The sequence below is a fragment of the Triticum aestivum genome, chromosome 5A, assembly GCF_018294505.1.
Source record: "Triticum aestivum cultivar Chinese Spring chromosome 5A, IWGSC CS RefSeq v2.1, whole genome shotgun sequence".
NCBI lineage: Eukaryota > Viridiplantae > Streptophyta > Magnoliopsida > Poales > Poaceae > Triticum > Triticum aestivum.
The window spans coordinates 562,872,994-563,016,512 of NC_057806.1; the positions used below are offsets into that span (position 1 = coordinate 562,872,994).

The window sequence follows — 143,519 nt, forward strand, 5'->3', positions numbered from 1 at the left end:
CACATCCGACAAGTGACGTGGGCGTCGAAGCCCGCGCCACTTGTGGGACATGGATGTAGTGTCCGACACCGATGGCCACATGTATCTCACACCCACGATACTTGCTATTTAGGGTTTCCTCTACCGTTCAGCGACCCTGACCCTCGATGACCCTCGTTTCCGATAAAATAAAGAGGAATAAGAAAAAAAGAGAAGAAGAGAAGAAGAAAAAAAAGAGGAGATCTCACACCCACGATACTTGCTATTTAGGGTTTCCTCTACCGTTCGGCGACCCTCACCCTCGACGACCCTCGTTTCCGATAAAATAAAGAGGAAGAAGAAAAAAGAGAAGAAGAGAAGAAGAAGAAAAAAAAGAGGAGAGCAGGGTCGCCGAACGGTAGAGGAAACCCTAAATAGCAAGTATCGTGGGTGTGAGATACATGTGGCCGTCGGTGTCGGACACTACATCCACGTCCCACAAGTGACATGGGCGTCGAAGCCCGCGCCACTTGTGGGACGTGGATGTAGTGTCCGACACCGACGGTACATGTATCTCACACCGACGATACTTTCTATTTAGGGTTTCTCCTCTACCGCTCGGCGACCCTCGACGACCCTCGTTCCCGATAAAATAAAGAGGAAGAAGAAGAAAAAAAAGAGGAGAAGAAAGAATAGAGGAGATTCTCCTCTATTCTTTCTTCTCCTCTTTTTTTTCTTCTTCCTCTTCTTTTTTTATCCTCTTCTTCATCTCATGTTCGAGAGGATCGCCGAGGGGTCGGGAGGTTGCCTAGTGTCAAAGAATTCAACTAAACCATGTCTTCATCATTAGGCGAAAGTAACAGGTGCATGATGGTACGAAGCTCTCCAAAGTTATTTTGGAACGGAGTCCCAGATAAGATAATTCGCTTTTTGGTACAAAGTTTAGCAAGAACCTTCCAAATATCGTTATTTGGAAGGCCTTTGCTGAAATTCATACAAAAAGGCAAATTATCCTATCCGGGACACCATTCCAAAATAACTTTGGAGGACTTCGTCATGCCCTGGTTACTTCCGGCTAATGATGAAGCCATGGATTTCTTCAATACTTTGACACTAGGAAACCTCTCTCGACCCCTCGGCGATCCTCGGCCCCTCGAACCCTCGACGACCCTGGACCCCTCAACCCCTCGAACCCTCGACGACCCTAGACCCCCTCTCGACCCCCTCATGTCGAAGTTATCGGGTAGGGGGTATATCGACAACGACATACCCAATACATGCATACATACATACATATCACATGCATCCATACATATATGAACAAAATTAATATCTACTAATTAACAACCTAAATAAAAAAACTAATACATATAGGAAGAAGAAGAAAAAAGAAGAGAAGAAAGAATAGAGGAGAAGACTTCCTCTTCTTCCTCTCCTCTTCTTCTCCCTCTTCTTCTCCCTCTTCTTCCCCTTCTTCCCTCGACCCCCTAAACTAGTTCTCAACCCTCGACCCCCTAAACTAGTTCTCGACCCCCCTCATGTCGAAGTTATCAGGGAGGGGGTATATCGACCCCCCCTCATGTTGAAGTTATCGGGGAGGGTTATATCGACCCCCCCTCCTGTCGAAGTTAACGGGGAGGGGGTATATCGACAATGACATGCATACATGGAAAAAAATTTATCCATCTATACATACATAGCCACATACATATATACATGGAAATAATGCTATGAAAAAAATATGAACAAAAAATGCTATGAACAAAAAAATAATACACATAAACAAAAATACATATATGAACAAAAAATGCTCTGAACAAAAAAAATAATACACATATATGAACATCTATACATACATATAGCCACATACATATATACATTATATATATGTACAAAAAAATGAAAAAAAATGATAAACAGGTGGCGGCGGCTCACAGCAGCGAGGTTGACTGGCGAGGGCGACGACGGGGGCGGCGAGGGCGTCGGCGAGGGCGGCGGCGAGGGCGGCGGATGGCTCGGGGAGGAGGGCGGCGAGGGCGGCACGATCTCTGGGACGAGGGCTTGGGGACGACGGCGAGATCGGGGGCGGCGCGGGCTTGGGGAAGACGGCGAGGTCGAGGGGCGGCATGAGCTCGGGGAGGAGGGCTCGGGGACGATGGCGAGCTCCGGGGTGGCGCGGGCTCGAGGGCGGCAAGGGCTCGAAGGCGGCGCGGGCTCGAGGAGTGGGCGGCGGCGACGACGAGGAGCGGGCGGTGACGGCAACGGTGACCTCGGGGCGGTGACGGCAAGCACGGGCAGCCTGGCGGCAGCGTCGGGGCGGGATCGAAGAAACTGAACCAAAATTTTCACAAGTGAGGCTTATATAGACGGAGCATTGGTCACGGTTCGTGGCACAAACCGTGACCAATGCCCCCCTTTAGTCCCGGTTGGTGCCACCAACCAAGACCAAAGGCCTCTTTTCAGCAGCCCAAAGGGCGGGAAGCGGCGGCCTTTGGTCTCGGTTGGTGCCACCAACCGGGGCCAAAGGCCTTGTGCGGCTGCTGCGTCGAAAGTTTAGTACCACCTCGCTAGTTGAGAGGGGTGCGTAGTGGTTTATAAGCCCCACTGCCGCACCCCTCTCGAGCTCCTCTTCATTCCAGGCTTACGGGCCTAATTGTCACTGCTATGCTTGTGGGCCTACTGGGCCTCCTGCAGGCCTGAATCCTGGCCCTTGGATGGGTTTCTAGTCGTATTCAGGCCGTGGGGGCCCAGTAGGTGGCATTTTTTGTTTTTTTGTTGCTTTATTTATTTTCTTTTGTTTTTTGCTTTATTTTTAAATTCTTTATGCTTTTAGTTTTAGAAAAATTATAAACTTTTTGTTAATGCCATTAGTTTTCAAATTTGAAAACACTTTTTTTGTTTTTTTGTTTTCTTTGTTGCTTTATTTATTTATTTTGTTTCTACTTACAACAAAATACTTATTGTTGCTATTTTTCCAGTTTTTTTGTTTTGTTTTCTGCATTATTTATTTTCTTTTGTTTTTTGATTTATTTTTTTATTCTTTTTGCTTTTAGTTTTAGAAAAATTATAAACTTTCTGTTAGTGCCATTAGTTTTCAAATTTGAAAACACTTTTTTAGTTTTTTTGTTTTCTTTGTTGCTTTATTTATTTTATTTTGTGATTAACTTTACTATAAAAATAGTTTTTTCCTATTTTTTGAGTTTTTTTTTGCATTATTTATTTTCTTTTGTTTTTTGCTTTAATTTTTAATTCTGTTTGCTTTTAGGTTAGCAAAATTATAAACTTTCTGTTAGTGCCATTAGTTTTAGAAAAATTATAAACTTTCTGTTAGTGCCATTAGTTTTCAAATTTGAATAGTTAAAATTTGAATTCTTTAAAAATTGTTTGAATCACAAGTTTGTGATTAACTTACTAAAAAAATGAGAATAGATGCGCTTATAGAGAAAATTCAACCTAAATTCCTAGTAAATTTCTATGAATTTCAGAGAAATTCACTATGAATTTAGGTTAAACTTTTCTCTATTAGGGCATCTATTCTCACTTTGAGAGGAGCTCAACAAGGCAGAGAGGGAAGGGCTTATAAACCGGTGTGAGCCCCCTTCGGTTGGCGAGGTGGGACTAAACTCTGCCCACAACGAGGACCAACCCTTTAGTCCCGGTTTGTGGCACAAACCGGGACTAATGGTCATGGGCCAGGGGCGAGGAGCAAAATTATAAACTTTCTATTAGTGCCATTAGTTTTAGAAAGTTGAAAGTTAAAAGTTGGCATGGGCCAGGGGCGAGTTGTCCTGCCAGCTATGCTCTTTCTCTTCTTTCATAAGAGCGTAGCTGGCAGGACCTTTATACTGCTTCGGAGGCATGCCGTCTTTTTTGTGCAAACATTGCAGGTCCTCCCGTGCCTCAGGTGTATCTTTTGTCTTCCCATACACGCCCAAGAAGCCTAGCAGGTTCACGCAAAGGTTCTTCGTCACGTGCATCACGTCGATTGAGGAGCGGACCTCTAGGTCTTTCCAGTAGGGTAGGTCCCAAAATATAGATTTCTTCTTCCACATGGGTGCGTGTCCCTTAGTGTCATTCGGAACAGCTAGTCCACCGGGACCCTTTCCAAAGATTACATAGTGTAAATCATTGACCATAGCAAGCACGTGATCACTGGTGCGCATGGCGGGCTTCTTCCGGTGATCTGCCTCGCCTTTGAAATGCTTGCATTTCCTTCGACATTGATGGTTGGTCGGAAGAAATCGACGATGGCCCAGGTACACATTCTTCCTGCATTTATCCAGGTATATACTTTCAGTGTCATCTAAACAGTGCGTGCATGCGTGGTATCCTTTGTTTGTCTGTCCTGAAAGGTTACTGAGAGCGGGCCAATCGTTGATGGTCACGAACAGCAACGCCTTAAGGTTAAATTCCTCCTGTCTGTGCTCATCCCATGTACGTACACCATTTCCATTCCACAGCTGTAAAAGTTCTTCAACTAATGGCCTTAGGTACACATCAATTTCGTTGCCGGGTTGCTTAGGGCCTTGGATGAGAACTGGCATCATAATGAACTTCCGCTTCATGCACATCCAAGGAGGAAGGTTATACATACATAGAGTCATGGGCCAGGTGCTGTGATTGCTGCTCTGCTCCCCGAAAGGATTAATGCCATCCGCGCTAAAAGCAAACCATACATTCCTTGGGTCCTTTGCAAACTCATCCCAGTACTTTCTCTCGATTTTTCTCCACTGCGACCCGTCAGCGGGTGCTCTCAACTTCCCATCTTTCTTTCGGTTCTCACTGTGCCATCGCATCAACTTGGCATGCTCTTCGTTTCTGAACAGATGTTTCAACCGTGGTATTATAGGAGCATACCACATCACCTTCACAGGAACCCTCTTCCTGGGGGGCTCGCTGTCAACATCACCAGGGTCATCTCGTCTGATCTTATACCGCAATGCACCGCATACCGAGCATGCGTTCAGATCCTTGTATGCACCGTGGTAGAGGATGCAGTCATTAGGGCATGCATATATCTTCTCCACCTCCAATCCTAGAGGGCATATGACCTTCTTTGCTGCGTATGTACTGTCGGGCAATTCGTTATCCTTCGGAAGCTTCTTCTTCAATATTTTCAGTAGCTTCTCAAATCCTTTGTCAGCCACACCATTCTCTGCCTTCCACTTCAGCAATTCCAGTACGGTACCGAGCTTTGTGTTGCCATCTTCGCAATTGGGGTATAACCCTTTTTTGTGATCCTCTAACATGCGATCGAACTTCAGCTTCTCCTTTTGACTTTCGCATTGCGTACTTGCATCGACAATGACCCGGCGGAGATCATCATCATCGGGCACATCATCTGGTTCCTCTTGATCTTCAGCAGCTTCACCCGTTGCAGCATCATTGGGCACATCGTCTGGTTCCTCTTGATCTTCACCAGCTCCCCCCGTTGCAGCATCACCATATTCAGGGGGCACATAGTTGTCATTGTACTCTTCTTCTTCGCCATCTTCCACCATAACCCCTATTTCTCCGTGCCTCATCCAAACATTATAGTGTGGCATGAAACCCTTGTAAAGCAGGTGGGAGTGAAGGATTTTCCGGTTAGAGTAAGACCTCGTATTCCCACATTCAGTGCATGGACAACACATAAAACCATTCTACTTCTTTGCCTCAGCCGCATCGAGAAACTCATGCACGCCCTTAATGTACTCGCGGGTGTGTCTGTCACTGTACATCCATTGCCGGTTCATCTGCGTGCATTATATATAATTAAGTGTCCAAATTAATAGAAGTTCATCATCACATTAAAACCAAAGTGCATACATAGTTCTCATCTAACAACATATAGCTCTCCAGAGCATCTAATTAATTAAGCCATACATTGAAACTATGTAAAACATTTCAATGCGAAAACAAATGCGATCATAATCGCAACCAAGGTAACAATTGATCCAACGGCATAATGATACCAAGCCTCGCTATGAATGGCATATTTTCTAATCTTTCTAATCTTCAAGCGCATTGCATCCATCTTGATCTTGTGATCATCGACGACATCCGCAACATGCAACTCCAATATCATCTTCTCCTCCTCAATTTTTTTTATTTTTTCCTTCAACAAATTGTTTTCTTCTTCAACTAAATTTAACCTCTCGACAATAGGGTCGGTTGGCATTTCCTATTCACATACATCCTACATAAATAAAATCTATGTCACGTTGGTCGGCATAATTTTCATAAACAATAAATGAACCAATAGTTATAAAGATAATATATATACCACATCTGAATCATAGACAGGACGAGGGCCGACGTGGGCAGATACCAAAACCATCGCACTATATAAGATGCAATAATAAAAGTAAGAAAATAATACAAATATCTATGTAAACATACAAGTAAGAATATTTTTCCTTTCAGAAAGAAGATAAAACAAGAGGCTCACCACGGTGGTGCCGGCGATGAGCTCGGCGCGGGTGATTGACGGTGGTGAAGACGGGGACGGGGTGTGACGGACCGCTAAACCTAGACAAATATTATGGAAAATGGAGCTTGGAGGTCGAGCTTGGAGAGGAGAAAGCTTAAGTAGTGTGGCTCGGGCATTCCATCGAACACCTTGTGTGCATAGGAGGTGAGCTAGAGCACCACCAAGCCCTCTTCCCCTCGGCCAGAGAAAAACAGAGCACTGGGGTGCTCTACTCGCGAGCGAGGGGTATATATAGGCACCTCATTGGTCCCGGTTGGCGACATGAGCCGGGACTAAAGGGGAGCCTTTGGTCCCGGTTCAAGCCACCAACCGGGACCAATGGTGGTGGGCCAGGAGCGAGGCCCATTCGTCCCGGTTCATCCCACCAACCGGGACCAAAAGGTCCATATGAACCGGGACCAATGGCCCACGTGGTCCGGTCGGCCCCTGGGCTCACGAACCGGGACCAATGCCCACATTGGTCCCGGTTCTGGACTGAACCGGAACTAATGGGCTGACCCGGCCTGGACCAAAGCCCTGTTTTCTACTAGTGTAAAAGCAAAAAAGAATTAAAAAATAAAGCAAAAAACAAAAGAAAATAAATAATGCAGAAAACAAAACAAAAAAACTGGAAAAAATAGCAACAATAAGTATTTTGTTGTAAGTAGAAACAAAATAAAATAAATAAAGCAACAAAGAAAAAACAAAAAAAGTGTTTTCAAATTTGAAAACTAATGGCACTAACAGAAAGTTCATAATTTTTCTAAAACTAAAAGCAAAAAAGAATTAAAAATAAAGCAAAAAACAAAAGAAAATAAATAATGCAGAAAACAAAACAAAAAAACTAGAAAAAAATAGCAACAATAAGTATTTTGTTGTAAGTAGAAACAAAATAAAATAAATAAAGCAACAAAGAAAAAAAGTGCCACCTACTGGGCCCCCACGGCCTGAATACGACTAGAAACCCTACCATGGGCTAGGATTCAGGCCCGCATAAGGCCCAGTAGGCCCACAGGCACACAGCGTAGGGTTAGGCCCGAAAGCCTGCATTTGAGAGGAGCTCGAGAGGGGAGGCGCAGCAGCGCTTATAAACCACTCTCGAGCTCTCTCAACTAGCAAGGTGGGACTAAAGTTTTGGCGCGGGGCAGCACAAGGCCTTTGGTCCCGGTTGGTGCCAGCAACCGGGTCTAAAGGGGGCATTGGTCCCTGTTTGTGGCACAAACCGGGACCAATGCCCCCAGAGGGAGTCCTGGATTAGGGGGTGTCCGGATGGCCGGACTATACCTTCAGCCGGACTCCAGGACTATGAAGATACAAGATTGAAGACTCCGTCCCGTGTCCGGAAGGGACTTTCCTTGGCGTGGAAGGCAAGCTTGGCGATACGGATGTTCAGATCTCCTACCATTGTAACCGACTCTATGTACCCCTAACCCTCTCTGATGTCTATATAAACCGGAGGGTTTTAGTCCGTAGGCCAACATACACATCAACAATCATACCATAGGCTAGCTTCATTGAGAGTTCCTCTGTGTCGTCGCCATCAGGAAGGATGCCTCGCCCCGTCTTTAAAGACGGCACCGTTGCTAAGGGAGCTTTGGCTGTCGGCCAAACCCTCCGGCTAGGTGGTTTTCTTATGACCGCATGTTCGGCTTCTGCGCCGACGATGACCTCTCGAGCCATCGAAAACAATCTTCATGTCAGTTCCAAACTCGCTGAGCAGTTAGATCCAATGGAGCTTTCATTCATAAATGAGCTCTTGGATCGCTTCGCTGCCCTGGGAGTCACTACGGATTACGACCAGATTGGGCCTAAAACCGATCTGAGAGAGATTAACTCTCCCCAAGTCACCCACCATGTTGTCGTGGTAGAGGGACAGTGCGGCGACCCTTCGTCTATCTTAAGGACTCGCTACGTCCAGATTCACAATCCCTCCAAGCCGGATACCCGCGGAGGGGAGAATACCACTCAAGACCTGAACTTAGAGTCAGGTGACGGGCTGGATTCATTGGACAACACCCAGGGATCCAAATTTTCGAGTTCAGAAATTCCTCAGCCTCTGAGCCTCAGACGGGGTGAGGCTTCGGATTTAAATCCACCCACCCACACCAACATAAGCGATCTATCCAAAATCAGGTAAGAGCCCGACGAAACAGTACATCATTACTGGGCTAGATTCCTCCTGGTTAAGAACAGGCTAAGGGACTGCCGCGAGAAAGACGCAATCTTAATCTTCTGCAATAATTGCACGGACAAGGGAATACTCAACGCCATAAGTCGCCGTGATATCACACGCTTCGCTGACTTGGCATACATTTTACAAAAGTATTGTGCGATGGAAAGCGCCTGGAAAACCAAAATAAAATTTTGGGACAATCCGGCCCTAAATACAAACCCAGTCCGAAATAAAAGGGTGCAACATAACCAGACACCCAGGTCAAATACCAAAAAGCAAAAACCCTTTATAGGGCATGGAACCGTACTGGAAGGATGACTTAACGGACCCTGTAAAATTCACAGTACAGAGGACACCACACCAACTCACAGCCTTAGAGCATGTTGGATACTCCGGCAGGTGGCCAAAATTGGCGAAAACCTCCTAATTCCGGAGGCCACAGAAAGCCACCCCAGAGACACCCATACGGTATTAACAGTCTTCGAGACTTTCGCATCAAATAATATGCGAAAAAGGACACTCCGCAGCCTTGCCGAAGTCTACCAAGTAGCAACAATAAACCCATGGAGTGACACGGCTATTACCTTTAACGCCAGTGATGAACCTAAATTCCGAACAGCCCGAGCACCAGTCGCATTGGTCCTCAGCCCAATAGTGGACGGCTTTCATCTTACCAAGGTACTCATGGACGGCGGCAGCGGATTGAGCCTCATTTACGAGGAAACCCTTCAAAAAATGGAAATAGACTGGAACCACATTGAGCGAAGCAGCACAACCTTTAGATGAATAATACCCAGTTGGGAAGTGCGATGTACAGGAAAAATCACACTAGATGTGGTGTTCGGCACGCCAGATAATTACAGGTCCGAAGAGATCACGTTCCATGTGGCTCCGTTTAGCAGCAGTTATCACGCTCTGTTAGGCGGGAAGCGTTTACAATCTTCCAAGCAATACCCCATTACGGGTACATGAAGCTCGAAATGCCCGGGCCTAACGGGATCATCACTCTCGCTAGTGATCCGGACATAGCACTCCGCACCGAAAACAAGACAGCCGCACTGGCCCTCGAGGCACTATCCGAAGCCCTAGCGGCTGAGGACTGACTGCGCTGCGCTCTACGGTGAATAGGGACGATGTGGTACATGACAAAAGATCCAAGTCCACCTCCTTTAAACCGGCGGATGAAATAGTCAAATTCCAAGTCCATCCAACGGACCCAAATAAAACAGCTTCCATCGGGGCACAGTTAAACCCTGATGTAGACGTCGCACTGCGAGAGTTCCTACGAGAAAACTGGGACATTTTCACCTAGCACCCTTCAGACATGCCAGGAATCCCATGCAGGTTGGCCGAGCATAGCTTAAATATCCAAACGGGATTCAAACCTGTCAAACAGGCTCTTCGGCGTTTTTCTGAACCTAAGAGACAGGCTATGGGAGAGGAGCTAGCAAAGCTATTGGAGGCCGGATTCATCATAGATATAAAACATCTGGACTGGCTAGCAAACCTGGTGATGGTACCAAAGAAGGACAAATCCTGGCGCCTGTGCGTTGATTTTAAAGACCTTAACAAGGCTTGCCCAAAGGATCCCTTCCCCCTCCCCCGCATCGATCAAATTATTGACGCTACCGCAGGACACGATTCGTTGTGTTTCCTCGACGCATATTCTGTCCACCATCAAATCAAGATGGCAGAATCTGACCAATCCGCAACGGCATTTATCACACCATACGGCCCATTCTGCTTCAACACAATGCCCTTCGGGCTCAAAAACGCCAGCGCAACATATCAGCGCATGATTCAGACATGTCTGGCAAGCTAGATCGGCAAAACAGTGGAGGCATATGTAGATGATGTGGTCGTCAAAATAGGACATGTCGAATCTCTAGTAGACGACTTAAGGCTCACATTTGATAACCTTCGAACATACGACATCAAGCTCAACCCAGAAAAATGCGTTTTCGGTGTTCCAGCCGGAAAGCTCTTGGGCTTCATTCTATCCGGTAGAGGAATCGAAGCAAATCCGGCCAAGATCCGAGCTCTATCGCAACTGGATATCCCAAAGGACCTCAAACAAATACAAAAGTTAACCGGATGTGTGGCGGCTCTAAGCCGCTTCATCTCCCGCTTGGGAGAAAAGGCCCTACCCCTTTACCGCCTCCTTCGGCGCACCGAACACTTCGAATGGACGGATGCAGCCACGGCCGGACTCGAGGAGATAAAAGCCATACTTGCAACAAACCCAGTCTTGGCCGTGCCAAATATTGGTGAACCAATGCTATTATACATTGCAGCAACACATCAGGTTGTAAGCGCAGTGCTCGTCGTCGAACGAGAAGTGAACGGACACAGATTCCCCCTTCAAAAGCCGGTCTATTATGTGTCCACTGTTCTCACTCCTTGCAAATCACGATACCCGCATTATGAAAAGATCGCGTACGCGGTATTCATGGCATCCCGGAAGCTACGACACTACTTTCAAGAGTGTTCAATAACAGTAGCCTCGGAAGTACCACTTAACGATATTATAAACAACCGTGACGCAACGGGCCGGATTGCAAAATGGGCCATTGAGCTCCTCCCGTTCGACATAACTTATAAGCCATGGCGAGCCATCAAGTCACAAGTCTTGGCCGACTTCATCGCAGAATGGACGGAGGCCGAACTCCCTAAAGAGTACGGCACATATTCAAATTGGATCATGCATTTCGACGGCTCCAAGATGCTGGCCGGACTGGGGGCTGGCATCGTTTTGACGTCCCCCACAGGAGACACAGTTCAATACGTACTCCAGATTATGTACACAGACTCCAACAACGCAGCCGAATATGAGGCCCTTTTACATGGTCTCCGGATGGCAGTATCCATGGGCATTCAACGCCTAGAGGTGCGCGGGGACTCGAACCTCGCTATATCCCAAATAAATGGAGACTTCAATGCCAAGGATCCAAAAATGGCAGCTTACCGCAACGCCGTCCTAAAAATGTCAGCTCGGTTTGAGGGGCTTGAATTTCACCATATAGCCCAGGAAAATAATCAGGCGGCAAATGTCCTGGCATGCATCGGTGCAAAATGCGATGTAGTCCCCCCCAACATCTTCCTGGAAAGGTTGTTCAAGCCATCCGTAGTATGGGAAGGGGAGCCGAACAATAACACCCCGGACCCAACCGCACTGCCCGACACCGAACATTCTGACACAGTCGAAGGCTCTGCCAATGAAATAACACCTTCAGCCCACGTAATAATGGCCGTCATCGCCCCGTGGACAGAACCATTCCTCGCCTACCTCACTAGGCAGGAACTCCCCGAGGACCAAAATGAGGCACGCTGCATAGTGCGGCGATCCAAAGCCTACAGAGTCCACGAGGGAGAGCTTTATAAGAAAAGCACTACCGGAGTCCTTCAAAGGTGCATCTCCGAAGAGGAGGGGCGGAACCTCCTGGCTGAAATTCATGCTGGACTGGGCGGTCATCACGCTGCAGCTCGGTCCCTCGTAAGAAAGGCCTTCCGTATAGGCTTTTATTGGCCGACGGCCCGGGCAGACGCTCAGGACTTAGTCCAACGATGCACCGGTTGCCAGCTCTTTGCAAACCAAAGACATATGCCACCCACCGCCCTCTGAACCATCCCCATCACTTGGCCCTTCGCGTTCTGGGGGCTTGACATGGTTGGACCCCTTAAAGGCAGAACCCACAAGCAAAAATACTTACTGGTCATGGTGGATAAATTCACCAAATGGATAGAAGCCAAGCCTGTTAAGACGGCCGAATCCGGACCGGTGATAGACTTTATATCCGGGGTCGTACACCGTTACAGCGTTCCCCGCAGCATCATCACCGATAATGGCACGAACTTCACGGCCGACGAGGTAAAACTCTGGTGCAAAAACATGGGCATCAAGCTCGACTATGCTTCCGTCTATCACCCACAAACTAACGGCCAGGTCGAACGTGCAAATGGTCTTATCATGAGTGGCATTAAACCCAGATTAGTGCGGTCCCTCAAGGAATCTAACACGCACTGGGTAGAGGAGCTCGACTCCGTACTCTGGGGGCTGCGGACCACACCGAATCGCACCACCGGATACACACCATTCTTTATGGTGTACGGCGCAGAGGCAGTTTTGCCCTGCGACATAATTCATGACTCACCTCGAGTGCGCATGTACGAAGAAAGAGAAGCTGAGCTCGATCGGCAGGATAGCTTAGACACATTGGAGGAGGAGCGTGACGTGGCAAAAGCCCGTTCCGCATTCTATCAACAGCAGGCTTGAAGATACCAAAGCAGAGAAGTACGGGCCAAAAATTACAACGTTGGCGAATTAGTTCTACGACTACCGGACAAGAAAAAGGACAAACTCAAGCCCAAGTGGGAAGGTCCCTTCATAATTGACCAAGTCCTGACTGGTGGAGCATACCGCCTGCGAGATGCATCAGATAACCGACTCGAGCCGAACCCATGGAACGCAGCCCATCTCCGAAGATTCTATGCCTAGCGCCGGACTCTATGTTCGTCCCCTTCCTCTATCCATTTTTTATATATTTTCTGTCTTGCATTTCTTTTCTTCTTTTCTCTCTCTCTCTCTCTTATAGCCCTTAAAGGCTCATACAGTGACGCGCCATCCGCGCTCATTCAACCTGGGGGCTTATTTAAAACAGAAGCTTATTCACACGGGCTTCATGCCCAACGCATGCATCACACTTCCGCATGTACCTTTTATTCACCATTATATGCATCGATATGACTTAAGTTTTGGCCAAGCTGGGTTGCCTGGCTCCTATGCTTACCCCTACATTCCCGATTGTTCGGCTAGGTGGTAAAGGGAGCACCTCTGCGATTGTTACTACCGGGTCAGCCGGACGTGTACCTCAGATTGGGTGAAGCCGAAAGCTAGCGTTCTTAAGGGAATATTCGGTCGGTGAACTAAATATGATCTTTTTTATTTTTATCTACACGCCCCCAGATGTTTTTCCTGCGTTTCTTTTCGCAGCATGGACATGCACCTTAGGGCATGCCTCCCAGGGAAAGGAACCCCTAACGAAACTATTCTCCCTGGAAGATGTTTCTTACTAACCATGTAATATAACATAACTAGTCGGGCACTTGTCTGTTCACGCACTAATGACCCCTACGCCTGGTCTCCATGTATTCCTTGGTTCCTATATAACCGCATGGGAATTCGGACACACTCCGGACCATCAGGTCCCGAGGCTGAAGCGAAAAGATCGGCCATGACAAATGATCTACAATCCGGCTAGAAGGCATTATAAATGTCAATTAAATTACATAGTCATCTTGACTGCTCGTATTCCTCTTCAATACCATCTAACAGGCTGTCTAATTTACAGTCCTGCTGGGAATACTTTGCGGCCAACTCTACTTGGTCGTATACTAAGCTTACAGGGATCTCCTTCCCATCGGGCCCTATAGGACCGACCTCGGCCATGTGGTTGGGGTCAGCCTTTGCGTACCGCGTCTTCACCATGGCCCAGGCCTCCCTAGCGCCTTGACGGCAGGCTGATATCTTCCACAATCGGAAGCGCCGCCGTGCTCCTTTTAACTTCTCCGCAAGCTCTCCAAGACCTTCGGGCATGGAGACGGATGGCCACAGGGCCTGGGCGACGCCTCGCATCGCCTGTCGAACTCGATCGAGCAGTTGCGAGAGCTCGGGAAGAAGGTCACCTGTAGAACCGGGCATCTCCTCTGCAGGACGGCCTGTCAGCACACCTACAGATATTGCTTTGTTAATCAACTTCCTCGCCGAACTTTCTTTCAAAAGGTTTGTTCAAGCACTTACTAAATATGCCGCGCCGAAGCCGCTGATTCTCCTTCACGGAGTCTGACAACTGGGCACGAACATCTTTCAGCTTGATGCCCAGCTTGGTGTTGGCATCTCGGAGATCGTTCTTCTCCCCCATCACCTTTAACAGCACCCTCTCACCAGCCTTTAGCTGGCATAGGAGGTGTTGCCTTTCTAGATCCAGTCCGGCGCCATCTGCAATTTCATTTGTCAGATTCGCACCAACGCCGTGCTTCGCAAAATACTTATCTTTCGAAGTGTATATTACCAGAAGGGGCCTCCTTAGGCTCCCCTGCCGCGGCTAGTGCGGCCTCAAGTTGGACTTTGCACTCTTCCAGCTCCTTGGACAGTAGGGAATTCTTTTCTGTAAGAACCTGCATAACAAATGATCCTTAAATCAGTTATTTTAACTGTTTCAAGTCTCGGGGGCTACTGGTATATATATAATTACCAAAATTTTCTTACCCGTATGTCTTTTACATATTGCTCCGTGGCTCTAGTTAGACCATTTTGAGCGGCACGGAGGTACGCATCTCCCGACTTAAAGGCATCTAACGCCTCTTGGGAGAAACAAGCGTCGCGAAGAATTGTCCGGCGACGCATGTGGTTCATGGCACTCTCCACCTCAGAGTTGGTGGCAGACAACCTGTCCACATCCTCCGTCGGAGGAGCGTCCGGTGCGCGCCTTGTGTTCGGCCCCGCTTCCGGGCCAGGCTTTGGAGCCTGGCTGGTGGAGGCGCGATTGGCGGTCTCTCCGAATATAGTTCGGCGAGGTCTCTTTTTCCTGAAGAGGGCGCAAGTGTTAATACGCCCTGAAGGTACGACACCTGGGATAAGGGGGCGCCATACCTTTGCGCTGACGCCCCGGTCCGGACTGCGCCTCTTTTCTGCCCACGGGGCCCTGCGGCCCCTCGTTGGCTTGTTGCCGCAGGTTCGGCCTCCCGTTTCTGGGAGGCCGGGATTAGCCCTGGATAATTGGTCGTAATGGCCACCAGGGCGTTATCCTTGCTCAATTGATGGAACACTCCATCAATCAGATCCACCGAAAGCTCCAGATCCTCTTGCAAGTCCGGATCGAGGGACCGTCCTGGGTCCTCGGGTTGTGGAGGAGGGCTGTTTATTTCTTTAACAGCCTGGCGCAGTTCCTGCATCGAAATCACTAAGATTAAATACTTAACAATGGGGATATAAAACGGATGGGCAAGATGTGATCACTCACTCAGCTTGGAGGATTATACATGGAAAATCCACCCTTTGGGTTAACACGGAGAAAATCCTCCTCTTCTCGCTTGTACAAAGCGGACAAGGTCTTTATTAGAGCCGCAGTCGAATCCGACCCCTTACGGCCGTAGCGGGTGGTGTCGTCCTCCCCGTTGAAATCCCACATGGGGTGGCTTCTATACTGTAGCGGCTGCACCCCTCGCATGATGCATGCGGCCATGACCCCGATCATGGTTAGTCCGGAATGAGCTAACAATCTTATCCGGTGCATCAGGTAAACAACGTCCCTGTCACTTTCCCTCTGAGGGCTCCGTGGGCGCCAGCTTAGGCGCTTCTTTAAGGGAGCATTGTTGAATTCAGGGAGGCCGATCCGGCCAGGATCCGGTAGCGGAACGTCTTCTATGTAAAACCATTCCGAGGGCTAGTCTTCGGACACCTTCTTTGGGGTTCCGGACAGATAGCCTGTCCCGGCGATGCGCCATACGTCGGCTCCGCCCACTTGATACATAGACCCCTTCTTGGAACGGGGCACGAGGCAAAATAGCTCCCTCCATAGTCCGAAATGGGCTTCAACACCCAAGAACAGCTCACAGAGGGCTACAAAGCCCGCGATATGCAATACTGAGGCAGGCGTGAGATGATGTAGCTGGAGGCCGTAGAACTCCGGCAGCCCCCGGAGAAATGGATGGATGGGAAATCTGAGCCTCCTTATTAAATAAGGGACGAGGCACACCCGCTCTCCTTTGGAGGGATTAGGGGCACTCTCCACTTGCCCTCCGCCGGTATAGACGGCAAGACCGGCTCGAACCGGGATCATATAGGCCGGGGGGAGAAATCCCTTGGTCTGGAGCGTCACTAACTCGCTATGCGGGATGGAGCATCTTTCCCAATGTCCAGGCTTAGGGCTGGAAGGGAGGGAGGAGGAGTCGTGACGGCTGGCCATGGTGGAATGGATCTTTGTCGAATGCGCTCTGATGAACACTCGCGAAGGGGGAAGGTGTGGATTGGATCTAAATCCTCGTCTCCTTAAATAGGTCAACTTGTTTACACGGCTAGGGGTGTGAATGTAAAAACACTCAGACCTTTCATATTCGTTTGACACGTGGGGAGCAGCCATTATTGGGCGCAGAAGCCAAGGAGCGCAACATCTATAAGAAACCGTACTTTATTCAACAGGTACATGGAATTTGGAGGAGAACCCGCCTTGCAATGCCGAAGACAATCTGCGCGCCAGACTCATCGTCATTGAAGCCTGGTTCGGGGGCTACTGAGGGAGTCCTGGATTAGGGGGTGTCCGGATGGCCGGACTATACCTTCAGCCGGACTCCAGGACTATGAAGATACAAGATTGAAGACTCCGTCCCGTGTCCAGAAGGGACTTTCCTTGGCGTGGAAGGCAAGCTTGGCGATACGGATGTTCAGATCTCCTACCATTGTAACCGACTCTATGTAACCCTAACCCTCTCCGGTGTCTATATAAACCGGAGGGTTTTAGTCCATAGGCCAACATACACATCAACAATCATACCGTAGGCTAGCTTCTAGGGTTTAGCCTCTCTGATCTCGTGGTAGATCTACTCTTGTACTACCCATATCATCAATATTAATCAAGCGGGACGTAGGGTTTTACCTCCATCGAGAGGGCCCGAACCTGGGTAAAACTTCGTGTCCCTTGCCTCCTGTTACCATCTGGCCTAGACGCACAGTTCGGGACCCCCTACCCGAGATCCGCCGGTTTTGACACCGACACCCCCCTTTAGTCCCGGTTGGTGCCACTAACCGGGACCAAAGGCCGCAGGACTGAATGGGGCATTGGTCCCGGTTTGAGCCACGAACCGGGACCAATGCCTTTGCTATATAAGCCAGCACTTAGGAAATTTTCACATTTCCCTGGCAGTTGCCCCCGACGACGCCGAGCACATCGACGCCACCAGGCTGCCCGACGCCGCCCGCCGGCCCCGTCATCGCCGTCGCACGTGCCCGTCATCGCCGTCGCCCGCGCCCTCGCCGGCCGTCGCCCTCGCCCCCGCCGTCGCCATCCCCCGCGCCCGTCGTCGCCCGCCCCCGCCCGCGCCCGTTGTCGCCGTTGCCCGCGCCCTCGCCCCCACTGTCGCCGTCGCCCGCGCCCGTCGTCGCCGTCGCTCGCGCGTCTGCTGCCGCCGCCGTGCAATTTTTTCAATTATACATGCTGTTTTTTACATGTTTTTAGATTTTTGTATATATATGTATGTATGTATTTTTTAGATATATGTATTTTTGATGTATGTTCATATATGTATGTATGTATTTTTTACATGTTTTTTGTATGTATGTATGTATTTTTCAATTGTAATGATGTTTTAAAAATACATATATGCAAAAGTTAGATTTTTAATTAGAAAAGTTTTATCTATATATGTTCTCTGATTTAGTACATTTTAGGTTAGTTTCATTTTTTAAAAAGTTTTATATATTTAGGAAGAAGGAATAGAAGGAAGAAGGAAGAAAAGGTTTTATATATGAGGGTCGAGAGGGGGTCGAGGTTGCCGAGGGGTTGAGGGTCGAGAGGGGGTCTAGGGTCGCCGAGGGGTCGAGGGTCGTCGAACATGAGAGGAAGAAGAGGATAAAAAAGAAGAGGAAGAAGAAAAAAAGAGGAGAAGAAAGAATAGAGGAGTAACTCCTCTATTCTTTCTTCTCCTCTTTTTTTTCTTCTTCTTCCTCTTTTTTTATCGGGAACGAGAGTCGTCGAGGGTCGCCGAGCGGTAGAGGAAACCCTAAATAGCAAGTATCGTCGGTGTGAGATACATGTGGCCGTCGATGTCGGACACTACATCCACGTCCCATAAGTGATGCGGGCTTCGATGCCCACGTCACTTGTGGGACGTGGATATAGTGTCCGACACCGACGGCCACATGTATCTCACACCCACGATACTTGCTATTTAGGATTTCCTCTACCGCTCGGCGACCCTCGACGACCAATAGAGGAGTTCTCCTCTATTCTTTCTTCTCCTGTTTTTTTTCTTCTTCTTCCTCTTTTTTTTATCGGGAATGAGGGTCGTCGAGGGTCTTCTCCTCTACCGCTCGGCGACCCTCGACGACCCTTGTTCCCTCCTCTATTCTTTCTTCTCCTCTTTTTTTTCTTCTTCTTCCTCTTTTTTTTATCGGGAACGAGGGTCGTCAAGGGCTCCTCTATTCTTTCTTCTCCTCTTTTTTTTCTTCTTCTTCCTCTTTTTTTTATCGGGAACGAGGGTCGTCGAGAGTCGCCGAGCGGTAGAGGAAACCCTAAATAGCAAGTATCGTCGGTGTGAGATACATGTGGTCGTCGGTGTCAGACACTACATCCACGTCCCACAAGTGACGTGGGCATCGAAGCCCGCGTCACTTGTGGGACGTGGATGTAGTGTCCGACACCGACGGCCACATGTATCTCACACCCACGATACTTGCTATTTAGGGTTTCCTCTACCGCTCGGCGACCCTCGACGACCCTCGTTCCCGATAAAAAAAGAGGAAGAAGAAGAAAAAAAGAGGAGAAGAAAGAATAGAGGAGAAGAACTCCTCTATTCTTTCTTCTCCTCTTTTTTTTTCTTCTTCCTCTTCTTTTTTTATCCTTGAAGCGTTGTCGAGGCCACCCCAAACCCTAGAGAAGCAGCGTCGAGGCCACTAATTAATATTAGTTCTACATTTGCCACTAATATATCCATCTGTCATGTTTGAATAATAATTTTCATGTTGTAAATATTTGTAGAAACTATGGACACCGCCCGAGACGAAGTACAAGAAGAGTTGTTGGGGGACATAATCGCACGAGGAAGTGATGCTGTCTGCTTGTTGTTTCTCAACGACACCGATGGTCTGGAAGCAGCTGGCTATGATTATGATGGCTTCGGTGACCCAATGCCGGTGCAAGAAGGAGACCATGAGGACGGCTCCGATAACCAAATGTCGGTGCAAGAAGGAGACTGTGATGACGTCTCCAGTGACCGAACCGAGTTCGGCCAGTTATATATATTAGTTAAGCCTGTGCTGACTAGCTAATTGATGCATTCATTGTTTTGGTATGTACACATATTAATTAAGTCTTTGTTCTTTTTTCTAGCCCTCCGGATCGAGCACAACTTCGGTAAAGAGACGAGGCCCAAAGAAAAAGTTGAGCTCGGGTGAAAGGTTTGAGATCATAGCAATTGCGCCCGATGGCCAACCGATTGAACCCATCGGGATAAAGAGCGCATTTGTTGCTCAGTGCGGGGTTCTAGTTAGGGACAAGATCCCGATCAGCATCTAGCAATGGTTAAAGCTGGCTAAAGAAGACCCTGAGGTGTCTTATGTCAATGATATGCAGAAAAATGATCTTTGGACTGAGCTGAAGTCAAATTTCACCCTACCGCCAGAGGATGATCCGGAGAAGCCAGTTAAAGAGAAATTAATCAAGTCTTTTGCTCTTAAGAGGATGGCAGAACTATTCAGGAGGTGGAAGAAAGAGCTGAATAAGTTTGTCGATAAAAAAGAGACACCAGAATTCAAGGGCAGATATGAGAAGATCAGAGATCACTGGCCCGCATTTGTGGCCCACAAGACATTGGAAAAGAGTAAGAAGATGTCGGCAACAAACAAGCGAAATGTTGCCAAGAAGAAGCATCACCATCACACGGGGTCAGGTGGCTACCTTGTAGCCCGGCCTAAGTGGGCCAAGACTGATAATGATCCGGTTGATAAAGGGATCGAACCAGAGACAATTAACTGGCCAGACAGTTGTCGGACTTGGTTCTTCCGGGCTGGCGGAACCTTAGACCCTGTATCAGGGAAGTGCATTTGGACGGACGAGCAAATGGAAATACTAGTCAAGAGGCTTAAGCACTATATCGAAGCAGCGCAGCAAGGGACGTTCATTCCACACAGATAGAACGACGAGCTCACAATGGCCCTCGGGAATCCTGAGCACCCTGGACGGACACAAGGCACGCCAGGCTCCATTCCATGGAAGGCTGGGTTTCCGAACGCAGGCGGTTACAAATGCCACGAGAGGAGGAAGAAAGTGGAGCAGACCCAACTGCAGGCGCTGCACGCTAGGGTACAAGCGATAGAGGAACGAGAAGCAAATCGCAGCAAACGAACTGCCGAAGCTTCCCCCGAAGCTACCCCGCCATCTCAGCGGAGAAGCAGCATGGCTTCCACCGAGCTGCTTCAGCCGAAGCATGTCTTGACGGCTCCTGCCAACTATCCCGTGGATGCTATCACAGAGTCTGAAAATTGCCACCTTATGACGCAATGGATTAATATGAAGGTCAAAGCGGCTGTTGGCTCTGTATTTCCTACTGAACCCGGCGCAACTTTTCACTGCCAGCCGATTCCAGAAGGATATGCTAGGGTGATGGTCGATGAAATAACGGAGGGATTTGAGGACCTCCAGCTTGACCACCCTACCGGTGAAGGGGAGACTCGGCTGGCTTCTGCTCTGAAGACTCCATGCCTATGGCGGAAGGAGCTCATCAACCTTCCGAACTGGACGCCTCCGCCTCCTCCTCCTCCTCCGGCGAGTCAGGGCACTCCGCCTCCTCCACCGCCTCCTCCTCCGGCGAGTGACAATTATGGCACTCGGCCGGCTCCTTCTTTGGCGCGTGGCGGCACTCCGCCTCCTTCTCCGCCTGCACCGGCGCGCCCGAGCAGCCAGCCTCCTCCTTCTCCGCCTCGTCAGCAAGGGCGGAAGAGACCCGCCGTCGCTTCGGCTGCTCCGGCGTGTCGTAGTCCTTCTCCTCGGCCTCATAAGCAAGTAAAGAAGATAGCCGCTCTGTCTGCTCTGCCAGCATCTAGCAGTACAACCAAAGGCGGGAGGACATACAGATTCGGTCCTTCTTTGAAGACTCCAGAGAAGTTACCATACGAGAGGACCCCGGAGGAGAACGCCGAGATCGTGCGAGAAGAAGTGAGGAACTTCTTTGAAGGGGTGAAAGCAAATAAACGTCCGGAGGAGAAGGTAGATCCGGTGAAAGCGAAGCGCACTCTAGCTGCCCTGACAAAACCACCCAAGTCTCCTCCAAAAGGCAACTATGAGCGCATTATTGGAAAGGCATTTGCCGAAGCGGAGCAGTCGGGAAGTACTGTCAGTGATCAAAGGCTGAAAGAACGACGAGATGGGAAACAAATTGCCCAGCTCGGCGAACAAGCGAAGCAATCATGCCCCCCGCTCAAGGTGCCTAGCGACATCGTCGCTAATGATCCGAGGATGGTGCCCGGTTATAGCAATCTTGGAGATTACCTGCCCGACGATGTACATTATGATTTCATGGAGGTGCATATACAAAGATACGAGTACGGGAAGCCTCTAGTCAAAGATGAAAGATCTCTATCAACGATGATGCGAAGATTGCAGGATTGGTACTTGAAAATCTACAGAGAGTCTAGGGGAGGAGTACTTTGTATGTGAGAGTTAAAAAGGAGCATGAACTCGTTGGAATTGAACTGTTGCCTGTTCCATTTGAGGAGTTCTTTCAGTTTTTCAATCAATTGGCCCTCGATAAAGCAACGGTCACCTGCTACTGTCTGTAAGTAGTACTACTTCTATCATTAAGTCTCTCTATATAGCTCAGCTCTTTCATTGCATGTATTTATAATTATCCTCACTATATTATGCAGATTGAAGATCGTCGAATTGAAGAAAAGACAAATCGGTGATATTGGGTTCATTAACACAAATCTCATAGATGCAACTCAGGTTAAATTTCATGCCGCGGATACCGAGGCCAACTTGCTACGATCGTTGGTAATAAATGGAAACAAAGATATAATACTCTTTCCTTACAACTTCAAGTGAGTGTTACTGTCTTGTGCATATTCGGTTTCCCTTATATATTAGTCAAGGTTATAGTAATGTAATTGATGAGTTATGCATGTGTGTGCAGTTTCCACTATATTCTCCTAGAGATTAAGCTTGAGCAGGGACTAGTAACCGTCTTAGACTCGAGACGAAAAGATCCCCAGGACTATGCGGACATGACTCAAATGCTTGAGAAGTAAGTTAAATCGATCATTATCCACCATATCAGCAACTTTGTTCATTTCCTGATATATCAAGTAATTGTTTTCTTTGTCTGGCAGGGTTTGGAGAAAATTCACCAAAAAAGCTCTGGGACTGCCGAAAAAGCTGCAATTTAGACACCCGAAAGTAAGTACTATAGTAGCATGTTCCGCACATCTCCTAGTGATTCAAGCGCTAGTTTCATCAATACCATTTGGCATTGTTGCTTATCAGTTTGATTGACCTCTATTTCTTGTAAAGTGGTTGTGGCAGGAACAAGGGAATGATTTCTGTGGATACTACGTTTGCGAGTCCATCCGCCACACGACCTGTGAGCGGGGCTACTCTGACGAACAATATGAAGTGCGTAAATAACAACATTCACAATTTTATTTTATTACCATCATTTGTGTTGAGTTTCATTCATTCATATATATATATTTTTTTTGACCCCCTTCTTCAAATTAGATGTTTCGGAAGCGGGATGAACTCCTAGCACCAGCTGGCATGCGAGCAATTCAAAAGGAATTGGCGGCATTCTTTCTTGACCACGTGATCACTGAAGACGGAGAATACTATGTGGACCATGCGTCCGTATGTTAGGAGATTATATTTGTAAGAGATAATTATTGTATATATGTAGCCGGTAGTGTCGGATAGATATACGAGAACTTGTTGTTCGACCAATCTCTCGGAGAAGGAGAGGTGGTCGATATCACTTCTCTCTGTATGCATATATGTTCATGATGATCTTCTGTTTCCTTCGTTTGCTTACTAGCTAGCTAGCGTGTCTAGTCCTCTCTATACGTATGTATAGTACGTAGCGTCGACCAAGCACGGACATAAGAGAGGACACTTCTCTCTATTAATTATAGCTAGCTAACACAATATATGAAACACTTAAATTAACCCCCCAAAACCCCCAAACCCCCCCCCCCTTCAAAAAAAACAAAAACCCAGCCACAGAAATGCTGATGCGTGGATGCCTATTGGTCCCGGTTGGTGCCACCAACCGGGACCAAAGGCCCTCCTGCCTGGGCTCCGCGCACAGGCCACGTGGAGGCCAATCTGTCCCGGTTCGGGACTGAACCAGGACTAAAGGGACAGGGCATTAGTACCGACCCTTTAGTCCCGATTCAGGAACTGGGACAAAAGGCCCTTACGAACCGGGACAATAGGCCCGTTTTCTACTAGTGCATATCACGGGGTTTGGATGCACCGGCGAAGTTTGCACCAACTCTCAATGTGAGAAAGGGCAATGCACAGTACCGAAGAGGCTAGCAATGATGGAAGGGTGAGAGTGCGTATAATCCATGGACTCAACATTAGTCATAAAGAACTCACATACTTATTGAAAAAATCTACAAGTCATAAAAAACCAAGCACTACACGCATGCTCCTAGGGGAATAGATTGCTAGGAAAAGACCATCGCTCGTCCTCGACCGCCACTCATAAGGAAGAGAATCAAATAACACCTCATGTTTCAAATTTGTTACACAACATTTACCATACGTGCATGATACGGGACTTGCAAACTTCAACACAAGTATTCCTCAAATTCACAACTACTCAACTAGCACAACTTTGATATCACTATATCCATATCTCAAAACAATCATCAAGTATCAAACTTCTCTTAATATTCAATGCACTTATATGAAAGTTTTTATTATATCCCTCTTGGATGCCCATCATATTAGGACTAGTTTCATAACCAAAGCAAATTACAATGCTGTTTAGGACTCTCAAAATAATATAAGTGACGCATGAGAGTTCATCTATTTCTATAAAATAAAACCACCACCATGCTCTAAAAGGATATAAGTGAAGCACTAGAGCAACGACAAACTACTCCGAAAGATGTAAGTGAAGATCAATGAGTAGTTGAATAATTATGCAACTATGTGAAGACTCTCTAACATTTAAGAATTTCAGATCTTGGTATTTTATTCAAACATCAATCAAAACAATAAGAAAATAAAATGACGCTCCAAGCAAAACACATATCATGTGGTAAATAAAAATATAGCTCCAAGTAAAGTTACCGATGAACGAAGACGAAACAGGGGATGCCTTCCGGGGCATCCCCAAGCTTAGGCTCTTGGTTGTCCTTGAATATTACCTTGGGGTGCCTTGGGCATCCCCAAGCTTAGGCTCTTGCCACTTCTTATTCCATAGTCCATCGAATCTTTACCCAAAACTTGAAAACTTCACAACACAAAACTTAACAGAAAACTCGTAAGCTCCGTTAGTATAAGAAAGCAAAATCACCATCATAAGGTACTGTAATTAACTCATTCTAAATTCATATTGGCGTAATATCTACTGTATTACAACTTATCTATGATTCATACCCTCCGATACTACTCATAGATTCATCAAAATAAGCAAACAACACGATGAAAACAGAATCTGTCAAAAACAGAACAGTCTATAGTAATCTGAATCAAACGTATTCTTATGGAACTCATAAAATTCTCAAATAAATTTCTGTAAGTGAGTAATTTGTCTATTAATCATATGCAAAAATAATTAACTAAATATCACTCTCCAAATAAAAATGGCAGCAGTTCTCGTGAGCGCTAAAGTTTCTGTTTTTTACAGCAAGATTAAAAAGACTTTCCCCAAGTCTTCCCAACTGTTCTACTTGGCACAAACACTAATTAAACACAAAAAACACAACCAAAACATAAGCTATATAAATTGTTTATTACTAAACAGGAGCAAAAAGCAAGGTACAAAAATAAAATTGGGTTGCCTCCCAACAAGCGCTATCGTTTAACGCCCCTAGCTAGGCATGATGATTTCAATGATGCTCACATATAGGATAGGAATTGAAACATAAAGAGAGCATCATGAAGAATATGACTAGCACATTTAAATCTAACCCACTTCCTATGCATAGGTATTTTGTGAGCAAACAATTTATGGGAACAATAATCAACTAGCATAGGAAAGCAAAACAAGCATAACTTTAAAACTTTAAACACATAGAGAGGGAACTTGATATTATTGCAATTCCTACAAGCATATATTCCTCCCTCATAATACTTTTCAGTAGCATCATGAATGAATTCAACAATATAACCAGCACCTAGAGCATTCTTTTCATGATCTACAAGCATATAGAATTTATTATTCTCAACATAAGCAAAATTCTTCTCAATCGGAATAGTGGGAGTATCATAAGAGACTCGAATACTATAAATTGTTTCCACATTAAAAGAGTAATGTTCAGAGAAAGGGTAATCATAATCATGACCAGTTTTATAAATATAACCATCACTACTTTTTATAGCATAATTTTCATCACAATAATCATCATAAGTAGGAGGCATGCTATCATCATTATAAATTTGCATATCAAAACTTGGGAGACTAAAAATATCATCTTTATTAAACGTAGCATCCCCAAGCTTGGGACAAACATTAATTGCAGCAAATATATTCTCAAAAACATCATCTTCATTAAACATAGCATCCCCAAGCTTGGGCCTTTTCATATCATAAGCATAATCACTCTCATCATTAATAGTATGGATAGCACCAATAGTATAGCAATTATCATATTCTTCCAAGCAAGTGCCAAAAAGATTTTCAAGATCATAAGAAGTATCATTATCTTCCACAATTATATTTTCATGAGGCACAATAGTAATAGGAGCAACATTATTTTGGGAGATATCTTTTTACCTCTCTTCCTTTTTCTTTTCTTCTTCTTCATCACATCGTGTGTGGGTTCAATCCTATTTTTGGAGCTCCTTATTAATGAGATTGGTTGAATAGGAGGCTCTTCCTCATTACCTGATTCATCATAAGAAATAATAGGAGGGTATTGGGAAGTATCTTCCCTTTCATTAGTATTCTCTTCATCTTCTATTTGTTTTCTTTTCGTTATGTAATTGGCAATATAAGGATTTTCAATGCAATTCACCGCACAATACATATAAATTTACTCTAGATCAAAATGAAGAACTCTATCAAGGGCAAATTTTGGAATATCCTTAGTTATACGTTTCATTTCTTCATAACCCAAGAGCAAACTAAGTTCATTATGATGTGCAAGGGAAATCAAGTCATCACAATTTTTGGACACGATGCGATCATGAAACAATTTGCATTGGGTACTGAAATGATCATGTTCATTGCAAAGTTCACAAGTATGGCTAAGAAAGTTTAAATTTTCAGCACACGCATCTAGCCTTTCTTGCAACCATTTAGTTTCTAAATGCTTATGCCTCTTGCAATATCTATCTTCCCTGTTTAGTGTGTACTTGCAAACCCAATGTACTCCACAAAAATTGACATGTTTATAGGAGACATTATCATCATGACTAGTGCAATCATCATTAGTACCATGGATAGACAAGGAATTCATACTAACAACATTGCAATCATGCTCATCATTCAAAGATTTAGTGCCAAACATTTAATGCATTCTTCTTCTAGCATTTTAGCACAATTTTCCTTTCCGTCATACTCACGAAAGATATTAAAAAGATGAAGCGTATGAGACAAAGTTAATTCCATTTTTTGTAATTTTATTTTATAAACTAAACTAGTGATAAAACAAGAAACTAAAAGACTCGACTGCAAGATATAAACATATACCTTCAAGCACTCACCTCCCCGGCAAAGGCGCCAGAAAAGAGCTTGATGTCTACCACACAACCTTCTTCTTGTAGACGTTGTTGGGCCTCCAAGTGCAAAGGTTTCTAGGGAAGTAGAAAATTTCCCTCAAGTGGATGACCTAAGGTTTATCAATCCGTAGGAGGCGTAGGATGAAGATGGTCTCTCCCAAGCAACCCTGCAACCAAATAACAAAGAGTCTCTTGTGTCCCCAACACACCCAATACAATGGTAAATTGTATAGGTGCACTAGTTCGGCGAAGAGATGGCGATACAAGTGGTATATGGATAGTAGATAATGGTTTTTGTAATCTGAAAATATAAAAACAGCAAGGTAACTAATGATAAAAGTGAGCATAAACGGTATTGCAATGTGTTGAAACAAGGCCTAGGGTTCATAGTTTCACTAGTGCAAGTTCTCTCAACAATAATAACATAATTGGATCACATAACTATCCCTCAACATGCAACAAAGAGTCACTCCAAAGTCACTAATAGTGGAGAACAAATGAAGAGAATATGGTAGGGTACGAAACCACCTCAAAGTTATTCTTTCCAATCAATCCGTTGGGCTATTCCTATAAGTGTCACAAACAGCCCTAGAGTTCATACTAGAATAACACCTTAAGACACAAATCAACCAAAACCCTAATGTCACCTAGATACTCCAATGTCACCTCAAGTATCCGTGGGTATGATTATACGATATGCATCACACAATCTCAGATTCACCTATTCAACCAACACATAGGACCTCAAGGAGTGCCCCAAAGTTTCTACCAGAGAATCACGACAAAAACGTGTGCCAACCCCTATGCATAGGTTCATGGGCGGAACCCGCAAGTTGATCACCAAAACATACATCAAGTGAATCACGTGATATCCCATTGTCACCACAAATACGCACGACAAGACAAACATCAAGTTTTCTCAAATCTTTAAAGACTCAATCCGATAAGATAACTTCAAAGGGGAAACTCAATCCATTACAAGAGAGTAGAGGGGGGAAGAAACATCATAGGATCCAAATATAATAGCAAAGCTCGCGATACATCAAGATCGTATCACCTCAAGAACAGGAGAGAGAGAGAGAGAGATAGAGATCAAACACATAGCTACTGGTACATACCCTCAGCCCCGAGGGAGAACTACTCCCACCTCGTCATGGAGAGCACCGGGATGATGAATATGGCCACCGGAGAGGGATTCCCCCTCCGGCAGGGTGCCGGAACGGGTCTAGATTGGCTTTCGGTGGCTACGGAGGCTTCTGGCGACGGAACTCCTGATCTATTGTGCTCCGTGATAGTTTTAGGGTATATGGGTATATATAGGAGGAAGAAGTACGTCAGGGGAGCCATGAGGGGCCCACGAGGCTGGAGGGCGCGCCCTAGGGGAGTGGGCGCGCCCCCTACCTCGTGGCTCCCTCATTTCTTTCCTGGCGTGCACTCCAAGTTTATCAGGATGCTTTCCTTCCAAAAATAACTTCTCCAGAAGGTTTCATTCCGTTTCGACTCCGTTTGATATTCCTTTTCTTCAAAACACTGAAACAAGGGGGAAAACATGAACTAGCAGTGGGCTCTGGGTTAGTAGGTTAGTCCCAAAAATAATATAAAAGTGGAAAATAAAGCCCAATAATGTCCAAAACAGAAGATAATATAGCATGGAGCAATCAAAAATTATAGATACATTGGAGACATATCAACCAGATCACCTTGAAGGGGGGCAGGGCGGGGGTTGCCACAATGGTGCGGTATAGGGATCGAGTGGAGAAGCGGCCCGAGGCCTCAAGGCGCTAGGAGACCCGATCAGGCGCAGGTGAGAGGGCCGGTTCATGGAGGACCACAACATCAAGGAGCTCGTGCCAGGCTGCTAGTTCTGCAGCCCCAAACGGGCGGCGGAAGGAGAGACGCCCTAAGTCAAGAAGGGCCGTCTCGACCGAGACCCGAGGGTCAACCACAACAGAGAATAAATCTAGGAAGCGGGCCGCGAAAGGGACCTCGCCGGCCCACCGGTCAAACCGGAAGAGAGTGGCAGTGCCCGAGCCCATCGAAATTGAGGTGCCAACGTGCAGGACAGGCAAAAGCGGAATGAGAGATTGCCAGAACTGAGAGCCACCGGACCGTTGACAGAACGCAAGGGGCCAGCCACCGAGGTATTTATTTCAGATTATTTGCAGCCACAGGCCGCCCTTGCCATTGGCAATGCACCAAAGCCAGCGGGTCAAGAGGGTAATGTTCATCCGCTTGGATGACGCGATGCCCAGGCCGCCCTGATCTTGGGCTTGCAGATTTCAGACCACCGAACAATGTGGTATTTCTACTTATCTCCCTCGCCCGCCCAAAAGAAGCGGGCTTGGATCGTACCAACCTCATGGTGTAGAGTCTCAGGCAGACTATAGAAGCTCATGATGAAAAGCAGGAGGCTGGTCAGGGAGGAGTTGATCAGGATGCTGCGTGCCGCCTTGGAGAGCCACCGGCCCTGCCACGGCTCAATGCAGAGGCTGAGTTTGCCCACAGCGGGGCGCAGGTCAGCGACCATGAGGCGGGAGTCGCTAATGGGGATCCCCGGGTAGGAGGTGGGGAAGGAGCAGTTAAGGCGGTTGGCAATCCCTTGAGATTCATCCGGAGAATATCCCAAAACCGTCACTTCCCTCTTAGCAAAGTTAATCTTTAGCCCCGATAGCTCTTCAAAGCAGAGGAGGGGGAACTTGACATTCGCGACGTCACTGCTGGAGCCTTCCATCATAATGATGGTTTCATCGGCATACTGGAGGAGGGAGACACCGTTATCGCCCACCAAGTGGGGAACGATCCCTCGAATGTGTCCGGCCACTTTGGCTTTATCCAGAATAGAGGCCAAAGCGTCAACCACCATGTTAAATAGGAACGGGGAGAAGGGGTCACCCTGGCGCACCCCACAGAAGGTGGGAAAGTAGGGACCGATCTCTCCGTTGATATTAACCGTGGTCTGACCTGAGCACACCATCTGCATGACCCTGGTTACCCAGCGGTCATCAAATCCCTTTCGCGGAAGGACTTCCTGAAGGAAGGGCCAGCTCACCGTATCATAGGCTTTGTGGAAGTCAATCTTCAGGAAGACGGTCTGGAGACCTCTAGAGCGGACCTCATGCAGCACCTTGTGGAGGACCAAGACGCCATCCAGGATGAAGCGGCCCTGGATGAAGGCAGACTGGTCCGGGTGGGTGATGCAGTCGGCCAACGAGGTCACCCTATTGGCGTTCCCCTTGGCCAAGATGTGGAAGATCACATTAATCACCGTGATGGGCCAAAACTGACGGATATTAGTCGCCCCAGGAACCTTGGGGATAAGGGAGATGATCCCGAAATTAAGGCGCCGGAGATCAATGGACCCAACATAGAACTCCTCAAAGAGGGCCATGATCTCAGGCTTGCCTACATTCCAGAAGGTCTGGAAAAACTTGACCGGAAGTCCATCGGGGCCTGAAGCGGAGGATGGGTTCATGCCACTGATGGCCGACCATACCTCGGCTTTCGAGAAGGGGACCGTCAAGGCCGCATTCTCGGCAGCAGAAACACGTTGGGGTTCCAGCCAGAAATCCGGAGCTAGGGAAAGGCCACCCCGAGGGGTGGACGAGAATAAGTCGCGGTAGAAGCCGTCGATGTGGGCGCGGATCTCAGGCGGCCGCGACAGGAGAACGTCACCCTCCCAGAGGAGGGGGATGGTGTTCCGACGTCTTCTCCCGTTGGCAATGGCCTGGAAGTGGGCCATATTGGCATCCCCCTTGAGGATCCATTTCAGGGCCCTGCGGAGATGCCAATACGCCTCCTTGTCCGTATATATGACCATGAGCTGGTCTTCAAGGTCATAGCGCTGGAGCCACTCATCCGGAGCAAGGCCAGCTGAGTCGGCCCGGAGGTCTAGAGCCTGAATGGCAACTAGGATGGACTTCTTCCGTTCTCACAGATCATGCCCCAGATTGGCACCCCCAGCCTTTCATGAACCGCCTGGCCCGCTTGGCACAGAAGTGCCAGTCGTCAACCGCCAAGATCGCCTGGTGGGGGGCAAGACGAGCTTCCACCCAACGAGCACGGACCTTGTTGGCGAAGCCATTCTGGTTAAGCCAGAATGTCTCAAAGCGGAACGGAGGAGGGATGGGGGCGCTCGTTCTCCGACGAGAGGAGAAGCGGGACATGGTCGGAGCCGATCCGGGTGATGGCCCGGAGAGACGCCAGGGGGCACTGGAGTTCCCATTCCGGGGAGACCAGGACACGGTCCAGAACCGAACGCGTAGGATCAGCTTGGCGATTAGTCTAGGTAAACCGCGCCCCCACCCGGTCCAACTCCCACAGGCCAAGGTCGGCAATGCAATCGTTGAACATTTGCATGCGGGGGAAGTTGACCAAGTCATTATTCTTATCTTCGGCGAATTAAAGGAGGTTGAAGTCTCCGCCCACTACAACTGGGAGCTGGGCCGAGGAGACTTTCCTAGAAAGCTGGGAAAGGAACGTCGCCGACCAACTATGGTCGGCAGGTTCGTATATGATGATGATTTCCCATTTGAAGTTAATTGCATGCTCGAGAAGTTCCATGCTGACGAAGAATTCGCCCCGGTCCATGCTACCATCCTCGAAGGTGGCATCATTTACGCCTAAAAGGATGCCACTGGAGTGGCCGGCAATCCCACTAGAAGGGTGCCAATGCCACGAGAACAGGTGCGAACTCAACCGCTCGAGCTCCGCCAGGGAAAACTCGGTTCGCATGGTTTCCTGAATGGCAACTATGTCAATGTGTTTGTCACGCATGTACTCAATGAGCTGGCGGCGTCGGCCGTCTTGGCTGAACCTGCGGATGTTCCAGAAGAGGGTCCGCATTAAGCAACCATCGAGGGGCTGCTTGAACCCCGAACTCGATACGCGCTGAGAGCGCAGATGGCCGTGGTACGGGAACGCGTGAGGCCGCGGATCACACCATCGACCCCATAAGGGGGGTTGGGTCCCGCAGCCTGGGTAAGCGGCGCACTAGGGGAGGGGGCGGACATGCGGGTGCGGGCCTCGGCCAACCGACCCTCAAGGATCTCGTGCGCCCGAATGGCCGTGATCTGAACTAGGGGAGGGGCTACCTCCCCACGGAACACAATAGCAGAGTCGGCGGCCACCTTAGCGAGGTGGGTAAGAGGCGCCGACTTAAGAGCAGAAAACGAGCATGTAGATGAAGAGGTCGGGATGACAGCGGTACCTGTCTCGAGGTTCTGAACAGCGGCCCGAAGTGCAGCCCTCTCCGGGATGGGCAGGGTCGGGCTAACCGCGGGCCGAGCAGCGTCGATCCGAGAACTGCGACGCAAAGTGGTCACCGAAGAGGAGGTCGACCGCCCACGCCGCGCATAGGCCACCGAACGCGGGGGGAGCGGGTGAGCGCCCGCGGAGGGGAAACCACCGCAGATAGCTGAGCCGATGGGTCCTTAGAAGTGCCGACCGGGAGTGCCGCCGGCGGCACAGGGTCCGCCATGGAGGGGGAGAGCCGCAGCTGAGTGTCTCCACCGGGGTAGGGTCCGGCCCAGCCGAGGGGGCCAGCTGGGTGGCCGCAGGCGGGGAGACCGGCCTAGCCGAGGAGGCCAGCAGGGTGGCCGCAGGCGGAGAGAGGGCGGGGCCGGGGTCTGGTGACGGGGCGATGGCGTCGGTCACAACGCCGGGGGAGCCGGGCGAGGAAGTGGGCCGAACAAGGAGACTCAAGCTCGGTGAGTCACCTCCCGAGGACGCACCCCCAGGCGAAGCAGGCGGGGACAGAGCGGAGGGGGCAGGAGGCACCTCGACGGTGGGGATGGGCGCAGTAGGGGAGGACCCGGGCAAGAGGAGGGGCCGAGAGTGGGTGTCGGCAGCCCCACCCCTCCCAAGCTCCCCATCACGGGGCACGTTGTCGTCATCGTCCTCGGAGTCATCGTCTTCATGATTAGAGGTGTGGGAGTGGCGGGGGCCGCGACGGTGATGACGAGATGGGCCATCCTCCCCTGGGCCACCACCCCTGAAGAAGTTGTCGTCGAAGAAGCGGGGGCGACCCACGTGGTTAGGTGGCTCGGGGCGGATCTTGAGGTCATAGCCTTGGTCATTGAAGAAAACCCTGACGGTGGCGCACAGCTGAGAGGAGTCGAGAGCCTTGACCTTGACACGGACCTCTTCCTCCTTCCGGAGAGAGAGCTTGTCGACCACCACGACCTTGCCAAGAATCCATGCCATGTTGCGGATCACGCGCTCAGATCTAGCAATGTCCGGTAGTCCGGCGATGAGGATCCAGGCCGTGTCGAGGACAGCCACCGCACGAGGATCACGAGCCGGCTCCGAGATGTCCACCACCAGCTGGTTGAGGGCGAGGGTGATGTCGCCACTCTGGGTGCCATAGCCGTGGCTGACTGCGTCAATCACCGTGAACTCTTTGCTTGCAGAAGGGGTAACCTGCCAGTCCCACTTGCATTGATAGAGATGGTTAAGCTCCACCTCGAGCATCGCGGGAGAAGCCACCGCCTCGCCGCGGACGGTCACAACCGCCAAGAGTGAGGGAGTGGGAGGGGGACATCCGGTACCTCGATGTGGAAGATGGCCTGCCCCTCGATGGCGTGGCCATGCATCATCAACTCCTCGGATGTCGGCCGGTCCAGGCACAGGAGAGCAGGATGATCGGTGGACTTGCAAATGTAGCAGTATTGGGGGTTGGAGCAGGCGACTTGCGAGTGGCCGGCAAGACCACAGTTGAAGTAGGTGACATCGGACGACGTGGCAGCCGAGACAGGGGCCAGAGGGGCGCTGGGGGGAGCCGGAGCAGCAGCTGACCCCCGAGTCTGGCCACGACGCTTTTTCTTCTTGGCCCCTTGGCGGCCCCGGTTGGGTCCCGCACCCGCCACGGTCGGAGCAGTCGCACGGTGAGGGGGTTGGTACCGTCCAACCGCAGGCACCGGGCCAAAGGGAGCGTGCGGGCTGGGGAGGAGGGGCCGCGGTGAGGCGGGGACGCCGAGCTCTCCCGGCGACGCGCGGGTGAGGGGGAGCGCCGGCGGGTGGTCCACCTGGCGGCCCCAGGCGGCGAGCGCGAGCGGGAATGGCCCCGGTGGTCCGCGCGGGCGAGGGAGCGAAGGTCGGGAGAGCGGTGGTCTTGGCAAAGAGGAGAACGGCGACCGTCCCGAGCATCCCGCGGATCCCGGCTGGAGAGCTACCGGCGAAGGTCAGCCTCACGTCGCTCTGCTTCGGGGGATGGGCGGGAGGGAGCCCAGTCATCGTATCGGCGCTTGGCCGGGGATCCTCGTCCCCCCATTCCCGAGTCATAGCGACAAGGGGCGGAGCCGACGAGCCGGGGTGAGTGACGGCAACGAGGGGCCGGCGGAGGTGAGGAGCAGGGAGGTCAGGGTCAGGAGAGGCTGGGGAGGGCACGGGGATGCGGCGGTTGGGGAGTATCGCACAGGGAGGGGGAACCCCTTGGGAGGCCAGATGAAGCCACCCGTCGGCCTAGGGCACAGCTGTGGGCTTGGACGGCCCAGCGGGAGGCGTACTGGAGGGGGAGATCCCAACGGCCGGCCCAAAACGGGACCAGCCCCCGGCCCACCCACGTGGCTCAGGGCCATCCCCGATGGGCGAGAGCCCATACGGGATTCAAACCCTGGCGAGGGAGGCGCCGCCGCCGCTGGCGGCCGGTTGGGCGGACTAAGGGGGCAGGGGTGCGTGAGCCAGGGTCGGCGCAGGGGGTGGGGTCCGGACGGGGGCCAACGCCGGCAGGAAAGGGCGGAATGGGGTCCGGCGAGAGAACAAGGCAGCAGGGGACGGGGCGAGAGGAGGGACGACCACCAAGGCGAAGGAGATGGCCGGCGCGCCAGCCACCGCGGAGCGACGCCAAGAGGCCCGGGCGGAGCCCAGGTCCGAGCGGCCAGTGACCCCCCAAGCCCGACGCCGGCGCCGACCTCCCACTCTCAAAACCCCACCTTTCCCCGACGGCAAGCGTGCATGGCTCGCTGGACAGGTGCGATGCCGCGGAGATAGAAGAGATATTTGCCGTGATAATCCTCACTGTATTGGGCTGTTTATATAGTACATGTACATGTTCAGTTACAAGTCATTAGAACGTGGAATATCAAGAGAGAGGTCTCTAGACCTTCTACATTCTAGCACTAAGCTGTAATTGCTAGGCGTTGCAACTCATTATGCTAGACAGCACTAACTCGTAACATTTGACACACCCCCTCAATCTCAACCGATAGAGACAAGATTGAGATTGCGACGACATCGGTCTAGCATCAGCTTCATGCATGGTTTGGTGGAGACATCCGCGACTTGATCTTCTGAAGCAATGAACCGGACATCTAGAGCTCCTAGTGCCACCTTCTCTCGGACGAAGTGGAAGTCGACCTCGATGTGTTTTGTCCTTGCATGAAACACTGGGTTCACGGTAAGATAGGTAGCTCCAAGGTTGTCACACCATAGTACAGGAGGGCGCGGCTGCGATATATGTAGCTCTTTTAGTAATGACTGTACCCAAGTAACTTCGGCTGTCTCATTTGCGAGTGCCTTGTACTCTGCCTCTGTAGATGAGCGTGACACGGTTGGTTGTTTCCGTGCGCTCCAGGAAATTAAGGTTGGTCCAGAAAAACCGCAAAGCCACCGGTTGAGCGCCGATCATCTGCGCATCCGGCCGAATCAGCGTCTGTGAAAACGCTCAAGAGTGTAGATGTTGATCTCCGTATACTGAGCCCACAAAATATTGTCCCCTTGACATAGCGGAGAATTCTTTTTACAGCTTCCCAATGAACCTTTGTTGGTTGAGCCAAGTACTGACAAACCTTATTGACGGCAAATGAAATGTCGGGTGTGGTGAACGTCAAGTATTGCAAACCACCTACAGTACTGTGATAGACAAAAGCTTCTTCATCATTTAGAGCTTGGCCAATGTCCCGCGATAACTTCTGTTGCACATTCATGGGGGTTGACACTGCCTTGCAATTCTCCATGTGTGTACGTCGAAGTAGGTCAATAGCATACTTCTTCTGAGTAAGACTCAACCCCCCAGAATTGGAAGCCACTTCAATGCCCAAGAAGTACTGCAATGGCCCAAGGTCCTTCACTGGGAAGGACTGAGCTAGCTGATCCAATAGACACCGAGCTGCAGTCGGGCTGGAACTGGCGATGACGATGTTGTCGACGTAGACGAGCATATACATGGTGATGCCGGCATGAGAGAAAATAAACAGGGATGTATCTGTTGTTGATGGAGCAAAACCAAGTTGCTGGAGACGATCACTGAGCCGAGAGTACCATGCGCGCGGCGACTGTTTGAGGCCATAGAGAGCCCGCTGAAGTTTACAGACATACCCCGGGTACCGAGGATCCTCAAAGCCGGGTGGTTGCTGCATATAGGCTGTCTCAGAGAGTTCGCCATGGAGGAAAGCATTGCTAACATCAAGCTGGCGAAGGCTCCAGACGCGCGAGATGGCAAGAGCAAGGACGAGTCGAACAGTTGCCGGTTTTACAACCGGACTGAAGGTGTCGAGGTAGTCGACACCGTACCGCTGAGTGAAGCCCTTGGCCACGAGACGAGCCTTGTACTTGTCGATGCTGCCGTCAGCGTGTTCTTTGACCTTGAAAACCCATTTGCACCCGATGACGTTATGTCCCGGCGGTCGAGGGACGAGCGTCCAGGTGCGGTTCTCCTATAGAGCGGCAAACTCAAGCTCCATGGCCTTACACCATGAGGAATCCGTCATCGCGGAGCGGTAGGAAGTGGGCGCTGCAAGGAATGCCCGACGACGTGGGTCGTAGAGGACCGTGCCATCAGTACGCACTAGAGGCTTGACAATGTTGTTGCGAAGCCGAGTAGTGACACCACGCTGCTCGGGCTGCTGCGGAGCAGCTCCAACCGGAGATCGTGCCGACATGCGCAAAGTCACGGTGTCGGACAGCGCGGTATTGGACGAACCAGAAGAGGCCGGCTCGGTCCAAGCAGGCGCATGCTCAGCCACAACAAGGGAGGCCCGCGACGCAGGCTCGTCCACGACAACGTCGGGCTGCATGGTATGGTTCACATCAGCAACCCCGTCAACGGAGGGCTGCATGGCACTGCCAGCGTCAGCAGAGGACGTACGTGAGCCGGCTGGAGAGGTACCTGCACCAGAAAAATCGCTCGAGGTAGGATGATTAGTATCCAACAAAGAGGTAGCAAAATCTCTTACATGATCAACCTGTGCTACTGGCTGGGAATGTGGTAAAGGGATAGATGTAGATACAGGTTGAATGGGTGTTGGCAGAATGGAATTAGCAAATGGATACACATGTTCATCAAAGATAACATCACGCGAGATATAGACCCGTCCGGTGGATCTATCCAAACATTTATAACCTTTGTGCATGCTGCTATATCCGAGAAAAACACATTGGCGAGATCGAAAATCAAGTTTATGATTGTTGTAGGGTCGTAAATTAGGCCAGCATGCACAACCGAAAGTACGTAGACGAGAATAATCGGGAGTTTCATTGAACAGCATGGTAAGAAGTGTAGAGTTTTGAATGGTGCGGCTCGGCATGCGATTGATTAGGTAGCATGCAGTGAGGAAAGCTTCGTCCCAAAAACGAAGGGGAAGCGAGGAGTGAGCGAGGAGGGCAATGCCAGTTTTGACAATGTTTCGATGCTTTCGTTCCGCGATGCCGTTTTGCTGGGAGGTGTGTGGGCACGTAACACGGTGAGTGATGCCGACACGGGAAAAATATCGATGGAGCCGGCGATATTCACCCCCCCCCCCCCCCCCCCAGTCTGACTGAACCGCACGAATTTTGGTATTAAGAAGTCGCTCAACATGGTTTTGAAAAACATAAAATGTGTTTTCGACATCGGATTTTCGCTTAATCAGATAAATCCAAGTAAAGCGACTAAAATCATCCAAGAAACTCACGTAATATTTAAATCCGCCAATAGAGGTACGATCCGGCCCCCACACATCGGTGTGAACTAGCTCAAGCGGAAAGTTGGTTACATGAGAGGAATTATTATATGGAAGCTGATGCATTTTGCCATGTTGGCAAGCATCACATACTAAAGACTCACGAGACGGTGCACAAGGTAGTTTATTCAACCTAATGACGGAATTGATGACGCTGAATAAAGGATGGCCGAGCCTCTTGTGCCAATGTTCAGAGGTGAGCTTGACAGCGGAGAGGACGTGGCGACTGGACTGACTGAAAGATGAAGACGCACGGAAGCTTGGCACCGGGTAGAGACCGCCGCGGCTTCTACCTTGCAGAAGGACCCTCCTCGTGACTTGATCCTTTAGACGAAAAAAGTCAGGATACATCTCGGAAAATGCATGGTTATCAGAAACAAGTTTATGAGTTGAAATAAGGTGTTTGTGCAACTCTGGAACGTGAAGAACATTTTTAAGCAGGAGTGGTTTGTGTGAGCCAGGAAGCATAGATTGACCAGCGTGAGAGATTCGCAAACCTGCTCCGTTGGCGACATGGACCTTATCCTTGCCGCTGTAGCGATCATGGACCGTGAGGCGATCAAGGTCGCTGGTGAGGTGGTCCGTCGCGCCGGAGTCGAGGTACCAATTGGTGTCGACGGAGTAGCCACCATGGCCGCCGGTGTTGGTAGCGTTGCTGTTGCGCTCAGTGTTGCCGTAGCGCTCGCGGTTGTCCCCGGCCTGATAGGCATGGTTAAAACGCTGCCTGCACCTCAACGCATCATGCCCATATTTCTGGCAGACTTGGCAGGTGGGCTTGTTGCGGTTGCGGCCCCCACGGCCATGGCCCTGCCCCTGGCCACCACGACCTCCACCGCGGGCTGCTGCATTAGCAGAGGAGAAGATCTCGCCGGTGGAAGTCTGCTGCTCAAGACGAAGCTCGGCGCTAAGCAAATACGCATAGAAGCTGGCAAGGCTCACTGGCTCATCACGTGTTATGATTGAAGCAACAAGGGGCTCATATTCTGAGCCCAGACCAGCGAGCATGTAGCCAAGCACCTCCTCGTCGGAGAGGGTCTTGCTAACGGACGCCATAGCATCGGCATACCCCTTCATCTTGTTGTAGTACGCAGCAGTAGATAGGCCCTTTTTCTTCTGGTTGGAGAGCATGTAGCGGATTTGCATCACGCATGCGCGACTCTCTGAGGAAAACATCGCATGCAGCGCATCCCAGACGGCACGGGAGGTGTGCAGCTGCGTCAATTGCCCGATGATGTCCTCAATCATGGAGGAGAGCAAGGCGATGAGGACTACCTGGTCCTGTTGATACCAGCGAAGGAACTCCGGATTTGCCACGATACGGGCAGCGTTGCCGGTACCCTCCGTGATGGTCTCCGCCGGTGGAGGGATGGTGCCATCGACGTAACCGAAGGAGCCCTACGCGCGAAGGACAGGGACGGCCTGAGTTTTCCAAAGAAGAAAATTCTCCCTTGTGAGGCGGATGGTGATCAGGTTAGCGATGGCAGCAATGGAGGCGGAGCCGGACAAGACGATCGCGTCGGAGGTGCCATCGCTGGTAGCAGGAGTGGGTGGACATGGTGAGGAAGAAGATCGAGCTCTGATACCAAGATAGAAGAGATATTTGCCGTGATAATCCTCACTGTATTGGGCTATTTATATAGTACATGTACATATTCAGTTACAAGTCATTAGAACGTGGAATATCAAGAGAGAGGTCTCTAGACCTTCTACATTCTAGCACTAAGCTGTAATTGCTAGGCGTTGCAACTCATTATGGTAGACAGCACTAACTCGTAACATTTGACACGCGGCCGCGAGACAGCAGCAGAACCCTGCTCCGGGGGGCTGAGCCGCCGTCCACGACGGGCCTTGGCAGGCGGGAGGGGGGAGAAGGGGAGCCAGCGAGCGGCGGGTCGGCGGGGCGGCGCGCTCCGGGTCGGAGTCATCGGGCATGTCAGCCCAGCGAGGGCGCACATGGGCCAAGGGCGAGGCGATGACAGAGCCTCGGGAGGAACGGCCGTCGGGAGAGGCACGACCGGCACCGGCGGCGACAAGGGCGGGCGGGGCTCGGCGGAGGGCTCGGCGACGAGGCCGGCGCCCACGGGGGCGTCCGAAGACGGGTCGCAGGAGCGCTCCATCAGTTCATTCAGGGAAGACCATAGTATCGGCGATGGTCTAGAGAGGACAGGATACTACATGACGGGTTGGGACTATGCTTCAATGTGGCTACACCCTCCAGAGTTGTAACTTATATATTTGCTAACCTAGTGCCAGTATATATCCCAACACTAGAACCATGGCTTAGGTATTATCATGGTACAACTCTACTTGACTAACATTACCATGGTGTTTCATCTTTACTATTTTGTATAAAAAATTGAGGTGAAGGTGCGTGTCAGTCAAATCAAGGAAATTAATTCTCACCTCCTCGGTGTTGTAGAGTCAGGAGTGCTATTGTTTCTTTTAGAAAAAGGAGGTTGGAACCCCGGCCTCTACATTATTATGATGCATACAACCATTCTTATTGATTATTAAGCAAAGTCAACTATGACCGAAGCATTACAAGATACGAAATTAACATTTACGACTAATTGTTCACGAATCGTTACATTGGCAGACCGAGCCTCCCGATTTTTTAGTTGATGTACTTGCAAACAATGTATCCTTGTTTTCGCTTGAAATATACACCGCATGATGGCATTTCCGTAAAAAAGCCAGATGTAATTGTACATGAGCAAGAATAATTATCCCTAGGAAAAATCATCAGTGAACAAGGACTCTCCTCGGGCCAAAATGTATGTTCAGACTGAGCACATCATTGGGGATACCGTGAGATAGAAGGTCGTTGCACTTGCACAAAGCGCTAAGAATAAGTTGCCATATGATGTCAGCGATAACCTGTGTAATTTCCGGGAATCCATGTAAAACGGACTATTGACAATATTTAGGCAAAGAACCCCGACAGATAGAGACGGATTTAAACGGTTTCTGTGCTTACAACTGACTCACTAGTAAAAACGCATGAGTAAATGTCAAGCACGTGGTCGTGCCGGAGTGGTTATCGGGCATGACTAGAAATCATGTGGGCTTTGCCCGCGCAGGTTCGAATCCTGCCGACCACGCTTTCACTTTTTCATTTTCCGTTTTCCTTTTTTTCGCGAAGCCAAAAGCCCAAAACACCAACCCAAACTAAATTTGCATGTGCTTTTTGTCTCCTTTTTATAGCACAATAGCTGGCCAGCTTCTACAAACCGAAAAAGACTTTCGCCCTGTTTTATACTATCTCCGTTCAAAAAAACTTGTCTCTCAAATAGATTAGTGTTAGATACATTCATTTGAGGGACAAGTTTGAGACAAGTTTTTCGGACGATGGGAATATATAGAAGCAAACCGCCACAAGTTATACAAAGTTCAAACAAAGGATACAAACACACACTTTTTTTCGCGAAGCCAAAAGCCCAAAACACCAACCCAAACTAAATTTGCATGTGCTTTTTGTCTCCTTTTTATAGCACAATAGCTGGCCAGCTTCTACAAACCGAAAAAGACTTTCGCCCTGTTTTATACTCTCTCCGTTCAAAAAAACTTGTCTCTCAAATAGATTAGTGTTAGATACATTCATTTGAGGGACAAGTTTGAGACAAGTTTTTCGGACGATGGGAATATATAGAAGCAAACCGCCACAAGTTATACAAAGTTCAAACAAAGGATACAAACGCACACCCAAACACACGTAAAAGTCCCACGAATAAGGTTTTGTTGAAGGCACTAGCTCAACAAGCCCAAGGTAGACCACAATTTCATATCAATGGGCTTAACCTTTTTTAGGTGAAGGTGAACAAGACCATTATTTATATCTTAATGTAGGGGACATACAAAGATTGTTTGGTGGGATTAACCAGCCAAACATAATGACCAACTTCCATAGTAGTAGCCACTTGAGATAGCCTATGAGCCGGGCTAGAGGTTGTTCAGATCCCGAGCTCATGTAAGCTTGGAAGAATAGTTAAATCACATAAATTAGAAAAAAAAATCAGAGTCTTTTGTGCCAAACATTGATAAGTGTTTTGACTACTTGTAAAATTTCATCACGGATGACATACACGGAATGTCATTCATGATGTAGCTTGGAAGAACAGTTAAAGCATTTTCGAGCATCATTTTTTTCCACATCTTCCACGAATGTCATTCATGATGTAGCTTTGCAAGCAATAACAATATTTGTCTATGTTTGGCGCAAAAAAGATTCAGAACTTCTTGAATATTTCCCTCCTTTTAATTTTACTATTCACCCAAGCTCTCATGAGCTCGGGATCAGAACAACACTTTTGATATGAGCCTCCTTATTACAAGTGTGTCGTTCATGGCCAATATTTACTACTGTCAGACAGTTAGTTGCCATGCATAGCTTGTCCAGTATAAGATCTTCTCCCATAAGCCTCTAGGGTTGACGTAGTCATCACCCCTTCGAAAACCACTACTGATGAACCCAAGTAGGCGCCCTAGTCATTTTGGTGTGATGCAGTGGAGGATGGTCGAGACCCGGTGAGGAAGGGGGCCAGATGTAGCTGGGTCGAGGTGCACAATGCCACATCGGCAAAAACGCTTGCCAAAACCACTAGAATCAGGGTTAGGGGTGATTCACATGGTTTTGGAAACATGGGGGTTAAATACCATGTTTTAGACCTAGGGGGTAAAATAGCCGATTTATGTACCCCAAGGGTTATGTGGACTTCTTTCTCGACGCTGACATGCCTCCTGCTCAATGCAGGCGAACACCATGGAGCACGCCATGTCCAACATGGACGTGCCAAAGAATGTCCTTTCCCAGCCTGCATTGCACGGGGTTTCCACTGCAATAACGAGGAAAGGAGGGCTGACATGACCTGGGCTCCTGAGAGTGGGTAGCCGCATAGGAGCGGCACTGAAATTCCCAATTTAGCGCGGCATAAGTGGTATTTCAGATTTTTGGCACCCTTGAAACCAAGAATTGTTGCCACATCGTGGAATCAGTTTGGATGCCGAGTAATTAGATTCTTCTACTTCAAAATTTGTGGAATCTATTGATCACTGTTGAGTGCCTGCCACGCGTAGACTGTGCACTGTGGAGTATGAGCAGTAATAGTTGGGGGTGAGCAATATGGTCTAGGAACAAAAAGAAGGAGATCTATGTATTTTCACTGATGAATTGACTTTTTGATCATGGGACGACAATTTGAAGCAAAGCCACGGTGCTTTTTTTTTCTTGCAATGAATGCCATGGTTAAAACAGTTTGCTACTCCAAGCTGACTAAAAATGACTAAGATCGCTCTGAGAAGCAAAAATGGCAAGCAGTGGTCGTGCCGGAGTGGTTATCGGGCATGACTAGAAATCATGTGGGCTTTGCCCGCGCAGATTCGAATCCTGCCGACCACGCTTCAAACTTTTTTGCTTATATCCCCCTTTTTTTCTCTCTTTCTCTATGCTTTTCTGTTTTGAAAGCATGTCCACATTTTTTACTAACTGGAGCTGTTGTTTGCCCAAGTTCAGTTGTCATGCATATACCCCAAAAAGTTGTGCAGAGAATAGCCCCAAAAAACTCAGAAGTTACACACCAATGACATGAATGACCAGAAACTGATCAGGAACAGGCAAGGAAATGCGTACCTATAACACTTGACAAGAGAAGACCTCAAAAGATTTCACAAAAATATAAACTGGTCAGGAACAGGCAATGAGAGACTCAGGATGAACAGCAAAAATAAACAAGAATCAACTTCACTGGGACTTCAGCCCGTATGAGTTTTACTGCAAGTGAAGACGATTGTTCACACCACTGCTAGGAGTGACCACAACAGTCTAGTATCCGTAATCGACCAATTCGTTAACATATGACTGAACCACCTTTTATGTTAACATAATGTTACAACTCATGTTTCAGAGGCAGTATTGCACTTTTTTTCCATATCAGCCAAGTTTGAACTGCTACTTTGTTTACCTAGGAAACATTCTTTTTAGACGTGGGGCAAAAGATTTGCCCCTTTTCATTAATTAAGAGAGAAGAAGTCTGACGAAGTTACAAGTTAAAGCATACAATAATCTTATTTATGGCTTTTCCTCACGAGGCCGAAAGTGGGATTGGTCTCACCGCGCCCTGTATGCGACGGAATGCAGTGCTGATCCTTTCTTTCAGTGCAGCATTTTCACACTCGACATCACCACTCCTCCCCTCCAAATGCGCGACGTCTCCATCCACGGACATAACAAGCTTCCCTTCCTCTGCGACTTTGACATCACCAAAAGCGACACAATGAGAGCATATACTACCTTCTGCACCACCTTCTCCATTTCTTCTTCTGTCTTTGCTGCTGCTTCGATCGGAACAGCCTTTGGGCCTTCACGGCCTATGTTCAAGATCGTGGCCACCACAGAATCGGACACCATGTCACTTACGGAATCAGAGGACCACTGCAGCGTAACATAGCTTTCTGATTCCAGGCGAATGGTCACCCTCTCGTGAACAATCAAAGTTGGAACATCAGGTTCTTCGGTTGATGATTCCACACTCTCGTATATCTGCTTCAGCTTGTACTTGATCACTTCAAAAGAACCAGAATACGGGACGGAGATCCGCTGAGTAATGTTAGTAGTAGATAACTGTGTGTACACACGGAGATCCTCAGGGGCCATAATCTGATACGTGAAGCCCTTCTTCACGAGTAAGCCGCTAACTGATTCTCCCACTTCTGGTACCTTTGCTGCCAATCTGCCAATTGTCTTGGCCATTTTCTCAGAGCTGAAATACATCTCCACTGATTGGCAATTCTTGGGAGACACGATTTTTGTGTTTGTTCCATCAAACTGAGTAATAAGCTTCTGTTTAAGCCTCCCCGTCTCATTTGCTTCTCCGTGCACAAGAATAATGTTGGGTGGGCGAAGCTCGTCCAAGAAGCCGCTCGTCTGTAGGAAATCAGCATGAGCAGAAAAGGAGATGTAGAAGATCTGCATATGAAGGGGAGCAGTGAGCCCATTCGCTAACGTCACTTCTCTCGGCTCGCTGATAATGGCCTTCACAAGGGAACCTTCTACGGCAAAACCTGGAATAACACATGTGTTCTTCTTATCTGTGCACCACTTGTCAAAGAGCTGCCTGGAGAGGCCACTTTGGAGACTACCTGGACTTGCCATCACCACTGACGGACCCACATCATGGAAGTTGTCTATGCTATTCAAAGGCTCAATATGCTTGAAATGGAAGGGATTGGATTGTGCAAACTGGTTCCTAATCCTTTCATTCATGGAGTTTATGTATGTCTGGTAGACAGCCATGCATTTCTTCGCAAGAGGGGAGGCGTAATAGATTGGAATCTTATGGAGCTCTGGGTGGTTAGACCAATACTCATCCAGGATAAGCAACAGTTCCTGTGCTCTACCAAGAGCGTATGCTGGGATAAGAACACGCCCCCCTTGAGAAACTGTGTTGTGGATGGCATCAGTGAAGCGCTTCTCTCTGATATGACGAGGTTGGTGTTGCTGCACACCATAAGTTGACTCGATAATGCAAATATCAGGGGAGAACTGGGGGACCTCAGCAGCTTTCAGGTGCCGGTCTTCTTCACGGGAGTAGTCACCAGTGTAAAGAATGCGAACACCGGCAATATCCACCATGAACATGGCAGCACCAAGTACATGGCCAGCGGTATAGCACCAGAAGCGTATGCCATTAACTTCCAGTGTCTGGTGGAAGTCTATGACCTGCATCACAATTATATGTTAATACAATCTCCATTCTCCCTGTGGTAAATTAAGACTTGCAATCCTCACAAGCAGAATCAGGCCTTAGCAGCAAGTGAAAGAGTCCTTCTGTTTGGAAGCAATGCCCAGATAAATACAGGGTTCTCAATTTTACCAACAGCCCAGTGGCCTTTAAATGTTTTGACTTTTCAGAATTGTACGGACACATATAAGAATTCCAAAGGCGGGAAGCAGGAGCTAGCGACATGGGGAAAACTGAATCTAAGTTCACTTTAAAATATCAACCAGAACAACTCCAGCTACCAAAAGAACAGAGTTTGACTGAATTTGTAGGAAAAACTATCAAGAACTACGATACCAAATTAATATCATTGGATACACAACAAAAATATATTTTCGTATTATATCTATTTAGTATTGTAGTTGTTGATGATTTTTCATACAAACATGGTCAAACTATGCACCATTTGAGTTTGACCTCGACAAAATTTATATGACTTCGTTTCAGAGACAGAGGGGAGTAGTATCTTTGTGTGTTCTTCTTTTTTCCTCTAAAATAGTGTGTCGAATTTTCTATCGACCAGGCATTATCGATCATCATCGTATTAGCAACAGGCATCTCAGACCAAATGAAATTGATCAATTCATTCACATTTGTTCCATTTACACATGCCGGAAACAAAGAGATGAGCGAAAACAAGGTAGTACCTCGATCTTGTCCATGGAACGGATGATGTCCTGCTCGTCAAACAGCATGTCCTCCACGGAAACCTTGCTGACCTTGACGTAATCCGAGAGCAGCAGCCTGTAGATGGCCTTGGTGGCGTGGGTCATGAACACGCGGCCCTTGAACGTCGTCTGCAAACAAAAACAGAGCAGAGCAGAGCAAATTCAGGCACCAAACAGCATAACAACATCGACCCCCGCCGAACCGAAGTTAAGAGTTCCAACGTGATTACCTACCTTCTCGAGGAAGTAGGGCAGCGAGGCGGCGTGGTCCAGGTGGAAGCTGCAATTTCAATCCAAGGCCGGAAATCAGGCGGTAGGGAAACGCCAAGATGCGGAGGTGGGGATGGAGGAGGTGCGGCTGCTTACTGGGTGACGAGGAGGACGTCGATGGCGGAGGGGTCGATCTCGTCGAAGTAGGGCAGCGCCGCCATGCCGGAGTAGGCCGGGTGGATGCCGCAGTCAAACTGGGCACCAGCGAAGATCCAGTCAGTGGGATTCCCCGAGAACAAGGAGAGCTAAGCGGCGAGAGGGAGGAGGGGTTTGGATGCGAACCAGGACGGTGCGGCCCTTGAAGGACATGTGGACGCAGGAGCGGCCGACCTCGCCGCCGGCGCCCAGTGGCGTGATCACCATGTGGTCACCCTCCCGCCCGCCCGACGCCGGCCGCTTCCCCGCCGGCGGCGCCATCACCACGGATGCCATCTTTTTTTCTCTTTTCCCCGTTGCTTATGACAGAGAGAGAGAGAGAGAGTAGAGCTTTCGGTATCAGTGGCTTCCCTATTTCCCGAAGGGATTCGTTTTTCTTGTTTTTCAGTAAGATGTTTCTTTTTTTATCACAAATTTTAACATGTTCCCTCTTATATCCTCTTTTTACACGAGAGATAAGAGTAGATAGTAAATTTAAACGGTTGACTTCATTAAGTAGTGGATCCGAGTAACTCTTTCCTTTTTACCATCTATGTAAAAAGTGAAGGTAAGAGGAAGTATGTCAAAATTGCTTTTTTTACTACTTTTCAGTAAGTTTTACGTGATTGCCATTTGTAATCTTAAGATTTTGCTGTGTACATCATCTAGCCGCGCCACACATTTGTTGACGGTGTTCCTATCTTCTTGCTCACTTCCTTCACGACCGCCCCACCGCTATCTACGCGCATAAAAGGGTTTGCTCCTATCGCTGATCCTTACCTCGTGCTTGGCTCCCAATTACGAGTGACGTCTACACCGGGCATCTTCAGCCGCGTCCCCAAGAAAGCCTTCCTAGACGTTTTTTTTTGCACCGGCGCCGAAAAATCGGTCTAGTCGCGCCCTCAGGAGCCCGATTTTCGCCGGCTTGGGCCGAAAACAGCGCCAGCAGACCCAGGCCGAACCCGGCGCGCTAGGGGGGCGCCCGGGGGCGCCGGGGCGAACTGTTTTGGCGCGAAACAGCCGCGGGCTCGCCGCGTCAGGGACACGGCTCTCTTCTCGCCCCTTCATCGTCCTCATCGCCTCGTTTCCCGCGGCGAATCAATGCCAAAACTGTCGAGCCGGTCAGCCTGCGCCATTGATGCCTCACGGGCGGCGCAGTGAAGACCGGATGACGCGCGTCCCTCGCCCTCCCTCGTCCGCCACGCGTACTCACGGCGGTTCGCGCACGAGCGGCGCCTCGGCCTATATAAGACGCGCACCAGCGCACTCGGCGACTCGCACTCTCTCGCCGTCGTCGTTCCTCCCTCTCCTCTCTCTCGCCGTCTCCAGTTCATCACACCCATGGCCGAGCGCTTCCCAGGCGACGGCGCGGCGGCGAACGGCTTCGGCCGCCGCCATCTTCACGAGAACAAGGCTCGCCTCCTTTTCGAGGCCGAGTACCCGGTCCCGCCGGACATGCGGGTGCCCGGGGCGTGGAGGATCAGCGCCGGCGGCGTGCCGGTGCCCCCGATACCCACCGGCGTGGCGCGGCGTGCGGAGATCGCACGCATCCGCTCGTCCCTGCCGCGTGCGGCGAGGGAGGGGCCACGGTACGTCCCCGACAGCCCGCTCTAGGAGCCTTATTTCCGCCGCCGTCACGCCGAGCAGCTCGAGGCCACCAAGGGCGTCGAGCCCTCCAGCAGGCTCAACGCCGTCGGCCGGCGTCGGTGGTGGGACGTGCCCGGGCGCACGTTGGAGGCCGTCCTCGAGTACATCGAGGGTGGCAACACGCCACGCCTCGAGTACCCCACTCCCCCGTCCTTCCCACGCCGCTGGGGAAGCTCTTGGACCCCGAGGCGCATGGAGACGGGGGGTCCTCCTCCTCGTCCGGCGGCTCCCCCTGCCTCCACCTCCGCCCCGTCAAGCCGGAGCCCCAGGGCACGCCTGTCAGCGCGCGCACCCACAGCTTCGGCGTCCGCATCGGCGACAACGCCTCCCCCACCGATCGCTTCGTCCTCGTCGAGCCCAAGCCGGAGCCCGGCCTCCCCGCGGAGTACGAGGAGATAGCCCGGCGTGACTTCTCCGACGAGGACGCCCTGCGGTGGGCGCGGGACGACTACCTCCGCGACGAGATGGTCCGGCAGCGCCGGGCCCTGGAGGAGATCGCCGCCCGCAAGCGTGGGCGCGAGGACGAGCACGACGTCGTGGTCCTCGACAGCGACGACGACGACGACGCCTCTGGACCGTCCAACCCGCCGCGCCAACCGGGAAAGGGATGCAGCAGGGACGGCGGAGGCGTCGGCGGGGGCGACGACGACGACGACGGCGGTGACTACAGGCGGTTCTACAGCCTCCTCGGCATGTAGAACCGCGTGGGCGGGCGGCGAGGTGGGCGGCGAGGAAGACGGCGGGGTAGCCCGCGGTAGTTTTTTCTTTTTTTGTAAAATATGTTTAAATTTAAACGAACTCGAACATGTTTGCGTTGTATTTGTGCCGAATTTAAACATTTTAAAAACCCGTGGGGGCCGCGACTGGGGGCATCACGCCCCCAATGCGCGGTTTAGCGCCGGTGCGTCCCAGGGGCGATTTTTTGCCCCTCCTAAGAGGCCAACGGCTGGAGATGCCCTTAGCTCGTCGGCGGCGTGTGCCTCGCCATAAGCCACCGCCAGGTCCACATCCGACCTCCCGGCATATGGGAGTCCGTGTGAAGGCCACGACCGACGCGTGCCGGCAGAAAACTTTAGCCTTGTTGGCGTGTTGCCCCCATCGCCGTTGTCTGTGTCCTCACCATCCACGTTGCATCGCTATTGCGTCAACGGTAGGAGGGTGAGAGCATGACAGGTACCTCCTTCTAGGTCTCTTGGTTGTGTGTCCTGCCACCAGTCTCTCAGACCCGATCCAGCCTCCTTTGTACCCCATGACACCGACGGCTCCTCCGAACCACAGCTCTGTGCCTCCCTGGTTTGGGTCCAATGACTATCTTTTGTTTCCCCGATCTCAACTTTGGTAACCTTTCTTCATGTGTGCGCCCCCATGTGATTTTTTTTTTGTTTGCTGCTTGATTCCACTGACATGATGACGTTGAAAGTTAATTGACCTGTCAGGCATTACAATTAGTGACAGTATGTCTTTTTTTTCTTTGTAATGGTTTGCAGACAAAAAATATGCAACATGCTACACAAAGCAGAACATAGTAATGATAAAAGCCAATTGAGCAGAAGATAAGCAACTCAGGTAAGTAGGCATTCAAAAAGAAAAATGCTTAATCGATCATCTCTTGCTTATTGCAGTAACTAAATTGGTGACGAAGTAGGTATTTAGCAGCTACTCGATGTTATTTACAACTAACATATATGTGTATTGAAAAATAAACGTGTAGACTCAGATATCATTGTGATAAGCTAAAAGTATGGAAGGTAAAATTCAACCCATAGGATAGATATTTCTGATCTTTCCAAATGTATTTTCCTCTTCTCATAATATGTTAGGTTCAAGATCAAAAAAATATTCGACACAAATGTCAGTAATTTAAATCTTGGAAGGGGGCTCAGAAAAAATAAACTTACAGTAGCTATTGGCAATGTTCAAATGCAAGATTATCACGAAACCTACATAGATTCTCACCAATTTGTTCATCCTTCTATATTAAAAGGATTATGAGCAAATCTTCTCAGCCTGCGCAAAGAGATTGGGCCTGCACACGATAAATGAGTTTGCTTTGCTATATTCCTCTTTTCATTTTAGCTTGATTCATTTTCTTTCCATACATTAGCCCTACAATGTATTGCTATTGCTTTTTGGTAGAGAGAAGATACGATATGCGGCTAACAAATGTGAAGATCTGCCATCGAAGTATTAATTCGTTGAGAGTGAATTCCTGTTTTTACCCCCTATTTTTACATTTTTGACACTAATTACCTCATTTAGTAAGATTTCATCCGTTTTATCCCATTTAGCAAAAGTTCTGCCATGATTTATCCTATTTAAATTTTGTGAGTGTTCTGACTGGCAGGTCCCAATTGTCAGGTCCAGCTGACATGCCACATCAACGGTTTTTGTCTATTTTTCTCTCTGCTGGCCAGTCCTCGCCGCTTCTTCGACCAGGCCCATCAAATGGAGGTCGCTCACGTCGTGTCCAACGCACAAAGCCCGAGTCGCCCATGTGCCACACTCACCCCCAATAGATTGCATCACCCATCCAGGCTTCCGACTGCATGTACTTGCTAGGCTCGCTCAAACCTACGGTTAGGGATTGTCAGGCAGCGACGACGGCGGCGACGGCGCGATTTCCTACCTCCTCAAGCAGCGTTGTATGGCTGCTATATCAAGGCAAGGAACGACCCCCGTGGAATCCGTCTCCGTCAAGCTTGCCAACATTGGCATGGGCGCGTCCATGTATGTGACCCCATCAGGATGTGCTCAGTTGTTCGTCCTACTTTGGTGACATAGCATGGACCCCATCAGGCTGTGCTCAGTTGTTTATCCTACTTTGGCAACATAGCAGGGACCCTATCAGGCTGTGCTCAGTTGATGGCGGATCTATGACAAGTGCTGGTCCAACCAATTAGTGAGGTTGGTGAAAAAACAAGCCCTCTCTGCCGTACCCCATTTCACATGTTTTTGACCATATGTATCATAGCAATTTGTGTATTCTGAATTTTACTGGCTCATGCATTGACCGGTGAGGCATTTGATTCGGACAAAGTAAGATGCTTATTAGAAGATCATGTGTATGTTTTCACCCTTCTACTGAGGTACATTAATTTAAAGTTTTTTTCAACATCTTTTATATTTTTGAAATTATTTTGCTTCTTGGTTTTTGCGGCAGGATCGTGCATGTGATTCGAAGGAAGGCAAGCGACGCTTGCCATGATACTCCATTATTTTAAGGGGTCGATTAGAAATGCCCTAAGGACATCTCTAAAGCGAACCCTCAAACCGTCCGCAACCATCTAGACTATGCAGTCCGGATGTGTTTAGCCATTCAATGCGAACCTGTATCGGTCCGCCGAATAGTTGAGATGCATTTTTTTCATGCAAACTTGAGATAAACATGAAGGGAAATTCAGCACCCGCCACGCCGGCCATCGCCGCCGTGAGCCGGTGCTATCGCTGCACGTGAGGTGCCGCCCCCCGTGAGCTGTTGCTACCGTCGCCAGAGGGGCATGAGGCCGAGGGTGAGCCCGTACATGAGCCCCGCAAAGAGCACCAGCAGCACAATGATGACGATGTGCTCGAAGAACGCCCCCCCCCCCCCCACACACACACACACAGCAGCGGTACTCCTGCGCCATCCGCCTCCAAGCTTCCTTCCGACGCCACACCTCTCTACCGCTGCTGTGAGCTGTCGATGTTGCTGCACGCCGCGCGAGCTGCTGCTGCAACTCGAGCAAGCGGAGGACCCGATTGCTTTTCTCTTTTATGTGTGAGGGTGTTTCGTCCTATTTAACAGAGTTCTTTTTATAAGTTCAATTCGTTTATACAGGGTCTATTCTGCCAACACAAAAATCGTACCGTCTAAAAAAACCGTATCGTAAATTCTCACAAATTCATCTTAAGGGGAACGTGTATTATTTGTAGAGGACAAGGTTTTAGCGGATCTGCGAGAAATGCTCTAATACATGAAGCTCGCTAGGCCCTTCAGGTCTCTCTCTTTCTTCCTTTCTTGTACAGTACCAAAGTAGCAGAAAAGTAGAGAAGCATTGAATTTGGACAGGATGCTTTTCTTGCGATCAGAGCAAGGGACTAAAGACAGATATGCTTGTCTTAATTCATTGTTTTAGTTTTGCTGCATCTTAGGGCATCTCCGATCCCCAATAAACGTTAGAGAAGGAAAATAGGCAGCTAACCGCATCTAACCGATCCGTCAAACCTTCAGAGGAGGAAAATTTTACTAATGAAAAAAAAGGCAGTGTATTCGGTGTCAGACAAGTAACAGTTCAGTCATGTTCACCGCGATCAAGCAACCACATGAGGCTGTCCAAGGAAGCCGAGCGGGAGCCGCCAGAGCAGTTGACTCAACGCCGGGAATGCCATCGGCATTGCGCCGCCCCTGAGTGCAAGGAGCGCCCTGGAAGACGGGCTTGTTGCTGTACGCCGCGGCTGTGGATGCCGAGAAAATAAAAGGTTGAGAACTTCAGAAATGAAGCAAATCATGATCACGCCGGGCCTCGCTCGCGTCGCCTCCAGGGGGGCGACTCGGGCGCCCCATCCGCCGCCGCCCTCGACCCCCCTCCTCCCCTTCTTCCCCGCCGCCGCCGAAGGAGGCCGGCGAGTGAAGCTCGCCCGGCGGACGGCGGACGGCGGGCCTTCCTCCTCTCTTCATGAGGGGATCCTCTGGCTGAGATGCATCGGCGTCCCTGGGCGTACAGCATGGAGGCGGAGTTGGCGCGCTCGGGCGGCGGCCCGATGGGATCCCGACGGCGCTGCGGGGGCTGGCGGCGGCGGATCTGGGGATTCCCGCCCCAGATCGGTTCTCCTTCGGGTGGTCGGGCTCGGGCGCCGTCCGGCGGTCCTAAGTGGTGGTGGACGCTCGCGTTGCCTATTCTCCTTCACCGATCTGATTGGGGGCAGCCGAAGGCGTTGGCGTGATGCCGGATCCGAGCACGGTGGTGGCGTCGTCCCCTTCAGGGATGACGGTCCGGTGGTGGGTCCTTCTGGCGGCGTCGGTGGCGGCGGATCTTGGGATCCCGCTCCCAGGGACGTCGCAGGACGCGGCGGCCCATGCACGAGAGATGAAGTTTCTTCGAACAGATCTGAGTGAAAACTTGCTTTTGACTACTGCAAAGGCCGGCGATGGCGGCGCTGTCTGTGTCGTTCCCTTCTTGAAGGCATCGCCGTGGAGAAGTTCAAGGTCACTCTCTGCTACCTCCGGGGGAAACCCTAAATCAGTTGATCGGATGATGGCGGTGCTCCGGTGTCGTTTCCCCCTTGGGGGCGTCATTCATGGAGGTACACACGGGCTCGGGGAACAGAGGACGGCTTCTTTGGTGGAGTGGTACTTCATCTTATACATTGATGGCGGCGGATCTTGGCGGCGTGGCGTTGTGGAGATTCGGAGTCCGATGCGCGAAGATGAACTCGCGCAGGGAGGTGGCGCTGTCTGGCGTCGTGGTGGCGTCGACGGCAGTTAGACCGAACAAGGTTGATGCAGCAGTACCGCACTGAAGATGGATTGATGGCAGGCGGCTGCGGCGGCCTCATACCCGGCAGGGGGCCTGGTTGAAGAGCACGCCGGACTGGTGGGTGCCCATACCCGGAAGGAGTCCTGGTTGGGACCTCAGGTCTCAGATGTTAGGTTTGGCTGCGAGGTCTGTTTGGTATTAGGCCCAGACCATCAGCGCCCCTTCATCAGTTAGATAGGAGTAGCGACAGAGGTTGTGAAGATGGTGGCTTTGGTCTTACTGTTGTACGATTTTGTAAGGTCTTGTGTTATAATCAATAAAGTGGCCATATGCATCGTCCAGATGCAGAGGCCGGGGGTATTCCTCCTTTTCAAAAAAAAAGAAATGAAGCAAATTGAACTTGTGAAATTCAAATATTCTATAGAATTTTCAGCGTTGGAATCACGCCAATAGAAGTTATGAGAGGCCCACAAGCTCGGGTGGCACTCCTTACCCCTAGGGTGCACGGGGTGAGCTTGTTGCCACCTCATGGGTCTTCTGGTCCTTACTTGAAGGTTTGGCGGTCTCTTATGTTCTAAAATAAAAATCATCTAAATTTTCATGGCACTTGGACTTCGTTTGGTATAAATTTTCTGAAAAACCAATAACATGCAGAAAACAACACTTGACACTGGGCACTAGGTTAATAGGTTAGTTCCTAAAAATCGTATAAAATGCATAAAAACCATATGAAATTATTGTAAATATGGCATGAATACTTCATAAATTTTAGACGTTGAAGACATATCACCCTACACCTACTGGAACAAGCCTCACGCTCAGCCAACACCAATTCAGTGCGTGAGCACGGGCCTCGCCCATGGTGATGCTGGCATGGGCCAGCGACAACGGCGATGCCGGCTCGTCGTCAATCACGTCCTCCATTGAGACATCCGCAACGCCGGCCTTCGTCTGCCCGCCGTCTTGCAAGGCGGTTGCAATGGCGGCGATCTCTTGTTTCTTCTTAAACGAGAGGCTATCCCAGATGACTTTGCAGCTCGAGAAGGCCATGGCGGACATGCTACAGAGAGGAGAAAGGGAACAGAGGATGATGGATGGGGTCATGGCTGTGCACGCATTTTATATAGTGAGCGGATGGCAGGGCAATCGGCAAGGTAATTAATGGTGGGCGGCAGACGGACAAACGAGTGATGTCGGCTCATTGTTCCTTGGCAATCGCACACATGTTTAATGTAGGCGGCAGAGTAACGATCGGTCGTTCGAACGCGGGGCAGCCACATGCACACGGAAGCGGCGAGGGTGGTGCTCTCAGCCGGCGTGTCGTTTCAGTGCTAGAGCGTTGTGAGAGGTCGCGTCGCTCTGAGCCAGCATGAATGTGGCACTGATGCACTGGAGCGACCCTGACCTTTCCGGGCCAGAAAGTGTGCGAACGCAGGAGAGGTTTTTTTGTTAGGCCAGGTTAGTCAGACACGGTCAACAACTATCCGAATGGTCGACAACTGTACGAATGGCTGCAAGCCCCCCAATCTGTCTCCGGATTGTGGGAAAAATGTATGTCCGGACCACCGAACGGATCAATGTAGACCCGCGTTGGATGAGAAAGCACCTTCAAACTGCTCGAAAGATCGGGAGATGCCCTTAGTCGCATTCTTCATCAAATTGTTGTCGAAGCTGGCCAGCCACCGTGTGTTGTAAAAAGGGAGGAAACACACATGTAAATTCTGTTTGGGTTGGTTCTTTTGTTCCCTCCTAAAATATTGAGCAAGTACAGATCTGAGGTCATAATGGTCGAAGCATGTGGCATTCGGCTTGGCAACATCGATTTTCCCTGCAGTATTTCGAAGGGAAATGTTAAGAAAAAAATAAGGAATAAAAGAACCAACCCAAACAGAATTTACATGTGGCATTCGGCTTGGCAACATCGATTTTCCCTGCAGTATTTCGAAGCGAAATGTTAAGAAAAAAATAAAACATGAAAAAGTGGAAGCGTGGTCGGCAGGATTCGAACCTGCGCGGGCAAAGCCCACATGATTTCTAGTCATGCCCGATAACCACTCCGGCACGACCACTTGCTTGCCATTTTTGCTTCTCAGTGCGATCTCAGTCGTTTTTAGTCAGCTTGGAGTAGCAAACTGACTTGAACCAATACAATCAAACTTGTGAAAAAACAGGCAGTGTATTCGGTGTCAGACAAGTAGCAGTTCAGCCATGTTTACCGCGATCAAGCAACCACATGAGGCTGTCCGAGGAAGCCGAGCAGTAACCGCCAGGGCTCTACGCCAGGAATGCTGTCAGCATCGCGCCGCCCCATGAGTGCGACGAGCGCCCGGAAGAAGGCGTGCTTGCTGCGGTACGCCGCCGCTGGGGATGCCGAGAAAATAAAGTTCAGAAATGAAGCAAATGGAACTTGTGAAATTCAAATATGCTGCCTGCAACTCAAAGTTAAAACTAACTTTGAATTTGTCGGTCAGTAGGGCCGAGTACAGCAGAGCCACTTGTACTGTACTGAGGCGGCAACAACATGAGAACATGTCTAATTTGAACGACAAAATTAAGTTTGGTAGTCAAACTGAACTATGAGCTGCTTGCTAAAATCCGTTTGGGCCAGCTAAAATTCATGGGAGTTCACTAATTAGATCAAACGGTTTATAGTTTCCCCAAAATGCACCGCCGCATTGCTTCACATTGTTGTCCACCCACGATGAAAAAGTCGATCCATCAGCGAAAATGCATACATCTCCTTTATTTATTTTTGTTCCTAGACCACATTGCTCACCCCCAACTATTACTGCTCATACTCCACAGTGCACAGTCTACGCGTGGCAATCAACTCTGATCAATAAATTCCACAAATCTTGAAGTAGAATAATTTAATTACTCGGCATCCAAATCGATTCCACGATGTGGCAACTATTCTTGTTTTCGAGGGTGCCAAAAAAATTGAAGAGCCACTTATCCTGCGATAAATTGGGAATCTCAGTGTTGCTCCCATGCGGCTATGATCACCACTCTCAGACACCCACATCATGTTACGCCTCCATCCCTTGTTATTGTCGTGGAAAGATCGTGCAACACAGGCTATAGCAAGGACATTCTTTGGCACGTCCATCATTGGACATGGCGAGCTCCATGGCGTTCAGCTGCATTGAGCAGGACGCATGGCGGCATCGAGAAAGAAGTCCACATAACCCCAGGGGTACATAAACTGGCTAATTTACCCCCTGAGGTCTAAAACGCGGTATTTAACTCCCGATCTTTCCAAAACCATGTGAATCGCCCCCTAACCCTGATTATGGTGATTTTGCTCACCTCGTTTGAATCTCCACCCAGCTGCATCCGACCTTCTTCCTCACCCAGTCTTGACCATCCTCCACTGCACCATGCTGAAATGACCAGCGTGCCTACTTGGGTTCATTGGTAGTGGTTTTTGAAGGGGTGACGACTACAACAACCCTAGATGCTTATGCTTACTGGGATGCACTCGCTTTGGGAGAAGATCTTATGCAGCGCTATGCATAGCAACTAACTGTCTGAGAGTTGTTAAAGATCTTCAAGCACCAAAATAGTTAGGGGACACTACATGATTATGAAGGATATCTTAGCTCACATGAATAGTATTTTGGTTTGTAATATAGGCCATGAACCACGCACATGTTAAGGAGGCTTATAGCGGAAGTATTCTTCTGATCCCGAGCTCATATGAACAGTAAAAAATCAATGCTTGCAAAGCTTCATCATGAATGACAAATGTTTTCAATGCTTGCAAATCTTCATCATGAATGACATTCGTGGAAGATGTGGTAAAAAATCAATGGTCAAAAATTCTTTTGAAAGTAACATTTTAAAGCATCAATTTTTTTTGCCATGTTTTCCGTGAATGTCATCCAGTGATGAAACTTCGCAAGCAGTCAAAACATGATCAATTTTCGGCACAAAACATTTATGATTTTTTTTTATTTTTTTTCATTTTATGTGATTTTACTGTTCTTCCGAGCTTACATGAGCTCGGGATCAAAACAGCCTCGTCCGACTCAAAGGCTAGCTCGAGCGGAGACTACTCTGGAAGTTGGTCATCATGTTTGGCTGGTTAATCCACCAAACAATCTTTCTATGCCCCTACTTTGAGATATAAATAATGGCGTTGTTTACCTTCACCTAAAAAAGGTTAAACATATTCTTATGAAATTGTGGTCTACCTTGGGCTTGTTGAGCTGGTACCCTCAGCGGAATCTTATTCATGAGACTTTGTGTGCGTTTGCATTCTTTATTTGAACTTTGTATGCTCGTGACGATTTGCTTTATATATAAAACGGAGCGAAAGTCTTTTTCAGTTTGTAGAAGTTGGCAAGCCATCGTGCTACAAAACAGAGACGGAAAACACATGCAAATTTAGTTTGGGTTGGTGTTTTGGGCTTTTGGCCTTCGCAAAATAATTAAAAATCAATGGTAAAAAATGCTTTTGAAAGTAATATTTGAAAGCACTGATTTTTTTGCCATGTTTTCCGTGAATGTCATCCGGTGATGAAACTTTGCAAGCAGTCTAAACATTATCAATGTTTAAACATTATCAATATTTGGCACAAAACCTTTATGATTTTTTTCCATTTTATGTGATTTTACTTTTCTTCCGAGCTTACATGAGCTCGGGATCAGAACAGCCTCGTCCGACTCAAAGGCTAGCTTGAGTGGCTACTACTCTGGAAGTTGGTCATCATGTTTGGCTGGTTAATCCACCGAACAATCTTTACATGCCCCTAAATTGAGATATAAAAAAGGTGCTGTTTGCCTTTCACCTAAAGAAAATGGTAAGCCCATTCTTATAATTTTGTGGTCGTTTCGTAGAAGTTGGCCAGCTATTGTGTTGTAAAAGGGAGAGGAAAAACACATGCAAATTTAGTTTGGGTTGGTGTTTTCGGCTTTTGGCCTTTTCAAGGAAAAAAATAGGAGAACAAAAAAGAGAACGTGGTCGGCAGGATTCGAACCTTATCAATATTTAAACATTATCAATATTTGCAAGCAGTCTAAACATTATCAATGTTTAAACATTATCAATATTTGGCACAAAACCTTTATGATTTTTTTCCATTTTATGTGATTTTACTTTTCTTCCGAGCTTACATGAGCTCGGGATCAGAACAGCCTCGTCCGACTCAAAGGCTAGCTCGAGTGGCTACTACTCTGGAAGTTGGTCATCATGTTTGGCTGGTTAATCCACCCAACAATCTTTACATGCCCCTAAATTGAGATATAAAAAAGGTGTTGTTTGCCTTTCACCTAAAGAAAATGTTAAGCCCATTCTTATAATTTTGTGGTCGTTTCGTAGAAGTTGGCCAGCTATTGTGTTGTAAAAGGGAGAGGAAAAACACATGCAAATTTAGTTTGGGTTGGTGTTTTCAGCTTTTGGCCTTTTCAAGGAAAAAAATAGGAGAACAAAAAAGAGAACGTGGTCGGCAGGATTCGAACCTGCGCGGGCAAAGCCCACATGATTTCTAGTCATGCCCGATAACCACTCCAGCACGACCACCTTCTGTGATTAGTCTCTGAATTGTGATTAGAGTACTGAGAACTTATTTTTGTCTAAGCCAGCAGGAGAACGCGGGCGATAAAACAAGCAGGCAGCCTTTTCGGTTCGGTGCCAGACAAACAAAGTACGTACAACAAAGCCATTTCCAACGTACAGTATGTGATAAGAAGTAATGCTACATGTACAAATGAGTTATAAGGTTTTACAAAAAGGATTAATTTAATTGGTCAACAGGTAGGGAGGCGGCCCACCTTCCCTGAAAATCAGAGGAAGGGGGGCAAGTTTATGATTGGTTAGTAGATAAAAAAAACCCTAATCAGCATGTAATTGCGTGTAACTCTTTGTATGTTTATCTTATCCAAAAATGCTACACCTACGTAATGCGTGTTACGTATCTTACGTATGAGCTGATTTGGCAGATTTTTATTGGCCATTAGTTGGGGACGCGGGCCCACCCTTGAAATCAGGGGGAGTTTGATTAGTGGGGGAGGGGATTACGTATGTTACGTAGAAGTTGTACGTAGGTGTAGCATTTTTGGATAAGATATCTACAAAAACCCAACATATCGATCGAATGTACACTTCAATTTCAACGCGAGACGCGAATCAACCTGTGGTTGAGTTGGTTAGATGGACAGTGGTATCCCCAACCCACCAGGGTTCAAATCCTGGTGCTCGCATTATTCTTGAATTTATTTCAGGATTTCCGGCGATGCGCTTTCAGTGGGAGGAGACGTTCCCGTCGACGACGAGGCGCGTATGGTGACTTCGTAAATCATCAAGATGATATGCCGGCTTAGTCTCTCGGAGGTGCTCATAGAGGTAGGCTGTGCATGTGTGCGTTCATAGGGGTGGGTGTATGCGCGTGTATACGAGCGCTTGTGTAATGCTAAAAAAAAAATTCAACGCGAGACTACATCACTGTTGTGTTCAAACACACATCATTCACGAACCACGAATCAGAACTAAAAAACCATAGCATCAGCTCCTAATTTGATTTTGCCGCCTATGTTGTTATTGAGACGAACCTCCTGACGTTTTCTTGGCCGACGAATGGCCGACCATGTATGACCCGAACCCCCACACGGTGATCACCAGCGACAGGATCTTGAAGCCGCTCATGGGGTCGTGGAACCACACCACCGCCGCCACGCTCGTCAGCGGCACCCTCACCGCGTTCAGCACGCCGGCCAGCACCGTCGACCCCAGGTACACCACCCCCGTCGCCCCCAGCACCCCCAACTGGAACGTCGCCGCCGACCACCCCATCACCATCGCGTACCCCGCCTTCCCTCCCCCTGCGGCACTGAACCCCGCGGCCTCCCGCCGCATCGCCGCGAACCCGTCGGTGGCCGCCAGCCCCGCCGACGTGAACGCGAACGCGCTCAGCGACACCGCCGCCTGCTGCTCCAGCACCATGTGGAAGCGGGTCGCGGCGGCACCGTCTCCGCTGCCGTTGCTGAGGTACTTGTCGAAGACGAGCTCCGAGAGCGCGAAGATGAGGCCGTGGAGCGCCGACCCGGCCACGTCCAGCGCGAACCCGAGCGCGTACTGCCGGCCCGTGATCCCCGGGTACCGGTCGGACCCCGAGTCCAGCGCGATGATCACCACGCCGGCGGTGATCACCACGATGGCGTTCAGCGTGGACAGGCCTATCCTGTTCTTCTTCCCCACGATGAGGCGGCCGAACACGGCGGAGAAGGCGAGCGAGGACGCGGCGACGAGGGACGCCGTGGAGGCCGGCAGGTACGCGTAGGCCCAGGCGTACATGAGGTTGTCGGCGGCGCTGAGCAGGCCGAGCAGGGCGTACCAGAAGCAGAGCCACGGCGACGGCGGCCACGTCGGCGACGCGTCGGTGAAGAGGTAGCAGGGGAGCAGCAGCAGCGCCGGGATGGGCCAGCCGGCGACGGCGGACCACGAGAGGATCCACTTGCTCTGGCCGCCTCCGTTGTAGTAGAGGCGCGAGAGCAGGCTGGCCGCCGGGAACGCCGTGAGCATCGCGCCGCCACTGAGCGCGAGGAGCGCCCAGAAGGAGGCGGGCTTGCTGCGGTATGCCGCTGCCGAGGAGGCCATGAGCGAAGACGCTTTCTGGCGCAGCGAGACGCTTGGCCCTCCGTTGCTGGTGATCTCCGAGCCCGAGCCCTCCATTGCTGCAACTTATGGCGAATATCACAGTTCAGTTCAATAGAAACAGCACGTTCAGAACTTCAGATTTGGCACCAGAAACTAAAAACTAAATCTAGCAGAGCCATGTACAGTACTGTATCGAGGCGGCAACATATTTTCAGTAACTCGACCAAAAAAACTATTTTCAGTAAGCAAAATAACTGAACTAAGAGGTACTAGCTGTCAGCTAAAATTCATTTGGCTAGCCAAAAATCCATGAAAGTTAATTAGGTAAATCAAGCTCCCCAAAATCCACCATAGCATTGCTTCAGATTGCCGTCCAACAACCATTGCTAGTAGTATATATATTGTTTAATCAATAATAAAAAGGAAAGAAAAAAGGTTTATTTGATTCTTGGCTCCCCTCCCCACACTCTGCTCCACTGTAAAGCCACCGCAATCGATTGGCAATCAATCCTGAGCAATAAGTGGTAGGGTAGATTTCACAAATCTGGAACCAAAAGAACCTAACTAATTGCTGGGCGTACGTGCCCAGGGCCAGGAACCTTGGATTGATTCAACCGTTTCGCCCTAGGCAGGGATAGGAACGGATAGGATGGAGCAGAGAAGAGAAGCAACCAACAGAATTCCGGTCCGGTGAGCGGGGGCCGGATGGCGTGGCGGGCATCACCGCTGTCGCCGGATGACGAAGGGAGAAAGAAGTGGGGGAGAAGCGAATCGGACCTGCGAGCGGGAGCCGGATGGCGTGGTGGCGGAGGCCTTCGCCGCCGTCACCGTCCTCCATCGCCGTGTGGTGTGGAGCTAGCTTAGGGGTAGAACTAGCCTGGAACACAGCGACGACTCCCAGCTCATCTAATTTATGTGGGCGAGCCTTGAGATCGATTGATTGATCTATACTACGACGATGGTAGGTCGAGTCGCAGTCGCATCGGAGCGTGCTCAACGTGGTTTCTTTTTTTTTGCGGGTGAACGTGGTTTCTTTGGTCTCTCCCTACTCTATTTCAGGAGGATAATGCGCCAGCGTTTTTAACGTGTTTGGGCCTACACAATAAACCAGGACTCTCTCCAAAAAAAAGAAAAGACAAACCAGGGCACTTGCGTCTGCGTCCTGGTTACATTGATAGTCCTTTTGTAAGGAATTTTTAGGGTATTATCTCTGGTCGCAGCCGCGGACCTAGAATGATGCCCCAGTTTAAATTACACTAAACATTATCATAATCTCAATAAATAGTCTGAAAATAGCAACAACTTTGATGAGTACTCAGTGTCAAATGTCTAGTAAAATTTATTTTGTAATTTTGAAGGGGGTGCCATGGCATCCACGACACCCCCATTAGATCCGCCCCTGTCTAGTCGGCCCCTTCAAAATCCTGAGAGTAGCAAAATAAGCGGCTAAGCGCACCTAGCCAAACTAAGTCTTTGGACAAGTACAAATTTGAAGGGATTTTTCCAAAAAGGCAGCCCAAGTATCTTGTTTTTACCCCTTCGACGTCACTTATCTATCTATATTTATATCAATATAAAATGACCCAAATGGGTAGATCTAAACCATTTTGACCGTCAAATCATACTATCTAGCGGTTCAAATCGTTCCAATATTGAACACCGAACATGTTTAACACTCTAATTACCCATCACTGCTATTGGTTATAAACACGTCTTGACTCAACGCTATCCCTTGGAATCTGCCATGTAATTAATATCCTACCATTCATGCGAAAAAGTAATTGATATCTCACCAAATACCAACGTGCAACAGATATATCTTACCTAATATAACGTGCAATTAATATCCTACCTAATATAAACGTGCATTGCACGTACATTATTACTAGTGAGTACAAAATTTCTTCTCCTCCTATCCACATGCCACACCTCCGCCGCTGGCCGCCGCTACCCCGGGTACCTGAAAAATGTAACCCCCAACCCCCCCCCCCCCCTCCCCAAAAAAGCATCCGAGGACCCTCACCGACACTAGAATGACGCTGGCGATGAGGAATTTCATGAAATCGTGTTCTATACGATGGTGGTTGTGCTTGTGCGCCTGTGTGTATGTCGACGGCTATGTGTGAACACCTCCGTGTGTCGCGTTAGATGCAGGACATGTTGTCGCGTTAGCAGCAAAAGAAAAGCGGAAGGGTGTCGGCTAGATCTGGCATTGGTTGGAACTGTTGGTGCTCAACGAAGCGGAGTTGTGATGCACGGGGTGGCGAAGTTGGGAGGCAGCGAACTGCTGGAGATGAGTGTGGCTGCTGTTGGAGCTGCTTGAAGACCTCCATGGTGAGCTCCACCGAATTGAGCCGCGTGCAAAAAAATTGGGTGGTTTGCACACGTGCAGCTCGACGGCGAGTGGCTTCCCAATCCATCCAGTTCACCGTCTTATATGTGTGTTGTGTGTGGCCGGCATGCTGTTAGGTTGTGTGTGCATTGAGTGTTGCATTGTAAGTGTTTGATTAAATGCATGAATGAAATGTAGGCTATAGGGAGTTAAATTAGAGGGTTTAGTTAGGTCCGGCCACCGTTTAACTTCCGAATTATAAGGAGTTAAGTATGAAGAGTTGATTTTATAAGGAATCGACTAAAGATGCCCTTATGCTGGTTTTCAAAACAGGCTACAAGGACAAGACAACACCGTCTCCCTTTTACCTTCATTCCTTATCACTTATATTCATGACAGGGAGGGGCGTGTCTCTGAAGATGGAATAAGGTTCTTCCCGAGTAGTATCGGTCCAAACGATGCATTTAGTATCATTGGAAGGAGGAGGTGTGTCTCTGACGGATCTCAACGGGATTAGATCGGTGTTTGTTGTCGATAGGTCTGCTTGGGTCGGGTCTTCGTTCATCTGTGTTCGGATGTCTACATGTTAGATTCTTCCGATCTACGCTTTTCTTCATCGACAATGGTTGTTGTGCTGGTGTGTTAGTTTTTCGGGGCCTTAGTATGAAGGCTACTTGACTGTCTACTACAATAAAGTTTGCATCGAAGGAGGGGCGATGATGATGGCACACATTCTGTTCATTTCATTGCTTTGTAGTTATCGCTAGGTAGTCTACGGACATGGATGTAATTTTTCGTTACTTGTATTGCTCTTTATACTGCCATGATGTTTTTTTTTGCGGGTGAATACTGCCATGATGTTTGATGCCTTTACGACGAATTTTCATCTGACGATTGTACTATCTATACCAATATAAAAAGACCTAAATGAGCAGATTCAAACCATCTTCACCGTCAAATCATGTTATCTAGCGGTTTAAATCGCTTCAATGTTGAGCACCAAACACGTTTAACGCTCTAATTACCAACCACTGCCATTGGTTATAAACACGTTTTGACTCAACGTTATCCCTTGAAATCTGCCATGTAATTAATATCGTATCATTCCTGTGAAAAAATAATTAATATCTTACCAAATATCAACGTGCAATAGATATATCTTACCTAATATAACGTGCAACTAATATCCTACCTAATACTTCCTCCGTCCGGAAATACTTGTCATCAAAATGAATAAAAAGGGATGTACGTAGATGTATTTTAGTTCTAAATACATCCATTTTTGCCCATTTTGATGACAAGTATTTTCGGACGAAGGGAATATAAGCGTGCATTGCACGTACATTATTACTAGTGTGGGTAAATTATCGTGTACTAGTAAGTGTGTACGTGCAACACACGTCTATTTAAACTAATAAGTGTGCACACGCAATACACATCTATTTGGATTAACATATTATGCTAAACTTAATACAAGACAATTTATTCATAAATTTGAAATTTCCCAATAAAGTACACGATCTCTTATTTCCAACTCGTATAAATAATTTGAAATATCGTTTCTCCTTAATCAACATCTCTCCTGTATTAAAAGACCACCCACTTTTCTTAATGTATAAAATTCAAAATTATTTAGAATATTCATCATGATTTTTCATATGCACACATTTATGCAAGTATAGTCACACATGAAAATGTCACTTAGGACAAGCTAAGGAACCGTTTCAGTGTCAATAAATTCCAGTCAAGAATTACACAAGATCATCATGAACATATACAGAGAGAAGTGACCTCTCTTTCTCTGAGATTGATCGAACAACAAGTTTTTGTATATATCTATCCGACACTACTACATATATACAATATAACATCTCTTATAATCCCTAACATCTAAAATCAATTTTAACTTCCACATGACATTCTCCGTCTTTATGTATGACATGGTCAAGAAAAAATCCCGCCAATTCCTCTTGAATTGCTCGTATGCGATCATATGGTATGAGTTCATTCTGCATCTGTCACATCTAATTTAAAGAAGAGGGTCAATACATACATATGAAAGAAACTCAACACAATTGATGGTAATAAAATAAAATTATGAATATTGTTTATGTACTAAATGACATGAGAATTACCATGACCACAAAATATCCTACATTCATCATCATCATAATCAACATGCAGTTTTTGCTTCTCTTGTATGTAGTCCAAGTTTTCTATCAGGAAAATATGTTAACTCAACTGTAGATAAGGACGGTATGAAAATACTCATGTAAAATTACAATTGCCATGTATTTGCTGGACAAACAAATACACTTATGCAAACTTCAGGCTTTTTTTAGTAAAACTTATGCGAACTTTAGTTTTTTTCATTAAAACTTATGCAAACTTCTGAGTTTTTTCAGTGAAACGTAATTTCATGACTGCAAGTAAGGTCTTGGTTCAGCGAATTTGTCTGTGAGTTCACTATGTAGTCGTGAGTTGGCCATGTAATAACCGGTAGTCAGTACTTAAAAAAACAAGGATGTCTGTTACAGGTACGCGAAAATCAGTGAAAAAATAAAGAAAGAAAGAAGGCAAATGTCTCTGTGTGTGCTCCAGCGCTCCTCTGTTTCTCATTGCCTCATCTCTAGTTCCTGTACTTCTAGATGTGTCACCACCGGCGAGGTAGCGATGACAGTAAAAAAACAACACCCGGTACTTACCTAATTAATGCGTGCGTGTGGTGCGTTTACGTGAAGGCGAGCGTCTACGTCATTCAGGCCTGCGAGCGGCCGCGGCGACCGTGTCCTCTCACCAGCTGGGCGGCATTGTCGACGTAGGTGAGTCAGTCGTCCAGCTTTGAGGCGGTGGCCTCCACGCACCGGGATTAGCTTTGGACGACGTCGTCCAAGCGAGAGTACCGGACAAGCGTGTCCAATGGATCAGCATGCGTCAGAGCTGAGAGAGTCGGCGGTGGCTTCAGGCGAGTGAGATGGGGCCATGATTAGCTTCACCTGTTGCACAGTGGCCGAGACCTGCACCGCCCTGGGGACGATGATGGTTGGCGACCAGGCGAATCTGCATGCATGGCTGTGGGGGCAGATTTTTTTTGACCCGCTTATACTGGTCCAAGATACTCAGCGTTGCCCCCACTTGAAGGACCTCGGCGGTGGGTGGTTGTCAGCGTGGGTGTTGTGGATGGAGCTGAAGTCGACGCGGATGCCGGTGGTTCCCGGAGAGCATGCCCAGGATGTGGACGAAGTTGTTGCAGTCAGTAGAAGTGTGTTCGGAGGAAGCCGCAGCTCCTCCTCACGTGTCTCCCATTGTGGCTCGCTTGGGTGGTGGGCTGGTGACGGCTGGCGACTCGCGATCACAATTCCCTGATAGGAGTCGATAGGATGCGCTCGCGATTAGTTTCCTAATAATTAGATGCGTTCGTGGTTAGTTATCTAATAGGATGCAGTCATGATTAGTTTTCCAATAATTAGATGCGTCTGTGATTAATTTCTTAATATGATGACTCGTAATTATTTTCCTAATAATAGGATGTGCGCGTGATTTTTTTCCTAATAAGAAGATGGGTTTGTAATTAGTTTTCTAATAATTAGATGTGTCCATGATTAGTTTTTTAATAAGATTTGTCCGTGATTATAGTTTCCTAATTGACCAGGAATGGACTTTCATATTTTTCTCTGTGGTGGAGTACGGTCAGTCAATGTAAATTGCTAAGTGCACAAAGAGAACACATTCAGTTAAGACTAGACGTTAGATTGAATTTAGTGGGACTAATCATGCGGTGGTAATATATCCGTATATATTTTATGGGGTGTACTTAAAGAAGATAATGTTTGCTCTTTTATAAATAGTATAGATATAGATTAAATTGCTACGTCAGGCCAGGGATGAGGGAGGTGGGAATCGTACACAAAACAGGACTCTGCCGCCGTGCCGCGTGCGACGTACGCCTTGCACATGTTCGATGGAATGCATGCCCATGCACTTTTTTTTTTTGAGACAAGCATGCTCATGCACATGCAACGGTGTCGTCGGCGCATGCATGGAGAAGCACAGGGCCCATTGCCAGCGACGTAGGCCCATATAACCCAACAAGCAGCTGCAAAACAGATAAATGGGCCGCGCAGTGTCCCTCGTCTGATTTTTCTAGTGCGTGCGATGCAACCCTAGCCGCCGTGTCGCGGATCTCTTTTTCTCAGGGAGAAACATCGATCGACCCGAGTACTGGAAGCGATCGATATCCAAACATGTCGCCCGAGCCGCCAAGATGGCCGCCGATCTCCCGCCGGAGCTCCTGGCCGTCGTCTCCTGCCGCCTGCACGACGCGGCCGACTTCGTCCGCTTCCATGCCGCCTGCACGCGGTGGCGGGACTCGCTGAGCCATACGACGGCGCTCCGCCCGACCTTCTTTCCCTGGCTCATCGCCCCGCCGTCCGGCTATGGCTCTTCCGTCGTCAAGCTCCGCTCCGTCTTCTCCAAGACAAGCTACCTCGCGGCGGCTCCCGAGACGTTCTCCAGTCGCAGGTGGCTCGGCGGCCTGGTTCTTCGCCGATGGCTCCGCGCTTACGCTCATCAACCCTCTCACAGGAGATGTTGCCACGTCCCTGCCGTCCTTCCCGGAGGACGACTGCAAGAGCACACGGAGGATGGAGATCTCCCGCGGCATCATCTATGCCGACGGCACGGTCTTCCTCTACAACTTCTCCTACTCCGACTACGACGGCGAGCTCGATGAGGACGACAACAAGTTAGATGAGCAAATCTACTTATGCTTCAATACGGCCATCCTTGGTCCCGGACATACCATGTGGAAGTTTTCCCAGAGAGAGTTGGACGTGTACACGAAGTGGGAGGCGATGAAGGGGGAGTATGAAATCGAGAAGAATCGTTTCCCGGCCGCATACCATGTCGACGACAGGATGAAACTGGTGTGCGTGGACGGAGAAGGTTACGATTTAAATGACACCTGGACGTGGCCCATCGTGCCCGAGCTGACAGGCGACGAAATCATGGACGAGGAAGAGGAGATCCTCATCAGTGGCATCCAAGAGGAAGAGATCGACACCACCGGCTTGTACCTGAATCTTGCCATATCCTTGAGTCCCGCGGCGAGCTGCTGCAGGTGTCCGTCCTGGTCGAACAAGACAGGAGCTTCATATATGAGGACGCAGCGGCCCAGGCGAGCGCGTTGGTTGTGTGGGCGCACGCGTTGGAGGAAGAGGCCGATGCAGACGGTGGACGGACGGTGATGCGGTGGGCGAGGAGGAATGATCGGAGCTTCGCCAACCGGGTCATGTTCTTGGGGTTCCCGACCAGCTTTGCCGTGGAAGCCACGAGGTTCCGCGGCGCCGGGGAGGGCGACGTGAGCGGCGGGTGCGTCTACTTGCTCCACCACAGAAGGTTGGACTTACATGGCTGGCCATCGTGTGGCGTGTTCAGGTACAATCTTCTCGGCACGTTCATTGAGCACCTGTCTCCGGAGTGGAGCGGCGAGAAGAAAACCGATGCTTGCCTGTGGTTCATACCCCAGCCTTCCATTGCTCCGATCCAGGTGCTTATCGAACTCATGTTGTATGTATTACTGCTCGGTTCATAAATATAATATGTTTTGGATATTTTAGTATGGATCACATATAGATTGCTAAAACATGTCAATATACATCTGCTTCACAAAAAAATTAGAACATCTTATTTGGGAGTGGAAGGAGTACGTGAGAGTAAAATCCATGTAGAAAATAATCACTATAAATAATTCTAGTTTGTTACACATTAGAGTAGGACTTTATAATAGGGCGACAACTTGCAAAACAAGACAAGAGCCCACCTCGCACCATATTTACACTATTCAAGAGTACTAATTTCATTGCACACTTTGCACCAGGTTTAAGACAATTTAGATATATCCATAGCATCATCAACTTGCATGAAAATCGACTGTACGCGTGATAATTTCTTTTGAATAACTACTTGTTTTCACAGGTAACTAGAGAAAGGCTAGAGGCTCCAAGGGCAGACTATCCAAACATGAGAATTAGCACTTTCCGCATGGAGAAACGACCAAAACAACCCATGGTTCTGTTCAGTTTCCTCGTGCAAAACCTACCTCCAGGTGTGGATAGCTCTCGGCTGTGCTCCTTCTTCGGTAAGCACGGCCAAGTTTTCGCCGCTAAGATGATCTCAGCAGTCATGGCATGTGTTATCGTGTTCATGGAGATGCTGGATAGACTAGATGACGCCGAGGCCACCCTCGATGGGCTAGTCTTGGATGGCTGCACCCTGACGTTGAAGTGCTGACAGCAAATTAGGGCGCCATTTGCAATTGTTTAAATAACCACCTACAAATTAAGAGCAAGTACACTTGTTAAAAAGGCATCATCATTCTCTTAAACCTCCACATCGTCTTGAGATACCAATTAATACGTTCAACAATACATTATATCTTTAAATGTTATCTCCAGTTCAGGTTTCTTCATCAGCCACAAACTTGATCTGCCTCGCCCAGGTTCTTTTCTGTTTCCGTGAGCGAGGAGAAGAAACATGAACTGGGGCGCTCTAGCTATTTGCTAGCATTTTGTCCACTCTCTTTTGGTGATAGGAATTAATGTCTGCATGTAAACATCTATACAATTTGATATGCTGAGGGTTTCACTGTGGCAAAACCGTTATGTATGAATGTGTGTTCTGCTATGCCCGGAGGTGCTGAGTAGATAATATGCACTTCAGTTATATTGTTGAGGATCTTTTAGAAATTTTGATAATTCGTTTGGATGGACTGTACAGTAGTTTGTTGTGCTTCGTTCCGCTGAGCCAACTACTGTATGGTGTGAGGAACAGTATCGGGACGGCAGGCAGTACTGGGAGTAGCACCGTGCCAGTGTGCCACAGCTTGATTTTCGTCGTCCATCATCTTTTCAAATCCTGCCAAAGGCCTTCGTCTATGTTCGTTGGGGCTCGCGGGTTACTGCTCTATGTAGGTTCCTGCCACAGTGGTGTGTTCATGGATGTAGGATGTTCTATCTACAATCATAACGCTAGTTCTTTTGTAATAAATTACTGGTGATTGCTGGTTTTAAGAACAGGCTATGACAAGGCAACACACTTTTCCTTCATAATTTTTTATCTCTATCATTATAGGATATCCTTCAGAAAATTATTCTTAGGGTGTTGGACAACGAGCTCTTGCCTCACACTTCGTCTCGGAACTTTTGTTTACCAATAATTTGGCTTAAACTGAACATTTCGCCTACACAAAATAAATTTGTGTGCCAACAATTTGGCACAGGACAAATTCATCGGTTACATGTCTGGAGGGTGTAGCCATAACGAATCATAGTCCCGACCCATAATGCAGTATCTTGTCCTCTCTATACCATCACCTATACTTTGATCTTCTTTGCAATACATATGGTAACCATGCTCCAATGTCACCGAGTACAATTCGTCACCAGGCAACCGGTCTTCTTTAGAGCGGCAATCTTCAGAGTAATAGATATGGTTTCTCATCAGACCACGGCGGTCAGCACCCATAGGCACGTGCACTGCCTTGGACCTTATGGGACCTAAGAATAAGGCATAGTCGTTGAATCCTGTCACCTCTGCCCACTTGTGCTCGTAATCCTCATCGACGAGCATGAAGAGCTTGAAGAAAGGCTCACGATCGGGTAACCACCGGGTCCTTATTGCTACTGATAGCTTGCCATTTAACTCAATGATGCAACCTTTGTATGGATCGAAATGATCCCACACGATGGGGCCGTGGCGCCTCCGAACGGCTAGCTGGTGGGTAGATGTGACCATGCATGCCCCGTCTTCCTTGATGTCGATATTAAACATGAATACTTCCTCATCGGGGAACGTGAAACCATAGAGATGACCAGCGCAGAACACAATGTCTTGGAACATATTATTGGGACAATTTACTATGGTCCACCCAGTGTCGTGGCCAACTTTGCATAGTGTAATGTCGAGTGTAACAGCTCTAATGGCGGCAAGGATGCAGCCGTTAGAGGAGGTTGGGGCATCCGACAAGATAAGTTTTTCTATAAAAATTTGGGACCTGGGTAAAGGCACCGCGACTTGGCACCGGAGAAGAAGTTGGCAATCATGAGCTCCTTGTGGTTGTTGACCGTGGCGACCCAACCGCCGTCGTGCGAGCCGACAAACCATGGCGAGTCGTTGTCCACCTTGGCTGGGGCGCGCGTGACCCATGCGTCATCGGGCCCGCAGAGGTGCTTCCTCCAGCTGCATCGGCTTTTGCGCGGCCAGAGTAGCAGCAGCGGAACGGCAGGCTGCCCCGGGAGCTGCGCCACGGCGGCGCGCCATGGCCTGCACACGGCGGCGAGGCTCGCGCGGTCCTTTATGGAGGCGACCCTGAGGAGGATGTTGCCCAGCAGGTCGTCCGGGAGGTCGGACCATGACGTTGAATCTGTTGAAGATTCGGTGCCTCCATCGCCATCGCCGGCGGGGTTCGTCCGTGTGGTCGACATCTCGTATCCTATTATAACGTGTATATGTATGTTGTCTCGGTCAATTACGTGTGGCGGCAGGGTATAAGTTGTAGAAATCCCCACTTCCGAATTGTAGTTGTCTCCGGCTCCGGGGTGGATCCGTATCCTCCATGTCTTCTCAGAGTCGGAGACGAACTCATAGACTGACATGTCGAGCTCCCGGCGGTTGCATGCCCATTTACGGCCGGCGTCGGGGAGGCAGGAAGCAGCATCAAAGGCATGCATGTATCGGGTCGCAAGTATTCTGGCTAGCTACAATGTGCCTCCTGGAGTGAACTAATGATGGACATTCCCTGCAAAAAAAAAAATGATGGAGTCCCATGCAGGAATGCACTATATGACAAAGCAACACACTTTCCCTTTATACATTTCTTATTTCTATAATAACTTATCCTTCTACAAATTATTCTTAGGGCGTTCGTCAAGGATCTCTTGCCTCGCCCTTCATCTCGGAACTTTTGTTCACCAATAATTGGCTTAAACTGAACATTTCACCTACACAAAATCTTTTTGGGTGCCCACAATTTTCTGTTATCCTTACGCTCTTTTTAAGTAGCAGAGGAACATATTTGCTTTTGAATTGTTTGGATTCTCCTCCATCACGAGCATCAAGACCTCTCCACGCGCCACAAAGGATGTCCCAGCCTGGGCTCCGGAGAAATCCAGTGTCTTCTCCATTCGGTCAGCCTACCGCTTTGCCGTGGACGAGCGTGAGCGTCCATCGGCAAGCGCCTCGAACAGGGCTCCAGATGGTCGTCGCGCCATCTGAAGGACCATATGGGGTGCCGTGCTCCCCCAAAGGTACGAGTATTTGCATGGCGGCTGGTCTCAAACTCCCTTGCTATTTGGGCAAATAAATTTTCTAGAACTCTGGAGCCTGATGATATGTGTCCACTTTGTGGTGTGGAACGCGAGGATGTCTTCCATGCTATGTGCAGATGTCCATGGGCAAAGGACCTATGGGGCGCGATGGCAAAGGACTGGACTCTTCCGGACATCAGTTTGATCCAGAACACGCGGCCGGAGTGGTTATTCGGTGTTCTGGAGCCCCTCTCGGATACTTTCTCGCATGGTGGCCCTGATGATATTTTGAAGATCGTGGCATGTTCGTAATGAGATCATTCATGACAAGGAACCGCCCCCCACATAAGTTCCTGCAGATTCTTGCATAGCTATATTTCTTCGCTTCTTTGTATTCAGCAGCACCCCATGGGAGATGTTGTAAAAGGCAAAATGGTGCTCACAGACCCAGCATGCCTAGTTGGTGTAGTTGCTGCGCCGGCACCGAGTAGGAGAGGCGCAGACCCGTGACCAGCAGAGAAGTGGGAGCCTCCCCCTACTGGATGGCTAAAGCTGAATGTCGACGGTGCCTTCTCCGAGCACGCGGGTAATGGTGGAGCTGGTATGGTCCTGAGGAACAGCGACGGCAACATTATCTTCACTTCATGCAGACACTTGTTTCCATGTGATAGTGCACTGCAAGCTGAGTTGGAGGCGTGCAAAGAGGGAATTTCTCTTGCGCTGGAATGGAGTTCATTGCCTTTTATCATTGAAACGGACATCTCAGTGGCTGCAATGATGATCAGCCAAGCTGCTGTTGATTGTTAGAATAAATCCGAGGCACTCCGTCGATCATCTGAGGACCAAGCAATCACACGAGCACGACACCGAGATTTGTTAACGAGGTTCACCGATATGGCTACATCCCGGGGCCTGACTACGGGCGCTCCTCCCCGTGACACCGTTACAATACTGCATCCGGTCGCCCTGGACACCGGCACATCCCGCCGGCTTCCCCTGCGTTCCGGTGTTATTATGTTGGCATAGGTTACATCGTGTGTCTATCCCCGATATATATGAGAGGCCTAGGATACAGGTGTCCTATTAGGACACAACTCCTACCTTGTCTACACACAGTACGACTCCAAGTCCAACTGTAACCTAACTTGTACAATAATATTCGACACAACTCTAACAAACTCCACCTTGGCGAATATTCTCCACCACCTTGAATTCGTCCGTGCGTCAAACCTCCATGTACATTGGACTTGAGATACACCATAAGCACCGCTGCTACTCCCAGACTCCATGTGACTCCACCTGCAACTGTAGTCCCTTCTCGTCTTCTTCACAGTCAATACTTGAGCAAAATTAAGTTCCTCATTACTCTACGTTGTACTCCCAACTTCCGAAGAATCCGTTTAACGCCATCACACACCGATCATTAACCTGCGTGAAAATGAACAACTCACATATTAGGTGTCACATATAAGAGTTACCTGAACTCAACATCACCGCTCTTTCATGACCGTCTGTCTGAAACTTGAAGGAATTTCACCGTCGCCCTGTGTCACCCTGAGTCAAATTCACAGTTGTCTCATCCTTTTTCCCGGGATAGTCTCTAGCATATGTCCCACAGCTATAGCACTCCGCCTCCTTCTGTACTTATCATCCGCACTTTGCCATGTGCACCGAACACCACAGAATATACGGCCATGTACTCTCTCTGTTTTTGACAAATCCAGACTTTCCGCCACTTTCTCAGATTCTCCATGGTTAACTCCTGTCCATCAACTAGCACCGATAGACTCAGTCACCAACATGAATTCGGTACTCGTCAACACTGCTTCAGCACCCCTGCACACTTTGTCTGACCACATGTCTCACCATTAGTGCCTTGGTCTGTCGCTGTGTCCCGTGCTTACCGCACGCCTCGCCGCTATCACCACGTCGAGCCTCTGTTGTCCTGGTCGAGTCTCCCGGGTAGCTAGCCCACACTGCCTCAACCCCCACTGCAGAGAACTATCGATCATCACCGACCGATGCCGAGTATCACGTCTCCATCAGACCATTGGGCCCCAGTCCGATCCACGTGTCTCTCGCTATCCCACTGAAATAGGCTTCGACTCTCCATGCATTTACGCCGTAGCCCCTCCATCAGCACAGAGTGAAGTTGTCCATCAGACTCCAGCTCCACCTTCAACATGACTCCATGTAGCTGCGCTATGCTACCCTGCGCCCTGTCGACTTCAAGCTCTCTCATGTGTGCACCATCTTGAATCAACTCTGCGTCATAGTCTTGTCGAAGCCGCACAAGCCCTCGAGCCTGCACCACGTGTTTCCACGCCCCAGAAGTCGGCCACCATCAGCATCACGCTCCTATGTCATCGTCGCTGAAATCACTGCCGTCTTCTGCTTTGACCGACATCCACGTCAGTCCATCAGACTATCCAGTCCGACCCAGCCATGTATATTCGACTGCAACCATGCTCCATCCCGCGTCGTGTCCGCCTGCACTCCGTGCATTGTGTGACGCCCTGTGTATGCATGATCATGTCACGACGCACTCCAGACTCCTCCTAAGCCTTATGCGCACGTCGTCCCGCGTGCCTCCGCAGCTTGTCCGCGTCCGTAGCCTGTCCAAGCACCTAGTAGCTCCTGTGCACATGCTGACTTTTTTCGCACGATCTTCCGAGCAAGAAAAGAACCCAAAGAATCTAATATATCCCTCGCTAGCCTTCCTGCATGCATGTATATCATGGAACACAAACTCCATCTGCTACACGACATGTGACTAGGTTCACATATTTTTCTTCATACTTTCAAGCTCATGATCACGTAGTAGCCAGCAACACACCAATGCCACAATTTGTCCTGTACCACGCTGCCTCCACAGCATACGTACCCTGATCCAGCACCACACGCGAGTTGGGCTTCAACAGCTCTACAGACCGCCTCCCCGTCGTTTGCACCTTGGGCCACGGTCCCTTCTGGACATCCGCAGGGTCACGTCCAACACTTGCGAGCAGCCGTCCCGAGCACGGACTGCACCCTGCCTGCGGCTTCCACGCATGCACGATTCGCTAGGTTACCAGCCGCCGCCGCCGCCTCCGATCGAACCAATCTGACGTACTCTGCTTTCGCTGCACGCAATCCAATCTCGCCGAGAAGCTCCACGACACGATTACCATTGAATCCGACGACCCCAGCCGCTGCACGCGGTATTCTTTTGGTCCAACAAATCTTGATGCTCTCCCGATTGCTATTCCGTGCAGAATTTCCTCGCCAAGCATCCACAAACGTCCATGACGAACCATCCATCTTGACGAATTCTGCTCCACCTCCAGACCAACAATCGTAACCTCTGAACAACCTAGCTCATGATACCTTGCTAGAATAAATTCGAGGCACTCCGTCGATCATCCGAGGACCAAGCAATCACACGAGCACGACACCGAGATTTGTTAACGAGGTTCACCGATATGGCTACATCCCCAGGGCCTGACTACGGGCGCTCCTCCCCGTGACACCGTTACAATACTGCATCCGGTCGCCCTGGACACCGGCACATCCCGCCGGCTTCCCCTGCGTTCCGGTGTTATTATATTGGCATAGGTTACATCGTGTGTCTATCCCCGATATATATGAGAGGCCTAGGATACAGGTGTCATATTAGGACACAACTCCTACCCTGTCTACACACAGTACGACTCCAAGTCCAACTGTAACCTAACTTGTACAATAATATTCGACACAACTCTAACATTGATCGATCCAAGGATGCTGCACTAGTCCAGGAGATCAAAATGCTAATCAGGGGTGATAGGAGAGTCCAGGTGAAGGCTATTAAACGTGAGAGAAATCAGTTTAGTCACGAGCTTGCTCGTATAGCTCGTACATGCATAAAAACTGCAGTTTGGCTGGGTTCTGGCCTTGAAGGGATTGTAAATCTTTGTGTACTGGATCAGCTTGATTCAGGTTGATTAATATAAATCCCTTTTCCCCGCAAGAAAAAAGAAGAGGATTGCTTACCACATGTGTCATGTGGTTTTCAAAGTACATGTAGGGATAGAGATAACAGAAAATCTTTTTGGTAACCTCTGATAAACCAGACCCAGCTCCAGTGACACATCCGTAGACGCATGCAGAGTCTGGTTTTTTCTGCAGGTGCATGCAACCCTAGTCGCCGCGCGTGGATCAGTTTTTTCAACGAAGAATCAATCGACCTATCTACTCTGAGATTCCTGGAACCGATCTATGGTTCTATACCCAAACATGTCCGTGCCGCCAAGATGGCCCGATCTGCCGCCTGAGCTGCTCGCCGTCGTCTCCGGTCGCCTGCACGACGCGGCTGACTTCATCCGCTTCCATGCCGTCTGCACGCGGTGGCGGGACTCGCTGCCCCAGACGACGGCGCTCCGCCCGGCCTTCTTTCCCTGGCTCATCGCCCCGCCGTCCGGCTATGGATGTTCGCACGTCAATCTCCGCTGCGTCTTCTCCAAGACAAGCTACCTCGCGGTCGCGGGCGCGCCAGCGACGTTCTCCAACCGCAGGTTGGTGACGCGAGCCGACGGCTCGGCGGCCTGGTTCTTCACCGTTGGCTCCAGGCCTACACTCGTCGACCCTCTCACAGGAGGGGTCACGGCCCTGCCGTCCTTCCCGGAGGACGACGAGAAGACCGCGCGGAGGATGGAGATCTCCCGCGACATCATCTACGACGACGACACGGTCTTCCTCTACAACTTCTCCTACTCCGAGGACCTCGATGAGGATGACGACGAGACAGAGCAACAAATCGACGTATGTTTCAACACGGCCGTCCTTCGTCCCGGAGATACCGCGTGGAAATTAGTCCACAGACCGTTGGAGGGGTACAACGAGGACGAGGTAGAGGGGGAGTACGAAATCTACGACAATCGTTTCCTGGCCGCATACCGTGTCGACGAGAGGAAGAAGACCCTGCTGTGCGTGGACGGGGAAGATCACAATGACACATGGGCATGGTACTTCCTTGCAGAGTGGGGACCTAGTGCCGAAACAGATGACACATACTTGACGGAAGAGGTCGACGCCACCGGCTGGTACGTCGAGTCCAGCCACAACCTTGAGTCCCGGGGCGAGCTGCTGCAGGTGACTGTCGTGGTCCGACGAGACAGGGGCTTCATATATCAGGGCGCAGCAGCCCAGGCGAGCGCGCTGGTGGTGTGGGTGCACGCGTGGGAGGAAGGGGCGGATGCAAACGGTGAACGAAGGTTTCGGTGGGTGAGGAAGGATGGTCGGAGCTTCGCAGACCGCATGATGTTTTTGGGGTTCCCGACCAGCTTCGCCGTGGAAGCCACGAGGTTCCGGGGCGGGGAGGACGACGTGAGCGGCGGGTGCGTCTACTTGCTCCACCACAGAAGGTTGGAGTTGCATGGCTTGGCATCGCGTGGCGTGTTCAGGTACAATCTTCTCGACGGCATGGCTAAGTTCATTGAGCGCCTGCCTCTAGATCTGGAGTGGAGCGGCCAGAAAAATGAGGCATGCCTGTGGTTCATGCCCCAGCCTTCCATTGCTCCCATCCAGGTACTTATCGAACTCATCATTTCGTATGTTGGTACGTGATGGTACAACCCAACATGTAGAAAATAGTTACTATAATAATTTTAACTTTTACACATTACGGACAGCCCGGGTGGGCTCACTTATAGTATAGGTGTATCATATGTATGCATGTCATTGTCAAGTAGCCTGATAAACGACTCACTTGTTTTTCGCCAGGTAATCAGAGAAAGGCTAGTGGGGGCAGATCATCCAAATGTGAGAAGAATTAGCACTTGCCGCATGAATAGACAACCAAAACAGCCCAAGCCGCCCTTCTTCAGTTTCCTCGTGCAAAACCTACCTCCAGGCGCGGACAGCTCTCGGCTGTGCTCCTTCTTCGGTAAGCACGGCCAGGTTTCCGCCGCTGAGGTGATCTCACCAGGGACGGCACGTGTTACCATGTTCATGGAGACGGTGGACAGACTAGATGACGCCGAGGCCACCCTCGATGGGCTGGTCTTGGATGGATGCACCCTGACGGTGAAGTGGTGAAGACAAAAGGCGCCATTTGCCAATGTCCAAATGGCCACCTACACATTAAGAGCAAGTACATTTTTTTTGTAAAGGCATCATTCTCTTAAATTAATCTTCACACCATCTTGATATTACAATTAACATCATCTTTTAGTGTTATATCCAGTTCAGGTTTCTTCATTAGCCGCAAGCTTGATGTGCCTCGCCCAGGACCTCTTTTGTTTCTATGACCGAGGACGAGGAGGGGCCCATGTTATTCTCAAACATGAAGAAACCTGAACTTGGGGTGCTCTAGTTATTTCTTAGCATTCGCATCTTATTTCACCAGGAGTACTTGGTCCTACATGATTGATGTAGACTTTCCCTCGGCATACATGATTGATGGTAGTTCTTCATGGTGCATTTTGACACAACACGCGCGGAGATATACAAAATTATATGGCGCGTGTTAGGCTCTAGCCAGCTGATCCGCGCGTGAGATCAGCCGCATGGACTTCCCGCAAAAAGTTATGGTAGAGCGTGTTATGAGTGTCCATTTTGCATAGAAACACACACAAAAGAAACCTTATCCAAGCGTTGCAACAATATTTACTCCTACTATGTATGACAAAAGAATATACATAAAACATGAAAAAATAAATTAGATCTTTTGCAGAAACCGTAGTAGTGTTGTGGTAGAGTCACACAATTTTTTAAGATTGATCTTGTTTTATCGATCTCGTCGGCAGGAATTCAAATATATAAAATATTTTAAAATACTGTTTTTTAAAAGAGATATCGATGAATTAATATCTCTCGAGCCAATAAATTGCTAGGTTTTCTAATGCTGACATAGCACTATTCCCCTGCTAATGCTGGCATAGAATTCTGTAGCATATCTGACAAGTTAGATGGGTATTGTAGAGTGCAATGTTAAGAAGAAGCATTCGAATATTTTCTGCTGCATTTCGAGCGGGCATCTCGGCGCCGGAATGAACGCATGTACTGAAGGTTCCGTGCAGCATAGATTTTCCACTTTGGACGTACTCCCTTTGTTCCAAATTACTTGACTTCCATTTGTCTAAACACGGATGTATCTAGACATTCGTGTCTAGACAAATGGAGGTCAAGTAATTTGGAACGGAGGGAGTACATACTTGAGCGGTTCAACATTCTGTAAACTACTACGTGGGCAAGAGGCCAGGAAGCAACCTATGCCGTGCCGGTGCCTGGTTGTTCTAGGATTATCATCATCATACATAATTGATAGGTAGATACATGGATCTGCTTGGTCCTTTTTGGTGTAGGGCTGCTTTACGAGAGTTTTTAGCCTAGGATAGGATGGGAGGGGTGCAGTAGGGTCCCCTGAGCAGTGCCCCGGCGATCACCTTGTTAGCCGCCTCCGTAGGGTGGATGCCGTCCCAGCTGAGCCGCGCCGACGGGTGGCGGCACGCCACCGTGGCCCCGTCCATGCCGCACCTCGCGCTCAGGTCGAAGTTGTACTTGCCCCCTCCCGCCCCGCAGCAGGCCTCAAACGGAGCGCTAAACCCTAGCGCGCCAAGCCAAGCAATCACGTACTCAGCTTGTTGAATTGTTCAAGCTAGAGCTAGAGAAAGGAAGAGAACTTAGTAGGTACTACCAAACTTGTGGGGCTCCTGGACCATCTGGTACACGAGGCCGTAGTAGTCCGCGTACATGAGCCTCGTCGAGTTGTGGTTGTTAGCGTACGTGTGTGTTCACGTCGTGCGTCTGTGCACGTACGTGGGTTAGTCATGGGTTAAGCCCAAGTGGCCCGAGTCTTAAGGCTGGCTTTGTGTGTATGGTTAGGCATGTACAGCTATATATGGTGTAATCTCCGAATCAATCAATACAGAGAGAGAATTGCACGAGTTTCCTTTCCCTGCTGTCTTTCCAACTCTAGCATGGTATCATCCTGTTAGATCCTCAACTTCCGCTGCCTCCACTCCTTCCTCGCAACATGAGCTCCTCGTCTGATCTCTCCTCCGGCGGCTCTGATTCCGACGAGGAGTTCGGCCCTCCCGTCGCCACCCAGAGCCTCCCCACTCTCCAAATCCAGAGCCTTCGCATCCGCGATCATGTCATGGTCACCCTCGACTTCGAGAAGGAGAACTATGGCCTGTGGCGTCGTCAGTTCCTCGACGCCCTCGCCAAGTTCGGGCTCACTCATCATGTCGATGGCTCGCCGGCGCAGGCCACCTCCGACTGGGTGCTCGCCGACTTCGCGATCCTATCGTGGTACAACGCCACGGTGACTCCCTCGACCCTGGAGATCGTCGCGGACCGCAAGGACAAGGCGTACACGCTCTGGAGGTCCCTCCGCTCCCTCTTCCGCAGCAACCGGGATGCTCGCATCACTTACCTCCTCGACGAGTTCCATGGCTTCATCCAGGGTGAGCTCTCCGTCGTCGACTACACCTCCAAACTCAAGCAGATGGCAGACACTCTGCGGGACCTTGGGCATCGCGTCAAGGATCGGGATCTCGTCCACAACGTCCTGCGCGGCCTCGACGACCGCTTCCAGCACGCCGTGCCACACATGACCAGCGGGCGCCTTCCCACCTTCATCAAGCTCCGCGCCTTTCTTCAGCTCGAGGAGCAACGGCTCGCCCGTCAGGCACGCGTCGCCGCCCGCTCCGCCCTTCTGGCGCAGGCGCACGCGTTCTACGCCGCTCGCCCTCCAGCACCGGCCCCCTCCTTCCACATGGCGGCGCCCGGTGTTCAACCGGCAGGTGCGGGGCCCTCCGCTGGTTCTCCAGGGTCGCGCGGTCGCAAGAAGCGCAAGCACAACTCGTCTTCGGGCGCCGGCTCCTCCTCCGGCGGGGGCGTGCCCGCTCTCGGTCACCATGGCGCTGGCTCACGCCCTCCTGCTCCCACTACTGTTGCCGGGACGTTCCAGGGCATCCTCGGGGCGCGACCTCCTGCTCCCGCGACCCACCACGCGCTCCAGGCCACGTCCAGCCCGGCGCCGTCTCCGCAATGGGACCAAGCCGCTCTCATCGCGGCGCTCCACCAGATGTCCGTACAGCCGCCCTCGACTCTTGGAGGCGACTGGGTGTTCGACAGCGGCGCGTCGTCCCACATGAGTTCTGGTGCTGGTATACCCTTCTCCTCTCCCACCCCATCTTCTCCTTCCTCCATCGTTGTAGGCGATGGTTCCACTCTTCCCATTGTAGGACTAGGTTCTGCTTCTCTTAACACTCCCTCCCGTTCCCTCTCTCTTCTCGAAATTCTCATCTCTCCCTCCCTTATCAAAAACTTAGTTTCTGTTCGAGCTTTTACTCGCGATAATTCTGTTTCGGTTGAATTTGACCCCCTTGGCTTCTCTATTAAGGATCTAGCCACCAAGACGGTGCTTCTCCGATGTGACTCCACCGGCGACCTCTATACGTTGACGCCTCCACGCCACTGCCTCGCCGCCACCGTCACTGCCACCATCTGGCACCAGCGCCTCGGACATCCCGGTGCCGCCGTCCTCGCCAAGGCTTCTACCTACTTCAAGTTCACCAACAATAAAAGCTCCATGCCGTACTGCGATGCTTGTCGTCTAGGCAAACACACTAGGCTCCCATTTGTTTCTTCCCATTCGCAAACTACTTTTCCCTTTGAACTTTGTCACTGTGATGTATGGACGAGTCCCGTCTTGAGTGTATCCGGTTATCAATACTATTTAGTTATTCTCGATGATTTCACTCATTATGTGTGGACCTTTCCGGTTCGTCGCAAGTCCGACGTTCATCGCCTACTCGTTCTCTTCTACGCCTATGTCCAAACACAATTTTCTCGCCCCATTCTTGCCTTTCAGACCGATAATGGTCGCGAATTCGATAATCACGCCAACCGCACCCTTTTCGCGTCCCACGGCACACTTCTACGCCTCACATGCCCATACACTTCTCAACAAAACGGCAAGGCCGAGCGTATTCTCCGCACCCTTAACGACGGCGTTCGCACCCTTCTTCTCCATGCCTCCATGCCGCCACGTTGGTGGGCTGAAGCCCTAGCTACTTCTTCCTACCTCCTAAACCGGCGTCCATGCAAACCTCGCCTCATCACCACACCGTTCGAGTTGCTTTTTGGCCGCCCACCTGAGTTCCGTCACTTGCGCGTGTTCGGATGCCTATGCTATCCCAATCTCATCGCTACGACACCTCACAAACTCTCCCCACGTTCGGTCGCATGTGTATTCCTTGGCTACCCAGACGATCGAAAAGGATATCGCTGCTACGATCCAATCTCGCGGCGTATCATTTTTTCTCGGCATGTTACGTTTGTGGAGTCTGTTTTTCCATTCAAAACGCTGCCTGATTCATCCTCTATCTCCTCGGATCTGCCAGATAATCCCGCATCGCTTGATTACGTAGATCCCGCCGCCCCTGCATGGGCGCCGCCCGAGCCGGCCGCTTCATGCGCGCCACTTGGCTCGGTACCTACCTCCTCGATTCCAACTAACCCCGCCTCCCCGCCCATGCCATCCGGCCCCACGTGCATGCAAAACTGCCCCGCCTCCCCGCCCATGCAGCAGCGCCCTTCTCGGTCAACTGCACGTGAGTCTCCTCCCACTCCACCAGCCTCACCACATGCCTCCTCACGCATGCAGCCATGCAGTTCACAATCCCATGAGCCACCGGACCCATCCTGCCCGCGCATGCAGCAACACAGTTCACAGCGCACTCCGTCCTCCAGCTCTCCAACTCCCCCCGCTGCGCCCGCATCACACGTCCATCCGATGCTTACGCGCGCCCATCACGGCATTTTTCAGCCAAACCCACGTTACGCCAACCTGCAGGCGACGACCATCTCTCCGCTTCCATCCTCTGTCCGTGCTGCTCTGAAAGATCCAAATTGGCGCGCGGCTATGCAGGTGGAATACGATGCTCTCATGGCTAACTCTACCTGGACACTTGTACCACGGCCGCCTCGCACTCATATCGTCTCCGGCAAGTGGGTTTTCCGGATCAAAACCAACGCCGACGGCTCGCTGGATCGCTATAAAGCCCGTTGGGTTGTCCGTGGTTTCGCTCAACGTCCGGGCATCGATTTTGGGGAGACTTTTTCTCCGGTGGTCAAACCGGCAACGATTCGCACCATTCTCACCTTAGCATGCTCACGCGGCTGGCCTGTTCACCAGCTTGACGTGAAAAATGCTTTCCTCCACGGCGTTCTTGATGAGCAGGTCTACTGCTATCAGCCAGCTGGGTTCGTCGACGACACTCGTCGTGATCATGTATGTCGACTCTCTAAGTCGTTGTACGGCCTCAAGCAGGCGCCACGAGCCTGGTTTCACCGCTTCGCCACCTTCGCCGCCACCATCGGGTTCACCGCGTCCCGCTCGGACGCCTCACTCTTCCTACTACGGCGGGGCGGCGATACTGCTTACCTACTGTTGTACGTCGACGACATCGTCCTTGCTGCTTCATCGACGACCCTTCTTCGACACATCGTCGATCAGCTTCAGCGCGAGTTCGCCATGACGGACATGGGCGATCTTCACTACTTTCTCGGCATCCGGGTTCATCGCACGGCGCGTGGGTTCTTCCTCAACCAATCCCAGTACGCCGACGAGCTTCTTCAACGAGCCGGCATGTCTCAGTGTCATCCTGCATCTACCCCTGTTGATACGTCACCCAAGGTTCCTGCTGATGCTGGCTCCCCGGTGGATGATCCGTCTGAGTACCGTAGTCTTGCTGGCGGGCTTCAGTACCTTACCATGACGCGCCCTGACTTGGCCTACGCAGTTCAGCAGGCATGCCTACACATGCATGATCCTCGTGACTGCCATCTCGCCATCATCAAGCGCATCTTGCGGTATGTTCGTGGCACCTCCACCTATGGCCTCCTTCTGTCATCTTCCGCCTCTACGGAGATCGTGGCTTACTCCGATGCGGATTGGGCCGGCTGCCCGGACACTCGACGATCTACCTCGGGCTATTGCGTCTACCTCGGCGGCACACTCGTGAGTTGGTCCTCCAAGAGGCAAACCACTGTCTCTCGCTCCAGCGCGGAAGCAGAGTATCGCGCCGTCGCCAACGCCGTTGCTGACTGCGTGTGGCTACGGCAACTCCTTGATGAGCTTGGTTGTTCTCTCCCGAAGGCCACGATTGTGTTTTGTGATAACATCTCGGCGGTGTACATGTCCACCAATCCAGTGCATCACAGGCGGACGAAACACATCGAGCTGGACATTCATTTTGTCCGGGAGAAGGTGGCTCTCGGCGACTTCCGGATTGTACATGTTCCCACCACTCAACAACTCGCAGATATTATGACCAAAGGCCTCCCGGCAGCAGCTTTTCAAGCCTTCCGTTCCAGTCTATGTGTCTTGCCAAGCGACGACAGCTCGACTGCGGCGGGGTGTTAGCGTACGTGTGTGTTCACGTCGTGCGTCTGTGCACGTACGTGGGTTAGTCATGGGTTAAGCCCAAGTGGCCCGAGTCTTAAGGCTGGCTTTGTGTGTATGGTTAGGCATGTACAGCTATATATGGTGTAATCTCCGAATCAATCAATACAGAGAGAAAATTGCACGAGTTTCCTTTCCCTGCTGTCTTTCCAACTCTAGCAGTGGTGCCTCCGCTGGAGGGCCTCCACCTGCTTCCGGAGCATCCAGTTGTGGTACTTGCTCAGGAGGTTGTAGGCCTTGAGGCAGCCGGCGTCGTCCAGGTCGCCGTCGCCGTCGCCGTCCCCCAACAAGGACAGGAAGATCGGCAAGCAGCCGGTCGGGAAGATTCCCGGGACGACGACGTGGACGGCGCCCAGAGCAATCAGTTTCTGCACAAAAATAATTCGCCTTGAGTCTTAATTTCTTGGCTAGCTGGAACATACTATATGCATGCAAAATTAATTTGCTGTCAATGGCATAGAAATACCTCCACGCCGTCGGCGATGGCACCAACGATCTTTGGGGTGTAGTTCATTGCCTGCTCCGGTGTCAAACCGCGTTCAAGCAGCTGCACGTTGTAGTCGTTCCCGCCGTATGCACCGAACATGAAGAGCGATTTCCTCATGTATCCTTTGCAACCTAGTTAGTACATGCATGCAACACGTTTTTTCCTTTACCGTTCGGCATGAATTCATGATGAGCCTTTTTAAACGGCCGGGTTAAATTAAAATATCGATTTGTTCAGAATAGGTGCGTGCTCACTCTGCTCTGTCCCGCATATGGAGGGCAACAAGTCCTTGAACCATTGGATCTGCGTGTCTAGTGAGCCATGGTTCCACACCGGATTTTCAATGCCCAGAGATCTGTAGAAGGTGAAGTTCATGGCCGTGCCACCGGTGATGGCCATGTTTACGCCCCGACGGAAATCTTTGCCTTTCGCTTTCGACGGTGGGAGTAATGGAAGCCCAAGTGCTTGTGCTGGCATCCATGCATGGACACAAATAAAATTCAAGTTATAACAAACTTGTGTCTCAGTTGACGTGAAAGTAGATCAAACATTGAAACAAAATATCTCAACATAATGGTCACGCTTTTCTTGCAGGAAATGAATTGTTTCTTATGCTAATTTTTGGGTTTAAAAAGACAAAAAAATCATTCATTTCCTTCATTTTATTGGTTGGTGAAAACAAATTGTTTTCCGGGATTGTAAGGCATTGTAGCAATTATTGTAGAAACTCTTTTTTGGCATTTATTTCCAAATGTAGTACGTGCATCTCTTAGTTAGTTAAACTACAAGATGCACCTAGTGGAAAAATGGTTTTGCTTCTTTTTTTTACACGCTTTCAACCAAACCTTTTAAACTTGGTCCAAAGTAGCCAGGTTTGTATGATTTATGATACCCATAAATATATATTATTATACTATTTACAGAGAAATCATTGTGAACTAAGAAAAATGACCAGAAATTTCAAAAAAAAGTGTTCACTTATAAAAATGCTTACAAATTTTAAAAATGGTCACAATTTTTATAAAAGAATGATGAATTAATAAACATGTTCATGATTTTATAAAAATATTTGTGAATTTGGAAAATACTCATGAATTTTAAAAATGCCCATAAATTTCAGTCATTACTCGACGTATGTAATGTTAATTGATCGATGCGTAGCATATGCCCCATAGTTATTTCTCAATTGAACTGATACAGAAATACTAGCAAACCTCATATGTTGAGGAAAAAGTATGTATGCTTTGGAAAACTTGCGTAAAAACGGATTGAATTACCAACAAAATCAACAACCACGCGGCCGTCGCACCACCGGCAAGACGGCCTTCCGAAGTAGGTCTCGCCGTACGGCGGGTGGGTGCAGGTGAGCACGTTCAACTCCGTCTTGTTGCTGCTGGCGACGCATATGTTGCCTGTCTCATCCATCGAGTCACCGAAGGTGAACATGGCATTGTATTTCTTCGGTGCCGCCGCCGTCGACGATGTAGTAGTAGTACTGCTGCCGCCACCACTGGCCACCACCACCACCGTGATCAGTTGGATGACTAAGGAAGCCATGAGCAGCGATGACCCTGAGTATAAGCTTGGGAGTTTCATGGTGACCTGAAAATATTTCGCTCGGACTTGTTAAGCTTAGTTGATGGTGATCTAATGGCGGCAATCGAGGTTGGCCGATATATATATATATATATATATATATATATATATATATATATATATATATATATATATATATATATATAGACACTGCCGACTGTTGTCCTTGCTAAATTAATGCTGAACAGTTGGCCGTCAATAAAGTGTCCAGAGTGGTTGGATTGCAACACAACATCGAGGCTCTATCATAACACCTTGCTCATTGGCACCATCAATTGAGCCGCGAGAGTGGTTGGATTTCAACATCACTATTCCCTCCATCTAGGTGAGTAAGATGTTTAGGCGCCGTTCATTAACTTTTCATCTCGATGCCCGCCCTGCCTTGTTCGCCAGCGAGCGCTTTCACCTCTGCCTCGTTGTCTCTCGTGGAAACCCCTTTTCTCCCTTTTTTTTCTCGGACAAAGACCAATGCATGCAGCACGTCCATACGGTTATTAGGCAAGAAATAAAAACGCTTTGCATGCTACGAATTACGAGGGTCTGCATGGGTAGCTAATAAGGCATCCTCTTAACTGTTGTGATTAAATGTTGTGTTTAGAAGAGAGAACTATTCTTCTTTTCCCCAATCTACTTGCACCTAGGACGTGATGCACCTTCTAATATGACTTATTCACCTAGACAGAGGGAGTAAAAGGATTGGCCGCTTTAAAACATGGTTAATGATACAACCAACGGCCGGCTATAAGAAGTTGTCATGTCATCTACAACCAACCTTTTAGCCGGCGCGTATAATAGTAAGTTTTAAATATGTACTAGTTTATCAATAGTTGGCCCACCTTACATCCTTACAAAGTGTCTTAGGTCTCGTGTTGCAGCTGGCTACTAATCAAGAACCCGCTTCTCTTCTCTCTCCTCTTTTCTTTCCTCCACCTAATCACAGATATATTATTCTATTCCTTATAGCATGCTTATGTCACCCTATTGTACTTGTTTTTACTGCGCCGTTCGTGTTGTTGAGTTTCTTAAAAAAGTAATCACTCTGTTTTAAAATATATGGTGTATTACTTTTTTGAAAAGGTAAATTTTTTAAGTTTGATTAAATTTGTAGAGAAATATATCAAAATCCATAATATTAAATCGGTATTTGAAGATTCACCATGAAATGAATTTCCATACTTTTTTGTTTAATATTGTGATGTCGATATTTTTACTTTGAACTTGGTCAAACTTAAAGAGATTTCACTTTCTAAAAGACTAATACCCCTTATATTTTTGAGCTGATGGAATATTTAGTTTGGCAAGTGGGGAGATGATACAGTGTGTTTTATTTTTATTTATAATGCATTGATTTGGTGGGTCTTTTGTGGTGCGATTCTGTGTTATCCGTTAACCAACTTATATTTATGTATGGAATTTTGTGTCAGTGGTTGCATATACTACATTGGTGCTACAATATCACATGGTGGCATTTCTTTTTTCTAGGTGGTGGGAGGGTGTGTTGTATTAATATGTTTCTATAGGCCGGCTGCTGCTGATTAATTTGAAAAATCGTTGGCCCAGTCAAAATCATAAACCAAATTCCAAATTGAATACTCAATTGAATGAAAAAGTTTCAATATTAGGGAATATAATTAATGAATTAAAAGAATTGAATGGGATAGTCTGAGAAATTGTTGACCCGGTCAAAATCGGATGGCCCAATTCTAAATTGAATAAACTAATTGTGAGTTTTTAAAAATTAGGAAGCATAATGTATAGTATAAAAGAACTCAACGAGAGAGCTGTGAGAAATTGTTAACCTGGTCAAAATCGGATGACTCAAGTCTAATTAGAGACCTCAATTAAATGTGGGCTCTTTAAAATTAGGGAGCTTAGTGTTATAGAGGATACACTGCCCGTCAAAGATCTCCTCTATGCTGCTCGGTCCTCCTTCTCTTCCCCGTTCGGCGGCCTTGTAGGCAGCAAGAGGAGTATAGACACATATGTTTCATCCCCCCCCCCCCCCCCCGGCCGGTCCTGAGATTTTGGGGGCCAGGGCGAAAATACAATTTGGAGCCCCTCCCTTGTTATAAACATAATATGCATATTATGTTCAAATTTCCTTGTAAGATTCTTCGATGCAAAATCACTTGTGATTGTGTCAATGTCAATATCATCGAATGGTTAGTTCTCGATGCATAATCTTGCATAACCATTTAAGCCCTGTTAGGTCATTGTTTATCCCAAATGGTTCTTCAATAATTTCAAATTTGAAAAGCTTCTTTTAGATGATGCAACAATCACATGCACGGTAAATCTGAATAAATCTTTAAACACCGTGACTTAAATACTTTCTTCAAGGGAGTGATTCATATCAAGCAGAACAGACAGATATTGAACATGAAACAAAATCCACCTCAACTTCTAGAATTTCTTCTTGGCAACTACTTTTTATCAAACTATTTCATTCTCAAAGCACCAAGTTTTACTTTAAATTGTAGTAATATGGGCATACCTGAGATTGATTAGATTGACGTCTGTCATTGGACGCTCGGTGATGATGTGATGTGGATTTCTGGTGACAGACACTCGGCGATGTACGTGTGCAGCCCCGCCGGCAATGTTAATTTTCAGGGGTAGGTGATGTTAATTTTCAGGGGTAGGTGATGTTCAACCCTCAGCGATTTGGGATCTGGAGTTTGGAGCCAGAAGAGAACATAGAATATAGCGAATTAAGGATGAACTCACGTCACACAATTGTTTTTTTAGAGGGAGAATGTCTCACGATAGTTAAGGAATAAAGAGAATGAGCCAACGTGATTTATGTGTGTACTCTGATTGGTTTCCGCACGATCGTATGCTTTTTATGTGCGTACGATGTTACCTATCGTCCCTTCCTTCTAGGGGTTGGGCTACTTCTCTTTTTCTACGTGAAGCTATGGCCCATGAGATATTGTATACTTACCTTTATACGTACATTACATCTTTGGTTTAGAGAAATCTTGTAGGAATTTTATAAGATAGGATTTTTATAGGAAAAATTCCTTTAAAGCCCTTTGGTTTGTAGGAATGAAAATCCTATTTCTGTGAAGAAATTCTTCCTATCCTCCACATTTTATAGAAAAATAAATATTAGCCTAGACTCAATGGAAAAAATCCTATTATGAACCAAATGAAGGAAATATGCCCTAGAGGCAATAATAAAGTTATTATTTATTTCCTTATATCATGATAAATGTTTATTATTCATGCTAGAATTGTATTAACCGGAAACATAATACATGTGTGAATACATAGACAAACGGAGTGTCACTAGTATGCCTCTACTTGACTAGCTCGTTAATCAAAGATGGTTATGTTTCCCAACCATGAACAAAGAGTTGTTATTTGATTAACGGGATCACATCATTAGGTGAATGATCTGATTGACATGACCCATTCCATTAGCTTAGCACCCGATCGTTTAGTATGTTGCTATTGCTTTCTTCATAACTTATACATGTTCCTATGACTATGAGATTATGCAACTCCCGTTTGCCGGAGGAACACTTTGTGTGCTACCAAACGTCACAACGTAAATGGATGATTATAAAGGTACTCTACAGGTGTCTCCAAAGGTACATGTTGGGCTGGCATATTTCGAGATTAGGATTTGTCACTCCGATTGTCGGAGAGGTATCTCTGGGCCCTCTCGGTAATGCACATCACATAAGCCTTTCAAGCATTGCAACTAATGAGTTAGTTGCGAGATGATGTATTACGGAACGAGTAAAGAGACTTGCCGGTAACGAGATTCAACTAGGTATTGAAATACCGACGATCGAATCTCGGGCAAGTAACATACCGATGACAAAGGGAACAACGTATGTTATTATGCGGTCTGACCGATAAAGATCTTCGTAGAATATGTAGGAGCCAATATGAGCATCCAGGTTCCGCTATTGGTTATTGACCGGAGACGTGTCTCGGTCATGTCTACATTGTTCTCGAACCCGTAGGGTCCGCACGCTTAAGGTTTCGATGACAGTTATATTATGAGTTTATGAGTTTTGATGTACCGAAGTTAGTTCGGAGTCCCAGATGTGATCACGGACATGACGAGGAGTCTCGAAATGGTCGAGACATAAAGATTGATATATTGGACGGCTATATTCGGACAAGGAAGTGTTCCGGATGATTTCGGAGAAAACCGGAGAGCCGGAGGGTTACCGGAACCCCCCCGGGAGAAGTAATGGGCCATATGGGCCTTAGTGGAGAGAGAGGGGCAGCCAAAGGTGGGCCGCGCGCCTCCTCCCCCCTGGTCCGAATTGGACTAGGAGAGGGGGGCGGCGCCCCCCTTTCCTTCTCCCTCCCCACTTCTTTCCCCCTCCTAGTAGGAGTCCTACTCCTACTAGGAGGAGGACTCCTCCTTGGCGCGCCATAGGGGCCGGCCGGCCTCCTCCCCTTGATCCTTTATATACGGGGGCAGGGGGCACCCCTAGACACACAAGTTGATCCATGTGATCATATTCTTAGCCGTGTGTGGTGCCCCCTTCCACCATAATCCTCGATAATATTGTAGCGGTGCTTAGGCGAAGCCCTGTGACGATAGTACATCAAGATCGTTACCACGCCGTCGTGCTGACGGAACTCTTCCCGGCACTTTGCTGGATTGGAGTCCAGGGATCATCATCGAGCTGAACGTGTGCTAAAACTCGAAGGTGCCGTAGTTTCGGTACTTGATCGGTCGGGCCGTGAAGACGTACGACTACATCAACCGCGTTGTGCTAACGCTTCCGCTGTCGGTCTACAAGGGTACGTAGATCACACTCTCCCCTCTCGTTGATGTGCATCACCATGATCTTGCGTGTGCGTAGGAATTTTTTTGAAATTACTACGTTCCCCAACAGTGGCATCCGAGCCTAGGTTTTATATGTTGATGTTATATGCACGAGTAGAACACAAGTGAGTTGTGGGCGATATAAGTCATACTGCTTACCAGCATGTCATACTTTGGTTCGGCGGTATTGTTGCACAAAGCGGCCCGGACCGATATTACGCGTACGCTTACGCGAGACCGGTTCTCCCGACGTGCTTTGCACATAGGTGGCTTGCGGGTGACAGTTTCTCCAACTTTAGTTGAACCGAGTGTGGCTACGCCCGGTCCTTGCGAAGGTTAAAACAGCACCAACTTGACAAACTATCGTTGTGGTTTTGATGTGTAGGTAAGATTGGTTCTTGCTTAAGCCCGTAGCAGCCACGTAAAACTTGCAACAACAAAGTAGAGGACGTCTAACTTGTTTTTGCAGGGCATGTTGTGATGTGATATGGTCAAGACATGATGCTAAATTTTATTGTATGAGATGATCATGTTTTGTAACCGAGTTATCGGCAACTGGCAGGAGCCATATGGTTGTCGCTTTATTGTATGCAATGCAATCGCGCTGTAATGCTTTACTTTATCACTAAGCTGTAGCGATAGTCGTGGAAGCATAAGATTGGCAAGACGACAACGATGCTACGATGGAGATCAAGGTGTCGCGCCGGTGACGATGGTGATCACGACGGTGCTTCGAAGATGAAGATCACAAGCACAAGATGATGATGGCCATATCATATCACTTATATTGATTGCATGTGATGTTTATCTTTTATGCATCTTATCTTGCTTTGATTGACGGTAGCATTATAAGATGATCTCTCACTAATTATCAAGAAGTGTTCTCCCTGAGTATGCACCGTTGCGAAAGTTCTTCGTGCTGAGACACCACGTGATGATCGGGTGTGATAGGCTCTACGTTCAAATACAACGGGTGCAAAACAGTTGCACACGCGGAATACTCAGGTTATACTTGACGAGCCAAGCATATACAGACATGGCCTCGGAACACAGAGACTGAAAGGTCGAGCGTGAATCATATAGTAGATATGATCAACATAGTGATATTCACCAATGAAACTACTCCATCTCACGTGATGATTGGACATGGTTTAGTTGATTTGGATCACGTAATCACTTAGAGGATTAGAGGGATGTCTATCTAAGTGGGAGTTCTTTAAGTAAATTAATTGAACCTAAATTTATCATGAAACTTAGTACCTGATAGTATCTTGCTTGTTTATGCTTGATTGTAGATAGATGGCTCGTGCTGTTGTTCCGTTGAATTTTAATGCGTTCCTTGAGAAAGCAAAGTTGAAAGATGATGGTAGCAATTACACGGACTGGGTCCATAACTTGAGGATTATCCTCATTGCTGCACAGAAGAATTACGTCCTGGAAGCACCGTTGGGTGCCAGGCCTGCTGCTGGAGCAACACCAGATGTTATGAACATCTGGCAGAGCAAAGCTGATGACTACTCGATAGTTCAGTGTGCCATGCTTTACGGCTTAGAATCGGGACTTCAACGACATTTTGAACGTCATGGAGCATATGAGATGTTCCAGGAGTTGAAGTTAATATTTCAAGCAAATGCCCGGATTGAGAGATATGAAGTCTCCAATAAGTTCTATAGCTGCAAGATGGAGGAGAGCAGTTCTGTCAGTGAGCATATACTCAAAATGTCTGGGTATAATAATCACTTGATTCAATTGGGAGTTAATCTTGATTGCGTCATTGACAGAATTCTCCAATCACTGCCACCAAGCTACAAGAGCTTCGTGATGAACTATAATATGCAAGGGATGAATAAGACTATTCCCGAGCTCTTCGCAATGCTGAAAGCTGTGGAGGTAGAAATCAAGAAGGAGCATCAAGTGTTGATGGTCAACAAGACCACTAGTTTTAAGAAAAAGGGCAAAGGGAAGAAGAAGGGGAACTTCAAAAGGAACAGCAAGCAAGTTGCTACTCAAGAGAAGAAACCCAAACCTGGACCTAAGCCTGAAACTGAGTGCTTCTACTGCAAGCAGACTGGTCACTGGAAGCGAAACTGCCCCAAGTATTTGGCGGATAAGAAGGATGGCAAGGTGAACAAAGCTATATGTGATATACATGTTATTGATGTGTACCTTACTAATGCTCGCAGTATCACCTGGGTATTTGATATTGGTTCTGTTGCTAATATTTGCAACTCGAAACAGGGACTACGGATTAAGCGAAGATTGGCTAAGGACGAGGTGACGATGCGCGTGGGAAACGGTTCCAAACTCGATGTGATCGCAGTCGGCACGCTACCTCTACATCTACCTTCGGGATTAATATTAGACCTAAATAATTGTATTTGGTGCCAGCGTTAAGCATGAACATTATATCTGGATCTTGTTTGATGCGAGACGGTTATTCATTTAAATCTGAGAATAATGGTTGTTCTATTTATATGAGTAATATCTTTTATGGTCATGCACCCTTAAAGAGTGGTCTATTTTTATTGAATCTCGATAGTAGTGACACACATATTCATAGTGTTGAAGTCAAAAGATGCAGAGTTGATAATGATAGTGCAACTTATTTGTGACACTGCCGTTTGGGTCATATCGGTATAAAGCGCATGAAGAAACTCCATACTGATGGGCTTTTGGAACCACTTGATTATGAATCACTTGGTACTTGCGAACCGTGCCTTATGGGTAAGATGACAAAAACACCGTTCTCCGGTACTATGGAGAGAGCAACAGATTTGTTGGAAATCATACATACAGATGTATGTGGTCCGATAAACGTTGAGGCTCGTGGCAGATATCGTTATTTTCTCACCTTCACAGATGACTTAAGCAGATATGGGTATATCTACTTAATGAAACACAAGTCTGAAACATTTGAAAAGTTCAAAGAATTTCAAAGTGAAGTTGAAAATCATCGTAACAAGAAAATAAAATTCCTACGATCTGATCGTGGAGGAGAATATTTGAGTTACGAGTTTGGTGTACATTTGAAAAATTATGGAATAGTTTCGCAACTCACGCCACCCGGAACACCACAGCGTAATGGTGTGTCTGAACGTCGTAATCGTACTTTACTAAATATGGTGCGATCTATGATGTCTCTTACTGATTTACCGCTATCATTTTGGGGATACGCTCTAGAGACGGCCGCATTCACGTTAAATAGGGCACCATCAAAATCCGTTGAGACGACGCCTTATGAACTGTGGTTTGGCAAGAAATCAAAGTTGTCGTTTCTGAAAGTTTGGGGCTGCGATGCTTATGTGAAAAAGCTTCAACCTGATAAGCTCGAACCCAAATCGGAGAAATGTGTCTTCATAGGATATCCAAAGGAAACTATTGGATACACCTTCTATCACAGATCCGAAGGCAAGACTTTTGTTGCTAAATTTGGAAACTTTCTGGAGAAGGAGTTTCTCTCGAAAGAAGTGAGTGGGAGGAAAGTAGAACTTGACGAGGTAATTGTACCTACTCCCTTATTGGAAAGTAGTACATCACAAAAACCTGTTTCTATGACACCTACACCCGTTAGTGAGGAAGCTAATGATGATGATCATGAAACTTCAGAACAAGATACTACTGAACTTCGTAGATCAACCAGAGTGAGATCCGCGCCAGAGTGGTACGGTAATCCTGTTCTAGAAGTCATGCTACTAGATCATGATGAACCTACGAACTATGAAGAAGCGATGGTGAGCCCAGATTCTGCAAAATGGCTTGAAGCCATGAAATCTGAGATGGGATCCATGTATGAGAACAAAGTATGGACTTTGGTTGACTTGCCCGATGATCGGCAAGCAATTGAAAATAAATGGATCTTCAAGAAGAAGACTGACGCTGACGGTAATATTACTGTCTACAAAGCTCGACTTGTCACAAAAGGTTTTCGGCAAGTTCAAGAGATTGACTACGATGAGACCTTCTCACCCGTAGCGATGCTTAAGTCTGTCCGAATCATGTTAGCAATTGCCGCATTTTATGATTATGAAATTTGGCAGATGGATGTCAAAACTGCATTCCTGAATGGATTTCTAGAAGAAGAGTTGTATATGATGCAACCAGAAGGTTTTGTCGATCTAAAGGGAGCTAACAAAGTGTGCAAGCTCCAGCGATCCATTTATGGACTGGTGCAAGCCTCTCGGAGTTGGAATAAATGCTTTGATAGTGTGATCAAAGCATTTGGTTTTATACAGACTTTTGGAGAAGCCTGTATTTACAAGAAAGTGAGTGGGAGCTCTGTAGCATTTCTGATATTATATGTGGATGACATATTACTAATTGGAAATGATATAGAATTTCTGGATAGCATAAAGGGATACTTGAATAAGAGTTTTTCAATGAAAGACCTCGGTGAAGCTGATTACATATTAGGCATTAAGATCTATAGAGATAGATCAAGGCGCTTAATTGGACTTTCACAAAGCACATACCTTGACAAAGTTTTGAAGAAGTTCAAAATGGATCAAGCAAAGAAGGGTTCTTGCCTGTGTTAGAAGGTGTGAAGTTGAGTAAGACTCAATGCCCGACCACTGCAGAAGATAGAGAGAAAATGAAAGATGTTCCCTATGCTTCAGCCATAGGCTCTATCATGTATGCAATGCTGTGTACCAGACCTGATGTGTGCCTTGCTATAAGTCTAGCAGGGAGGTACCAAAGTGATCCAGGAGTGGATCACTGGACAGCGGTCAAGAACATCCTGAAATACCTGAAAAGGACTAAGGATATGTTTCTCATATATGGAGGTGACAAAGAGCTCATCGTAAAAGGTTACGTTGATGCAAGCTTTGACACTGATCCGGACGATTCTAAATCGCAAACCGGATACGTGTTTACATTAAACGGTGGAGCTGTCAGTTGGTGCAGTTCTAAACAAAGCGTTGTGGCGGGATCTACATGTGAAGCGGAGTACATAGCTGCTTCGAAGCAGCAAATGAAGGAGTCTGGATGAAGGAGTTCATATCCGATCTAGGTGTCATACCTAGTGCATCGGGTCCAATGAAAATCTTTTGTGACAATACTGGTGCAATTGCCTTGGCAAAGGAATCCAGATTTCACAAGAGAACCAAGCACATCAAGAGACGCTTCAATTCCATCCGGGATCTAGTCCAGGTGGGAGACATAGAGATTTGCAAGATACATACGGATCTGAATGTTGCAGACCCGTTGACTAAGCCTCTTCCACGAGCAAAACATGATCAGCACCAAGGCTCCATGGGTGTTAGAATCATTACTGTGTAATCTAGATTATTGACTCTAGTGCAAGTGGGAGACTGAAGGAAATATGCCCTAGAGGCAATAATAAAGTTATTATTTATTTCCTTATATCATGATAAATGTTTATTATTCATGCTAGAATTGTATTAACCGGAAACATAATACATGTGTGAATACATAGACAAACGGAGTGTCACTAGTATGCCTCTACTTGACTAGCTCGTTAATCAAAGATGGTTATGTTTCCTAACCATGAACAAAGAGTTGTTATTTGATTAACGGGATCACATCATTAGGTGAATGATCTGATTGACATGACCCATTCCATTAGCTTAGCACCCGATCGTTTAGTATGTTGCTATTGCTTTCTTCATAACTTATACATGTTCCTATGACTATGAGATTATGCAACTCCCGTTTGCCGGAGGAACACTTTGTGTGCTACCAAACGTCACAACGTAAATGGGTGATTATAAAGGTACTCTACAGGTGTCTCCAAAGGTACATGTTGGGTTGGCGTATTTCGAGATTAGGATTTGTCACTCCGATTGTCGGAGAGGTATCTCTGGGCCCTCTCGGTAATGCACATCACATAAGCCTTGCAAGCATTGCAACTAATGAGTTAGTTGCGAGATGATGTATTACGGAACGAGTAAAGAGACTTGCCGTTAACGAGATTGAACTAGGTATTGAGATACCGACGATCGAATCTCGGGCAAGTAACATACCGATGACAAAGGGAACAACGTATGTTATTATGCGGTCTGACCGATAAAGATCTTCGTAGAATATGTAGGAGCCAATATGAGCATCCAGGTTCCGCTGTTGGTTATTGACCGGAGACGTGTCTCGGTCATGTCTACATTGTTCTCAAACCCGTAGGGTCCGCACGCTTAAGGTTTCGATGACAGTTATATTATGAGTTTATGAGTTTTGATGTACCGAAGTTAGTTCGGAGTCCCGGATGTGACCACGGACATGACGAGGAGTCTCGAAATGGTCGAGACATAAAGATTGATATATTGGACGGCTATATTCGAACACCGGAAGTGTTCCGGGTGATTTCGGAGAAAACCGGAGAGCCGGAGGGTTACCGGACCCCCCCGGGAGAAGTAATGGGCCATATGGGCCTTAGTGGAGAGAGAGAGGGGCAGCCAAAGGTGGGCCGCGCGCCTCCTCCCCCTGGTCCGAATTGGACTAGGAGAGGAGGGGCGGCGCCCCCCTTTCCTTCTCCCTCCCCACTTCTTTCCCCCTCCTAGTAGGAGTCCTACTCCTACTAGGAGGAGGAGGACTCCTCCTTGGCGCGCCATAGGGGCCGGCCGGCCTCCTCCCCTTGATCCTTTATATATCCTTGACACTTTGCTGGATCAGAGTCCGGGGATCGTCATCGAGCTGAACGTGTGCTAAAACTCGGAGGTGCCGTAGTTTCGGTACTTGATCGGTCGGGCTGTGAAGACGTACGACTACATCAACCACGTTGTGCTAACGCTTCCGCTGTCGGTCTACAAGGGTACGTAGATCACACTCTCCCCTCTCGTTGCTGTGCATCACCATGATCTTGCGTGTGCATAGGAAATTTTTTGAAATTACTACGTTCCCCAACACCAAAGAGCATCTCCTTTCCTATTCCTACTCATAGGATTTGAGGTACATGTCATCTTATTTCCTATGACTTTCCTATTCCTATGATTTTCCTACCCTATAAACCAAAAGAGGCCAGGGAGCCCTTGAATCTTGGGGGGCCGAGGTGGTGGCCCCCTGCCCCCTCCCCCCTCTCTCCCTCTTAGGTCTCTTTTGGTTCATAGGATAGGATTATCGTAGGAATAGGAATTTTGTAGGAAATGAGATGGCATGTATCTCAAATCCTATGAGTAGGAATAGGAAACAAGATGTCATTTGGTTGACACCAAAGGAATTTTCCCATTGAGTCTAGGCTAATTTTTATTTTCCTATGAAATGTAGAGGATAGGAACCAATCCTATATAGGAGTAGGAATCTATTCCTATGAACCAAAGGGCTCTAAAGGAAAAATCCTATAAGAATCATATCCTCTAGAATTTCTATGAAATTCCTCCAAACCAAAGGAGGCCAAGGTTTGTTTTGTGACAACATTCATGAGGTGGTGGCGGCGAGATGTCGCGTTGGCCTCTCCGACCTGTACCTACCTCGACGACGTCTGCTTCGGCATTGACAAAGTGCCTGTGAGAGTTTGTGTCATCAGATCTGCTGGCTCTCTTTTGATCTTAGCAGTTGGTGTGCCTATCAAGGAGCGCAAGTGGCTAGCTATTGGTGTGGCGACTTCAACATTTTCTTCCGATTGTTCTACAACATGGTTCATTTTCTCCAACTCTCTGGATGAATGGTGATAGATTGCAAGTCTGTGCTGCATGGGGTGATGGTCCAGCCGATGCTTCTTTCAGCGATTTCTAGATCTCGTCTCAAGCGGCGAGTGGCTATTGCAGTATTTACATCACCTAAATACATCATATGTTTGAGTAGGAATTTTACATCACCTAAATACATCATTTGTTGGAGTTTTACATCTCCAAAAATACATCTTTTATTAAAGATGCCTTTTTGGATTATTATTATTCTAAAACAAAAATGACCAAATCCAATAGTGGTATTCCTTTGCGTCTGTTTCATTTTCACCGTTGGATCTGCTCCATCTGGATTGGAGGGATACGCTAGGTTGCAGTGTGACTTGGCTTCTATTTTCCCCGTTCTTCCTCCGGCGAGATCTAGGGTTACGGCCACCGGCGCTTTCAGAGTTGGGAGGGATGGCGGAGGGCAGGTGGAAGCCAGTTATATGGATGCGTCGCAAGAGGCTCCGAGACGACGCGCCTACCGAGGCTGAGGCGGAGGCGGTGGTGGGCGAGAGCTTCGAGTTCGCCTTCGACAACGAGGCCTTCTCCGACCGGGTGCTACGGGTAGAGGTCGTCGGCAGCGAGGAGGAAAATGGTGAGTGCAGGGCCTCCTGTGTCAGCGCCCTCTGGCCTATTTCGGGTTTTCAGTTCTGTTTGCTATTTCGAGCTCTACTCTAGAATTAAAATGCAGCATATCTGCAGTCATATGTTTCGATGCAGCAGTAGCGTTGGTGTTCAAGATACATCATACCATTCAAATTGAGAATTGCCACTGGGCGACTAAAAGGATTTAGAATAATTTGTATGTTATAGTTCTGTAGGCTGGTGAGATGCATGCTGTTTAAGGGTGCTTAATTGCTTACAAATGATTGGTGTACCCTGTCGGTATGCAGCACAACACTTCAGCCTTGGATTAAGGGATATATAGGGTGATCAATTTGTTCACATCTTTCAGAAGAAAAATGAACCGTGGGGAAATTTGCTTGATGGCTAACAATCGTTATATCTCTAAATGTAACTCCAAGAGGTCCAAGAACAAATACAAGAACAGATTATATACTATGAAATGTGTCATTGACTTGTTGAATGTACACTTGGAACATGAAATGGTTGTTTCATGCAATGAGGATGTGTGTACTGAGGGGCTCCCTGTTCCGCATTTGAGTTCAACATTATTCTGTGCTTTGTTTTTGGTTCGCCTGCATTTCAGTTGTTTTTTCATTGAACATTTACTGTATATATTAATATGCCGATAATCACTTGCCTTTAAGTAGTACAAATACATGTGGACCATGGTGCACACAGTATGTCACAGTCCGTTGATCAAATAGGTAGGACCTGGTTGCCATTTTCTTCGTTCGAGCAACATCCTGTTTACAGGCCAATCCTGGCAAGATAACATGCTACTGCTACTTGTTACTTTTGGAGGTATGAGATACTATTTTTTTTTTAAAAAGGGCAACCTGGTGCATGTAGCTCCCGCCTGCGCAGGGTCCAGGGAAGGGTCCGACCACTTTGGGTCTATAGTACGCAGCCTTTCCCTACATTTCTGTAAGAGGCTGTTTCCAGGACTTGAACCCATGACCTCATGGTCACAAGGCAGCAGCTTTACCACTGCGCCAAGGCTCCCCTTCGTATGAGATACTATTTTTAATTTGATAAAATTAGACCGGTCTTGTTTTCCACTTTATTACATCGGGTGCAGTTATACAAAAACCTAATAAGATCCCTGGGGCAACATTTATGATTACTGTACCCACTGACACGGGATCATGCTTATTATGACTTATGCAACCAAATTAGCATCAAGGTTCCGTGATGTTCAGCATTTTGTTGTATTTCTGAAGGTTGACTGAATGAATCCGCCCACATAGAGAACATGGTGCTTCAAATATTTTTGCATATTTCTCTATTAATCTGACCTAGGTATTTTTCAGGCGCTGATGGAAAAGGTATTGACTCCTCTTGTACCGTGATGGATACACCAGTTTTACGGGTCAATACCATACATGTTAGTTCGGCGATTCTTGCTGCAAAAGTCCTTTCTTTCTCAAAGTAATTCTGATGACCTGAAATAGATTTGTTATATAGTCAGTGGACTTAGCTTTCTGATAAGCTTCATGCTTCTTAGCTTTTCTCAAATGGCATGAAAGAGTCTGATCAGAGACATGCAACACTTACAATTGCTGATTCAGGTAACAGTGTTTTAGTGTAGTACAATCTTCATCTTATAACTGATGATTCTAGTTTGCTATTGTTATTTTTTAAAATATTGTTGATTTTTTAATTTAAAAGATGACTACTTGTAGAAGTTAAGAAACGATTACTTCTTGTTGAGAGGTGGACTGCTTTGGGGTTTCCTGCCACACTTTTTTTCATGACGAATTTGTTACTCTCATTTCCCCTATAGACCCTACACTCGATATTTTGTTTTATTATTTGCACACTATAGTTTTAACCAACTGATTCTTAAAAGTCACTGGTCATACTGCATACTCATCCATGCATAAAAGATAGCTATCGCTTTTCTTTTGTACTCCTCCGCCTCAAAATGTAAGACGTTTTTTAGGCCTAAAAAAACGTCTTACATTTTGAGGCGGAGGTAGTACTTTTTTATTTAACTGATACCGGTTGATATTTATTGAACTGTTTCATTAGACCTTATGCCTCCTTTCCTTTCATTTCATACTTGGAACAGAGGAAAAGGCCTTCATGGCGCTTTTACACTTAATGTATACCGGAAAGTTGACACCAACAACTGAGTCCACTCTTCTGGTTGATATGTTAATGGCCGCGGACAAATTTGAGGTTGTTTCTTGCATGAAGCTTTGTAGTCAAAGGCTCATAGACCTGCCTATGACCCTAGAATCGGCAGTGAGGTGCCTAGATCTCCCATGTACCATTCCATTGGCAGCTGCCATCAGAGAGGCAGCCAAGACCTTCTTTGCTGAAACTTACAAGGAATTCCTGTCAACAAAGTAAGTGATCCCCGTTTGATTCAGATATCTCCTTTTCTTTTTGAGGAAACATTTGGACATTGTTGTTATAAAATTACTATCTTAAGGCATTGCATGGTTTTATCGCATTTCAGGTTCCAAGATGAACTGATGAGGGTCCCTCTCGCTGGAATTCAGGCCATCTTATCAAGGAATCGCCTTGGGATTGTATCTGAAGGAGACGTCTATGAGTTCATGCTTAGGTGGGCCTGTTCACAGTACTCTAATTCAGAAGAAAGACACAAGATTTTGAGTTCACGGTTGCTTCCACTAGTACCACGAGTCCTCAGTATGAACGATTCCATTCTAATTGATCACCCGTCTGGTATAGTTAACTTTACTATCAAGCGTGAGAAGTGTTACGGGCTCTTCCCGTTAGGATCGATGCGTTCGCCGCCGTTCCATTGTGCGGGCCGCCGCTTCTACCTCTCGGCACGCTGTATGGCGACGGAGCAGCTCCAGATTTTCGGCCTTTCAGTAAATATGCTGGAAGACAAGGGGGCAGTAAGGGGGACAGTGGATTATAAGATTGGAGTAAAGACAAGGCCGTCGCTGCAGTTTGTCACCAAGCACATCAGCAGCACCACCACCGATAGTAAGCAACTTGTTGGATGTAGGGTTCCTTGGTCGGAGTTGATCGCTGATGACAACCCTTACTTCATTGATGACAAACTCCATCTGCAAGTTCACGTGAAGATAACACCACAGACGGAGTGATGCATACCCGCAAGCTTTATGGTCCTCGCTTAGGTCCCTCTTTGTTTCTGTGAGCGAAAAGGGAAGCCCCTGTTATCTGAAATCGGAAGAAACCTGAACCGGACACTCTAGTTATTTGCTAGCATTTGCTCTGCTCTCTTGTTGGTGACCGGAATTAATGTCTCATGTAAATATCTTAGAATTTGATGCTCGAGGTTTCACCATCTCGCATACTCCTACCAGTCGCAAAAATGTTATGTATGCCCCGAAGGTTATGCTATCATCCTTGTAATCTAAGTTATGCTATGGCTTGTGTGCTCTATGGTAATACGAACTTTGGCAACATGTGCCCCTGGGATGAAATAATGCTGCTGTATAGTATAGGTCAATGTTCACAAATCTGGTGCTCTGCAGATGAAGAAGCCTTGATGCAGTGAAATGTTTGAATGTTTGCTCAGTTAGTCGAGTGTCTAGTTCCCTTACCTGAATGTTGTTATTGTTGTCATAGGTTGCCACTTGCCATTAAACTGCAACTGGAGCAAAACTTCAGCTGAAAGTCACCTTCAAGATCCATGTTTTCTGCGTATATTCTTCTGTTGCTGTGTACCTTTTTAGTATCTCAGTACATGGTTGAAACTTAAAAAGTGTTGCTGACAGAGCAGGATATTATGTTTGTGCTTCCAGACCTAGTGCAAATTACTTTGTGGGGCGCGGGAAAGAATCCAGGGTCAATCCGTTACAAGTACGGATTGGACATTGCATAGTCACAATCGTGCACAAGGAGAGGTATTGACGCCGCAATGGGGCTACAACATTTTCGCTCGGTTCTTTTAAACCAAGGAGTTTATAATGTAAAATTAGAAATAATGTTCTCAATGGCAAATGAATTGTGGATATTATGTCATGGAAGACTTTGATATTCCATGCATTCCATTTCCGAAGGATGGTAAGCAGCACTATGGGCCAGATGCCCAGATGGAGTCATCGGGGACTCACGACAGAGTTAGGTTCCGAAGGAGGCTGATCTTTGAGCCTGAAACCGAACGGCAAGGTGTTGCCAAATCTCGATGGAGTGCGGGCAGGGGTGGGAGATGTGCTTGATGTCCTCAAAGAGGTGACTGTTTGTGTGAGGGATCGTTACTTGGAGCGATGTATTTTATGCTGCATGTTTGCCTTGAAGTTTAACCTGTCCCGAAATAGAATCCAATCATTCTTAACCTTTGTTGAAACCATGCCGCCAAATTAGGTTAGCGTTGGAAAAAGCTAATGAAGCCATCAATCGACTAGGAATTTTAAGATACAAGGATGTCGAGAAACGGCTTACAACACAACACACGATGCAACATAAAAACCTAGAAAACAATATGCAGCTTAAGATGGTGTCACCCTTAGTGCTCAAACACTAAAACAGTAGACATAAACTACATCACATGAGCAACCATAGCTTGAACGCGATCACGTTGGCGACAACTTTATAAGTTGAGCAAACCATGCACCCTCCTTCACCCTTGCCTTGTTGATGAGGGACCCTTCCCCCCTCGTCCTAGCTCGAGGATGTCGTACCATCAAACTAAAGGAGGAGCTCACCCTAGAATAGGGAGAGGTGCTGATCTTCGAGGCCACCATCAGCTGTCAACCGCAGACGACCTCCTCACCGAACCGGGCAAAGCATGTTGGTCGCATATCATCTACTCACGACAAACCAAAAAGAAAGGGGACAAACTTTTGGCACTGGAACAATGGATTAGAAGGCACAAAAAATTAAAAGGAATGATTAGCATCACGAGTGAGGCTAACCGTCATTGTGAAGGTACATGTACACCACGTGTCGTCGCAACAATACTATTAGAGCCCCTCTCTCCAAAGATCAAGGGTGGCGGCTCATCGGCGGGCATAAGGACACATACAACTGAGCACCAGAACAGATGATAGCAAACACGACAGACTCACGGGACTGCAATAATAGAGATGCCTCCTGAACCTTGTTGTCGGTCGGCACCTACAGACCATAACACCACAAGTATGCACCCCTTACCCTAGTCAACACCCCCAAGGAGTAGGCGACACCGCCAGATTCAAACCGATAGTAGGTTTCACCAGGGCGGAGGGAGGGGCGAGGGGAGAATTGACATAGTCGATGCTTGCAACATCCGTTAATGTGTCCACCGACATGGTCGACCGGGGGTTCATCCTGGTCATGATTTCGTATCATCTGTTTTGGTCAGAAGCAAAATCGGTAACCAAAGGTCTTGTCCGGCAAGATTCGGTGGGGATGTGGGCCAAAGGTTGTGGAAGGGCGATTACCTTCATATCAGGCATCGAAGATCAACATAATAGGTCATGCCACATTCCACACCTATTGTCGCCTCGCCGTCCCCACTACCGAGGACACACAACCAACACCTACGATCATCCTTGGCGATGCCTCAATGCACCAGAAGTCCTTCACCCGAGCAATGAAGCACACAAGATATCATTGCCACACTCGCCAACAACGGCGAGGGAAGAGTTGACAACACGATGAAAAACCTAATCACCCTCGAGTCGCCCACATAAGGATGACATGAGGGCTGAATTGTTTTTCACCTTCTACTTCACTAGCTGGTCAGCCAGAGAGTGTTATGTATTTTGATGGGTAAATGAAGGCTAACATTTTACTAAAAAAACTAGCTAATTGTTCATGCATTGCAACGGAGATATACTTATTTTAGTGGGTTAGCATCAATATTGCTCGACATATAACTTACTCCGATCATATTTTAGTGCAGAAAGTAATTTGATTTCATTGAGTTACTGCAAAAGATTTAATTTGATTGCCCGTGTCCGACATGTAGCTAGAATGGTTTACTTTGATTGAGTTAATGCAATTATGTTACACCCACCGGTATGAGGCCTTGCAAAAGATTTAATTTAATTTAATTTTTTTGAGAGTAAATTTGATTTAATTGATATAATGAAAAACATTTATGGTCGGAGAAATGAAAGGAACGACCTCACCTCCCCTCGTCTCTCTTATCTCAGCAACACAGCAGTCCCTTTCCCCTTCTTCGTACGCCTCCAGGCCATCTAGCTCGCTCGGATTACGGCCGTCGGCGGCGGTGCTTCCAGAGGTGAGCGGCATGGCAGGGGCGGGGGCGGAGGAGGCGGTGGTGGGCGAGAGCTTCGAGTTCGCCTTTGACAAGGAGGCCTTCTCCGACAAGAAGCTGCGGGTCGAGGTCGTCGGCAGCGACGACGCCGCCAGCCGCAAGCGCCGCCGCGAGGACGACAAAAGTGAGCACAGCACCTCCGGCAGATCCATCGCATCTCCCCCACTTCTTTGCGCGCAAATTAAACCCCTACGCAACTCGGATCTGGATTTGTGTGATTTTCTCCTCTGTTCGTTCGTTAGGGATCTGTGGGTAGGTAAAGGGGGAGCAAAACAGAGGAGATGTTTTTCTTAAATAAAAAAAGTTTGGATTTTTGAGCTGTACGCCTGTACTCTACGATGTAATCCAGGCGACTGATTTGGATGCAGCACATCTGTGGCCACATATTTGGATGTAGCAGTAGTTTTCAGCAGACTGCATCATACCATTACCAGTAAGATATAGTACTCCTTAGAATTTATTTTGCATGCGATAGGTCTGCAGGACCAGCGGGATGCGGACTGGTTAAGGGTAGTTACTATGTGTGATTCGTGTTTCCGTGGCTGTCTGTGTGATCCAGGCAGCACAATTCTTCAGACTCAGATCCAAGGAAAACAAGCTGATCAATTATTTCACATCTTTCACAAGAGAAACGTGATTTGCTTGATTGCTGCATTGAATCTGCAGTTGTTAAATCTCTGGATGTAGCATCGAAAGGTCCAACACAAGTAGAAGGACAGATTCATCAAAACTGTTATATTTCTGAATGTATACATGGATATGTAGAAATATGTTTAGGTTTTTATTTTTTTTTGCGAATAAGAAATATATTTAGTTAGGAGGTGTGGAGTGAGGAGCTCCTAAATCTCTAGAACTCTCTCCATAACCCTGCTCTCTGTTCCACATTTCATCTCAATTTCTGTCGTTTTGCATTGATACATTTACAGTCGATATTATTCTGCTCATAATCACTTACTTTTAGTTAGTACGAACACTTGTGCACTGTCGTACACACCGGTAATGTTGGTACAGTACTAGCACAGTCCATTCGTCAACTATATGTAGTACTAGTTGACTATTTTTTCATAAACGAGCAACATACTATTTACGACCCAGTCCTAGTGAGATACCATGCTACTGCTTCTAGTTGGTTGGGAGGTATGGAATACTGATTAATTACATAAAAGAAGATAACATTGCAAGACTTTAGTCTGGTGTTTGTCACTTGAGTGCAAGTTGAACAAAATTCTAATAAGATCCCTGTGGTAACTTTTGTGAATACTTCACTCACCGACATATGAGCGTGCTTATTATGCTTGATGCAGCTCAATAGGTGTCCAGTTTTTTGTATGTTCAACATTTTGTTGCTTTTCTATAGGTTGATTAAATGAATGTGCGACATAGAGAACATGTTGTTCCAAATATTTGAACAGCAAAAATCTTGTCTAGGAATTTCGTTAAAAACCTTCCACTCCCTAATTTTGCACACTTTCTCTGTATTTATCTGACATTGGTATTTTGCAGGTGATGAAGGAGAATGTGTTGATTCTTCTTCTATAGTGATGGCTGCACCAACTTTACGAGTCACTACCATGCATATCAATTCGGCCATTCTTGCTGCAAAAAGCCCTTTCTTTTTCAAGGTAATTTTGATGACATTCTGAAATGCATCTTTTCTATAGCCACTTTACTTAGCTTTCTGATAAACTCAATGCTTCTTAGCTTTTCTCAAACGGCATGAAAGAGTCTGACAAGGGACAGGCAACACTTCGAATAGCTGATTCAGGTAACACCGTACAATGCACTCTTAGATTCTTCATCTTATAACTGATGATTCTAGTTTGCTATTGTGATTATATTGTCGATTTCTGTATTTTAATACGGTAACTTGTGTGTGTGTGTGGGGGGGGGGGGGGGGGGGTTGATTATGAATTGGTCATTCTCATTGACCTACAGACCACACCGACAAAATGGATTCTCGGTTCTTTGTGTATTATAGTTTTTTGAGTTGATTGCTGAAAGTCGATGGTCATACTTAAATGATCATGCAGTCATAAAAATAGCCAGCCCCCTTCCTTTGTGATCCTTTATTTAATGCTACCTTTTGAGATTTATTGAACTGTTTCATTTATCCTAATTCCTTCTTGCTCTCATTTCTTACTGGGAACAGAGGAAAATGCCTTCATGGAGCTTTTGTACTTTATGTATAGTGGAAAGTTGACACCAACAACTGAGCCCACTCATCTGGTTGATATCTTGATGGCCGCTGACAAATTTGAGGTCATTTCTTGCATTAAGCTTTGCGGTCAGTTGCTCACAAGCTTGCCTATGACCCCAGAATCTGCAGTGCTGTGCCTAGATCTACCATATTCCATTTCAATGGCACCTGCCCTGGCAGTGGCAGCCAAGAAATTCTTTGCTGAAAGATACAAGGATTTCCTGTCAACAAAGTAAGTAACCCCATTGGATTGAGGCACCCTTTTCTTTTCCTTTGTTAGTAAGCATGTCGACATTCTTGTAAGCGTGCAGAGGTCAACTAAGTGATCCCCATTTGGTTTTGTTGCATTTCAGGTTACAAGACGAACTGATGAGGATCCCTCTCGCAGGATCCTAGCCATCTTATCAAGGAATGACCTCGGAGTTTTACCTGAAGAAGCCGTCTATGACTTTGTGCTCAGGTGGGCTGATTCGCAGTACCCAAATCCAGAAGAAAAACGCAAGATCTTGAGTTCACAGTTACTTCCACTAGTACCACTAGTGCGAAGTAGAGTCAGAACCATTGTACTTGATTAGCCGTCTTGTATAATCAACTTCAGTCTAGAGTTGATTATCTTGTATGTGGTAGACCCTGTAGGGCTGTAGGCTGGTGAGATACATAGTCTGGTTTGTGTGACTAGTGTACCGTGTTGTTGCCGTGTTTGTCCTGCTATGCAGCAAAGTCGCTGAACTGTCTTTGTCGGAAGTTGGCTAATATATTGCTGATTACCTCTGTAAAACGATGGAGTGTAATCCTTAGAATCTATGCCCACCTCCCCAATGGGTGGCATCTGAGCCCAGATCAGGTGCCGATTCTCGTTGTCCCGGAGACAGGCCGCACCCGCCTCGTAGAGATCAACTGTGAGTCGCGTGCGCATGCACCGAGCCCACCCAGAGCGCGCGGCTTAACGCCGACGCCCTTCCCCTCCCCGTCCCCACCACCACCACCGCCGAAGAGGAGGAAGCGGCTGGTGGATTTCAAGATGGAGGACTCCCAAGAGGGAGTTCAAGCGCAAGCAGGAGGAGTGTGAGGGCCTGGAGGAGATGATGGTGTTGTCGGCCGCAGGTGATGTCTATGTCCCCAAGCTTGACGTGAAGGAGGAGGTGATGAAGGACCGGTTGTCCACCTCGGAGTGGAAAACGACCTTGTACGGGCAGTTGTGGTTATGGACGACCACAATGCTATGCAGCCCGCCCTCACCACCACCGACAGTGCCGCTGGCCTCGTGGGCGCCGTGGTCACCACCCCCGCCACCATTACATCCTGCCCCGCAATGGCAGGTGTCGGGGGGGGGGGGGGGGGGGGGGGGGGAGGGGGGGCGAGCCCACCTCTCGCCGTCGCTGCCCTACATCGGATTCACCATGGATGACGAGGACGACGACATTGTAGGCGAACACGATGGCGGAAGAAAGATCTACCTTTTTCTGTTATTTTTGTTAATTTCAAATAAAATTAATGTGTGGACGTGACTTTTGTGGACCTTTTAATAAAATTTCAAAAACAGTTCGTGAATTAGAAAAGAAGTTTATTGATTCATAAATTGTTTGCTGGTCCGAAAAGTGTTCATGCATTTCAAAAAATGTTCTTGAATTAGAAAGAACACCAATTTCGAATGAAATGTTCGTCTATTCTCGAATTGTTTGCCGATTCAAAAGAAAATGCTTAAAACCCGTTCGCAATATAAAAAAATGTTCACAGTTTTTTTAAAAATGTTTGTAAATAGTATCTAATGTTCATGATTTTTAAAAATGTTCCCAAATTTGTAAAAATGTTCACGAATGATCGAAAGTATGTAGTTAAATGGTAATGCTTCTGAGTCTTTGTGACTATATACCCGCGTGAATTTTGAAGAATTAACTGCCGGGGTGGATCAGCATATTATAGTATTTTTTTTAAAAATGTTTCTTGAAATTCAGAATAATTCTTTGAGTTGCCAAGTTTTTTTACAACCACGATATTTTTTTCGAAAATGTGAACATTGCTTCAATTTGTGAATAAAATTGAAAAAAGAAAAAATTTCTTGCATTTGTGAACAACATGCGATGAGATGTGAACATAATATGGTCATCGTATTATGAATTAATCCTCTGTCAGGTCTTGCTTGATCTGTTTATTAAGCTGGCTGGATCCGGCGTCGCTGCTGCTGCCACGCTTTCTGCTCTGCTCACGCGACGTCTCCACCATCTCCTCCATCTTGGGAGTCAGGTACGCCCGGGCCTTGCTCGCCGACTGCAGCTCCACCGCCGAGGCGCGCTGCTGCGCGTGCGAGCTCATGCCGGCAAGCAGGCACGCTCGACCCGTCTGCTGGTACTCCCGCCGGTCCCCCACGCGGGCGCTCAGGTCGCGCAGCTCCTCCTTGATCGCCTCACACGTGGGATCATCTCCGGCCGTCCCAGGCGCCGACCTCTCCACCGCCTTTAGCCGGGAGTCCAGTATCCGCGCCGCGCTGGCGTGTTGCCCTCCTTCAGCTGCCTCCCGTGCGGCCGCGATGTCTTGGGTCGTGGCAAGGCGGACGCGCTCCCGCTCCACCTCCATGCACGGATGCGGCAGGTCGGTCAGCTCCAGCGGCCTCTGGATCACCGCCGCGGGTGCGGCGGCGTTGGCGGCCTGCCCTGTCGCGGCGTCATTGTAGCCGCAGGTCACCTTGATCAGGCGGGTGACCGACTCCGCGGGCCGGGCTCTCGGCACGTACACGAGCACCAAGAAGCGCCTCTCCTCGCCGTCGTAGAGCTCTCCGACGTCGATGGAGGCAGCGCGGCCGTCGGCGTCCACGTGGTTGCCGTAGCAGCCCGACTTGACTTCCTGGACGTGCACGCCTCGGTGCAGGCACGTGACGGCGATGCGCGCCTCCTGCACGGCGACCGACAGGAGCCCGCCGATGCACTGCGCGAACGAGTCCTGGATCGCCGCCTGGTTCCCGACGAAGGAGAAGGTGCCGCCCGTGGCCTGCGCGATGGTGTGCAATGCCGCGGCGTCGTGGTTGGCGCCGAAGCCGAACGTGTGGATCGGCCCGGGCCGGCTACCAGCGAGCACGAACAGAGGCGGCACAAGGTCCATGTACCTCTTATTTGCCCTGAGGCGCGAGTCCTGGCCGTCGGAGAGGAGGATCATGCTGGCGACGGAGTTCTTGAGCCGGCGGCCGACGAGCACCTGGGCGCCCACACGGAGGCCCTCGCCGATGTTGGTGCCCGACCCAACAACAAGGGAGTCCACCGCGAGCTCCGCCGAGGCCTTGCCCGCGTCCGACATGCGCGCGAGGCAGGTCAAGCGGGCCGCCCGACCCGAGAAGGACACTACGGAGAGGCGATCGGCAGGGCCGAGTTGATCGACGACGAACGCCATGGCCTGTTTCAGCAGCGCCAACTTTTGGCCCTTCATGCTGCCGCTGACGTCGAGCACGGTGACGAGGTCGAGCGGCGCGCGCGCCACGTCGGCGGGCGCCCTGGCATGGACGAGCACCGCGAACTTGTCCCTGAACGCGCCCCTTCCGATGGCCGGGAACTCGCAGTGAGTCTTGAGGACCAACCCCCGGCCGTTGTTTGCCAGGGGTTTCTTCTCCTCCACCGGCTCGTCGTCTTGGTAGTACGCGGCAGCCGGGGCCGCCGCCGCCGGCGGCGGCGGCACGGCGAGATAGGGAACCTTGGTGTGCGACATCGATGTGCTAGCTAGGGTTCGGTCGATTTCGTTGGCGAGATGGATTTGAATCGGCCTGTGCCTAGCCCAACTGCCGTAGTATATGGAAGGAAACTGATCAACAAAATCTCCGAGAGTGCATTTTGCTGGAATTTAGTCTATTTTGCTATTTTGGGTAGCTCAATAACTATTTCAAAAATTCCTAATAAATCTTAGAAGCCCACTTAGCCCATTTGTGCAAGGCAAGGGATACTACTAAAGTTTAGTCTCACATTGCTAGTTTAGTGGGAGTTGGACCTCCTTATAAGGGAGGTTCTTTCCCCACTTGTATGAGCATGAGAACAAGAGGGATATCCACGCGCGCTCCTCCTCTGCCGCCCGCCTCGGCACGACGCGCCGCGGGTTGCGGTAATGAATCGAGCCGATATCTAAATTTTTGCCACGCACGACGGGTATACGGAAGGTCACGTGGGAGTTGAAAAGTTTTCTGTAGTGGACACTGAATTCGAACGAAGCGCCTCTTCGGCCGCTGCCTGTTCGCATCGTCTCCCTTCGTTGCTTCACCTCCTGCCGCAGCCTCTTCGCGTCCTTCTCCTGTGCCTATATAAGAGAGGTCGCTCCTCTCCAGAGAGACATAACAGAAGCTCCTCTTCCTCTCACCACAAAGTTCCGGCCACTGCGCTGGTGCTACGTTCTTCCCCATCCCGTCTTGCGGCGTGCACCGCAGGTCGGGACAGTAGGCCTCCGAGACCGCACCTTTTGAGTCCTGTACGGGAGAAGGGAGATAAGGTTTTTGGGGACCGCTCAGCGCGACTACTGGCTGCTTCATCACGGATGATCCGATCGCCGACGACTACTTCCCCGACGATGACTTCTTCCCCGACGTCCACAACCTCCTCGACGACATGGCAGGCGAGGACACCGACCCCAAGTCCAGCGCTTCTGCTGCTGCTGTCCCGTACGTGTTCTTGTCTTTCATGTTAAAGGTTCTGCACAATTCCTTGTTCTAGTCCTTGTCCTACACATGATAGGTTCTATTTCATATATGCTACTTGCTATACTGTCTGCTTTAGATATGATAAGATACGGTTCATATATACAGAAGCTATTTACCTTCTCTCTGTCAGAACGCATGACTTATTTTATCTCTACTATATTAGTCATGCTTTATCTAGTATTTCTGTTAATAAAATCATTTGGTAAATTGCTCATATTTCCAACACATTTTCTACCATGCACGGTATATACCGTGCATTGTCTACAGGGTGGGAAAGATATCATAATGTACTACTAATCACCTGCTGTACGTCTCACTCTTGTCAGACGGTCAGTTTGTGTGTCAGCCTTTTTCTAAATATAAATAATGTCCTGTCCCTTGCATGCCTCCCCTATCCCCTTGCGACTCTATCACAGAAATATATTTCCTCTTCTAGTATGTAACTGTTTAGATGCTTGATATCTTCTGAAATAAAAGTTTCTTTTATATTCTATTTAGACAAATGTTTTTATACCAATGATATATTTTAAACAAGACTAGTAGAAAACTGATCTATGTACCATAATGAGTTTCTGTGCACATCAAATTGATCTATAGAAAACTTGATGAAACTTGGTACATAGTTTTTTTTACAGTTTCGTAAGGTCTCACCATGTTTTAGATTCGAATTTGAAAACTTGTCAAAATATATTCAACGGCGATCTTATTTTAAAGTTCCCTTCAATAGTAACACAAATATGCAAATGTATCTAAATCAAACTAATATTTCAAAAGATAAAATAAATTTAATTTTAGAATCATACTCTCATACTGCTGGTATTTACTTCGGGGATGAGAGGAGAGATATTGCAAGTTACTATAGGAAAAAGTTGTCTGCACATGAAGAAAAGGTGACTGATTGACAGGGTCATAAATTGTGGTTTACTAAACTATACAATGAGAACATGCATGCATAGATGCGAATCTCAAAGAGAGTGAGTGGCTGATAGATGCACGGTATTTACCATGCATGATGCATGGGAGAATGTCTTTTCCTACTATAACATGCTCCATGCATGCTGGGACATTCCAAAACATATTTAGTTTTTCAGAAATGTAGGATGTTTTCCATACCTATATGGTCTGAGCAGTTTTTTTTTCTTTTTTTGCAGGGTGAAAAGGATTTCATTACTCAAGGAATTACAAGATCGTTCCTACACAACACAGGAACATCCGCAGGCCCAAATCGCAGCCACACAGCCGTGCGATCCTCCACACGGCCAAAGGCAGCTAAATAGAAACAGGGTTCTGGTTCCTACTAAAAGCATCTCTAGCATACCCTTTAAACTTGCAAACTGTAAAACTGGGATACAGATCGAAAAAAATACATATTAAAGGTTCATTTTAGCTGCGGACAAACAGACACTATAAAACAAACTGTAAAACTAGGATAAAGAGCTCCTTCTTCCAGTTCCCTTCCGCAGCCGGCCGCGCCTTTCGCCCGTCGGCCACGCCCCGTCCCTGTCGGCCGCGCCCCATCATCACGTCGGCCGTGCCCCTTTGCCTGCCGCGCCGGGAGGATTCCGACGGCTAGGCTGAGGTCATGGGATCAGGGGCGGAGCCACAATTTAGACATGAGGGGGGCGAGGAATATAATAATCGTTTGAGAGACACCACCCAAGAATATAGTCCCTAAAGTAGAATTGATATGATTGTATTGTAACATATGTCTGGGAATATATATATAAACTACATTTCTACCAGATGCATATCAACAGGATTGGGGTTGGAATTATCATCTACAACCGGTTGCTTCTAAGGTGGATTTGCATTTTCTGTAACGTTTGAGTTAGAAGCAATGGGCTTGAAAAACAAAATATGTTGGGCTGCGGAAAAAAACCAATATATTTTTGTTGTATCATTTCTCTTCATCGTTCACTGATTGAAATATAACATTTCAAACGATAAACAAGGAGTAAAATTAGAATCCTAGATTGTAATTTTACCGCCACTATCTTCAACGGAATTGTATTAATTCACAAAGATAATTATTTAGCAGTGATGTACCTTGATTCTTTGAAGTTGATCTGGTGATGCATGATGCCGGTGCAGCACACAGGGTGGCATGGGCTCCATCGTGGATTCAATCGCCGCAGGAGTGGAGTGCCCTCTGACTTGTGCCGCAGCGGCGGACGGGTAGAGGAGACGACGGTATGGAGCGCAAGGAGCCAGCAGCCCTAGAAGCCATGATGCCGACGAACAAAATTACCGGAAGGATAGGAAATAGACTGCCTGATCTCAGGCCAACTCCACCGCGCGATCCTATCCTGTCCGGCCCCGTCCGTTTGGGATAAAAGGGACAAAAAAGGCGACCCAGCGCGCGGGAGCAAACGGACTTTTGTCCGCTTTGTGTCCGCTTTCGACCCATCCCCGGCCCAAACTTGCGCCGGTTTTGAGGTGAAATGGACAGCGTGTGGACGGGCGGGACGCACGCGCTTGTCCTCCCCTGGCCCGCCTGTCGGTGGGAGAAACCAAAAACCCCCCGACGGCCATTTGGCGCCATTTCCCCCAAACCCTCCCACGTCCCTCCCGCCGCCCCCCCTCTCTCTCCCCCGTCCATGGCCGACGCCCCGCCGCGTTCGGGCGGCCTGGCCGTCGACCCGACCGCAAAGGTGAAGAAGAAGGCGCCAAGGAAGCCGCGGTCGGAGTACACGCCGAAGGAGATCGCCAAGTTGGACGCGGAATCGGCGAAGAGGAGGGAACGGAGAGCGGCCGTCAAGATGAATGCCGCCGCGGCCAAGTTCGCCGCCCAGCGCGAGGAGCTGGAGGCCGCGCGGCGCAAGGCCGCTGCCGACGAGAAGGAGGACCTCGTCAACAAAGCGCACGCCATCCTCATGCTTGGCATGGGCCGTCCGACGGGGTTCCATGCAGCGGCCGTCGGCCCGGCGAGCACAGGCTCGTCGGTCGCCCGGCCTACGCACTGCCAGTCGTCAACGTCGCGCGCCGCGCCCATGTCGCCCGGCTTTCCTCCACCCAGACACGACGGCCAGACCCGTTTCTCGGCGTCACCGGACGTGGGCTTGTTCGCGCCGTCCACACCACGCCCCGCGGCCGTCATCGACCTCAACGTGATGCCTGGGTCCAGCAGCGGCGGGCGGCCTTCCGTCGAGATGCAAAGAAAGCAGGCGCGTGCACTGTTCACGGGCACCATGCCGCCCCCCCGCGTGTTGTCTGACGAAATGCCAACCTCAATGCCGACGGTGGACGACCCCTTCTACAACCAGTACATGGAGGACGTGATCTTCCAGGGTGGGCATGGCCGTGCCTACGACCCCGATGAGACCCAAAGTCAGGATGGCCGCGCCCAGTATGTGCCCGATGAAGAGGCCGACGACTGTGCTGACTACGACCATGGTGATTCGTGGCATGAAGACGATGACATCTATGTCGAAGGTGAAGATGAAGATGAAGCCAGTGATGTTGATATTAGTGGCGCTCCATTATTCATAGACGAGCTCACCCAAAGAGCGGAAGCACAAAAGAAGCGGAAGAGCATTCGCACCGGTTCATATACACAAGATGAGGACAAATTGATTTGCCAATGTTGGATGGAGACTAGCCAAGATCCAAGGACCGGCGCGCAACAAAAGGGTATTATTTTTTGGACAAGAGTCCACAAAGCATTCCATGAAATAAAGATGTTTGAGCCCTACCAAATTACAAGCAACCGTGACATCGGTTCGATTCAAAAAAGATGGTTGTTCATCCAACAAGAGTGCAACAAGTATTGTGCCGCACTTGAGAGCGTTGAAGCACGGCCCGTGAGTGGTCTCGGCGTTGGAGACATGGTATGCTCTTCTCTTTCTAGCCCTTGCTACGGCCATGAGACTTCGGCCGTGTATATGTTTGCATGTTCACTTGTTGTTGATCATGTGGTGTAGGCATTTCAATCTTTGGAGGCATTCAAGGCCCGGCACAATGACAAGCCATTCACTCTTACGCATTGTTGGACGATCATCAACAATTGCCCTAAGTTCAAGGATCAATATCGTGAACTTCAAAGGAAGAGAGGCAAGAAGACGGCCAAGTTCGCCGGAGGTGGGGATGGCGAGGCGTTGAAGAGGCCGAGGGGCAAGACCAACTCAAAGGTGGACGACATACGTGACACCTCATCCATGGCCTTGCATGAGACTTTGCATGGCATGATGTCACATAAGGATGTGAGGGACGAGAAGAAGCGGCAAAGCAAGGACGAGCAAATGAAGTAATACCTAGACCTCCAACGACAGAAGCTTGAGATGGAGGAGGCGGCTAAGAAGAGGAAGATAGACATGGAGAAGGCGGCCCGGCAAAGGCAGCTCGACATGGAAGAGGCCGCCCGGCAAAGGCAGCTCGACAGCGAGGCCGACAACGTCAAGGCCAGACAGAGGCAGCTCGACATCGAGGCCACCAATGCCGCCACCAAAGCGAAGGAGGTGGCCCTTGCGATCATGAGCGTGGACTTGTCGAAGATGAGCGACAAGACGAGGGCCTAGTTCGAGGCCAAGCAAAAGGAGATGCTCGACGCCGAAGGCCTGAACTAGGTCGTCCGATCGGCGTGGCCGTTCTTTTTGGAGGCTGGCATGGGTGCCGCCCGCCCGCTGGGCCGCTGGCTGTGTTGCCGGTGAGGACAACTATTCATTTTGGAGGCTGACTGTGTTGCCGGCCGCTGGCTGTGTTGCCGGCGATGGTCGTGTAGGCCGCTGGCTTTGTTGCCGGCGTGATGAACTCGGGTCGTGAACTCGGGTTTGGCATTTGAAATGTCCCTTTTTTTAAATAGACGCGGACAGGATGGGGCAAAAGGATGCGGCCGCGCGCTGGGCGCACGGCCACCGCATCTCAGGACAGGCCCAGACACGACTCCAAATCCTTACCCAAAGGGACAAAAACCGGACAAAACGAACATCCGTTTGAAATCGCGCGGTGGAGTTGGCCTCACGGATGCACGTTGCTTTTTTTTACCTGATGCGTACAACTAGCGATCAGGGCATCAAGGGATGCTTTCTCAGGTTGGGCCTTTGGGCTGGAATGTTCGCGCCAGGCCATTAGCGTTAAATTTAGGACTACCGAAGTTCGCACTTTACGTATACGTAGAAGTACCGGGTAACGAAAACTCACAGGGGGGCGAGGCGATGGGGGTGTCTGACCCTGTTCGCACCCCCTGCCTCCGCCTCTGCATGGGAGCCCACGGCGATGTCTAGCTTGTCCAATTCAAACCAGTAGCGATCGATTGCGGTGTCTAGTAGCAGCCTTTTTCGATGTGCGGTGATGAATTCTGACGAGTTTAGGACGGATTCTGGCAAACTTCACGATGGCGTATTTGCTTCGACGAGGTTTGACCGGTATACGGCCCCCCTAGATTCGGCCTTCCAACCTCCAAAGATAAGGATTTCGGGTGTACATTTTCGGTGGCCCTTAAAAAATTTACGAGTTGGACCACTTTTATGGTTTCTGTTCTGTTCATTTTTTTCGACCAAAATTGTAAAACGTAAAAAATTTACGAATTTGACCACTTATACGGGGTCCGTTAGAGATGCTCTAATGTGAGTAATATAACATCCCTATGTCCAAAAAGACTCTTAATTTCGTTAACCATCATCACATGCAGCGATCTGTCCAGTTCAGGCGACTGGATTAACTTCACAGCATCCATGCAATCCATCTCAATATCCACCGGCACCCGCACATTTCTATTTAAGGTCAATCATAATTTTCACTAGGTTTATGAGGAATATCAACATCTACAATACCAGTAAATACATTATCCAATATATTTTTATAACATACTTATTTTATAGTGGTAATATCATCTGGAAGCATAGAACTTACGTCGCATGTCAGTTTGATGCTAAAACTTTCAAAATACAGTTTTGTGATCACCTTTTTTTTGCATCGGTTTTGTGGTCATTTAACTTGACTCAAGCATGCAGAAACGGTCATAGTACGCGTATCCATGTGCATGGCCCCTCCTATTAGTGAGTGGGTGATGTATTGCAGCCCATTTTAGGCGCATTTTTTAAAAAGATATTTGTAGGACGTAAGTAATAAAGTTATGTTCAAATATTTGTGTGTTAAAAATGTTATACATACATCTGATGATTAGTAAATAAAAACATTTAAATATAAATTTGTGTATTATATGTAAAATATTTGGTAAAACATAAGTAATAAAAACATTTAAGATGTTTATAAAACATAAGTAATAAAATTATGTTCAAATATTTGTGTGTTAAAACTGCTATACATACAATTGATGGTTAGTAAATAAACACATTTAAATATAAACATATGTATTTCTACTCTTATAAAAAACCGAGTTGGTGATAATGGTGTGTGTGCCATCTTGCAATATAGACCGTCCGATCTATATCTGACGGGTAGAAAGCAAACTATGACAAATTTTACAAAAAGATGCCTACACCTCTCTCCACATTTGTAGATGAGGCCTTTCCTCGTTCATCCTTATCTCACACAACCTCATTGTTGAGCAATTAAAAAAGAAAGCCTTTGGAACAATTTGGCACAGTGCCCGCTGCAGGCGTCGTCCATCCCCATGCCTTCGCTCAGTCCGATCACCAATCACCACCACGTCCCACTCCTCCTCACCTTATCTCTCCTCTTTCTTGAGATATCATTGATTTTTACACATGTGATTGCTCCCGCATGGGTCAATCACAACAGGTGTTTTATAAAAAAAAAACATCTTGATGTTCCGTGCAATGCACGGCCATCTTGCTAGTGCTAGAGAAAAGATGTAGCACTAGTAATAATAAAAGGGCCTATTGCTTCTAGCGGTACGTCAAGAAAATTATTCATAACGTAGCAAAATATTACCCAGCAATGTCATGATTAAAAAAACATAGAGGAATCCCTGGCCTGGGCCGGCCCATGCATTAGAGACCTTCTATACCGCGCACTACGAGTTGAGAGAAGATGCAGCACGCCCGTTTGGGCCGGCCCATGTCTCGGTGGCTTGTTTTTTTTTCTGTTTTCCTTTTTTTCTACTTTAAATAATTTTGGGCTTAAAAAAGTTCTAAAAATTAGAAAAGTGAGAATTTTCAAATAAAATATTTAATAAATCATAAAATGTTTGTGGATTCAAATTTTTTGACGTCTTGCCAATTAAAAAATGTTCATGAATGGAAAAAAATCCTGAAAATTCAAAATCTATTTCTGACTTACAAATTCATGAATTCAAAAATTGTTCTTAATTTTAGAAAATGTTCAAAAAAATTCAAAAGTTTTCACGAATTTTAAAAATGTTCATGATTTCAAATATGTGCATGAGTTTATTTTTTTTCCATGATTTCAAAAATTGTCATGATCGCACGAAATTGAGAGTGATAGTGTATCTCGATGAGGCAACAAAATATAGTCATGACGATTGGAGATTATGATTTTTTTTCGTTGCAACGCACGGACCCTTAAGTCCAAGCCAGACAAATATTTTGAGATGTAGCGATCGGTTAGACGCACCTACTCCTATGGACGAATGGCTAAAGCCGGTCATGACCATCCGTTTTGCCGACGTAAACGAACGCAAATCGAAAAATACGACCGTCCCACGCCACGCGGCCGCTCGGGTAGAACACACAAGCCCGTAAAATTGGCGCCTCGGTATTCGGGTGCAGGCGCGGCGGTCAGTGTCGCCACTGGCGCACGGCGAAGTCAATTCACAATCAATGGCGAGGCGTCCGACTTGCCCACCCTCCTCTGTCCTCTCTCCCCCCCTCTCTCTTATTAGTGGAGCACCTCTCTCACTCTCAGTCCCAATGCTCAGCGCAACACTCGTCCTGCCTCTTTCTCCATTCCCCCTTCCTCCGCCGCCAGCTACAGTTACGGTCGCCGGTAGCAATACCTGTGATAGCGCCGGTGGGAGGGTGGCGGCGACCCGCGCGGATGGCCGGGGGAGACGCGTCGACGGGGGCGGAGGTGGACGCGGGCTTTGAGTTCGCCTTTGACAACGAGACCTTCTCCGACAAGGTGCTACGCATAGAGGTCGTCGCCGGCAGCGGCGACGCGCCCGGGCCGAGCGCCGGCGCCGCCAGCCGCAAGCGCCGCCGCGAGGGGGACGAAGGTGCGTGCGTGCAGGCACAGTACCCAGTCCGTATTAGCCATTAGTACTGGTATATAGGTACTAGATTCTAAGCGTCACGCTAATGACTAATCTAGGCACGTGCGTAGGTGCCTGCATGAAAGTATCGGTCAGATTTGTGAGCGCCTCCAAAAAAATTAATCCATCTTTCCAAATCTGGCTACGCGAGTTCTCGCATGCTTTTTTGGATGTAAATTTCTCGCGATTGGGATCTGGATTTGGGGGAAATTTTCTGGCTTATTTTGGGGTTATACGTTTGTCTGTCCGTTTGTTTTCTAGGGATTGGTAGTAAGGCCTCATTCGGTATGGAGGATTTTCGTAGGAAAAACTTAGGAATAAGGATTCCAGAGGAAAATTTCCTATGTATGCATTCGGTTTGTAGGAAATGCGAGCAGGAATTTCGTAGGAATACTACTTATTGGAAATATGTAGCATTCGGTTTGTAGGAAATGCGAGCAGGAATTTCGTAGGAATACTACTCATTGAAAATTTCCTATGTATGCATTCGGTTTGTAGGAATTTTGTTGGAAATATGAGAAATTTACCAAATAACTTTGCTAACAGAAATACTAGATAAAACATGACTAATATAGCAGAGATAAAGCAAGTCATGCAATCTGACAGAGAGAAGGTAAATAGCATCTGCATATATGAACTTGAACTAAACACATCTAGAACAGACACTAGATGAAGTTGCATATATGAAGTAGAACCTAACATATGTAGGGCAGAAACTAGAGCAAAGAACTATGGCAGGACATCTAACAGAAAGAGCAAGAACACGTACGGGACATCAGCAGCAGAAGAATTGGACTTGGGGTCGACATCCTCTCCAGCCATGTTGTTGATGAGGTTGTCGACGTCGGGGAAGTAGTCGTCGGAGTCCGTGATGAAGAAGTCAGTAGTCGCGCAGAGCGCTCCCCAAAAACCTTATCACCCTTCTCCCATACATGACTCAAAAGGTGCGGTTCCGGAGGCCTACTGTCCCGACCTGCGGTGCACGCCACAAGCCGGGATGAGGAAGATCGTAGCAGTAGCTCAATGGTCAGGAACTTGGAGGCGAGAGGGTTGTGTTGTTCTGGTGTGTCTCGCTGGGAGGAGCGACCTCCCTTTTATAGGCACAGGAGAGGGACGTGAAGAGGCTGCGACGGGAGGTGAAGCAACGGAGGGAGACGAAGCGAACAAGCAGAAATATCATCAGAAAACGTTTCAGCTGCCGTGTGACCTTTTGTATACCCGTCGTGCGTGGCAAAAATTTAGACATCGGCTCGGCTCATTCCCGCGGTGCGGCGCCGCGACGGAGGAGCGCGCGTGGATGTTCCTCTTGTTCTCATCCTCATACATGTGGAGAAAGAGCCTCCCTTATAAAGAGGTCCAACTCCCTCTAAACTAGCAATGTAGGACTAAACTTTGTTCCACCTCTTGCCTTGCACGAATGGGCTGCGTGGGCCTCTAGGATTTATTAGGAATTTCTGAAACTGCTATTGGACTAGGCCCAAAAGTAGACAAAATTCCAGCAGTTGCACATACATATACCTCTTATGGAGTAGATACAAACTGGTATGTTGATAGTGGAGACACGGATCACATAACCAGTGAGCTTGGAAAGTTGACCATGCATGAGAAATATCATGGCCGTGAGCAAGTCGACACCCCCGGTGGTACAGGTATGTAGATAAGTAATTCTGGGAGTAAATTACATAGAAGTACCACAATTGGGGCATTGGAAGCAGATTGGTACCAAGATTTGTAATTTTTACGTGTTAGTACCAAGATTGGGGCGAGCCGTTGCAAAAGAGACTAAAAGTGCATTTTACATGTATTGACAGAAAAGCTGACCGGTTGGGCCCGCCCGTCAGGCGCCACGCTGGCCAGTGCGCGCGTGCCCGCACGCTGACTAGGACGAGACCGGCTCGCACCGTTTAGGTCTCGCTGGTGCGACCGAGCCAGACCCCGACCCCGCTCTCCCCTCGCACCCTCGCCGGCGGCTGCCTCCCCCTCGCCGGCGGCTGCCTCCCCGCCCGCCCCGCCGCCCGCCACAGCACGCCGTCGTAGCCTAGGATCGAAGTGCTTAGGCACTGTCACCTCCCCCACGGCTGCTCCTCCCTCGCGCCCTCCTTCCCCCGGCTGTTGTGCCTCCCTAGGCGACGATGGCCTCGGCGACTCCGGCAGGCGGTGATGGCCGGGGCGATGTGAGCGGCGGCGACCTCCCCCGCTTAGGCCTCGATGGCAGTGGCGGCTACTCCAGCTCGGAGTATAGTAGCGAGGATGAAGATTTTGCGGAGCCGGCGTTATCGATGGAGCAGAGGCTGCCGTTGGCGCGATTTTGGGTGGCCAACCCTAGCACCGCCCATCACTGGACTCATGGCTTCGGTGGTGTTCTGTAAGTGGTCAACTGTTCCATTCTTGCTCACTAAAATTGGGGATTAGGGTTAGGTTTCTACTGCCTGCATGTTTAGCACTCTAATAGCTAGTCCTAACTAGAGCAGAGAAGTATAGTGGATTACGTGAGTCCCATCTAGTCCAAATTGGTGGATTACATTGTTATTTGTTAGTCCAAATTGTCAGAGTAGCATTATGTGTTACCTAACTGGAGCAGAGCAGAGCATCATTAGTGGCTTACATTGTTATTTCTTAGTCCTAACTAGAGCAGAGCACCATTAGACCAGAGCAGAGCAGAGAAGCATAGTGGATTAAATGAGTCCTAACTAGAGCAGAGCACCATTAGTGGACAATTCTGTTAACTACTTATATGAAAATACAAAACATCAGTTTGCTGTGAGTTAAGTACCCACTCTGTAATTAGGGTTGCATTGAGATAGTTGTTTACATTGTTTGATTTTGTAGTAATTGTTTAGTTTATTCATATTGCAAGGCTAAATTAAACAAAGATTTGTTTATATGTTAGCCTATCTGTTAAGCAAAATTGTTTATTAACCATTTTTGTCTGTTATTTCATTTTGCAGTTTGTATGATGACATTTTGGATGTTAGGTTCCATTTTGATGCTTCAAAAATGTTTGAGCTGAAGCTCTGCAGTTCAGATGTGACATACATGAATATGATTGCAGTGATGGAAACTCAAGGATTTAGAGAATATGATCTGCTGTTTCACATTGAGAATCCAGATTTAGAGGAGAAAGGATTGGAGATGGTAGAGAGTAATGTTGAGTTGCAACTAGTAAAGAGGCAGGTTGAGGAGTGTAAGGTTTCAAATTTGTTAGTGAGGGCATGTCCACCTCCTTGCAGCCAGTTTGAGAGGCAAGATTTATCCACTGTTCCACCTCCTTGCAGATAGTTTGAGAGGCAAGAATTATCCACTGTTCCACCTCTTTGCAGCCAGTTTGAGAGGCAAGAATTATCCACTGTTGTGTATGAAGAGCCTGTGTTATATGATCTTAGTGAGCCACCCATCTATGATGTTGATGAAGAAGGAGTTGCCTTTGAAAGTCAGAGTAGCAGCTTCAGTGTAGCTCATGGTACTGGTGTTTGCACACAAGAGAGCAAGAATGTAAAAGGAAAACTGAAAGCTGTGTTGGAAATAGAAGAAGAAGAGGGATATGATGGCAGTGGTGGTTCTGATTGTGAAGGTGAAGATGACAGTGATGTAAACCCTTTTTATATGGGTGATGCTGGTGATATAGAGATGGAGGAGGGAAAGAAACAGAGAGAGTATGATGAAATAGAAGAGGAAGAAACAGATGATGAAGAACCTGAGGTGGAAGAAGTGGTGCTTTATGAGGGTGACACAGAGGTTGAGGAACCTTTCCAAATGGATGAAGATGAGAAAGTTGTTTCACAGGATGAAGAAACTGTAATTGTACAGGAAGAGAAGAAGAAGAAGAAACAGAAGCTTCCAGTTAGGAAAGGGCCTATAACAAGGACACATTCAAGTGTAGTTCAAGAGGAGGAACCTGATTTCAAACCTTCATCTGATGAAGAAGAGAAAGGATTGTTGAAGGAGGCTGATGATGATGGTTATGAGCCATTGTCATTTGTACTGCCAAAGAAAAGGAAGAGCAGGTCAAAGCAGAGGCCTCCTAGAAAATGGTACAATGAGAAGATGGAGGCACCACATGAGCAATTATGTCTAAAGATGTGTTTCTTGGATCAACATCAATTCAGAGAGGCTTTGTTGAACTTACACATCACTCAAGGCAGAAACTTCAGATATCATAGGAACTCAGATCAAAGAAAAATTGTAGAATGCAACCAAAAATATTGCAACTTCTTTATGGTGGCAGCACTTATAAAAGGTGAAACTACTTTTGTAATTAAGAAGATGAGAATTAAGCACACTTGCCCTATTAGTACAGAGACAACAAGGGTAAGTGCCAAGTGGCTTGCACAGAAGTATGAGTCACTATTCAGATCTGATCTAACAACTGGCATTCAGACTTTGATTGATGCCTGCATGGAGAAGTATGGTGTGGATGTGCCCAAGTCAATGGCATATAGGGCAAAGAACCTAGCTATTGATGCTGTGCTAGGAGACCACAAGAAGCAATACCCTAGGTTGAAAGACTATGCTCAGACAGTGATGGATACAAACCCTGGGAGTAGAGTAGTAGTCACTACTATAACTCCAACACCCAATGCAAAAATCCCCCATCTAGGTCCAAGATTTCATGCTATGTTCCATTGCATCAATGGAGCAAGGGAGGGGTTTCTCAAGGGGTGCAGACCATTCATTGGTTAGTTTATTCACCTTATGCATTAGTTACATATTGTTTCATCTTGAAATGCATTTGAATGTTCTAAATATTGAATTTGCTTGATCATTCAGGTGTTGATGGGTGCTTCATTAACTTAACTACTGGTGCTCAACTACTTGCTGCCACTGGTAGAGATGGCAACAACAATATATACCCACTAGCATTTGGTATTGTTGGGCAAGAGGACAAAGCTAATTGGTGTTGGTTTCTACACCAACTTAAAATCTTCCTAGGAGGAGAAGAGGGACAATTTGGTCCATATACAATAATGTCAGATAGGCAAAAGGTATGTGCTTGCATCTTATGTCCTTGTTCCTATAAGGTTGTTTTGTGCTAGATATTAGCTTAGCTAGTTTAATTGTGTGTCCCAGGGCCTACTATATGCAGTGAATGTTGTCTTTCCTAAGTGCAACCAAAGGTTCTGCCTTAGGCATATCTATGCAAACTTCCAAACTGCTGGGTTTAGGAGGGAAGATCTGAAGAAGTGTATGGATAATGCTGCCTATGCATATAGTGAACATAAATTTAACATTGCAATGAATGACCTTAGAGCTGAATGCCAGGAAGCTTGGGAGTGGCTTTGTCAAATACCCAAGAAAACATGGGCAAGGCATGCATTTGACACAAACTCCAAGACTGACCTTGTAGTCAACAATTTGTCTGAGGTGTTCAACAAGTATGTCCTAGATGTTAGGAAGAAACCAATTAGGACAATGTGTGATGAAATAAAGGATAAGCAGATGATGAGGTGGCATAGGAATAGGGAGAGTGCAAAGACAGCTAGATGGGACATAACACCCCATTATAGTGAGAAGCTAGAGGTTGATAAGGAGAGGGCCAAATATTGCAAACCAATTCAAGCTGGTGTGGACTTGTGGCAAGTTACAAGTGGGCAGCAAACCCATGCTGTTAACTTGCAAGTGCACACATGTGGGTGCAGAAAATGGGACCTCAGTGGCATCCCATGTAACCATGCCATCTCAGCAATAAACAAGGGCAAAAGAAAACCAGAGGATTATGTCAGCAAGTTCTTCAAGAAAGAATTTTATGTGGCAGCTTATAAACCAATGATCTATCCAGTTCCTGGTGAGCATGACTGGATAAGGACCCCTGGTCCTGACATTGACCCACCTGCATTTAAAGTGAAGAGAGAAAGAAAGAAAGAGAAGAGGATCAAGGGGAAATTTGAAGTTCCAAAGCCTAAGGACACATCCAAAATGTGGACTATAACATGTGGCAATTGTGGACTACAAGGACATAGGTACACTAGCTGCATGAAGCAGTTGAAGCCTGAGATGGCTTTGAGGAAGAACAAACATGTGGTAATCCTCTTATAAGTAGTAACATGTTTTCCTTCTTGTACATTCCATTTTTTAAGTACTAACTCATTCTCCTTCTTGTTTATGCAAGCCTCTTGCAAGGAATCCCAATGCTGGTGCTGCTGCTACTACACCAGCAGCAAGAACTTCTCAACCAGCTCCTACAACAACACCAACAGCTAGAACAGGAGGTGCTGGGACAGAAGCTGGGAGAGGAGCTGGTAGAGGTGCTGGGAGAGGTGCTGGGAGAGGTGCTGCAGCTGCAGGTGCTGGGAGAGGTGCTGGGAGAGGTGATGCAGCTGCAGGTGCTGGGAGAGGTGCTGGTAGAGGTGATGGGAGAGGGAGAGGTACATTCTCTGCCCCAAAGCAATCTGGTCCATCCACATCTACTGCTGGGACAGGTGCTGGTGTTACACATAGTGGATGGAGGAGGTACTTCTATGAAAGTGGCAACTAGATACTTCATGTGTGTGTTCTTGCATCCTATGATACAATGGTGATCTTGCTTTGATGATGTACTTTAAGAATCAATGCCATGTATGGCTTTTGTTCATGTGGATGCATATTATTGGATATCTTCATGTGATATGTTGATGACTACTCAATATATTATTGGATATATTGCTGGAGTTATTGATATTTTGGAGTTATTGATGAGTACTCATTATATTGGATATCTTCATAGTGTGTATGTTCTTTTTATGATTCATATGTTGATGAGTACTCAAAATCGAGTTATTGATATGCTGGATATATTAATGGAGTTATTGATATGTTGTGTATGCTGAAAATGTTCTTTATATGATTGATATGTTGATCCTATTGATATGTTGTATAAAGCGATCATTTTGGGTTTTGGTGGCTCGGGGTCGACGAAACCACCTAAAGCCATCATTTTGGGTTTTGATGGCTCGGGGTCGACGGAACCACCTAAAGCCATCAACTAGGGTCTAGGGTGGCTCGGGGTCGATGAAACCACCTAAAGCCATCAACTAGGGTCTAGGCTGGCTCGGGGTCGACGGAACCACCTAAAGCCATCATTTTGGGTTTTGGTGGCTTGGGGTGGACGGAACCACCTAAAGCCATCAACTAGGGTCTAGGGTGGCTCGGGGTCGACGAAACCACCTAAATCCATTATTTTGGGTTTTTGTGGCTCGGGGTCGACGGAACCACCTAAAGCCATCAACTAGGGTCTAGGGTGGCTCGGGGTCGACGGAACCACCTAAAGCCATCGACTAGGGTCTAGGGTGGCTCGGGGTGGACGGAACCACCTAAAGCCATCAACTAGGGTCTAGGGTGGCTCAGGGTCGACGAAACCACCTAAAGCCATCATTTTGGGTTTTGATGGCTCGGGGTCGACGGAACCACCTAAAGCCATCAACTAGGGTCTAGGGTGGCTCGGGGTCGACGGAACCACATAAAGCCATCATTTTGGGTTTTGGTGGCTCGGGGTGGACGGAACCACCTAAAGCCATCAACTAGGGTCTAGGGTGGCTCGGGGTCGACGAAACCACCTAAAGCCATCAACTAGGGTCTACGGTGGCTCGAGGTCGACGAAACCACCTAAAGCGATCATTTTGGGTTTTTGTGGCTCGGGGTCGACGAAACCACCTAAAGCCATCAACTAGGGTCTAGGGTGGCTCGGGGTCGACGAAACCACCTAAAGCTAAAGCCATCATTTTGGGTTTTGGTGGCTCGGGGTCGACGAAACCACCTAAAGCCATCAACTAGGGTCTAGGGTGGCTCGGGGTGGACGGAACCACCTAAAGCCATCAACTAGGGTCTAGGGTGGCTCGGGGTCGACGGAACCACCTAAAGCCATCAACTAGGGTCTAGGGTGGCTCGGGGTTGACGAAACCACCTAAAGCCATCATTTTGGGTTTTGATGGCTCGGGGTCGACGGAACCACCTAAAGCCATCAACTAGGGTCTAGGGTGGCTTAGGGTCGACGGAACCACCTAAAGCCATCATTTTGGGTTTTGGTGGCTCGGGGTGGACATAACCACCTAAAGCCATCAACTAGGGTCTAGGGTGGCTCGGGGTCGACGAAACCACCTAAAGCCATCAACTAAGGTCTACGGTGGCTCGGGGTCGATGAAACCACCTAAAGCGATCATTTTGGGTTTTTGTGGCTCGGGGTCGACAGAACCACATAAAGCCATCAACTAGGGTCTAGGGTGGCTCGGGGTCGACGAAACCACCTAAAGCCATCAACTAGGGTCTACGGTGGCTCGGGGTCGACGAAACCACCTAAAGCGATCATTTTGGGTTTTTGTGGCTCGGGGTCGACGGAACCACCTAAAGCCATCAACTAGGGTCTAGGGTGGCTCGGGGTGACGAAACCACCTAAAGCCATCAACTAGGGTCTACGGTGGCTCGGGGACGACGAAACCACCTAAAGCGATCATTTTGGGTTTTTGTGGCTCGGGGTCGACGGAACCACCTAAAGCCATCAACTAGGGTCTAGGGTGGCTCGGGTTTGACGAAACCACCTAAAGCCATCAACTAGGGTCTAGGGTGGCTCAGGGTTGACGAAACCACCTAAAGCCATCAACTAGGGTCTACGGTGGCTCGGGGTCGACGAAACCACTTAAAGCATCACTGTACCATAACAAACTATTCCTTTTGCAAATGCATTTATGCATTTAAGAATCACTCTAACATATGTAACTATATGCATTTAAGAAGCATTTAACCATTAGAATAACATAAGCATCAGTATGTAAACATTTTCAGTCTAACATAAGCATCACTGGAGTTCACATTACATAGTGGAGTTCAAATGCACAATCCATCCTTTTCTCACAAAAGGATGAATAGCATATTACTAGGTAGATAAACAGCCAGAGTTCACAATTAGTACTAGAACCATACATTACACAACCATAATTCTAAGTTACTAGGTCATTGCACAGCCATCCTTTCCAAAAGGTCTGCAATGCCCACTAATCTCAATTCATCTTGTTCAGTTCTCCAAGATGGTCTGGTTCCCTTGATCTTCTCCTTCAGCTTCTCCTCTGCCTTCATGAGCTCAATTATCTTAAACTCTTGCATCTGCTTCTCTTCATTATGGTTTTCCTTGAGCTTCAGCAGATCAGCAACCTGGAACTTCAACTCTAGCTTCTCTTGGGTGAGCTTCTCCTCAAACTTTGTGAACTCTGCATTCTTCAACTCCAAATTCATCCCAGCCTCACTCAGCAATTCCTTCTCTTTCATATTCTTCAACTTGAGGTTTTGGATGGCAATTGCTTGAGCACTTGTCAGGTTGCACAAGATTTCATACTTCTGTTGAAGCTTCTCTGTAGCTGCATCTTTCTTTGCCATTTCTGCATTCTTACGAGCCACTAATTCAGCTCTGCATTCGTGCTGATATGTGACAGTTGATTGTAGATAACTGAAATCCACAACCCTATCCTGCTGAAAGTTCACAAGTTGATGCACATCTTTCACTAACTTGTCATAATCTGCATCCAGCTTCTTCTTTTCTTTTGTCAAATGGTGAATAGTTAAAGCACTTTGAAGATTATCATTCACCCTAGCAGACTTGCTCTCTTCAACCATTGACCAAAGCTTCAGCAATGCATTCTCCATTGTTGGGGGCCACTTCTCATCAACCCACTAAACAAACCCACAATTCTGACCTTCCTGGAAAAATAACAAGGCAAAATTTAGTACAATACAACTACTATGAGTAGTAAGCAACAATTAGTTCATGCCAGTAGCTAATGTTGGTACTGACCAACACTGAATTTGCACAGCCATGTGCTAAGCAAGAGGGTGATCAGTATATAATTAGCAGAGTAACACTCCATTCAACTTTGCATAATAACCAACTTACAATTGGCCATTAATATAATGGAATCCTACAATCTGCACTACCACTCTAGCAGTGAACTACTTTGCCATATATCACTAACAAATGGAACATAGAAATCACCGAATGAAGAGTTATCAAACCAGACTACATTAGCCTAGCTAAATACACTACATTAGCCTACAGGAACAAACTAGCTAATGACAGTACCTACTGTCAACAGTAAGCAACAGTTACTTATTAAGAGTCACACATCAGCTAATGGAGGGGCTAATGTGAGTACTAAGAAACATTGCATACAAGCATAAATAAATAGCATGTGCACACAACAGAGCATTCATGTGCACACAACAGAGCATGCTTGAGCCTATATTTAGCCTAAATGCACTCCACTGACCATAATATTCACCATTCCTACAATGAGCACTACAGTATGGCATATATGACTAACAAAATTACCATACACATAACTGAATCACAATTGGCAAACAAGACTCTGTCACTTCCAATGAACATATTCTGTGCATAATCAATAAGGCAAGAAAAATACCGGCTCTGCACATGCTAAGAACCTTCTCCCAGTCATTGTTCCTTCAAATGCAACAAGCCTCTCTGATGGCTTCCCATGCTTCTCGCACAGCACTATCAGATCTAGCTCAAGACCCTTGTAATCCGGGTCCTCAAGAGAGAAAGGCACCTGCCCAAGCAAAATCCAAGTTAGCATCATGTGCAGAGGACGAGGACAAAGCAAATCAAACAAAATCCTCACACCAAAGACCACCTACACAGAAAAATCCCCAAAATTTTCTAAACCTAGCCCTAACCCTAGCTCCAATGGAGTAACTGACCTGGTTGAGCCCATCGGTGGAGGTTTCAGAGTGCATGTACGGGAGGCTTGAGTTGTCATCGCTGCTCTCGTCTTCAAAAACCATGGCTGCGGCAGCTTCGTGTGGCGGCCGGTGGGGCCGGGTGCAGGCGGTGGCGAGGTAGAGAGAAGGAAGAAGAACGCAGAGCAGAGCGGGAGGAATGAGTGGGTTGTGGCTCGACCGCACCAGCCGCGCCCTAAACGGTTCGACCCGGGCTCGTCCGAGTCAGCGTGCGGGCACGCGCACACTGGCCAGCGTGGCGCCTGACGGGCGGGCCCAACCGGTCAGTTTTTCTGTCAATACGTATAAAACACACTTTTATTCTTTTTTGCAACGGCTCGCCCCAATCTTGGTACTGACACGTAAAAATTACCAATCTTGGTACCAATTTGCTTCCAATGCCCCAATTGTGGTACTTCTATGTAATTTACTCTAATTTTGGTCATTCTATCATCAAAACCCCACAAAAATACGTACATCTTAGAAGAATATTACATATACCTAGTGCCTCCCAAAACTTGCTCTCCCTTCATCGCATTGCCATTGATAATAAAGTAAACTTTTTTTTAGAATTTCACCATTTCTTCTTTTTGATTAAGGACCAAGAAATGAAGAGAATTATGTATCGAGGTAGATGCGTGGGAGGGCTATACCCATTGATTCCTCAACTTAGAAGCTTAAATAAACATTATCAAAAAAATACTTTTGTGATATTACGTGTTTGTCACAGTAGGTCACATTTTCTTTATGGCCGCATGCATCTTTCTGATGCAGAGGCCAGGGGTTATCCTCCTTTTCAAAAAAAAGGGTCAAGTTTTCTTTGGTGGATGGTGTACCTCTATCTAGCAACTCTGACAAAGTGACTCGGGAAATTTGGAGCAAGAGAAGGTTTACTATTAGAGATATGTATTTTCAACTTAAGGCATTTACCTTGGTTGACTACAAAGGAATTTGGAAAGTCAAAATGCCTTTGAAGGTTAAGATCTTGCTATGGCTTATGATAAAAACATTGCCCTAACCATAGACAATTTGCTCCAGTGGGGATGGACTGGGAAGTCAATGTTCGTTCCATGGTCATGATAAAACTATTAAGCATCTATTCTTTTATTGTAATTTGGCACAGTTCTCCTAGAGCCTAGTCCTCAGTTCCTTTGGTTTAGTCAAGCCCCCTTGGGATGTTGACCTAGTGGTCCCCCTGGATAACCCTCTTCCCCGCTTGATCATATGAAGATGACCCTGGTTGGCCGGACAACACTATTTTGAAATATCTAGAAAGCCAAGAACTCTACTTGTTTTGATAAGGAAATGCCTAAAGATCCCGCTGCATTTATATTTAGTTCCTGCCATTATCTCACTAGTTGTGCAATACTACAGACAAGCCAAAATGAGGAAGCATGGATGGCGGAGCCACGAAGATCAAGAGGATACTGTTGGAGATCTTCAACAGGGTGCACGAGTGGATCGCCTCTCTTCGTGTGAGCTTAATTGTAATAAGCTTATGGTGTTTTGCTTAGCGTTGCCACACTGTGTTTGAAGTTTGATTTGAACTTTTGTCCTGTTGAGAGCCTAGGACCCTGTGTGGTTACCTGGTGGTCTCCTTAAGTTTTGTTTCATGTCGCTCTTTCATGTTTTGGGAAGAATGTTCCTTGTAAATTTTGACTGTTTATTTAATCGAATCAAGGAGGCAAATGCATGTTGTTTCAAAAAGAAAAATAAGTCCTAATTCAGAGTATCAAGTTTGCTTTGGCAAAAAAATTGTTGTGCTTTGCTTGTAATGCGTTTTATTGTTATCGGTTTGAACTATTCCCTCCATTTCAATGGATAAGGCGTGCATGTACCTCAAAATTCATATTGAAAAGAAATTTTCAGTGGTATAATTTGTAAGTCAAAAATATATATATTAGTGATCTAATTTATGGTCAAAGTCAGCTTTTAGGAAGCATGCACATTTTATTCATTGGAATGGAAGTGGCTAGCAAGAGTGATCCAAAAGAGAAGGGCAATTTTGTTTTTGCCACTTTAGATTGCCACTATAGTATTTAATATTTCACTTTTCCACCCTTAGCTCTTGACAATGTATCACAATTGTTAATCCATGGCAAAAGAAAAAAAATCATTTCACTTTTGACATTCATAGCTTTTGGCAATGTTTCGCAATTGTCACTCTGAAAATTTTGCTTTTCCAACAAAATGGCAATTGTGATGTATTGCAAGAATAACAATTATGATGTATTATCAAAAGATAAGAGTGACAAAAGTAAAATATCGAATTTTAAAATATCAAAAATTGGCAAAAGCTTAAGTGGTGAAAACAAAATTTTGCCAGAAAAAGCTAGCAAGAGTGATCAATCACCTTGTAGAGTCCGAGTCCGTCATACGAATCAACATGTGATTGGGTGGTTAGAGCAACTCCAACGGGGCGACCTATTTCGTCCACCCATGTCTGTTTGGGGTGCGGCGGACAAAAATGCCGACCCAGCGCGCTGACCCAAACCCAAAATGCATCCGATTTGGGCCTGAAATGCATCGTCACGAACACGAAACGGACACGCCACGCGTTCTCTCGGTGTCCGCCGCATCCTGATGACCCTCAAGTATAGGGGATCTATCGTAGTCCTTTCGATAAGTAAGAGTGTCGAACCCAACGAGGAGCAGAAGGAAATGATAAGCGGTTTCAAGCAAGGTATTCTCCGCAAGTACAAAAATAAGTGGTAACAGATAGTTTTGTGATAGGATAATTTGTAACGATCAACAAGTAACTAAAGTAAATAAAGTGCAGCAAGGTGGCCCAATTCTTTTGTAGCAAAGGACAAGTCTGGACAAACTCTTATATGATGTAAAGCGCTCCCGAGGACACATGGGAATATCGTCAAGCTAGTTTTGATCACGTTCATATGATTCGCGTTCGGTACTTTGATAATTTGGTATGTGGGTGGACCGGTGCTTGGGTGCTGCCCTTACATGGACAAGCATCCCACTTATAATTAACCTCTATTGCAAGCATCCGCAACTACAACAAAAGTATTAAGGTAAACCTAACCATAGCATGAAACATATGGATCCAAATCAGCCCCTTATGAAGCAACGCATAAACTAGGGTTTAAGCTTCTGTCACTCTAGCAACCCATCATCTACTTATTACTCCCCAATGCCTTCCTCTAGGCCCAAATAATGGTGAAGTGTCTTGTAGTCGACGTTCACATAACACCACTAGAGGAGAGACAACATACATCTCATCAAAATATCGAACGAATACCAAATTCACATGACTACTAATAGCAAGACTTCTCCCATGTCCTCAGGAACAAAAGTAACTACTCACAAAGCATAAATATGTTCATAATCAGAGGAGTATTAATGTGCATATAGGATCTGAATATGATCTTCCACCAATTAAACCAACTAGCATCAACTACAAGGAGCAATTAACACTACTAGCAACCTACTAGCACCAATCCCGGACTTGGAGACAAGAATTGGATACAAGAGATGAACTAGGGTTTTGAGATGAGATGGTGCTGATGAAGACGTTGTTGGGCCTCCAAGTGTAGAGGTTTGTAGGACAGTAGCAAATTTCCCTCAAGTGGATGACCTAAGGTTTATCAATCCGTAGGAGGCGTAGGATGAAGATGGTCTCTCTCAAGTAACCCTGCAACCAAATAACAAAGAGTCTCTTGTGTCCCCAACACACCCAATACAATGGTAAATTATATAGGTGCACTAGTTCAGCGAAGAGATGGTGATACAAGTGGTATATGGATGGTAGATAAAGGTTTTTGTAATCTGAAAATATAAAAACAGCAAGGTAACTAATGACAAAAGTGAGCGTAAACGGTATTGCAATGCTAGTAAACAAGGCCTAGGGCTCATACTTTCACTAGTGCAAGTTCCCTCAACAATAATAACATAATTGGATCACATAACTATCCTTCAGCATGCAACAAAGAGTCACTCCAAAGTCATTAATAGCGGAGAACAAACAAAGATATTATTGTAGGGTACGAAACCACCTCAAAGTTATTCTTTCCAATCAATCCATTGGGCTATTCCTATAAGTGTCACAAACAACCCTAGAGTTCGTACTAGAATAACACCTTAAGACACAAATCAACCAAAACCCTAATGTCACCTGGATACTCCAATGTCACCTCAAGTATCCGTGGGTATGATTATACAATATGCATCACACAATCTCAGATTCATCTATTCAACCAACACATAGAACCTCAAAGAGTGCCCCAAAGTTTCTACCGGAGAATCACGACGAAAACGTGTGCCAACCCGTATGCATAGGTTCATGGGCGGAACCCGCAAGTTGATCACCAAAACATACATCAAGTGAATCACGTGGTATCCCATTGTCACCACAGATACGCACGTTAAGACATACATCAAGTGTTCTCAAATCTTTAAAGACTCAATCCGATAAGATAACTTCAAAGGGGAAACTCAATTCATTACAAGAGAGTAGAGGGGGGGGGAGAAAACATCATAGGATCCAAATATAATAGCAAAGCTCGCGATACATCAAGATCGTATCACCTCAAGAACACGAGAGAGAGAGAGAGAGATTAAACACATAGCTACTAGTACATACCCTCACCCCCGAGGGAGAACTACTCCCTCCTCGTCATGGAGAGCACCGGGATGATGAAGATGGCCATCGGAGAGGGATTGCCCCCTCCGGCAGGGTGCCGGAATGGGTCTAGATTGGTTTTCGGTGGCTACGGAGGCTTCTGGCGGCGGAATTGCCGATCTATTGTGCTCCCCGACCGTTTTAGGGTATATGGATATATATAGGAGGAAGAAGTACGTCAGGGGGGCCACGAGGGGCCCACGAGGGTGGAGGGCGTTCTCGGGTGGGTGGGTGTGCCCCTGGCTCATGGCCTCCTCGTAGATCCCCTGACATGCACTCCAAGTCTTCTGGGCTTCTTCTGATCCAAAAATAAGTTCCCTGAAGTTTCAGGTCAATTGGACTCCGTTTGGTTTTCCTTTCCTGCGATATTCTAACACAAGGTAAAAACAGAAAGTGGCACTGGGCTCTGGGTTAATAGGTTAGTCCTAAAAATGATATAAAAGTGTATAATAAAGCCCATAAACATCCAATACAGTAGATAATATAGCATGGAGCAATCAAAAATTATAGATACGTTGGAGACGTATCAACATCCCCAAGCTTAATTCCTGCTCGTCCTCGAGTAGGTAAATGATAAAAACATAATTTTTGATGCGGAGTGCTACTTGGCATAATTTCAATGTACACTACAAAAAGAAGACACATTCGTGACATTTTGGACCGAACGAAATTTTTTTCTGTCATACATATGACACTTCTATGATGATAATTGTGACAAAACCTGGTATCATCATAGATGTGGTGGGCTCCTACTTCTATGACAAAAAATCATGACAGAAAATGGGCTTTTCGTCCTGGGCGGGCCGGAGACGCAGCTGCATGACATTCTTTGGGCTGTCCATGATGGGAAAAACCGTGGTAGAAGCGAGGGGGAGGAAAATTTCGGGGAGTTCCTGGTTACGGTGGGAGGTCGGGGGCCGAGCGATGCGCGTTTCTCTCATACACGTACACGCGTGTGTGTGAGGCGTTGGCTCTAACTGAACCTGAGCGAGGCGTTGGGCTCTAACTGAACCCGAGCGATTGCACTGCAGGCTACGCGTTACTGAACCCGAGCGATCGATCGATGGCTGTTAACTGAACCCGATCGAGCGATTCCTTCGCTACTGCCGCTAACTAAAGTCGATCGATTGGATGAACAGTGAGCGTTGCGTGGAGGGGGGGTTGGGTCAACAGTGAGCGGTGGCGTTGCCTCTGGATGAACAGGACCCCATGCTGTGGTGGAGGGCTAGATGAACAGTAGAAGGTGGATGGGTGCTCGTGAAGGGATGGTTGAACAGGACCCCGTGGTGTGGAGGGCTGGATGAACAGTAAACGATGGAGGGGTGCCCGTGGAGGGGTGGTTCAACAGTAGCCGGTGGAGTAGCGCGCGGTGGAGGCTGGATGAACAGGAGCCCGTGGAGGCTGGAGGAGGTCGACGGTAGCCCGTGGAGGCTGGAGGAGGTCGACGGTGGAGATGAACAGTATCCCGTGGAGTCTCGTTTTGCGGTACGCCACACCCCTCCCGATGAACAGGACCCCCGTTTCGACCGTAGCGCTCCAACACAAGTCCGTTTCGTCCGTTTTACGGTACGCCACACCCCTCCCGATCAACAGGACCCCGTTTCGACCGTAGGAGGTCCGTTTCGTCCGTTTTGCGGTACGCCACACCCCTCCTGATCAACAGGACCCCCGTTTCGACCGTAGGAGGTCCGTTTCCTCCGTTTTGCGGTATGCCAGACCCCTCCCGATCAATAGGACCCCGTTCCGAACGTAGGAGGTCTGTTTCCTCCGTTGTGCGGTACGCCAGGCCTCGTTTCCATCGCCTGTTCCGTCCAAGCCCTCCCGATGAACACGACCACGCATTCCGTCCCGACCTAGCTGGTTGGCTCCCACGCGTTCCGTTGCCTCCTGATGAACACGACGCATTCCGTTGCCTCCCCATGAACACGATGCATTCTGTTGCCTCCCCATGAACATGACGACGACGCTGTTTCTTCGTTCCGATCCAGCCATGTACACGAGCCCTGACCGTACATATGCGCGAGTAGGCGTTCAAGACCCCGCCCGTATGTACACATACGTGGCCGTATTTTCTTTCTTGCACCCTGGCCGCTGTATGTACGTGTACATGCTACGTGCGCGCCTCTACTATGACACGTACGTGCCTCTACTACAACACATGCGCGCCTCTACATCCACCAGTATATATGTACGTACACATTCTCGACCAGAATGACAACGCTACGTATGCTTCGACCAGGTGGGTCCCGACTGTTAGGCACTTCCTTGCATGCGAAGATGTTGCTGGTGGGTCCCATCAGTCAGGGGGGCGAATCATTTTTTTGCCCGGACGCACTTCCTTGCGTGCGAACATGTAGCTGGTGGGTCCCAGCAGTCAGTGGCAATCATTTTTTTGCGAAATACGGTGGCCCGTCCGATGGGTCCCCGCTGTCAGGTGGAGGAATAATTATTTTGCACGTAATAAGGAGGCACTTCCTTGCTGCGGCCGTGGACCCAGCTGTCAGCCTCTCCATGTACAGTCCACGTCCGATGGAAGCCGTTCCTTGACCACATTGACCACACCGCGTCGAGAGCACCAGGGCGGTGGACGACGGCGAGGACTAGGAAGGGGACGACGCGGAGCCGGGGAAGACGCGACAGTGGATGCCCACGCGTAGAGGAGTACGAGGGTTCACTGGTTCGCTGCGGTGTGAGGCTGCCGTCACCGTAGAATAACAGGGGGTGTGGGTGAGTAGAGGGATGGCCTGGCCAGCGGTGGGAGTAGTAGGGGGCGGTGAGGCCTCCGCCGCATCGCAGCCGGCCACGGGAGGCAGGAGCACGAGGCACGACCGGCGCTGGTTTGGGCGGCTGGAGCAAGAAGACCAGAGGTTGAAGAAGCACTACGGCCGTTGGATGGACATCGTACGGTCACTGGAGCTAGAATCGTGCATATTGACTAAGTTGACAAAGCCCTCCGTCCCCGTCAACTTAGTAGGCCCACAAGTCAGCCTGCCACTATACTGGGTCCCAGCTAACAGGGGGAGTATTCATTTTTTTGTGCGTAATAAGGAGGCACTTCCTTGCGTGCGAAGATATAGCTGGTGGGTCCGAGCTGTCAGCGGCGGTAACGTTTTTTTCGCGAAATACAGAGGCCCTTTCGGTGGGTCCCTGATGTCAGGTGGAGGAATCATTATTTTGCGCGTAATAAGGAGGCATTTCCTTGCGTGCGGCCGTGGACCCAGCTGTCGGCCTCTCCACGTACAGTCCACTTCAGATGCATGTCGGTCGTTGACCATGTTGACCAGGCCGCGCCGAGAGCACCAGGGCGGTGGACGACGGCGAGGCCTAGGAAGGGAACGACACGGAGGCAGGGAAGACTCGGCAGTTGTTTCCCACGCGGAGGGGAGTACGACTGTACGAGGGTTTACTGGTTCGTCTGCCGTCGCCGGAGAATAACAGCAGGTGTGGGTGAGTAGAGGGATGGCTAGGCCAGCGATGGGAGTACGGTGGGGCGGTGAGGCCTGCGCGGCAGCAGAGCCGGCCGCGGGGAGGAGGGAGCAGGCAGTCCCGCCGGCGCTTGTTTGAGCGGCTGGAGCAGGAAGAGCAGAGATTGAAGAAGCACGACGGCCGTTGGATGGCCATCCAACAGTCACTGCTTGTGCGTCAACCTTTTTTTAGGAAAGCCTCAAATCTGTGGAAAACAGCATACAACCCATCTGCCATTATTTCTAATAATTTACAGCCCATTTGCTAATTATTAAGGTTTTTTGGAGCCCATATTCTTTTTGTTAGCATTACAGCCCATATTGTGGCCACGGTTAAAAAATTATACGAAATTTTGCATATTTCGGTGCGGTCCGAACTGTTTTTAATCCCGAAATTTCGACTCACATTCAAACTGATTTTAAAAATAAATGCATATCAATATAAAATCCAACAAATTCTCCACGCATAAAAATTAATGTAATTTAAAATCTCGAAATGAAAAAAAAAGATATTTGAAACTAATTGCCAGTTTGATGTGTTTTAAAAATGTACAACCCATTTCTCATTACTGATGGGCCATTTTCTCGGCCAGCCGAATGAAAGCTCTCCTCGTCTTGAAAGATTTGCAGCCCAACAGGCCTGACAAAGCGACTTACTTGGCAAATCACAAAAAAACTGGGCTGTGGCCGTGGACCCAGCTGTCAGCCTCTCCATGTACAGTACTCTTCCGATGGAATGTCGTTGACCATGTTGACCACGCCGCACCGAGAGCACCAAGGCGGTGGACGACGGCGAGGCCTAGGAAGGGGACGACGCGGAGCCGGGGAAGACGCGGCAGTGGATGCCCACGCGGAGAGGAGTACGAGGGTTCACTGGTTCGGCTGCGGTGTGAGGCTGCCGTCGCCGCAGGGCCTGGCTAGCGGTGGGAGTAGTAGGGGGCGATGAGGCCTCAACGGCAGCACAGCCGGCCACTGGAGGCAGGAGCAGGCGGTCTCCCCGGCGCTGGTTTGGGCGGCTGGTGCAAGAAGAGCAGCGATTGAAGAAGCAGCAGGACCGTTCGATTCAAATCCAACGGTTACTGCTGCTAGAATCGTTTGTTGACTAAGTTGACAAGCCCTGCGTACGCGTCAACTTAGTAGGCCCACAGGTCAGCCTCCCAACCGGTGCGCCCCAGATGTCAGTGGGAGGAATCATTTTTTTCGCGTAATAAGGAGGCAGTTGATTGCGTGCGGCCAGGCCAGCGGAGGGAGTAGGGTGGGCCGGGGAAGCCTGCGCGGCATCACAGCGGGCCACAAGAGGAGGGAGCAGGCAGTCCCGCCGGCGCTAGTTTAGGCGGCTGGAGCAGGAAGATCAGAGATTGAAGAAGCACGTCGGCCGTTGGATGGACATCCAACAGTCACTGCTGCTAGAATCGTGTGTTCACTGACAAAGCCTTGCGTAAACAAGTCAGCCTCGAAATCTGTGGCGTGTACAACCCATTTGCTATTATTTTTATAATTTTTACTCATTTTCTAATTCATATGGAATTTATTGCAGCCCGTTTTCCATTTTTAGAATTGCTGGCCATTTTCTGGTCAGTACCAGGGTCAAAAAATTAACTAAATATGTGGGAAATTTTGAAAATTCGCAAATTTTTGCTGGGGAACGAAATATTCTTAATCCAAAAATTAATAGCCATACTAAAACAAATTTAAAAATAAATTAGTACTATGTCATGTTAAATCCAATGAAATACGTATAAGATATCAGTGAAGAACAAAAACAAAAAAAGAAACTTATATCCCATTTGCTATAATTTTTTTGGAATTTTCAACCCCTTTTGATATTACTTTTAACAGACATTGACCATACTCTTAAGCCAGGCCGGAATGCATCCCTCCTCGTCTTGAAAGATTTGCAGCCCAGTAATTCGGAGAAAACAAATAGGCCTAGCTTGGGTATTCTTCAAAAAGAAATACTGGGCTACCTATTTTCCCAAAGAACTGGTGCATGAGCATTTAGCTTTATTTTTTATTTATTTACTTATTTATGTTTAGGGGACCATGAGCATGTACCTGGGCCGGATTCATGTGAGAGCCTCCCTTCCAGTTAATTATGGGCTTCTCTATTGGGCCTTCATCAGTGGGCTGCATGTTATCAACAAGTGGAAAATGTGTTCCGTACGAAAAATAGTATGCGCTACGTACGGTACGGGGCACTAAAGGATCGAACCGTGCAACGACTTCCAAAACATTGTGTTTGTCGTTCTAACAACACATTTATTCAACCAACAGACGAAATATACTACTGATTGTACATTGAAAACAGCAGCAGCAGCAACCAGGGCTGGGGGTGCAACAGAAGCAGTAAGCAGGCCAGAAGAGTGAAGACGCAGCTCTCTCTTCCAAACCAAACATCAGCCATCATTACAAAAGGGCTACCAAAAAAGAACAAGTGTATGCATCAAACTAAATAAAGATCCTACTACACCAAGTGTACGCATCTAACTAACTGGCTCAGTTAGACGTTACTATTTATTAAGCTGTGGAGATTGGCTGACGGCTTGAACCAGATGGGTGCCTGACGGGGGAAACTCCAGCCAGCAGGTCGAAGTCT

The 143,519-nt window shown here is 47.9% G+C and overlaps 5 protein-coding genes, 4 non-coding genes and 4 pseudogenes across 12 annotated transcripts; 7 read left to right on the top strand and 6 right to left on the bottom strand.

The window, feature by feature from the left end:
- Nucleotides 1–39,071: 39,071 nt before the first annotated feature.
- On the bottom strand, nt 39,072–39,210 carry LOC123109257 (uncharacterized; annotated as a pseudogene).
- A 1,984-nt stretch (nt 39,211–41,194) lies between these two features.
- TRNAS-AGA (transfer RNA serine (anticodon AGA)) lies at nt 41,195–41,276 on the top strand. Its single transcript has one exon. It is a non-coding gene; the product is annotated as a tRNA-Ser (tRNA).
- A 2,212-nt stretch (nt 41,277–43,488) lies between these two features.
- Nucleotides 43,489–43,570, top strand: TRNAS-AGA (transfer RNA serine (anticodon AGA)). The gene has a single exon. It is a non-coding gene; the product is annotated as a tRNA-Ser (tRNA).
- A 326-nt stretch (nt 43,571–43,896) lies between these two features.
- LOC123104789 (cleavage and polyadenylation specificity factor subunit 3-I-like) lies at nt 43,897–47,394 on the bottom strand (annotated as a pseudogene).
- An 8,719-nt stretch (nt 47,395–56,113) lies between these two features.
- TRNAS-AGA (transfer RNA serine (anticodon AGA)) lies at nt 56,114–56,195 on the bottom strand. The gene has a single exon. It is a non-coding gene; the product is annotated as a tRNA-Ser (tRNA).
- Nucleotides 56,196–59,568: 3,373 nt separating this feature from the next.
- Nucleotides 59,569–59,650, bottom strand: TRNAS-AGA (transfer RNA serine (anticodon AGA)). The gene has a single exon. It is a non-coding gene; the product is annotated as a tRNA-Ser (tRNA).
- Nucleotides 59,651–60,534: 884 nt separating this feature from the next.
- Nucleotides 60,535–62,763, bottom strand: LOC123104790 (probable purine permease 5). Of its 2 annotated transcripts, none has more exons than XM_044526683.1 (2): nt 62,501–62,763; nt 60,535–61,806 (listed from the first exon to the last, which is right to left on the bottom strand). In XM_044526683.1, the coding sequence occupies exons 1-2, from the start codon at nt 62,559–62,561 to the stop codon at nt 60,665–60,667; spliced, it is 1,203 nt and encodes a 400-aa protein (XP_044382618.1). In that variant the 5' UTR covers nt 62,562–62,763; the 3' UTR covers nt 60,535–60,664. The 2 variants fall into 2 exon arrangements, with proteins under 2 accessions (XP_044382618.1, XP_044382619.1); XM_044526684.1 differs by having other exon boundaries at nt 60,535–61,800; nt 62,501–62,761.
- Nucleotides 62,764–68,237: 5,474 nt separating this feature from the next.
- LOC123107697 (uncharacterized) lies at nt 68,238–70,780 on the top strand. Its single transcript, XM_044529643.1, has 2 exons — nt 68,238–69,603; nt 70,032–70,780. Exons 1-2 carry the CDS (start codon nt 69,301–69,303, stop codon nt 70,344–70,346), a joined length of 618 nt encoding a protein of 205 aa, XP_044385578.1. The 5' UTR covers nt 68,238–69,300; the 3' UTR covers nt 70,347–70,780.
- Nucleotides 70,781–77,463: 6,683 nt separating this feature from the next.
- LOC123107698 (uncharacterized) lies at nt 77,464–79,509 on the top strand. The gene is made up of 2 exons (XM_044529644.1): nt 77,464–78,904; nt 79,100–79,509. Exons 1-2 carry the CDS (start codon nt 77,597–77,599, stop codon nt 79,412–79,414), a joined length of 1,623 nt encoding a protein of 540 aa, XP_044385579.1. The 5' UTR covers nt 77,464–77,596; the 3' UTR covers nt 79,415–79,509.
- A 995-nt stretch (nt 79,510–80,504) lies between these two features.
- LOC123104792 (GDSL esterase/lipase At5g45910-like) lies at nt 80,505–87,908 on the bottom strand. Its single transcript, XM_044526688.1, has 6 exons — nt 87,558–87,908; nt 86,535–86,750; nt 86,260–86,411; nt 85,960–86,161; nt 81,015–81,092; nt 80,505–80,924 (listed from the first exon to the last, which is right to left on the bottom strand). Exons 1-6 carry the CDS (start codon nt 87,874–87,876, stop codon nt 80,707–80,709), a joined length of 1,185 nt encoding a protein of 394 aa, XP_044382623.1. The 5' UTR covers nt 87,877–87,908; the 3' UTR covers nt 80,505–80,706.
- On the top strand, nt 81,090–83,085 carry LOC123104791 (uncharacterized). 2 transcript variants are annotated; one of them, XM_044526685.1, is made up of 2 exons: nt 81,090–82,491; nt 82,728–83,085. In XM_044526685.1, exons 1-2 carry the CDS (start codon nt 81,354–81,356, stop codon nt 82,760–82,762), a joined length of 1,173 nt encoding a protein of 390 aa, XP_044382620.1. In that variant the 5' UTR covers nt 81,090–81,353; the 3' UTR covers nt 82,763–83,085. The 2 variants fall into 2 exon arrangements, with proteins under 2 accessions (XP_044382620.1, XP_044382622.1); XM_044526687.1 differs by having other exon boundaries at nt 81,160–82,485.
- Nucleotides 87,909–100,618: 12,710 nt separating the features above from the next.
- LOC123104793 (BTB/POZ domain-containing protein POB1-like) lies at nt 100,619–104,328 on the top strand (annotated as a pseudogene).
- A 2,635-nt stretch (nt 104,329–106,963) lies between these two features.
- Nucleotides 106,964–110,130, top strand: LOC123104794 (BTB/POZ domain-containing protein At2g46260-like; annotated as a pseudogene). The gene is made up of 5 exons (XR_006450513.1): nt 106,964–107,255; nt 108,635–108,753; nt 108,833–108,896; nt 109,281–109,560; nt 109,682–110,130. The product of XR_006450513.1 is annotated as a BTB/POZ domain-containing protein At2g46260-like (transcript).
- Nucleotides 110,131–143,519: the final 33,389 nt, after the last annotated feature.

Excerpts from the sequence above, each read along its gene's own strand:
- LOC123104790 (XM_044526683.1), bottom strand. The coding sequence starts at position 62,561 with ATGGAGGACGGTGACGGCGGCGAAGGCCTCCGCCACCACGCCATCCGG. Across the intron at positions 61,807-62,500 it reads CATCCGGCTCCCGCTCGCAG|TTGCAGCAATGGAGGGCTCG; the intron begins GTCCGATTCGCT and ends ATTCGCCATAAG.
- LOC123107698 (XM_044529644.1), top strand. The coding sequence starts at position 77,597 with ATGGTTCTATACCCAAACATGTCCGTGCCGCCAAGATGGCCCGATCTG. Across the intron at positions 78,905-79,099 it reads CTTCCATTGCTCCCATCCAG|GTAATCAGAGAAAGGCTAGT; the intron begins GTACTTATCGAA and ends GTTTTTCGCCAG.
- LOC123107697 (XM_044529643.1), top strand. The coding sequence starts at position 69,301 with ATGCGGTGGGCGAGGAGGAATGATCGGAGCTTCGCCAACCGGGTCATG. Across the intron at positions 69,604-70,031 it reads CTTCCATTGCTCCGATCCAG|GTAACTAGAGAAAGGCTAGA; the intron begins GTGCTTATCGAA and ends TTGTTTTCACAG.
- LOC123104792 (XM_044526688.1), bottom strand. The coding sequence starts at position 87,876 with ATGAAACTCCCAAGCTTATACTCAGGGTCATCGCTGCTCATGGCTTCC. Across the intron at positions 86,412-86,534 it reads CATATGCGGGACAGAGCAGA|GTTGCAAAGGATACATGAGG; the intron begins GTGAGCACGCAC and ends TGTACTAACTAG. Across the intron at positions 86,162-86,259 it reads CCATCGCCGACGGCGTGGAG|AAACTGATTGCTCTGGGCGC; the intron begins GTATTTCTATGC and ends ATTTTTGTGCAG.
- LOC123104791 (XM_044526685.1), top strand. The coding sequence starts at position 81,354 with ATGAGCTCCTCGTCTGATCTCTCCTCCGGCGGCTCTGATTCCGACGAG. Across the intron at positions 82,492-82,727 it reads CCACATGAGTTCTGGTGCTG|GATCTAGCCACCAAGACGGT; the intron begins GTATACCCTTCT and ends TTCTCTATTAAG.